Source organism: Diuraphis noxia, unplaced genomic scaffold (genome assembly GCF_037042655.1).
Source record: "Diuraphis noxia isolate RWA-SAM2 unplaced genomic scaffold, SU_Dnox_SAM2 contig0005, whole genome shotgun sequence".
Lineage (NCBI taxonomy): Eukaryota > Metazoa > Arthropoda > Insecta > Hemiptera > Aphididae > Diuraphis > Diuraphis noxia.
In genome coordinates, this window is record NW_028301715.1 from 27,170,266 (window position 1) to 27,288,511 (window position 118,246).

General features: G+C 26.8%; 3 protein-coding genes, 1 long non-coding RNA gene and 1 pseudogene across 8 annotated transcripts in view; 2 read left to right on the plus strand and 3 right to left on the minus strand.

The window, feature by feature from the left end:
* The window catches only part of LManII (Lysosomal alpha-mannosidase II), a 23,609-nt gene extending 2,103 nt beyond the window's left edge, over positions 1-21,506 (plus strand). Inside the window, exons 2-16 of one of the 3 annotated variants that reach the window (XM_015510433.2) lie at positions 1,759-1,861; positions 3,615-3,696; positions 3,817-4,002; positions 5,657-5,862; positions 11,987-12,123; positions 12,366-12,502; positions 16,208-16,427; positions 16,697-16,896; positions 17,493-17,916; positions 18,478-18,694; positions 18,790-18,907; positions 18,989-19,265; positions 19,365-19,604; positions 20,631-20,780; positions 21,123-21,506. In XM_015510433.2, the coding sequence (XP_015365919.1) occupies positions 1,759-1,861; positions 3,615-3,696; positions 3,817-4,002; positions 5,657-5,862; positions 11,987-12,123; positions 12,366-12,502; positions 16,208-16,427; positions 16,697-16,896; positions 17,493-17,916; positions 18,478-18,694; positions 18,790-18,907; positions 18,989-19,265; positions 19,365-19,604; positions 20,631-20,780; positions 21,123-21,350 (2,925 nt within the window). In that variant the 3' untranslated portion in view covers positions 21,351-21,506. Of the gene's footprint in view, positions 1-1,758; positions 1,862-3,614; positions 3,697-3,816; positions 4,003-5,656; positions 5,863-11,986; positions 12,124-12,365; positions 12,503-12,570; positions 12,705-14,787; positions 14,922-16,207; positions 16,428-16,696; positions 16,897-17,492; positions 17,917-18,477; positions 18,695-18,789; positions 18,908-18,988; positions 19,266-19,364; positions 19,605-20,630; positions 20,781-21,122 lie in introns of all 3 variants that reach the window. The other 2 variants (XM_015510435.2, XM_015510434.2) reach the window with 2 other exon arrangements.
* Positions 21,507-43,023: 21,517 nt separating this feature from the next.
* Positions 43,024-92,293, plus strand: LOC107163157 (rhodopsin-like; annotated as a pseudogene). Its single transcript, XR_016192031.1, has 12 exons — positions 43,024-43,125; positions 46,020-46,143; positions 56,582-56,660; positions 56,865-56,978; positions 60,251-60,390; positions 66,033-66,163; positions 76,384-76,529; positions 78,207-78,483; positions 82,484-82,701; positions 85,345-85,637; positions 85,748-85,869; positions 91,239-92,293. The product of XR_016192031.1 is annotated as a rhodopsin-like (transcript).
* Positions 54,782-62,293, minus strand: LOC149055153 (uncharacterized). 2 transcript variants are annotated; one of them, XR_016192032.1, is made up of 2 exons: positions 62,075-62,293; positions 54,782-55,187 (listed from the first exon to the last, which is right to left on the minus strand). It is a non-coding gene; the product is annotated as an uncharacterized LOC149055153 (long non-coding RNA). The 2 variants fall into 2 exon arrangements; XR_016192033.1 differs by having other exon boundaries at positions 62,000-62,293.
* A 1,209-nt stretch (positions 92,294-93,502) lies between the features above and the next one.
* On the minus strand, positions 93,503-101,096 carry LOC107172541 (uncharacterized). Its single transcript, XM_089229810.1, has 2 exons — positions 100,158-101,096; positions 93,503-95,293 (listed from the first exon to the last, which is right to left on the minus strand). Exons 1-2 carry the CDS (start codon positions 100,218-100,220, stop codon positions 94,019-94,021), a joined length of 1,338 nt encoding a protein of 445 aa, XP_089085936.1. The 5' UTR covers positions 100,221-101,096; the 3' UTR covers positions 93,503-94,018.
* A 1,668-nt stretch (positions 101,097-102,764) lies between these two features.
* LOC107163160 (EH domain-containing protein 4-like) lies at positions 102,765-109,471 on the minus strand. The gene is made up of 9 exons (XM_089229079.1): positions 109,049-109,471; positions 108,784-108,978; positions 108,258-108,704; positions 106,883-107,014; positions 106,175-106,283; positions 105,863-106,039; positions 105,664-105,787; positions 104,552-104,719; positions 102,765-103,381 (listed from the first exon to the last, which is right to left on the minus strand). The coding sequence occupies exons 1-9, from the start codon at positions 109,138-109,140 to the stop codon at positions 103,158-103,160; spliced, it is 1,668 nt and encodes a 555-aa protein (XP_089085205.1). The 5' UTR covers positions 109,141-109,471; the 3' UTR covers positions 102,765-103,157.
* Between the last annotated feature and the right edge of the window lie 8,775 nt (positions 109,472-118,246).

The window sequence follows — 118,246 nt, forward strand, 5'->3', positions numbered from 1 at the left end:
GTTATGTTGTAGTAGCTTTCTAGAAATCTGGACCGTTTATTGATCTATTGATTTATTTTATTATTTCCGTACAGCAGTAAAATTGTACAACTTGACACATTGCTCAAAATTAAAATATATTTTAATAGACAGTATTATAAAATGGATACCATAAAATAGCACCCTTTACAATGATTGTGTTCTAGTGCCCAACGTAATAAAAATATAAACTATCGTTTTGTTGAGAACACTAAATGAGTCAAAATATCGCATTTGTTTTAGCAAGTAATATTATAAAATGTAGATTGTAAATGATTAGTTAAGTAATTGTATTACGGTTAAATTTCAAAGAATTTTTGTTGTCGAATGACGTTACCTTAAAAAATTAAAAATAAGCTATAGGTGCGCCTACTCATGGTTTTTGTTTGATAGTAATGATGACATACTATAGTCATAGGTGAAAAATGTTTTATACAATTTTATTTAAAATACAAATCAGTATTAAAATATCAGTATATCCGAAAGAATAAATACTGGTCAATTAATTTTATGTAGAATTACTATAATACTATAAAATATGTTATGTAACATAAAATTACTAATAACTATAGGTACCTACATATTGATCACTGTTAAAAACAATGAATGCATTTTATGATAAAAATTTTAAATTAAAAAAATAAAATTGTATCGATTTGTATTCTTCACACTTAATTAAAATTATTCATCGTAAATATATTTATTTATTTTATTGAACAACTCACTATTACCTATACAATAAGTATGTATGAAAATAGTTACACTTGCCAGTTTTTACTTGCTAAATAATAAAAACAAGTATAAATATAAAAAAAATGTCTAATAATGTATCCATTTCTCATTATATAATAAAGCGTGAATTTAAATAATACAAAAATGTTACACGTAGTATTAAATTAGTAATTTAATATTATCTTTGTTGTATAAAGTTTACCATACGTTTATGATGTTTTATCGATATTTTAGTTAGTAAAAAATTTTGCCGGTCGTAAACATTTATTGGTTGTTAAGTTATTTCTTTAGTTTTACAGAGGTTGTGTACAATATTCATTATTATACATATATAAGTATACAACATACAACTAAGGTACTTATGTTTAAAGACAAAAAATTATATATAACCAGTTACGAAAAAAAAGCCTCATGAATAAGTAAAATAATTTTAGAATTATTACACGACGAAACCGATAAACGCAGTGGCGCCGATCACCCAATTTATTATATATGACATATGTCATAGTAGATTTTTCAGATTGGGCGCCCACCACGAGATATACTGCCGTGTAGGTAATACATACAGAATATACGTTTAAACATAAAAATATACGGACAAACGTTACATTACTTATTTGTAGACGCTTTGATTTACATCTGATGGTTAAATGATGAAAATAGGGAGGATGATGGGGGCACCTTGATTTACGATGTCATAGTATATTTTAAACACTTCGGCGCCACTGGATAAACGTTAAACAAGGAATAATAAATAAAACGTAATATTATTATTTTGTAATAATAATTAATAATTACGACTCCGTAACTTTTTGGTATACTTCTGAGAAACTTCCAACTAGGGTAACACGGTATATCTGGGTAAACTTACCCACATTATTAAATAAACCAAGCACGTATACAAACAATAATGACGCTCGCTGCACACTTTATTTGTAGAACAACTTAACGGTGAACATATACCGGGACAAGAAATATTTTTATTATTTATATGGATTTTTTTTTCAGTCGTGTCATCCAGTCAAAGATGGATACCTCAATGTGCACTTTATACCTCATACACATGACGACGTTGGCTGGCTGAAGACCGTCGATCAATATTATTTCGGCAGTAACTATATTATGTTATAATAATAATAATAATAATATAACTATAATCATTAATCATTTAGTTTTAAAAAGTCAAAAATTAAACATTTTTCTATTCGAACGCACGCAATACATCAATACAACAATATGTTTAATAGTATCAAGTAATATGTAATCTACTATGTAGGTACATAATATTAAGACCTAAGTTATAAGTAAAAATAAAATAAAATAATATGTATTAGAGAGTACAACTAGGCTGATCCATGTTCTATTTAAATGTGTTTTTCTAAAACAATTTTTGCGATTCAGACCATTTTTAATCTTAGTTTTTAGGTATTTTAATTTTTCGATCTAATAACTACACTTATTTTTTATTTTATATTCTGTTGCGCAATTTTATAATTTTTAAGTAGATACCTTTGTAATAATTTTATACAGATTGTAAAATATCTTTTAATAATAATACAAAAAAAAAAAAATGGTGTTTAAAGTTTAGAGAAGTTAAGTCATAAGATAGTTCTGAAAATTGTGATGTACTTATTTACTGATCTAAAAGCTTATAAATAATAAACTATTAGTTTGGTATTTTGTTCACTAATAGTTTCTTCTGAATACTCTTTATTAGAATATAAAATTAAAAATAATGAGTTCTACAATAAAACAATTTAACGAATGACCTAAAATTCGCATAATATTGTTGAATATTAAAACACAAACTTTTAATATTAAGTAAGTTCCGATTGGAAAACTGTTATTTCCGTAAAATTTTAAAATGCAATTAATTTAGGATAGGCGCAACTAGATCTCTAAAATGTGGATTGCTAAATCTGTGAATGCATCACAGAGCCGTGGGGGGGCTAAGCCCCCCACACCCCCTTCACATAGACCAACATTAATCGATACTTTAAAACACATATTAAGACATTTTACAAAAATAAAAAAATGAACAACATTTATAATACTATTTTTTACTACAATATCAGTAACATATTGAAATGTTTTAATTTAATAATCTTGTTAAATAAATAAATAATTTATATACATTTTAAATCAGCATAATTTTTCTGGGTTTCATGCAATATTTATTCAAAATAGTTTCGGTGATTATCTGATTGAATAATTCTTTTCCAATATTCAACAAAGATAAATAATGGATTATATTATACGACCAAATAGTTATACACTTTTTCAGGAAATTTTCCATAATTTAAAAACATTAAATTCGTAGTATTTCACTAAAATAATAATAGTGAGATATAAAAAACAGGGGGTGCTAAAGACCTTTTTGCACCCCCCTAGTTGCACCACTGAGGACAGGTATATATATTTTTAATATTTGAAATTTTCTAGTAAAATATTAATTGATTCCATTCTATAGCAGTCTTGGCAACTATTTAGGGAAAATATAATATATAACTATAATATACATATAATATTATACACATTATACATAACACTTATATAATTTAGTAAATATATACTAATACATACTATTAATTAAATATTAAAACTCAAGATTAAAATTTTAAAGCCAATTTAAGTTGAAAAGTGGTTTAAAACTCTTTTTGATTAATTTATGATAAAACATTAATGTTTCTGTCCTAAACTATAATGAAACTAAATTTAAGTTTTACAGCGCATAATATACAATATATAATTGCGTGTATCATTGATGTATGTAAAAAAAAACCTCAAAAGAATTGCCGTTTGATGATTGTGTGATAGGTAGTTTTTATATTAATTGTTTTATTTATTTATATTTTTTCGCTTAGCAAAAAGTTCCATTCAATTAGCCAGCGTACAATTCATTTTAGACTCTGTGATCACCGAATTGGCAAAAGACCGGAACAAGAGGTAGATACACAATAGACAGCCATATTTCGCGACGAGCTGTTGATAAAAATCAATAGTACCGTCCCCTCCTCTCACCGAACATTCGTAATCAACGGGGTTTTTACGTTTCTCTCTTGACAGGTTCATCTACGTAGAAACGGCGTTCTTCTGGAAATGGTGGGTTGAGCAGTCCACGGAGACGCAGATCATCGTAAAAGACCTCGTGGCGTCCGGACAGCTAGAGTTCATCGGCGGCGCTTGGAGCATGAATGACGAGGCGGCTTCAAATTACATGTCTATTATCGACCAATTCACTTGGGGTCTAAGGTAAACAATAAACTTGTTCGATTCTTCGAACCACAACGGACGAAACCACATGGTCGGTTAGACATATATTATGTAAGCCCTAAGTCGTACCTATAGGGCAGGGGTGGGTAACCTGCGGCTCCGAAGCCAGACGCGGCTCTTTGAAAAATGCATCAATATAATATCGAGACTCGTAAATTATAAATTTCATTTTAAAAATATGGCAAAATACTACAACAACAGGTCTACAAAAAAGTTATTTGGTTTCTGGCCCGAACAACCTGTGTGGCTCTCTGGACATAATGGTTTAATAACTTTAAAAAACAAAAAAATGGCTCTTTCCTAAGAAAAGATTCCTGACCCCTACTGTAGGGCTATAGCAAATCATTCACTAATCAGCATCCACCAATAATAGCCAATCTGTTACGATTACCATATTTTGAATTGCATTAATCGTGCAATGACCATTTGTTTCGTATAAACCTAATGCGTAATGAGTAATGACAAACGAATTTTTGGTCGAAGTTTATTTCGCACGCATTTGCAAACAATATAATTGGGACCACATAATAGTTGAAACAAAAATTACGTGTGAAATATTTCTGAACCCATAAGAAACAGTCCGAGACCGGCGCACAATATTATACACGTCAATTAAAGTAGTTGTCTACAACATAATGTCGTAAACAGGTTTTTGCATTTACGGCGAGTGTTTAAAAAAAAAATTTTTTATAAACATTTTGTTTTGATAATTAAGAAATAACTATGATAATATTAAGAAGGATTGCGCACATTATTATAGGTAAACGATTTCGTCTGTACAAAATATAAACCATTTTGGTGCCTATATTTAAGTGCGAATAGGCCAATTTGTTTTGAGGAAACTCAGATTCACATAAAATTAATTAAAAATGAAACTGAGCGTATCTATATATACCCTATCCCTCTCCACCAGAAAAATGGTTATCACTACACAAATACAAATTATAATTTACAATTAAACTACTATCTCATATCTGTATATAATATCCATTAAGCAAATGGAGAAAAGCATACTGCTAAAAAACACACATCAATTTGTGATCAAATGTATTTGTCTGTTTAATGTTTAATATTCATATAACTTCAAACTATTCTCTCTCATCACAATTTCCGGGGAAAACTCAACTATTCTTCCGTGCTTATATCACCTATCTGAAATTCGGAAATACTGTGCCACAAAAATAAGTTTTAAATTATTTTTGTATTTTTAATACTATATTTTGTTGAGTTCGATTATTGAATTGTAAAAAAAAAAAAAAAAAAAAATGATATTTACTCAGCACTTACTTGATAGGGCTTGGCGTAGTTTTTTTTAAGGACATGTCTAATTAGAGTCCAATTTCTCCCGAGTATAAACCCTATTTGCGTCAATATAGAAAGTATACAGTGAAACCTCTTTTAACGGACACCTCTCAATAGCGGACACCTCCAAATAACGGACGGAATTTTGGTAACGGTGAAATGTGTACTCACTGTATTTCCCTCTTAATAGCGGACGACATTTAAGCGATCGAGAGTGTCCGGTATTTAGAGGTTTCACTGGTATACATATTTAATACATATCAAAATATAAAAACCTTCCTACATAATTTATACGCGATATAGCTTAGCAACCTAAATCACTGATTCGCAGAAAGTTAAACGATACGTTCGGCGAATGTGGAAGACCTCACATAGGGTGGCAAATCGATCCGTTCGGCCATTCGAGGCAAATGGCCACGTTGTTTTCACAATTCGGTTACGATGGTCTGTTTTTTGCTCGACTGGACTACGAGGAAAGAGAACAACGACTATCGAATAAGACGGCGGAGATGATTTGGCAATCCAGTCCCAATATCGGTAATAACATTATAAAATATTAATTATTATAAATAACTTATTACCTTTATAATTTCATTTGTTATGTTATCCCTATTTTAAACACAAATACTGGCGGTATTAAATCGCATCTGTTTTTTTTTTTTTTTGTAATAAGTAAACTTATACGTAGATACTCAAAGACTTGATGATGTTGGGTCATCAGAGTTTGGACCAATACAAATAATTATATTATAATATAACGATTTTTGTTGAAGAACAATAGTAATAATGAAAATAATATTTTATATACTCTCTATATTGTGCAATCATGATAAATGAGCAGAACCCGAGGCTATTGGTTTTGTAATAATTTTACGAAGTTTTTTTCTTGTAAATTTTTTAGCAGAATTTTGGCACACTACGGATTTACTTTGAGAAAAGTAATTTAGATTTTAGAGTAGTTTTAAAAACATATATTTTTTAAATACTGTAGCGAAAAAACAGAGAAGAATATTTGTTAATGCATTTATTTTGAACAAAGCATAAACTATTTTTGGGTAAATCTATATTATGTTAAGTGTCACTCAGAATTGTTTTTAAATGAGAGATTGTTTTAAAATTTAAAAAAATAAATACATACCTTAAATAATACTGCAGTTACGCGTCAGGTTATGTGAAGCAGACGAGTGTCAATATCCAGTTTCGTCTGTACCTGCTTATTGGTGTTTGAAGTATTGTATGATAGTATAATAGTATAATAACTAATAAGTCAATAATACTGATGGTTCAAAAGTATAGAATAATACATTTTAATATTAATGGTTTTTAATTTATTAAGTCCGATATTATTTCCAAATAGGTTTTGTCGATCGCTTCTTTTTAAATGTATTAGTTACGCACAGCAAATAATGATAACGTACTCAAGCTTAAACCAATAAGATGATTACGTTTCACTATTTATTTCAAATTTAGCTAATTATTTGGACATGGATTTGGATTTGCTTGTATACTTGATTATTGGTTTAGTTTGAAATTAATTTATCAAGACAGATGTTAATATGGCCGATGATAGGAAAAATGTACTTTAACGTACGTAATAATATATTGTACTAAAAGTAAATCGACGTTGTACATTGTACTAGGTATTGTAGGTGAAATTTGTTTGATATTTATACATTTATGCATAATTTTATTTTATATTTAAGAATTATTGTGTTTGAAATGTTTCAATACGTATAGAATCTTTAATCTTACTACGTTAATATTATTATATTCTCACGAGATCACGACATGCGTTCACATGCAATTTATTTTATTGAATTCGTTATCACTAGTTGTGTGTACAAAAGAAATCTTAATATTCGAGTTTTTTTTAAAAATCATCTCAAACCTTACATCTAATTTCGTTACAATTGTTTTATTACCATATCTATTTTTCAGGCCAGCATTTTTAATTAGCTTATTTACTCGTTCAGTAATATTTTAAATTTTAAATTAAATTTGTTATATTTTTTACTGTTTATCATCCCCTTAGCGTTTCATACCCACTTCATCAATTCAAATTAATTTAATTCGCTGGCAAAGTTTTTATACAGAACTTTATTTTTTCCGTAGCGTTTATCTTCAAATAATCGTGACCTCTATACTTATCGCTCCCCTCGCTATAAGTTCATAAATGTCTTATCTGGTTAATTATGATTTTTCATTAGTTTGAAATTTGTATCAAATATCCTGGGAATTATTACATTTTCTTGGTTGTTTAAATAAATCTATAAATGTGTTTCGTTTTTGATTTTAGAATATGGTGGTCTCAATTTATTATCACAAATAAAAATCGACATACCGATAGATCTAAATATTTATGTTATATAATGTTCAGTTCATACATTTACTATATTTCATGGATTTGTTTTTGTTATAAGGTATATAACTTGATAGTTACAATCCATATCTAGTAAAATATAAATTATATTCCAATATTATATGAAATATATAATTTTTTTTTTATCAACTAACCATGGAAATATAGACTATTGGATGGTTATTTTTAGTAGGTTTTTTTAAATGTAAGGGACGGTCGATTTGGAACACGTATATGTGTGGAAAGGATTTTACCACTGCCACTAAGAACCCGGGTGGTCACCCATTCTAGAATTATAGTGACGTCGGATGGTGCGTAGGTACAATTCATCATGTTGCGTGAATAATTGCAGTAACCCCGCCAATCGCCATGCCATAAGTCACGAATAATATAATTTATTTTTAAGATTATAATTCACATTTTCAGCAATGTAGCGTCCATATTATAGTTATTCTCAAAATATTTATCATAGTGTACTTATGTCTTAAGAGGACACTCGCGTGTGTTATCTCCATCATAAACAACATACTAAATTTTCATTCACTAGTTTCAATGATGTGCTACTTATGATATAAGTGTAAATGTATCTATTAAATAACTTTTAGAGAAGGACTTATCTGTACTGGTATGTTGGTTTTTACCAAAATTCACTTGAAAATTAAAATATCGTAACATATTGATTAGACACCTAAAAGATTGATGATTATGTCAATTCACTCTAGCTAATCTCAAAACTGACAGCACACTATTAGAACTAGTAAATTAAAATTTGCTGGGTTGTGTGTGTAAGACGAAGACGACACAAGTGGATGTAGTCTTGAGACATTAATACACTATGATAAATATTTAGAGAACCAACTATAATACTATAGATAATTACGTAACATGTCCATTGACTTGAAAATTTATTCGTTCAATTAACAAAAATAAATATTATTGGTAATCATCGAAATTTAATAATTACATATATCTATTGATTTGTCAATTTGTTTAGTGTTTTTACAATTATTGTAAAAACAATATTTATGAACCAAACAAATAACAAGTAATAGTTAAAAACAATTATTGTGTAATGTACTTACTACAATTACAGTATCTGTTTGATTGGATAATATTGTTACTGGTTCTATGACATTAAGATTTTTGACGGCTAAATCAATATATTATAAACAATCTTCATGATTGAATATTATATTTTATAACCTATATTGTGGTTATCATATAGTACCCTATAGTAGATAAGTATATTATTTATCACATAATAATATGAGTGTAAATATTAATATTAAATATTTTTTAACATTTTAAGAGAATATATTTTGGTTATAAAAAGTCCAATGTGAATTTATTTTGTGAAAACCTGATGAATGAATTTTTAAAGAGTACGATTTCGCTCCAGGCATATCTTTTGACTCAGATGAGACTTATATTATATTATTCATTTTAAATGTCGGTGCTGTGGTATTAAGTCCTATAAACTAAAATATCATGAACTCGATATTGTTTATCCGTGTTATTTGACTAACCTCAACGTTGTATATTTTCTGTAATAAAATTGAAATAACCCAAAAACTCATTCCATTCATATCATATATTTTTGATACTTCTGAGTTAACCCCTAGTTAGTAGCTTGATTTTTTATGACGTTCGCTTTAACGTGAGATAGAAAAATCGTGTAGTATAAATATATTTTGTTTTTTACCCTAATACTAGTTATTGTTCCAAACTACATATTCGTTTAAAATTGTTTTCATTATTATTTATTACCTTGAAATTATTAGTCAATTTATGTACTATAATATTTACAAGTATAAAAAAATCACAAAATAATAATATTTTATGCATACATTAATTGAAAACAGTAAAAAAAATTTAAAAAAAACCTAAGATAAAATAGGACTGCTACAAATAAACGTCGAAAAGACAAAGATTATGGAGCTATTAGACACGGATGCAGATTTAACGAACCCTGACCCGGATGACTGGACATATGAAAAAGTTAATGAGTTTAAATACTTTGGCGTGTGTATAAATACAAAGAATGACTGGTCACAAGAGATTGAATTAAGGATAATAAAAGCAGGAAAGACGTCTTTTACTTTATCCAAATTTTTTGAATCTAAAATGTTGTCAAAGAAAACAAAAGTCAGACTCTACACAGCGATAGTGAGAGCTATACTAACATGTAGATGCGAAGCATAATAGACGACTACAAGTGTAACAGAACGAAGGCTTATTACCTTTGAAAACAAGATATGACGCATGATATGTGGACCCAAATTAGACGCGAACTAGGTATGTGGAGGAGAAAGTTCAACAAAGAACTAATTGAAGAAACAGAAATGACACCAATTAAATACTACATAAGAGGCTAGAAAAATCCAGTGGTCGGAGAACGTTATGCGTGGAAGTGATAATAAGATAATCAAAACAGTAATGTCTTGAAAACCAACGGGTAAGAGACCACGAAGACATCCGAGGAAAAGATGGATGGATGTGGTCAAGGAAGATCTAAAAAGGATAGGATTAACGATTTTAGGAATATAATCCATGATTGTGAGAAGTGGCGTGAAGTGGTGATGGCGGCAAAAATTCTTGTAGAGTAGATAAAGCCAGAAGAAGAAGAAGAAGAAGAAATACATTTTCAAAAAAAACCTAAACATTTTTAATTTTTAAAAACTGTATTTAAATTTATAACAAAATAAAAAGTTTGGTAAACAAAATAAATACATTTTCAGATATAATTGATTGAGATACAAAAAATGAAATAATTAATGTATTTGTACTACACGATTTTTTTATATTATAAATATCACGTTTAAGATCATGGCACAAGAAGTAATAGGCTTAGACACCCGATGTACATATAATAATGGTCGATTTCAGTATGAGTATAATATATAATACTTGGATATAACAAAACTAAAAAACACAAAAAAAAAAACTTAAAATAAATAATGTTGATCATACATAGGTATCGACGAAAGTTGGGCTACCATTAATGAAGACTATTGCAATATGAAACCTATTTTATTGAACCATGCGGTAGATACATAATATTATAATGTATCATGCTTAGGTATCTCGCGTGTCTGAAGAAGGGATGGAAATATTTTACACGATGATCAAAATTGTGATAAGAGTTAATAATTAGTTGAAGAATTTTAAAGTGTACCGAAAGTTTGTGACAAGTGTTTTCAAATATTTAAGTGTTAGAGTACCTCCATGGCTCCATATCGCATGTGTTATCTCTGTCTAACAAAATATGTTCAACTTAACAAATTTCTGATCAGCTGTTCCTATTTTATGTTTTAGGCATTAATATTACAGTGAATTAACATACAATTAACTTAAAGAAAAGAACATAATTTATTTATCTGGAGCGTTCTACCGCTGGTTTTTTAAAATATCTTTTAATTTTGATCTGAGTTATGAGTTATGCATCTTGTATTTACTCGTTACAAGTATTTAAGTACATATACATAGATAAAATTATGTTCTTACTGTTAAGTTACTCATTAACTCTTATACGTATTTAAGTTAAAAGGGTAAAATTGGAACTACTGAATGTATTTTTTTTTTTTTTCATTAGCAAGACGGAGATATCACGTGTCGTCTTTAATGAAAAATGTGCCATTCAAAATAATTGTAAATATGGTCCACTGGTATAGTATTTTATAAAAATAAATCAAAATCCTCTATCCTTTATCACCTCCCTTCGAAGAAAGCATGTGTGTGGAAAGCTTTTAAGACCTTTTATCTTTGATTTATTTATGAGTTTGATTATAGACCCGGCTAAGTGTGCCCATTAAGACGTGATTTTGTAGTCCTATTCGTCTTATTTTTGAGCATAGTGTTCTTTGGAATCTTCATATTTCTGATGATTTAATACAACTTGAAAGAGTTTATCAAAAGTATTTGCACTTTGCAAACTTTGCAAGATATCCTCTTAAAATTTCTTGTATGTCACTTAATTATTTCCTGGTTGCTAATATGCATAAAATAGCGTCACACTTCTTTACTTCATCGTGTGCGACGGATTATGACAGTATATAATATTAATAGTATTGGCACCAGGGTTCTGTATTGGCACTATGGCTCCTTCTCTGGTTCTTGATACTAAAGAAAAAATGTATGTTATATTAGTAGAGTAAAATATTTAAAAAATCGCCTAAATTATTAAAATCGTTAATTACAATATATTTTTAATTTCATATATACTTATAATATAGTGGTTCAATGGTTATACCACTCATACCTGTATACTCCATATGTCTCATAAACGTTTCATCTTTGGTTTAGGTTCGTCAGCTGATCTCTACACACAAGTTCTCTACAACCACTACAGTGCACCTGACGGTTTTTGTTTCGACATCGTGTGCGGCGTGAACCCGATTGTGGACGACATAAAAAGTCCCGAGTACAACGTTGAGGCCAAGGTAAGGTATTGAAAAAAATAAAACATTTTTGTCCGTCCTTCCCCGTCCAACGATCCGTACGCATTTTTTTCGGCCACTCTCCGTTGTCGGTATGTAGGTACTTGGTACACCTACAACAAACACACACACACAGATATATAATATTATTTTATACTATATAAACATATAAATATAATATATACATATATTATATTATATTTTTGTAAACTCGGAAATAAAAAAAAAAAATCACAATAAATTAGGCGAGTTATTTGATGAATTACTTGCGGTACCAAGAGAAAGCATATCAGAACCACGGCAACGTGATTTTGACAATGGGCGGAGACTTTACGTACCAAGACGCCAATTACTATTTCAAATCCTTAGACAAATTAATCAAGTAAATCACCAACGTTATATATTCGATTATTAAACACATGTACGTACGATGTATATACACACATACAGGCGAACCGATTGATTGAGTACGTTGAAAAACAAGGTTCTCAATATCGTTCTAACAATGTGATATTAACAATGGGTGAAGACTTCCAGTACACTTCTGCTGCTATTAACTTCCATAGTATGGACAGACTTATTAAGTTAGTACACACAGCATGGAGCATGATGACTTTTGTATCATATTTTTTCGCTTCACGCGTCACTTGCATGCATTAAACTTGTGTAAATCACGCAAACGACCCATTGTGGAGATGGTTATTATTATGATGTATTATTTCATTCGTCGTTATACACATCCGATGACATTTTGTTGTATCGTTCAACACAGCGTAACAACAATAATAATTGATCATTTATTTCTTTCTAAAATTGTAAACCTATACGATAACAATATAACATTAACACTGTCCAGACAGAGGTTTTTTATGGTCGTCAGCTAAACATGTGTGTACTTATTACTAAAAAAATTATAATGAATATAGATCTTGAAGTTTAAATTTTAAAATAATTTTTGTGATAACAAATTTCAAAGGGTTCAACACGACTATTTTAATGTACTCGTAATATGCATTTAATTATAATACAATTTTAGCCCAAGGAGTATTTTGTAATTATAATATTTATAGATAGCAAATTGCTTGTCAGGGAACAATCATAAATATTATTAAGCAAAATGTAACTATTTTATTGATTTGAATAGTAAATATTTGAAAGGTAAATATATAAGTTGTGTAAGGCCAGAAATATTAAAATAATATAGTCGTAAAAATCACGTAACTAAAATACTTTATAATAGAAATATAATGATATAAATTAAAAATTCATATACATACTGAACATCATATCAAATAAACCACATTTATATATTGGAATTTCATATAAAAATAAATTAAATCATAGAAGAATAAGTTATAATACACGGCTTCAAAATTATTTTAATAAAGGAAAGACGAAATATTAAAAAAAAAGTTTTATTTTAAAACAAGTTTTCTTATAAACAAATTTGATTGTTTTTAACATTAAATTAGAAATTCTCCAAATTATTATTACATTTTGTATACAGAATGATTTTTTTTTTTTTAAATCTAAAATTCTAAGTATAAAACATGTTCTAAAATAAAGTAAATCATTAAACAAAAGTTAGTTATACTCAATAAAATATAAATGTTTTGAATTTTCAAAGATATTTATTGACTTTGGTTTTTTGTGTTATATCATATTTAAATATGTATTAATATACTGAGAAACAAGATTTATTACATCTACGACTCAGAATAAAAATTTAAATTTTTGCAAGAATAAATAAAAACATTACGCTGTTTGTAATGACGACGCATTAAAATATAATACATATATACAAATTCAATACATAAATAATCTGATACAATAATGAAACACATACCACAAAGTGCAAACTTTTGAAAATCTTCATGATTCTCTTTATTATTTATAAAGTTCAGTAAGAAACTTAGAAGTAATTTTTCTTCCTAAGGCCGTAAATTAGTTGTTATTTTTTTAGATATAAGGAAACAGGAACAAAACATTTTAAAACGATACTAAATAAAAAATGAGTGATTCAAAATTTTTGCTTTACAATATTATACATCCTACATCAATTTACCATCATAAAATCTCTATCTCTACCATAATGATTTTGTAAGTTGTACAAATATTTTTTTTAAACAATTAAGTGAATAAACTGTATTTTTCTATTAGCAAATTCAAAATGTTTAGAGTGCAGTATAGATTACCAACTACTGGGTTGGGACTTAGTCGAAAAGTTGCTGATTTTTATTTTAACTTGTTAATTTTTACCATTGTTTGTTTTTTTCTAGCAAAATATTAAGAATGCTTACTATGTTTTATAAACTATCCTACAACCTTTTCAAGAATAAATTATAATTGATTACAAAAACAACAAATATATTTTGAAAACCATCTGTAAATAACTCAATGAACGAAAGTAATATTGTCATGTTACTATTTATTCGTTTATTAAAAAATGTAATTAACCTGTATGGTTATTGTTACACCAAAATGTCCTATGCAATTAACCTTATTGAATGTGGACCAAATAATTTGGCGGAATAATAAATTTGATCGACTATTAAGATGATCGCTTCTTGTATAAGAAAATATAAATAATATTATACATTTTAAAATCGTACATGTTTTTTTTTTTTATCGGAAATCATAATAAATTATAATGGTCAATGTTTTCAGGCTCAAAAACTCATTGCATTTGCAACCAAACAGTCTTTGCACTATCGAACTAATAATATTATATTAACAATGGGTGATGATTTCCATTACATAGATGCAACTATTAACTTTCATAGCATGGATAAACTAATTAAGTTAGTATAATATGGTATATAATTTGCGTTTATTTTTTTTTTTAAGTTGATAGCCTATTCTAATCTTATTTATATGAGATTTATTGTTATGTTACAATTTATATATTAATAACTATTGATTACTTTAATTGGGTGTTACATAACATAGGTAAGTAATTAATAAATCAATAAAAACGTAGCAATACAACTATATACTATCAACTTACCATTATAATATGTATCTGTATAGTAGTTTTTATAAACATAATTTTCTACTGATCTTTATCCGATGGAGCATTTCAAACAGAATAAGTTTATTTAAAAAAAATACATAATTTACATTCTGAAATTAATTCATATAGTATTCTCAAAAGGCTTTTATCAAATATAATAATATTGTGCATCTGAAAGTCATGTTGTATTTGTTTATATAATAATGGTTTCAATGCAAAGCATTTCTTTGAATTAAATATTAATTAACCATCCAAACAAAAAGAATGACAGATTGGCTATTACATCTAATAATTATTATTTATTACTGAAGTACTTTTTGGTTTTAATTTAAATTTAGAAAATGCCATCAATGGGTGGCTGCTTTAATCAAATTATTTTCCTGTGAATTTACTCTTAGCATATATTCTTATTGTATTAATGATACAGATTGAATATTACTTGTAAAAATAAAAATACAATTTTAATTTACCTACGGTTTGAAAATAAAACGTTTTAAGATTTCAACATTTTGCAATAAATACTGAATAACATATTATTATAAGGTATTTATATTTGTTAAGTTAATAATTGTGTCTCGCCGTAAATTTCTCCGTTAAAAATGTTTTCGAACTCGCTTTATTAAAATTTTATTTTGTGAGTTATCTAATGAAAAGAATGGAAATTAATAATTGCAATTTAAATTTTGATCTATATAAATTGGTCCTACAAATTGGCATCTTATATTCGGTTTATGAAAAAATTACCTATACCTACTGATATTTTTCAAAAATCAAATTTTAAAATATTGATTGTCAGAAAAAATTTGTTTCTGGTGCAATAGTACACTACCGATATTGATACGGGTAAAAACGATATATATATCATAAATATAAATATTTAAAATTTATATTATATTTTATGTTTATCATACTATACCATTAACGATGCAATTCATTGAAAACTATTTCGCACGGTGGTTTGATTTGGTTAAATAACATTTTTAATACTATTAACAACTATGGTACATGGATAATTCATTTACTTTTATTAAACAAATTCATGAATATCAAACTCCAACTTTATACCGTTTGTAGACATATAAACTCAAAACAAGCGTCCGGAAGTAAAATTAACGCTATTTACTCTACGCCATCATGTTATCTGAAAGCTGTTAACGATCAAAAAATTACGTTCCCGACCAAGCAAGACGACTTTTTCCCATACAAAAGCGATAAACATTCGTATTGGACTGGATATTTTACTTCGAGGCCCACACAAAAGTATTACGAACGAAGGGGAAACAATTATTTACAGGTACGTAAACCAATCATTGAAATTCATGTGTGTATACCTATAATACTTGACAATTAAGTTGCATATATTTTATATGTTCTATCATTATTATTATTCTAATCGGGACTTGATAAACCAAAATATTCGACTTACTAATCATCACTGCGATATTGTTGTGTTCTAATATTATAACAATAATTGTCAACAATATTCTATTATAATAAATTAATATTGTATTCTAATAGAAATAGTAACTTACACCATCGTAATTATTAATGCCTACTTTTCAGACGTGCAAACAATTATCCGTCCAGAGTCTAACGGGTGACAAGTACGAGCCAAAAATCACACCCCTCCGCGAAACGATGGGGGTGATGCAACATCACGATGCCATTACTGGTACGGAGAAACAACACGTGGCCAACGATTACGCGCGGATGTTGAACGAAGCGATCGAGGAGTGCGAAGAAGCGTCGTGCACAATATTATCGTAATGCGTGATATTCTCAAATAATAACAATAACAATAGTGTTTAGTGTATTGGCGGTGAGAGAGGAGCACGTAGACGCAACATATATCAATATTTTCAAACGATAGATACCAACGTAGAAAATTTAAAGTGATTATCAAAAGAAAAATTCTGAGAACTAATACCTGAACTACTAACTGTTAATTTGTATACAATTTAAAAATATCTATCATAAATCATAATACCTTTATATTCTTACATGATATAATAATATAGTGCGGACGTTTCAAAGTTCATTTGTTAACATGAGACAATCATTGAAAAATTGGTTTCTTATTTATCATAGAGTAATTGAATAATTATTTTCTAAAACAAAATCTCTTAAAGAACAAAGTATAATTTTAGTTAATTTTCTTGATTAAGAAAATAAATATTTTGAGGAAAGTGATACAATTTTTTCTCGACTTAATTACACCCCGTTATTGTTTGCCTAAGTATATGGAAAAAGGCTTATTTCCTAGAAATTGGCACTGATCATCACTAATATAATATAATAAATAAGAATACTCGTCGAATAAAGAACAAAAATTAATAAGCAGCAATGCTTTCGTTTTCAGAGGGTTGGCCGTCGGCATGGAAACTCCTGTAGAGTTCAAGAGCTGTCATCTGTTAAACATCAGCCAGTGCGAAGTGTCCGAAAACAGCGAACAATTCGTGCTCACCCTTTATAACCCGTTGAGTCGACCGGTCACGGAATTCGTCCGGTTGCCCATACCCGGCGAGACGGCCTACAGCGTAGTCGACCCTTTGGGGAAAAAGCTCATGGTGCAGTTCGTGCCTTTGCCAAGTGCAGTCTTACGTATACCGGATCGCCAGTCCTTGGCCACCGCCGAACTTGTGTTCCGAGCCAACGATTTACCACCGCTGGGGTACAAATCGTATTTAATTACGAAAGACTCGAGAAGCAGTTATCTCAACAGCTTACGAGCCAAGAAGTCGGAACAATCGAAAATTGAAAATCCCGTGGACATCGGCGATAGAGTAAGCATCACGATTGTTATACTAATATTATCTAAACAACAGAATATAATATTATTATTTTTGCCTATTATGAGGTTGTATCTTTTATAATACAATACCTTGATTTTAAACGAACCTGGTATTATTGTTAAAAATGTATATAATGTCATGTTCCATTTTCAATCATTTTTTTAGAACATTTTCGTAAAAAACGAATTTTGTGTTTATCAACATATTTATTTTATTTATTATTACCATTAGTAATATATACATCTAATCGAATAAATAACCAAATTTTGTTTCTCATGAAAAGTTATGTTTGGTTACATACCATTTTTAGTCTCTTTGAACAAATATTTAATTTTTAAACTGCAATTGGTAAACATTTTTACGCGGTTAAGTGATTTTAACTTTTAATTATTTTGAATACTTTGAATTAACTGTATACTGGCTTTTTCAAACAATAATTCGAGTTTATATGAAAAATAAATAATTTACCACACAATTATTTCACTTAAATATGTATGACTGGACCATTTTAAGACGATACATCCATTCAATTAATACATCTGTTGTTTTTAGCTCTTCGGTCTGACAATCGATGATAGCGACCCGAAACGTTTCGTAATGCACATCAATAACGAAGAAATACCGTTAATCCAGGAATTTTTATATTACAAAAGTATGACTGGAAATAACTATAAAGATTATAATAGATCGTCGGGAGCTTATATATTTCGTCCCGACGGTGCACCTATTCCTATTTGTGATAATCAGAAAAAGCCACGATTCGTTTTAGGTCAGAGTTTTTTCTTAAATTAAATAGATTTGTACTAGTGTCAGAAATTTATTTGTTTTTCACTGTAACATAGTATTATTTATATTGATCTTCAGGGCCCATAGTGCAAGAAATTCATAGAGAATGCAACGAATGGGTGAGTGAAGTGATAAGATTATACAACGGAAATGATAATATCGAATTCGAATGGCTTGTGGGACCTATACCAATCGAGTAAATAAATTAAATATTTTTTATTGGTAAATCCCAATCAGATCTAATCTAATGTTGCTGATTATGTTTGTTTTGTCTCAGCGATAAAATTGGGAAGGAAGTCATATCACGTTTTCGAATTCCGTTTTATAATAACAATCAAACATTCTATACGGATTCAAATGGCCGTGAAATGATGAAACGTATATTGAACTATAGACCTTCGTTCACGTTAAAAGAAAACGTAGAAAATGTATCAGGAAACTATTATCCAATTACTTCTCGCATATCATTGACGAACCAAAAAACACGATTTTCCATTCTCAACGACAGGTCTCAAGGAGGATCTAGTCTTCAGGATGGTGAAATCGAGCTCATGGTACCTAATTATACATATATATATATAATATTATATTGTATCAGAATCGTGTGATGTACCATTACAATGATTTTAATTTTTAATTATATACTTTCTTAGGTACATAGAAGGATACTCCACGACGATGCCTTTGGCGTTAGCGAAGCGTTGAATGAGACCGCCTTTGGCGTGGGCTTGGTAGCCAGAGGACATCACTATTTAACTTATGGTCCAGTTGATAAACTATTTGAAGTAGAAAGACTATTGGCACAAAAGAAACTTATCAGGCCACAATATTTTTTCACAAAGAAACATAGTGTTGTATCTTACAAAGAACTAAAGAAATCCACTGAATTACAGGTAAGACGAAATAAATATTTATCTGAATAAAAAATGTTGATAATTCAAAAACTACAAATACATGCAACATTCCATATACTATATACATATTTATAATACATAAAATATACAATATGTATCATAAATATTTATACCAATGTAAATATGTAATAATAATTAGTTACAATTTGAGATTGTAAATCCACGCGATATGTATCAACATAATATATCATAGTATGTAGATATAAAAAAAAATGTTGATTTACGTATTTTTTATAAGCTACTCAAAAACAAAGCAGTTTATGATAAAATATAAACCAAATTAACAAGGTATATAAGAAAGTATACGGCAATGCTTTTACATGTTAATTGCATTATCAAAATTCAAAAAACTTATTCTGTAATATTTAATTTAAAAACTATAATATAAAAAACTTAAAATCATAATTTTAAGAAGAAAACACTCTGTTTTGCTTTGCGACGTGCTTCTTTTGAAATATAATTTATATTTCTGTAAAAATAGTATGGACGAATATTGATATGGTTTGTTTAAAACAATGTAATGAAAAAAATGTAAGAGTTGCTGCCTGTTGGCTTAGTGGTAAAAAAAAAAAAAAAAAAAAAAATTAAAAAGCAAAATTAGGAAATAATCATTTAAAACGTGTATTTAACTATTCTGATTTGTTTTACATATTTAAACTAAAAAAACACTTTAATTTAATAAACTTTATTAAAAAGTTACGTAGTTAAACTGAAAAGCTTATGAATTATTAATAGTGTCTATAGCTAAATTAAAAATGTAAATTTTACTAATGAAGCATATCTACAGTATGTTATGAAAGTATAAAACTTACATAAAATTAAATGTTATCATAAATAAATTGAATTGAACATGAGTATAAAAATAAGAACATTTTTTTATTTATAAAAATATTTATAATAAGTTAGAACAAACTAGGTCCGCAATTAATTTGCTTACATTTTATTTTCAATTGATGTATATATATATATGTATATAACATCTTAATCGACCGTACAATTTTTTAGTATTCGGGCCTGAAAAAACCTTTACCAAACAACGTACAGCTTTTAACTTTGGAACCATGGAAAGACGGATCAGTGTTATTAAGATTTGAGCACATATTCGAGTACAATGAAAATAAAAATTTGTCCACGCCAATTGTGATTGACGTAGAGGTTTGTTTGTTTTTTATTAGCACAGTTTTAGTTTTGAATTTAATGTGACTAGAATCATTTTATGCACTTTTTAAGTACCTATTTATTTTGTTTAGTTTAACTTAAAATATCTAATAGTTGTATAGTTTTTAATTTAAATTGAACAAGTAGTAGAACTTGTCTTAATATTTTATAATGTTTAAGTAATTGAGGCAGTTATTAAGGTTTTGGCCATATTTACAACCGTTGTATTATAGCCTAATTAGACTCGATAATTTATCAAAACGATTATAACTTTATAATTAATTATAATATTATTTATTAAAAAAAATATATTTTATAAAAAACTATTGATTGTTTTAGGACTTGTTTACGAAGTTCCGTGTAGTTTCACTAAAAGAGACAATATTGGGTGGAAATCAATGGCTCGAGGATAACACTAAACTTACGTGGATGCCAGAAGATAGCAATTCTTTAGGCACCAAACCGTCGAAAAAGCCTGACCAAAAATCGATCGATCCCAGGCACATCATGTTAACTCCGATGCAGATAAGGACGTTTGTAGCTGAAATTATTCCAAATTCTTCGTGATTTGTTACCAAAAGATTATAGTGTAGTGCATTTTAGAATAGAACATAATAATATTATATTTATAATTTATACATTTACATAGATAGGTTATTGTTAATGTTGATACATTACAGATATACGATTTAGACTGAAATTAAACTGTTTTTCTGCATTGAATTTATGTTTATTACTCTATTGAATTTGAATACCGATATTTTTATCTTTATAAAAGTTCTTTACAAAAGTTTTCAAAACAAGTTGAATGAATTATGAATTTTCAAAATCATATTAAAAATAATAATAAAAAAAAAACAAGCAATAAACCGATAAATTCATTACTTAAAAGTTGAACATAATATACAGACTATAGTCAGCTGCTAGTACCATAAAATAAATATATTTTCCACATTATTGCAAGTAAATTTAATAATAATTTTTTTTTGTCTAAATTTATGAAATAAGGAACTAGAATTTCATTTATAAGTTCCATGAAAAATTTCAAAGTTTTTTTAAATATTTTATTTTATTAAAATTGTTTTATACTCAGATTAATCTTTTACTTTCAAAAGAAATGATACAAACAATTTAATAATACATTTTAGTCAATCTCAATTTGTTAGAACTCAAAACTATAATTCGCAGAAGTAAAAAGTATAGTTATAAATCATTCACTTATATAATATCAACTCATATTTTTATGAATTATTTAATTTAAAATTATTAGTTAATATACGGATTTTCAGTTTGCAGGAATAAATTATATTAAAATACTTACAATAATTATCCTAATAGATTTCAGCCTTTCAGGTAAACATTTAAGTGTTTAATTATTTTCTAGTAATAACTAGTACACTAGTATAATGCAATTATTATATTATTATAGCACTAAGCGTTTAAAAAAAATATTGAGTAAACAGACGTGTAAATATAATTTATAACGTGCTGTGCATTTATTATACTGAATTGAAATCGATAACATGTATACAAGTTTTTAAATTAATAAAACTCCATGTTTGAAGAGCGTAGATAAGTAAAAAAACAAAATGTTTGTCTTTAAAATTTGAACGAAATTTGTAGTCTCCAATAACTCGTATACAGTGATTATCTATACTTCATACATTTTTAAAATACATAGGCACCATGTAAGAGTATTATAGGTAAATAATCATTTCAGGTATTTCTAAGAACATTAAATCGTTACTTACTCTATGAATACGTACAGTTATATTAATTTTGTCATAGTCATAATAATATAAATGTATGATTTGATAAACATAATATGTGAAAAATTACTATATAGGTCATAGGATATATTATATTATTATGTGCTTTATAACGTACCTGTGGTTCTACTGTGGTGGCCTGTATTCGTATATCTTCAGCGTATTTCACAATCAGAACTTTCCTGTGTTCTATAGTGTAGTTCATTAGGGATTTATGTGTATTGGACGAGTCAACAACAAAGTTTAAGTGTTAACATGAGGGAAGGTTCAAAGTACAACAGTGTTTATACAAAATGCGCGTATACGCTATCGCTATGTAGAATAGTGAATAACGACTGTCGAGTGTCCAAAGAAACAGTAAAAACTCGGCCCACTCAGTGTACCATTAGGTTCACTCGTGGATAATTTAATTTGCGAATCGATCATGACAATATTTGAGCATAATAATAATAATAATTATTATTATTATAATATGTACTAGATGGATTGTGCCAAACGGCCATCGAATGTGCGTCGTCTGTGCTAAACTATCGTGAGTATATAGTTTGTTGCCAAATCGATATAATATCGAACAATAGAGAAAAAGATGTCACTCACAATAATAATGTGTAAATATTTAAAAAACAATAACAATGAATTCCCAGAGGTCATGATGCCGAGGTTCATTTTATTCTTGAATAAAAAAATAACGAAAGGTAGAAAAAAATATTATGAAAAATATATATATACAAATATGTCATAATTTTATGTAACAATATAATTTTAAATATTGAAAATGTTTTTTTTTTAAACAATTTATTTCTATAAAAAATTAATACAATAAGCTAGAATTGGATATCACGATAAATTCTTAACTCAATCAACAGCAATAACTAGCCGCCTATTAATAATACATACATACGAGTATAAGTAATTAATATAGGCTACCTATAGATAATACGTATTAGTATACGTACTATTAATAATGAATATTTATAAATTTTTTTTTTTTAAATAAAATTTCAAATTCGCGATTAATATGATAAAATATGTGACAAATAATACAACTTTGGAAAGAAATGGAACTTTGAATACAGTTAATATACGAACCTAACGGCCTACGGGACTGCACAGGGAATTACAAACCAATGTTTTAAATTTTAAAATAACTAAATATAATTATTTTTTTTATTTATTATAATCATAAAATATTTCAGCACACATTATGCTATTATAAGTAGTTATTTTTTAATTAAATATTTAATTGATTGGGTACCTGTACATTTTTAAACAGAAATACTTGCACAAGTACTTGACAATTGAAAACAACGCTCTAGTGTTAAAGTGTAATCCGAAAGTCAGTTAGCAACTTGCAATTCTTTTTCAAATCTATTAATATAAAATGATATGCCATGTTAACTGATACACAAACGATGTACGGCCGTAATATGCATATAAGCCACACAACAATTCGATACCCGTCACGATGCATTACTGGGCTTAAGCCGTAGAAGTAGAAAAACCATGCTACCCCCTCGGCAGTTTGCGGGGTTGTGGCTGTGGTTGACTTTAATTTTATATTGCGTCGTCGTCGTGTAGGTAGTTGCGTAACAGCCGTACTTTACTTAACTGTCAGGAGTTTCGTTTAAGACTAAAAATCAATCGAATAATAAGAATCAAATCAGTGTAACGAAAAGAAACCCTACCTCGTATATACACGTATTGTGATTGTCAATCAATGAAACACATTGACGACCGATAAGTGAAGCCGTGAAGGTTTATTTGATCACTCTCGATCGAATAAATGATACACTACTAGCTGCTCGATTCAGACGTGGAAGCCTCGCCGTCATATGCGAACAGTGCACAATGCCGAAATCATTGAAAAAGCCGGTTTTTATATTGTATTATACGTTTAGCAATGAACCGTAAACACTTTATTCGCTGGTAGTAACTGTAATAGAACGTATTGTACATCTATGATACGGTAAATCGATGACAGATAAATACCAAACTGAAGTGTTTTGACGTTAAATTTGACAAGACGCATTAGTTTAATCATTGATTTTATAATATATTATAGGTGTTAAATATAAATGCAATGGTTTCATACTTGGTAATAGGTGCCTACTACCTACGTACCTATTCACATAAAATGTAAATAATATAATATATTTTTCTTTACCGATGATCGGGAGCAAGCAATGGAACGAGACTACTTCGATACGAATATTTACTCGGAAGATTATTACTACACGTCACACACAGAGCTTAGGATTCACCAAGCATGTTCACCCATATTTTTCCTTTAATAATAAATCTGTTTAAATTCTGGCTTTTGAAAACTACTCGTTCAAAATTTGATTCTGATACGTCAACATTTTTAGAAAAATATCTACTAAATAATTCATTGTAAAAAGTGGTTCTCGTGTGAAAAGCAGAAAGTTGTATCTATACAGGACAACACTTTTAAGCCTCTTAGGTAACATAAAAATATCAATAATTCGAAAATATAGTCTTTAAATATATTTGAAAATTCCAAAAATCAGATTTTGAATAACTGTATTATTAAAGGGAAAAAGTCATCCCCTTTTTCTCATGCTTGGTGATTCACCCTATACCTGGTGTTTATTATGTCTAATGTAATAAATATCATATAAATTATATTTTATGGATATTATAATATCAATATACAAATATATAAATATTTAGATGAGTCACGCCACTTGATTTATTTTTTATGGGTGTTTAGTGTTTATGACTCACATATTTGTATGCCATATAATGAACTATGTAGGTACATTGTACATATTATAAAAGAACAAATATTAATATTTACTTTAAATTTAAAATTTTTCCTTTATTTTAAAATTTTTCTACAGTAGAAATAAGTATTCAATTTTTTAAATTGGGTATATTATTATTTTTTGTTAATTTTCAATAAGGAATATTTTAACACGATGGTTAACTGGACGATACTTAAAATATAGTACATAAACACCACGTAAACATATAATGATTTAAAAAATAATAGTATAACTAAAAGAAAATAATTGAGTTTTTTTATTCATAACATCGTATTACCCACGATCTGATATAGTAGTAAACACAGTTCTCTTTAACTGAGCATTGGTTTTTACATATTAAACGTTATAAAATAAATGTTACTTACGATTAAATTTTAAAATGTTTACATTAACTCAATTAAAATATAAATTCGCATTGAATAATCATTAAAATAGTATAATTTATTGAAATGTTATTTACAAAACTGAAAGAAACAACAATAAGGAATCATTACAAATAAAAAAAAAGTTTAAGTAAATTATTTATTAGCTTTAGCTGACTATATGAAAGTATTGTTAATTTTAAAGCAAACTCATTATTTGTCTCAAAAATGAAACGTAAAAATAAATTTTGCTTCACTTACGTAAACTATTAAAATAAATACTGGGCACCATCGTAAAAGTTTAACTTTCTATCTTATTTTACTTTTACACAATACATTTTAACAAGCAGTTTTTCAACCTCAGTGAATACGTTTAAGGACATTTCTTGGATATACAAATTAGAGTGATATTATGCAACAATTTAATCGACCAGAGGTTTGTTTGAAGTGCAATGGAATTTTTGTCACGCTTTCCGTATATACAACAACGACGAGATTCGGTACTAAAATTTAGTGAGATCTTTGAATTCGTAATACTCAAATTTTGCTCAATCTCTCTGAAGATTGGTGGACAGAGTTTAATACAGTGTCGGTTGAAGTGTTATTTGTCAAAGTGTCGTTTACTTAATATGTATCCTATATTAGACATTATTTAATCTTTTTAAGTCACGCATACAGAAGTGTATCCACAGTTTTTGTTGGAAATACAAAAACATATGAGTGAAGCAATCGATCTGTTGTTGGTGTGCAAAAACAAAAATCTAGTGAACATAATAAATATAATTTCATGAAAGAGAGCGACCAAACCGTGTATTCATATTGTATGGGCAATGATTAGGATTGGGTTATCCTTATTCCTTATAAATTAAAATCACCAAGTAAAAAACTTATAATATTTATACATCTTTAGTTTAATATAACGATGATTGGAAACGAATAATAAATATAAATACATTGTTTCTTAATTATTCGCAAGCAACATCATGGTAAATTATTACATTAAGTGTTGTTACTACAGTCTCCTGATAAGAATTACGCTAACAGCGGCAATTGTTTATTTACCACCGGATATCATTACCGCTTCCATTTATCACATCTAAGCTGAAGATAAAAAAACTATAATAATAACACAATATTGAACTTATACTTCAGATCGCTCAGATCGCTGACTATTTTGAGTATGATAATGAATTGTATTTTTTAAATTGTGTTAATAGACATTAATTCGTAAATTACTGTACAAATTCATGCGTTAAATCTGCCATATTTTTTATGAAAAAAACAAAATATAAAGTTAAAGTTTATTCTAATGTATTGTGTATCATTTATATATACCATATATTTGTTCGATATTCTTACACAATATTCTAGTTTGTTAATTTATTATATGCTTCTGCTCCTCCTGAATACGATTTTAATAACCAAATTGCTTTGCAATAAACTTACAGTATGATAAATTATTCTGTTAAGGGCGTATATTATACGCAAATGCTTATAATTGGCTTATCAAAGCACCTTAACTGCGAGATTAAAAGTGAAGGAAATTATTTTAATGTCACAAATATTCTTCTCTCTGTCTTTCCTTTCGTCTATGTAATTGCTAAAAATGAACGTATACCATTATATTATTTTATAAGTAAAATGTATCTACTTAAAGTCTTGAGATCACCAACGACAACTTACTATAAGTGAAGTCATTCTTTTGAATTTTTAATGGAAATTAAACCAAGGGCCGATTTGATATTCATTACTCACTAGTAGGTATTTAAGTTTTGCTGAATGCAGCAATGAAATAAGTGGTTTAGTAGGCCGTCTCTCAAGTTGCTGACATTAAATGTCAAGATACTAACGAGCTGTCAAAGGATTTTCAGAAATAGGGAACTAAGTGGTTTAGACCTTTCTCTTATTCACCTAAACAATTGACGATGAACAGCGCAAACTACTGCCCACCTTGTATAGCTTTTTTTAGGACAAGAATTAATGTATAAAATATTTGACTAGGGATTTTCCTACAACGCTAAATCCAATAAACGCAGTAAATGAATACGATACCACAATGATTGTTATAAGTAACAATTACTACACAATGCAACAATTTTCTGAGAGATTATATACATATATGTCCTTTTCGAGAAAAATATTGAGTGATAGATAATCATGTTTAGTACAACCCAAAGGGTTGGGGGGATTGAGCAATGGAGTGTTGAAAGCGACTTATTGTACGTATAAAGTTTTGAGAAATGAATGATTAAACGTTTGCTGAATCAATAATGTGTTAACGTTCGTATGAATATTATATCTACGCTTTTATTTTAGCCCACAAAATCCCCATGGGAACTCACATACTCGTAATAATACGAAACAAGCTCATGTTTTTGTTTTGCTTATTTAATAGACTTGCGTTTGTAAACTTATGCGAAGATTTTGAATGTATTGTGAATTTCTATGATAATAATTATACTACTTGTATAAGACGATCATTGTGCCGTGATTATAAATCGAGTATTGGATATAAAAACCCCGACACAAGTTTCTTAAAAGTTAAAATGTATTTTTTAGTATATTTATCTACTGAAAACACGTTGGATTCGTATCAAAAAATATATTATTTCTGTTTATCGGCATGAACATAAACATTATTCAATACAATCCTGTCAAACTTTTACTTTGCCACGTTTTTTTCATGAAATATGACCAATGATTTTATACAAGGTGTTTAAGCGTACAATCATTATTCTAAAAAGTTTCATTTTTTTTTGAAAATATTTTTTTTGTATTATTTGATGTAATTTCAAAACAACAATTATTTTCTGAAAAATAAAAATAATAATTTTGCTATTTTTTATCGTTATCAATTTTTAAGCTTTTACTTTTTTTTAATCACACCGTTAATTTGTTTATTTTATTTAGATGGACAATGATCAAATTTCGAACAAGTAATTCGTTAGTTATAGAATTTCAAATACTTATAACAGTTATAACTATAATGAACTACTTCTCTGAATATATTGAAATACTACAAATCATGTTATGCTAGAGAAAAAAATATTAAAAAATATGATATTTTGTATAGAACTTTGGTTTCAAAATCACATCAAATTATTAAAATTCAAAATTTTTTAAAATAAGGAGTGTAGACAAGTTAATGGATCACCTAGCTGGTGTTTTATATAATATATTTGCGTATAGTAATTACCTACTAATTACTCATATTAAAACGAGTATATATTTTCTGCTGATTTCTCATTTCAAGCTTTAACTTAAACATTATCTAAATATAAACTTAAATAATTTTATGACCATTCCACCCGTAGAAACTTTAAATGAGTTATTTTTATTTTTCCTTATTTATTTTACTATAATATCATGGTAGTTTTGAGGTTTTGACAGTCCTTATACTTTTCTCAAAATCTTATTTATTTATTATAATAATTATGGTAGGATATATTAAAACTTTGAAAAAGTGTACAAGATATTATTTGAACTATAGGTAATCTGCATTATCTCAGAATGTGTTAACTTATTTAAAATATTGTTATACGTAAGTTAAGTAATCATTTCTAAACAAAATGTTTGAGAAAAATAAATATTTTTACTATATGTTTGTTTGTTTTTTTTTTTTTTTTTGGAATCGTTGCATTTATCTTTGATATCATATTACCTCAAAGCAATAAATATTTTCCTTAATTTTTGACACTTATAAATCGAATTTTAAACGAGTAGGTATAGTCGATTAATCAATCGGTACCTATATATTTAAATTTCAGATAATCAGAGCAGTGGGTGACGCACGGGTGTATCTACTCTTTACCATTGTGGTTCTCTTCTCAAGTCGTCAAAACTTTAAATATTTATATATCATATCTAATGTTGTCTGTATAAATAATAAAAACATACAAATATGAAAGTTCAAGGAATCAAAGAATAAAAATAAAAATTAATTAATTTTATTGTTGAAATTTGAAATTGATTTCAATCTTACTTATTTGTTGACTACAACAACAGCAATTTAAATTTGGAACATCATTAAAACTTATATCATGCCATTTAATTTACAATGAATTATATTTTATAATGCAAATAACTATATTCGAAACTTTTAATGGAAGTTTTGAAAATAAAATGCAACCTATAGGTACCATGTTTTCTTATTGATTTTAAAATAAATGTAGAAAAAATGTTCACATAATATTATGTACTATTGTACGATTCACCATTAATAATGTGTAGTATATTATTATATAGGTGGTTAGTATAATGGTACTCAGATCTGAAGAGTAAATATAGTGAACTACAGTATTGATTTAAGTTCAAAAATATTTTATCGCCTTTGATAATTTTTTAGTTTCTAGTTATATGAACTGAATTTTTGTAAATACTGGGTGTATCCGCATTTAATTCTTATTTTTGTGTTCAAAAAAATAATAAATGTATACATAATCAGATGCAAGTAAATATTAATAATGAAACATTTGTTTTGATATCTCCACTCTCCAGTGGCTGTTTCTGTAGTGGATTTACTCTTAATAAATAACAAAATAATAATAATTTTTATAAAGAGAAATAATTTGATCATAAGTAAAAACTTAAATAAATAAAATAATTTCAATACCCATAAACAATTTTTTATGTCATTCAGCTTGACTTTATAAATACATGCACTGTTTGATTTCGTGGAAATACTTAATAACTAATAAGCTTTGACATTTTGTTATGCGTATAAAATATCATTTAAAAATATATTTTTCGTCTTAAACGTATTGAATATTATACTTTTATAAGCCAATTGATTAAATAACGAAATAATAATGCAAAAAATATAGGTATATCAATTTACACATCCAACTAAAAATTGTTAGATATCTTACACTGAATACGGTAAGGTTACTGATGGTTTCTGATGGTTGAACACTTTTCAGGTAAGAAAATAACCATGAAAATTATTATTAATAATAATGTATTTTTTTAAACTAAATTATTCTCATAATTTCAACGTCACATCTAGTTGTATAATATACTGTAGTATTCATAATTTTTTACATATCATCAAAATTACTTGAAATGTTCTAATTTTTTCTGTATTTTCTCTTTGAAAAGTTATTAACAAAGTGATCACAAAAAGATTGACTAAGACTATATTTTAAAGCTGAAAGTCAAAAACAGAATTTTTCTAAGGATAAAAGCAAATAATATGAAAAGATGAATATCTATAAGAGATTAATTTAAGCACTATCACATAAAATACGTTATTCATGTTCAAGTTCAACGATAAAATCTAAAAAAAAAAATGTACACAATATTTTGTTATATTATAACATTGTTAGTTGTATTTTTCTTAACCAAGCTTAAGCGAATATTTTATCAATTGTGTATCTAATAATAATTTCTAGGTATTTTATAATAATATAGGCTTACCCTGAGAGAAAGTTAACACATTTTCGCAACTAGTTAAAGATAAGTAACCTACCTAAAAAAAAAAAATAACTAAACTAAGTTAAAGTTCATTTTAAAATATAAATTCTTTTGGGTAACTAAGTTACTGTTACTTTAAAATTTACCTCACACATATACATATATTTTATATTCTGCGAATTAAAGATAACTTGGTTGAATCTTAGTATTTGCGTAGAATAATAAATTAAATAGAACACGACTAGCTTTTATGTGATAATTAGTATACACTGTGGGTACTGTCGGTACTGAGAATAGTTGTGGATGTGTATTAAGTACATATAAAAAAAGGTCTGTAGTTTCGACGATTTTATGGTCATCGATTATCAAGACATCATGAAGTAGTAATAGATTAAAGTAAACATCTTACACCCATCATTTTAGGAAAAATATGAATATCTAAAATTTCAAAAATTCTTGATTTTATTCCAATATTCCATAATTTTCTCAATAATGACCATCAAAAATGTATAATGTAATATTACTTCAGTACTGTGGAAATTATGGTACTAAAGTGTTAGTACGATTTACCAGAAGGTAAATGTCTATAATGATACACATACATAATGATATATATATATAGTATACATATAGTATACATATATAGTACCTATGTATACACATCCGCGAGTTATGTAAATTGTGTGTATATGCGTGTTTTATTTTATTTACCAGAATTATTTCTTGGGAATGTGGTATCTAATATTTATAGAAAATAGACCATACAAAACTCTTATTGTGAGTATTCCATACACCGCGCGTGTACTATTTTATGAGCAATAGACGATTTGGTTTTTACTAATAGACCGGACACCTCTTCACGTTTCCATCGCTTATAGGAAATAGGAGATGCTTTTCGAATTCTAAGTTACTCTAAATTTTGATACAGTGCAATATAATATAATTATATTATATTATATATAGGTAAATACATTGATGTTATGTATTTGTATAGGACAGATCTATGAGTAAAAAGTATATGGTTGTATGTATTGTGATAATTATGATATCATATTCACATAAATTCCTCAATTCGGTAATTTTTGATAAAAAATAAAATTTGTAAAAAACAAACAATTCAGTAAGATATGAGCTTAAATTATTTTAAAAATAAATAACAAAGTTATTTTCTGAATTCTGACATTCTTTTTTTTTAACTATACCTACTCGTATTAAATTAAAAGTGAACAAAAGAAAGCAACTTTTAACTAGCCACTGTCTAGTGTCTAGCTTATTTGTTGTTGGATGGATTTTACGTTAGTCTGTGTAGTCGACAGTGTACTCAATGAAAAATAAAAGATCGAATTCAACATATTTGTGGTTCGAATAATAAACCATTTATATTTGACATTAGTTAATTAGTACATATGTACATTTGTGAAACGGAAATGTACGTGATCGTGAAATACGAACAATAAGTAAACCTTCTTAAGGTAATTATACAAAAATAAAATTATATGAAATAATAATAGTAAATGATGTTGATAAAAATAAATAAATGTATTTGTTTAATATTATAGATTACTTAAGATAATGAAAACAAATAATTCGTCAAATATGTTCATATTCTATAAAATCAACAGTGGTATTATGCACATCCATGAAAACCGTAGCGATGGACATCATAGGGTGTTATGTATTCATGTTATACATATACAGTAGATGTAACATTTCAAAAAAACAAAAACCATTATATACCTATGTAGTATTTTTTTTTCATACCACACACATTTTGATAGGAATACGAAGACAAAGAAAATACACCATTGTTCTTTCTAAAAAAGAGCGTGGAACGTATACTAGACTTAAAAATATGCAATGCTGACGTCATATCAAATATCCTGAATACCTACTGTTTCATTGTTATAGAAAAAAATATTTAAATTATAAAATAGTCTTATTAAAATTTCGGAATGAGTTTTTTTCTTCAAATTTTCCACATAATTTATGGATGAATAAAATGCTTTAACAGTTATGGAAATCATACCAATCTTTCGCTATTATTGTTCAAAATGTACCCTAAAGTTTGCATGGTTTCTAAATTCTCTTTATACATCGACATAGTATACTTTTATATTGTATTCTGCATTTCTAAGTTATAACACAATAAAATGCATAAGATTTAAAAGAACGGGACACTAAATCTTAGTTCAGGATTTTATTATTTTTATAGATTTTTGGTACTCAAAATGAAATTTAATACTTCTAGAAGAAGTTTTATGAATTTTTTTATAGCATATAGTTAACATATATACATTTTTTACTATACCCTTTACAATTTATACGTGTAAAGATACAGATGTGGTCATATGAATGACATAATATTGTCCTTTAATTTTTGGACAAAAGTGTTAAATTTGAGTCCTAATGTATTTTTAAGGAAAAAATGTAATCAGCGTTATTTTTGGAACAATCTGTGAATAAGCACAAGCTAAAATGTTAAATAATATAATTTAACATCGGAAACTCAAAACTCGAATAAATTATAACAACTGAAAGTATGGTTTATTTGAATAGCAACATATTGAGTATGATTAAAAGCAAATTGAAAATCACATTATTAATTTTTTTTTTTTTTTTAATTTGGCTTTGGCAAAGTTCAATTCAATCAATTTTGTAATTTCTTATTTACATTTACTGTAACCCATATGCGCCCAAGAGTGTCCCAGTTGTACGCCGAGAGATGTGGACATATTACTCGCAAGTATAAAATACGTCGAGCAGGTGTACAGTCAAAAAGCATCTGTTTGGTATAACGTCACCATTTTAACATGTTAACAAAAAAATAATAATATTTTTTTCAAACATAACATAAATATTCTTTAATATTTTTAATAAATAATGATACGTATTACAATATTCGCAAAAAAATGCGTAGATTGATGAGCAGTTTTTCAAAATTTAAATAAATTTGTATGCCACCGATGGGATAAACGACTATTTCGTTTAGTTAATCCAGTCAACAAATAAAATCCCTCTTTGATAGGAGTTATTAAAAAGTTTTGATGGTAGAAATCGTTTAGTTAATAATATATATTTAGGATTCATTTTTGTAAACAATGAACTCTACAAATCCGATAAAAATAAATGTCAGTACCTATAAAGTAACTATCACTGAAGATTATAATTTAAGCATTATAACATCATTATAATTATAGTTATCAGTTTATCACTATACATTTTAATACGTTTTACATGCGATTAAAATAGGCAACCTTTTAATTAATTATTTTTAAATACTAAATTTATATTGGACAATAATGTTATATAAAATATGCATTACACAAAGCCACAAAGGTATGATTTACTAAAACAAATATGGTAGATACAAAAAATAACTTAATTGTACATTTTAGTACCTACTTAAATTTTATGGTTTCGAATTCTCGTGGTTCTATACCTATAAATATTTTTACTTATGATCGATACCTAAATACATATAACTCGTATAGTTTTAAACTCACTTGGTTTTTATGACCAATAAAAGTATTACATTCTTAATTTAACTTCTAGAATGTTTTAATGAAAATATACAATTCTACTGGTCCCCGTTTAAATTGTATGAGAACCTACCGATATTGCATACCCAGTACGCCATGTTATATTATACGTACAATTAATGTTAATAGTGACATTCTAAGATCAAAACCCAATCCAATATTGTAAGCACAATAAAAACAAAATACTTAGCACAAGTATTAGGAGCAAGATAATATCATTGATAATGAAATAATGAATGATGTGCTTATATCACGAGCATTTTATTATGGTAAGCTTCTGAAAAAATGGGACCCATTATTTCCATTGTATTGTAAATATTAACCTCAAAAAGATTCATATTATATCTGTCTCTATTCAACAAATGGTCTAAACTGTTCATATCTGTTGCAGCAAAAAGACTAAGCCCACATACGAACCTTATATAGTAGGGGTAGGGCACTTATCTTCATTTTAGGAGTCACAAATGTATGAAGCTAATTTGGAGCGAGGCGGATTGTTAAGAGATGTTTATAAAATGATTACCTAATTAAATGAAAACACATTTTTCGTTTTGTGAAAAATGAAAGAATATTTTTTTTACACTGCACAGAACATTATTGTTTAGGTTCACATCAAGCAATGAGATTTTACTTTAAACAAATGTTTTTTTAAATATTATATTTATTAATTTTAATCTATGTTTGGTATCAGGAGCCGCACGAGACTGACTCGAGTCACCAAATGTGGCCTCGTCGTGACCACCCCTGTTATACCTATAAGCTCATCTTATCTATTTTTTTATTATTAGTAAACCAGATGCGGTTATAAGGAATAATTATTATTTTTTTAACCAACTTAATTTTTGAACAATAAAATATAATTAACGACGATTATTATTTGTAGCATAAAAAGAACAATAAGCCATAGCATATTTTAACATACAAAGTACGGGGCACTAGTGCCCTCCAGTGATATTTTAATGCTACCCACTCGTGGGTGATCGTGTCACACTGCCACTGACTAATACATTCTCATAACGACCGATAGGTACCAATGTCAATTATTATGTATATAATATATGTATAAAGAACATAAAACTATTTTAAGCTTTCGACTCTTGTATAGTTTATCCCATACTATATAATAAACAATAATAATATTTTATTGAATGTAGAATAGAACATGTCACATGCTCACAACTATTTTGTCGGAATTGTTTATATTATATACCTATTGATAATATAAATTATACGAATAGATATAGTTGTGCTGATGTAGTACGAAAATTGTACACGTAATTTTAACGATGCTATCAATTTCTTCGGAAGTCGTCGATCGTCACCGTAAATTGAAGGTTGGGTGGGAATAAGGTGCTATATTACAACATTTCTAATTTTCTACATATTTTGAATTTTCGTACTGTACTCCTGATGAAAGACAGGCGAGGCGACCATACACTGTATAGGTAAATTTTATACTACTTTTATAAAATTGTTTAGAAGTGTTCATATTTCATAGCATTGTTCTGTGATTGAAATATCAAATACTTATACTCGTCCAGGGCCGGATTGGATAGTCTCATTAGTCTCGACCTTTCGAGAAATATTTTTCAATCGGTCCGTAATTTGCTATAAAAGCCCATATTGGACGAATTTTAGTATTAATAAATAGTAATGATCTTATCCTGTTTGTTGACTGTATACCTAGTGTATACTATTATAATATAGCTGTCATTAAAATGCTAAGTTTCTGGAATCTAAAGAGAAAAGAAGGAAACTACCTGACCCAGAGTTATACCAGAATCAAGAATTTATACAAACATTTTTTTCCATAGATTCAAACATATAATTTTAAATTTTAACACATATTTTTTTAAATTCAGATACCTACTGATAGAAATGTATATACTCTGTTCTACTTATTTTATCAAAGTTTTATTATTGAAAAATCGGTTATTTTGATATAATAATAATATCTCAAATTCTCAATCAATAAACCTATATCAAAATTGTTGAGATAGGAGAGTTGATTTTCTTTCTATGTTCCTCTGGTAGACAATTTTATTGAAGTGCCACCCAGTGAAAATTATTTAAAATATGCTCTGCAATAAGCATAAATGTTTTTAACACTTTTTGTTTTTGTAGCTAAATTTCAAATTTTACGACTTAATACTATACGTCAATTAACTTTTTTTTGCAATAATAACGTATTATATTGAGGTATTTTAGTTATTTGTATTAAAGTTACGTGGTATTTTATTTTACTCCTATGCACATTCTTGTACTTTAAATCTTTATTGAAAAAGTCCATTAAAAAATGAATGTATGTCAAAAATGCATTGACAATATACTTTATACGGAACACTGTGGTTTACTGTAAGCTCTGATATTTGTTAGATTCCTTTTTATTGTGTGACACAGTTATGTACGTCCATAGTAATGGTGAAGCGGACAATGGGAGACGCATGCAATATATTATGTACGATGCACCTGAAGCTATTTCAAAGGTCAATGGGCCACCAGATAATGGTTAAGCTACTGACTTTTCTTATGTAGACACCAAAAAATTTTTATTAAAGAAGAAAAAAAAAACGAAAACTTGACAGCTGTCCAATTCCAAAATAATTTATTGTATCTAGGTAAGGTAGGAAAATACTATTATTTGTATATTCTTAATTTTTTATTAAACGGAGGAGATCCACTAATTTTCTACTAAAAATCTCTCTCGTGTGGAAGATTGAAGAATTTTTCAACTCTAAAATGTATTAGAACTTGAAAAGCACGAAAAAAAACTATGATTTTGCAAATATTATTTAAAAAAACACACATTTACGCAGCCATTGCTAAACCAGTGCATACATTACTTGCTTCACTCAGGACCTCAGAACAATGATAGTATAATTCCTGCATATTTATAGTAAGTATATGTTTACTATATAAGACATTCTATGTTTAAAAATAATTAATTATCAGTTAAAAAATCCTAATACATTAATAAATATTAAACTAATAAGTACATAATATTATAATACGCCTACCCATTTTTATAATACCGTGAGTGCCATCGATTATAGTTATGTTATTACGGAGGGATTTTTTTTGTACTAAAAGAACTATAACTATATATTACTTTGCTCGATATAAAAATAAAAATAAAAGTATAAGAGGGATCCACATTTTAAAATTAAAAGCTTGTCATAAAGAAATGTTTTTAAAATGTATGTTCATTTATCCGGAAGTCTTTTATTAGTCAACGTGAGACAATATCATACAAAATAAAGGAAAAAATATTACGACTGTCCACAAACCTATTCAAGCCCTTAAAAATGGTATTCTTATTTTTTCGATTTTATTTATAATCATTTACGACGCATTACTTGAATTTCTTTATTATAATTACTTGCTGTGTTTTTTTTTTTTTAATGATTATATTTTTCCTAAACATAACAAAAATAGAACTCTATATCATCATTTAATTTGCTTATGAATTGAATAACATAGATTTTAAACAATCTTTTATAAGATTTCATATATATTTTCACAGTATATTTATATTTAATTTACTAGATTAGGTGAGAAATTAATTAAAAAATCTTCTATGTATTATATATCTTTATCATATCGATTCAATTAAGTATTTTTTTTTTTTTTTTTTTTAACCATCCATCATGAACAATTTCATGCCATTTAAATTCTTTTTTGAATTGAATAAAGTACATTGTTTGTATTAAATATGATTTGACATTTAAATAAAGTTTGTAAAAATACATATAATATAAGTAACTAATTTAAATGCAATCAATCATAAATAATAAAAAATAATTTTACGAACATTTTACATATCCGAGTACCTTTATGAAGCACTAAAAACTAATGAAGATTCCATTAAATTTTTAACTATTAATGGAATATATTAAATTATACAATTTAGTTTATTTCATTTAAGTATGAATACTAGCAATGGTCCTTTTATCAAGGCTTCAACTTTAATAAAAATAATATTTGTAAATATTTGAAATAGACTGACTTATTTGTTTAAATATGCACATACGTATAATTACATTTTTCTATTCACTGAATAATAATTACAATTAAATTTCATATTATTATTATTATTATTATTATTATTATTATTATTATTATTATTATTATTATTATTATTAATTCTAACAAATATTGTGGCATTCAGTGTTATTTTTGGGTCCACTAAGAAAAGTCCACCAAACTGAAGGTTTCGCCTTCTCGTAATTTTCTATTCATTTAAATTAAATACTAATGTGATATGTAGTTTAAACTTTAAAATACCTAAAAACCACTCAGACTTGCAGACAAACCGCTTTGTATAATCTATTTATGTTTTTGATATTGATCCGTATCTATAATATTTATTGCGTACAGCTTAATTTTGTATTAATAATTTAGAATATACCTTGTTGTTGATGCCTTATTATCAATAAAAAAATAAATTAGAAAATAGTTTTAGAGATTAAAACGGTTTCCATTTTTTGACAACCTACCAAACACACTGGTAGAGAAAGACGTTTTCGGAAAATTGACGGTCCTATTAGGGTGGAAAATTATGGATTGACGTATCCATCCAAGTGAACAGAATGGAAACGAGATAGAAACGACGAGAGATGTTTCAAGCATTCTTGACGCTTTGAATTGCATAACACATAACTTCGACGTTGTATTTCGCAGCGCTAGAGGTCTGTGCATTAAAATACTGCAGTGTTGAATTTGCATTTTGTTCAAGCCCTTTAAAATTGTGAATAATATAGATGTCGACCAATAAATACATAGCTGATCTATGGTCCGTGGAACTCGATAAAATCCAAAACTCACGTTTATAATTAATATCATAACAATTTATGAATTGATAATAGATTTTTACTATTTTAAATAACACACTGTCATGAATATACGATGATTGTGTCTTCTAAAATATATTATTATTATTAGAAGGGCACATTATTATTATTTGTTTAGATCAAATATATAACCCAGATGTGTGATATATATGTTTAAAAAACTTGAATATATTTTCATTGTTGTGTTGGTTGAAAGCATATTTTGATTTTGGTAGATTGTTGAGTATTTTGAACAGTGGATAACAATGTTCTCGTTTTAAGGGTTCTTAAGGTATATTATTAGCTTACGCTATTTTAAAACATTTATAGTGTAATATAATACCAAATTATTTTTACCACGCTAAACTATACTTATGTCATGATATCATATTCCCTTATTACCTACATGTTTAATTTCTCGATATTTAAGACATTTTATTTTAATTCCTTAGCCTTTTTCATGAAAATTCAAAATATCATGCCAAACGTTTATTACTATAAATATTATTATTTACAGTAAATACATTTATATGGTTTATGTCTTGATGATGAGATGCCCATAAATTATATTATCAATCTGTTTCGCCAATTGCAATGATATCCAATGTGGAAAACGATATATTTGTCGGAATGTAAAGTTTTGATTAAAATGCTCCTATGGTGGTCCCGATTAAAGTTTTTTGTCGATTTATTTGATCAAGAACCATTGTAATTTTCTGTCCCGATTTTTATTTTTATTAATTATATAATATTATTTTATTATAATTATAAATACTAATTTTTAATCGTATTACAGAACTAATTAGCATAAAATTATACTCAGACATTTTCTCATTATACGCAGCAATTGCTATTTAATATTATTATTATATTATTATGTTTACTTTGTATTACGGTATATAATTATTGTGATTAATTATTTGCGTATAACTATTTCATTAATTCATCGTACGTGGTTCACCAATTCCATCTGTTATAATTCCTTTTGAATATTTCAACAGTGGAACAATCACTACGCTAATGATTTTGTTATTGTTTGGTGTTGTGTATTATTAAACATTTCGAATCATTTTAATGATCTCTCGAAATTTATAACATTTTAAAATGTGGTTTTGTTTTTTCTTTAAATGTCTGAAATTTATGCTTTGAATATTTGAAACCAAGTAACTTAAGTCCAAATTTTAAACATACCTGTCATTCTACTAAAATTATCTCAATTATTATTTGAATGATCCACGATATTAATATTAAACATTAAAGACATTGTAATGACATATTTATATATAAGTAAGTCATGACAATGTTACATTCCAAACATAACGTTTTACTAGCTTTATGCGTTTATATTATTTTACTATGGCATTCAACGTAGTTTAGCTAAAACGAATATATTCAATTCATTTACAACTATTCTATCGGCATATTATAGAAAGAGAAAAATTAGAAATAACTTTCAAAAATAATAATACCTAGTTGATAATATTCATAATATTTCTCAAACTGTTATTATTTTCAAACACTTTATCTATTCTAAATTTCTAAAGTGTTTGTTTATTTTGTTAAGACATTTCAAAACTACTCACCTATAAATGAATAAGCTCTTTAAAGTATTCAATCTTTACAAATATAAAGTAGTGTTATATATTTTAAGTCTTTAAGATATTTACGAATACAATTTAATGATGAGTTAATCAATTTTTCAAATAAAATCAAAAATATTGAAAAATAATAATATTTTATTTTGAGATATAAATTAAACTCATGATTTCAATCGCAAAAACAAAAACTCATATATTGAAAATGATGTTTATAGATATGAGTACAACCAAACATTTGAATTTGATTATTTGAAGTTTTGAAAGCTCACGGAAAAGTGCAGACTTTTTTATCTTTAGTATTGCATTCATTATAATTCATTTACATTATATAAACTTTTGTTTTAATTAATGTATATTGTACATATTGTTCGTTTGACGTTCGATTCACATGAAAAAATGTTGTATTGAATAAAATTTTATTAAAAAAAATATATCAAATTATAATAAAAATAATAATTCAATTATAAGTCTACATAACCAGTCATTTATATTATGATTATCACATATATTGATTCAATTATTATTATTTTGTTTATTGTTGTGATCGATAGGCCTAGCCGCGAGATAGTCTTCCTCAATGGATTTTAAGCAACAACGAACCAGAACAGTTTAAGCATAATGTAACTTGAGCAGAGCACTGTAATATACATGTTTAATTAACTATATTCAATGATAAATTATTGCATTTAAAATTCTAAAAAAAGGATCTGAGCGAAAATTGCGTGAAAAATCTCACATATGAATATGATGTTATTAATAATTATAATATTATATCTTATAAAATATTATATTTACGTTATTAATTTATAAGTTAATACAAACATACTGAAAAATGGCGTGATAATAAATTTGTGAATATCTAATTTCGTAAAAATATTAACTTTTAATTCACATATAAAACATTAATCAGTGAGCTCATGGTAAATGTGTCCTTAAATAAGCCCTTAAGCTCTCTTCCTAGTAACCTCACTGCTTAAAAGCCTTAAAAATTAAATATTTTTAGAAATTTCAACATCAAAATAGTTTGTAAAATTTTCATAATTTTCATAAAAATATGAATATCAGAATTGCTAAAAAAATAACTTATAAAAAACCCTGTATTCAATTGTCAAGTATTTTTAGACTTAAAAATAAAATTGTATCATAATTAATTGAATTTAATTAAATGAAAACAGAATTTCCATGTTAATCAGCGGCACACAAAATTCAAAAATGTTTTGAAATGTATATTGAATCCTACAGAATAATAATATTATTATATTCTATGAAAACTGAAACTATCCAGCCTCTATAATTTTTCATTTTTATACCGAATAGATAGCCCATTGAAAATATGTATACATTGTGTACTTACAACTTGGAAACTAAGAAAGAAATTTGTGAAAATCACGCATTTTAAGTAATTTATTTAATGGACATTTTTTACCGTTACATTACTTATTGAAGATGTAATAAACTAATAACTACAATAAAATGTGAATTATATCAATTCAAAACTTTTAAATAACTTATAAATATATAGGTAAGGCAGGATGCAGGAATTACTAAATGATCTAAGAAAATTTTACCTCTGAGTAGATTTCGCAACGTCATCCAAACTAGGTCAAATCAATTTCATATTTTCCTATTTTTTCTAAACCACTGTTAGACGTGTTTTTATCATAGTTGATATTATAATTAATTTATCATTTTTTTTTTATGGCCAACCTATTTGGTTTCCGCGTAATGTCGGAAATATAATGGGAACATTTATAATGAGACCCGCAGAACTATTAGGGTCGTCGATGTTCTTAAAAAAAACCAGCAGTCCGGTGATGGTGTGTACGGTCAGGGTCAGAACGTCATATTATTAAACACACTGTGCACAGGACCACTGAAGTGCGTTAGTTGCATTCGAGGGGCGAGGGTGCACATGAAGTGGAGGGAGCCGGAGTAGTGCGTTTGTCGATGCGCTACCCGTGTTAGGACCGCTCCAGTCTGCGTTGAATGTCGCGTGCAAACAGGTGCTAGGATTTCGCTATCGATGACTTGAAAGCTCACATGAAACGTAAGTTATTTTACTCTCACTACAGTTTATACGAATTGGTGCGTTTATTAAATTTAGTGATAAAAAAAATATTTCGATTAATAATCAAAGCCTTGCAATGTGTAAAAAATAAATGCTTAGGATAAACAATAAATACAGTGTCTGGTAATTATTACTCTTATTTTTTTTTTATTCTTTCAATTCCACAAAGTTAAATTAAAAATACAATATTGATACATGTATACAAATATAATTAAGCAAATTGGTCATTTTTATTATTATTTTTTTTTTTTATGATATAACAATATTTGTATTTTAAAAATTATAAAAAAAATGCGTATTTGTATTGACTAAAATTATTTCGGGCCTACTCCCGGACATAGCGCCATACGAAAAAAAAAAAATTTTGAAAATATGGATAAAATTTTTTTATTTCAAATAACTATTAAATGCACTCGTTTATTATTTATAAAAAACATAAAATAACAATAAAATTAAGAAGCATACGATGCTAATCTTCTATATCATACATTATTTTTTAACAAAAATGCCATTATGACTCCATCGTACTTCGACAAACTTTGTACATCTTTTTTGTTTGATGTAACTACACTAATTACTAACTAATATATTTGTAATCTATAGTTTATAACTAAATTTTATAAAATTACTATTTTTAAATCAATTAAAATAAAGCATTAAACCGTTTAGAGTTTGTTTAAATCACGTGAGTTCTTTATATATGTTTAACAACTATATTAAGCTCAATCAAAATATTAAAAACAAATTATATACACCTCTTAACAGCATATTCATTAATTTAAACTTAAAAGCCATACATTTAATTTAGGTAATACAACATTTTTCAAATGGTTTGTTTTTTTATACATTTAAGAAAAGTTCTTCATCATATTTAATAAACGACAATTATGAATATAACTTAATTTGTGTTTGTTCATTTGGAAATATTGTGTTACTTATTTATTTTTAAGTAAAACAAACTATAGGATATTAGGATGTGTATAAATAATATTATTTGAAACATGTATAGATATATTATAATATGATTTTACATAATTGTAACGTTGTTAGAGTATTAATCACCAATTCAATACCTTATGATGTGAATTAAGCTAATTAAGTATAGATAATTGATAGACCGTTTAAAGTTGCTAATGGTCAAAAGTTGCATCTGTACAAATAATATATAAAAAAATGATTTATTTTTAAATAGTACAAAAAAGATTACTTTTTTCTCATTATCGCAGTTTATTTGGACAGTGGTATTTTGCTTAAATTCAGCTTAAAATAAGTCTAAATTACAAACTTACCTATAATATCTTCAATTCTTCATGTATGAATGTGTATCTCGTATTACGAAGTTCTAATATCCTAATTTTTTTTTCTATTGTTTTTATAGCTTAATTCTATGATGTTATTTTGGTATTAAGATTATAATAATTAGTATCAGACTATGTGAGAAAATAGCTAGACATTTCCTTGTTAGGTATGAAGTTACACTCCTCTGGTCTTATAGATAAATTATTTTATAGTAATACAAAGATAAATTGATACACTATAGAAAAAATAAATTAGAAAATTAAATTAAAACATTTTATTGTGATTAGTTTAGTTATGAATATTGATAATTTTGAAATTACCATTATTCTTTATTTCGATTATTATGGTTAATGGTGTGACAAAAATATACACATACTTTTTAAAATGTAAAACCAAAATAGTTTAATGAATACATATTACATATATAACATTATTATATAGATTTTGGGATTTATCTGTCTTTTTTTAGAGTTGCTTGAATTTGGAGATAAAAAGTTTATAAGAATAAAAACAATATTATGAACTAACGTATTTATTATTTATTGTGCATGTAATAGTTATATGATCTGTAGTGAAATAAATAAAACAAACAACATTTAATGTTACTCAAATCTAATACGTACAATAAGTACAAATAAAATATGAATATTATACTAGTATTTAAAATAATTACTTATTCAGAACTTAATTATATTAAAACCCTCAAAGTTATTGATACCTACATAACTATACATAAGCATCCTCGAGAGTTTAGATGATAAAGACAACATATTTTGACAATATTGGTACAAAACATTTTTTTTTATTTTCTTTTATCAATAGAGTTAAAATATGTAGGATTTCTTTAACCAAACCTTATTACAGTTCTTATTATTCTTATTAAGTATTATATTTTTAAATTACTACTATTAATTTTTTTTTTTCGTAACTTATACTTTAATATATTTTATATAATTACTTTAACTATACGATGAAAGTGAAAGTAAAGTAGGGAAACTTCTGAAAAATGTTAAATATAATCATTGATATATTTTAAAAATAACTTTTATATTTATAAATGTAATAACTATTAAGTAATATTTAAAATTTGAAAAGTCATTAGCTTTACTCAATAATTATCAAGTGTATGGTAAAACCATTTGGCATATCATGCATGCAGATACTAAGATCAGATTTGTTTAAAATATGTTAATTAAATTAGCATTCGTTGAATTATGAATTTCTGAGATTACATCAGATAAAGCCATTTGTATATAATATAAAATATAAATTATAATATTATATTTTCATAAAAATTAAATGTTTAACACTAGCTTAAGCACTATCACATCATTTGTAATCAGTTGTTTTACTATCTGTATGGCAATAAAACTTTTGATGTTGTGATTTGTCATAAAGTTGACTCAATATCGACTTTTCGAATACCAAACCCAATAATTCCTGCATGTCTTTGTAGATTTAAGGAATTAAAAGTAAAATTTTGAAACTAAAAAATGTTAATTATGGTATAGATATATAGTATATACTGAAGGTATAGGTATATAAATGTAACAAAAATATGTTTTTACTTTCAGATATTTTACATCTTTTATTCTCATAGATGTTCAATATGGTTGACAAAAAGTACACAATTTCATATAGGTAAATTATAAACAACATGTGCAAGTAAAACGGAAGTTGATCACTCAGCGTACGCACGTGAGTCATGCACTGCAATGATCATTAATTAGGTAATACGCTCGCACTTTTTTTAGTATATTGCAAGGTAAACAGAGCTCCTTAGAAATTTTCAGACTCATCAGTTACAACACTTAAAACTAATTAGCTATAGTTAACTACTTGTTCTAAATTTGATCTTAATACATTTACACTTTTTGGACCATTTTTAATTTAAAATATGAAATTGAAAATACATGTTGTCTAAAAAATATAACCGCAAAAATAGTAGAAAATAAAATTTTTTTTTAAACGTTGTTTTATAGTGACTCAAATTTTACAAGAAAAATTATTTATAAAAGTACTTAAAAATATCACTCTGTATACGTTACACATGTAAACGCATAATGGAATTGTTTAGATATAACAAAATAATTAAATAAATAATACAACCCCTATAAAAGGCTAACTTCTCTTTGTATTTAATTTGTAGAAAGATGTTTTTACGTCCAGCACACTACGTTAGCGTGAAGCCTAATCTTTACGTTACATGTAATTAATTTAAAGAGAAATGTAATTAAAGTTGATAATAAGTAAGTTATAGGTAACTGACAATATAATTACAAAGTAGGTATCATACCTATCTGTCTTACTGTTTATTTAAAACATGCAATACTTACATCTAATATACTTGAATACTTTTATTTGTATTTATATAATTTTATTTTTAGAATAATCATTGATTCTTATATTATAAATGAGCTTTGATTTTAGTACATAATTTTGGTTTTTATTAAATTAAAATATTTTTGTGTGTTTATTAAAATAAATATTATATATATTTAAATTGTAGTATTATATAACCAAACATATTTTTTTATCCCAGAAGTTCAATTTAAAAAAAATATAATAAACAACTCGTCAAGCTCTTATTGCCATATGCAAGAAAAAAAAGTTCTTATTAAGTTGAAATAAAAATTATTATATGCAGCTTTATTAAATACGTATTTAAAATCATTAATGATCGAAAGTAAGTCAAAGAACTAAAAATGAGTTGTGCTGCTTTTGATGAACATCTATAGAATAATTTATAAGAAATATATAAAAACATATTCTTGAATTATATAGGCTTATAGTTTATTGAGTTATAACTTATAAATGAATTTAGTTCACTTCAATCAGATTTTAAATTTATTATAAATTAATTTTACCTACCTCCTCTGTGGATATAATTAGTAGCCCCTACTTACAAAGTACATTCAAATTATAATAATACATTATAATACATAGGTGCATCACAGTCAAACGTAAAATAATTGAAATGTCAAACCATATTAAAAAGTAAAATAAATTGAATATAATAGAAATAGACGAAAATAAATCATTTTCATCTTGACAATAATCATTTTGTTAATCTGAGAATTGGATTTTAGATTCTGAGCGGAGCTATGTGCATTTTATATACATTTATATAAAATTTTGACATATTGCAATCAAAATTCGAACGAAAACTTCCAGAGTTATTCTACTTGAAATACTAAGGAATAAGGATAAAAGTCTAATACTTAAATGCCTACGTTGTAATGGATACACGTACATATTTCGCATTTGTGCTATTGTACACTATTGTTCGGTATTTTATTATAAGTAGGTATACCTATGCTATACAAATATTAACGTTGCCAATAAGGTATAGGTAACATGGATAAAATAAAAAGGATATTATTTTATTCATATTTTCTTTTGTTTTGAAAATTGTCAGATGCAATATTTGGCCATATAGTAATAAGTAGTGATTATTAACAAATATTTTATTTTTATATTGTATACCGAATTATAATTATCGTATCCATTTACAACGTAGGCATTTAAGTATTAGACTTTTATCCTTATTCCTTAGTATTTCAAGTAGAATAACTCTGGAAGTTTTCGTTCGAATTTTGATTGCAATATGTCAAAATTTTCAGAAAATTTATCTGAATCACATTTTGCTTTAAAACATATTGGTTGTCATTTGAAAAACCAAAGTTGGTATCGCTACAGGATACTCCTTAAAAGTTGTGAAAAATCTAAGTACTCAAAAATATCGCCTTTAACTACACTTAAATATTCCAAAAATCAGAATTTGAATATATATGCATAATTTAAGCATAAAAATGGGGCGAGCATGCTTAAAAAATCACCCTGTATATATATTTTTTTTTCTTTTTGTGATCACCTTTTGGAGTAGTAAAAAAGTTTAATATCCATCTTAGAAGGCGTTTTCTGGTAAAAACAATACATATATCTAGTTGGTACTTGGTATCTAGGGTTGTCAAAAGTAAAAATACACAGTACTTTTCAAAATAATTGGAAAACATAAAAGACATTTTAAAAAATATTTGATCATTTCCTAACCTATAATTATTCCATTGAAGAAAAAAATGTTTGAAATTAAAATTCTTTAATTATTTGATTTGTGTTATTGTTTCAAATTTGACTGAAGTTAAATAATTTAGCAGAGAAAAGATATGCAATAGTTATTTTCAAGTTGAAGCAATGAGACATATTATTATATGATATTCAATTAATGTATTATAAATAAGTATACAAATATTATATATTTATGAAATTTATGAAATTTAATGTTATAATTATATACTATTAAATAATATATATTTATTATTGTAACTATCATAGAGATTTTCAAAATGTTTACAGTAATATATATATATATATATATATTCATTTATTTTACAAGTTTAAAGGTTATTAAACGAATATTTTAAACTTTTTTTAGAAGATATTAAAATCCAATCTTTATGTTATTATTTATTACTAATAGAAAAGTAAATTTCTAAAATCGACATAAATATAAACTGAAATGTCCTTAAAAATATAGACAGTCAGAAAGTTTCCACTCAGAAAAATGTTTGCTAGTAAGTCAATGATTTTACATTGAATTCAAACTAACAAGCTACTCTAGATACCTACTATACAGCAGAGCAATTTTCCCAGTTTTTTTTTAGTTGTATTGATCATTTAGTAGATATTTTATGTGTTTTATATATGTTATTCACATACATTTAATACATTTTTGTTCATCATTAGCATTTGCTTATATTTACGGCAATATGTTATTGAAATGTAATATAAAATGAAGTATGCTAAGTAACTTTAAATATGGAATAAAACACAAGTCTTAGTACAATGGTAAAATTATTTTAATAAAAACAAATGAAAATTAAAAGACAATAATTTTTTTTCTTCATTTCTTGTCTCGCTAAAAATTTCTTTCCTCTTATAATATCCAAGTTAAATTTGCAGACAATTTTAATATTACCAATGTAAATATATAAAAACAAAAGCCCATAGAAAAACGTTAAGTGTGATATTTTATTGACAATTCAATTTCAATAAACAACTTACATCATTTATTATTAAAAAGAAAATATTTATTCATATAGATAGAGTTTGTCACGTATTATGTAATATCTTCTAATCTAACTTTTATGTTGTTAGAATTAGTATTTAGAATTTTCTGTCAGACGTCTTTTTTAAAGAAGACAATTATTAGTGTTTATTAATAAAAGTTTAACATACCTATATTGTTATAAGTATTTTGGATTTTTAATTTAAATTAAATATTTCAGTTAATATTATTAATTATTATACTTTGAATAATTGTTCAGATGTTTTAGTAGAATGTATTGCAAATTACAACCTAACCTAACCTATAAGGAAATATCTATATAACAATATTACCACTAAATATAACACTAATCGAGTTCCTGTACCATTGTCCGTAAATATTTTACTTGAATGATATATTTGTGAATCAATGTTATGATTTTTAAAACGAAAAATTACTATTTGTATATAATATTATACTATTAAATTGATCAGGTCAGGTACTAACAAAAGTACTTGGTAATGATAGTAAAACCACTAATTACAACAAGTCTGTATACTGACGAGTTAATTAGTTAAGTTTGTTTTAAACTTTTGAGCTAACGAATACCTACCTATTGTTTTAAACTATTATTAGGTACCTGAACAAATTCAATTATGAGTAAATTTGACTCATCCGTGTTAAATATCTTACTGTGGAATGTGGTCTTTTGTTCAATAAATATTTATAGACAATATAATAACCAATTATGCTTAATTGAATTAAATGGTTGATATTTTTCTTTACAATTAACTTATATCCATAATTAATAAAGTATTTCCAAAATTTCATCAACCATTTATTAAATCATTTAATTATTTAATACATCAATTATCATTTGATTATAATCCATAAACACTCAATGAAATACTTTAATATTGTAATATTATTAACTAATTCCATGTTATTGTTCGACATTTCGCGCGTTACAAATTGTTCTATGAACTTCACGTTGCATTCTAAGATATTTTTAGGTCGAGACATTTGACCCAGGATCATAATTGGTAATTCACCGTGTTCCATCCCATAATAGTCTGCATCAATATTGGAAGTACATTGTTACCGAAATCAAACCACGATATATTTATTGTAGGGGTACCTAATTATACACCGTTCAAACTCGAAATTCATTAGGTAACTATAATAACTATTAACTACACATAATATTTACATCTTATCAACAAGATTAGTAGTTTAACAATAGGAGAACGAGGATAGTAGGGATATTATTATATTCTTGTCAATAAATACGAAATTAGGATCGATCCAAGGATAGAATGTAATATAATATTATTAATTATTCTGGACTACATAAAAATAAAATATTTAAGTATTTTTTTTTTCTATCAGAATTTCTTCAAACTGTAAAATATCGTGAAAAAAAATATGATTTTTTTATTTGTATAAATATATAGTATACCTCAAATTATTGACATTTTATACAATACAATCAGAAAACAACAATCTAGTTTAAAGAAAAAAAAACTTTTAATTCATTTAATTTCTACGAACTATTTTACTATACTAATATGTTTTGCTATCTAAATAAGCAAAATATATGAAATAAATACAGTCAAACTCGCTTAAGACGCTTTCCCGCATAAGACGCTGTTTTTAGTCGGTCCCTAGACATTTCCTATACTAGTCAATGTAACAATCACCTGTTAAGACGCTCAGTTTTTCTCTGTCCAATCGGGTAAAACGCTCTTTTTTTCAGCAGATTACGATAAATTTTAGTAGTTTTGTGAAAATAAAAATAGAATTTTTAGTATTATACTTATATGATCAAGACTTTCCTACTCCTTCAATAACTACTGGTTTGCAACATTTATCGGAAATTCGGAAAGTATTATCCTGTGTTGAAAATTACGAAGAAATGTTAGGTTGTCTTAATAAAATTGAAAACTTTCTTGCTGAAACGCATTGTCAGAACCTTAAACAATCAAAAATAGATAATTTTTTTAATAAAGAATAATAAAATATGTATGTAATAATAATATTTTTTTAAATTAAATTCAGTAGCACAAAAATATATAAGTATTATAATATATATTATATTATAAGTGTATTTCTCATTAAATTATGTTTAATAATAAAAAAATAAACTCGATATTTCAACCACATCATTTTGTTTCATTCCCGCATAAGACGTTCTAGAGAGCTGGTCCCTTAAAGAGCGTCTTAAGCGAGTTTTACTGTAATTATAAGCTTCACATAGATATTTTCAAACGTAGATATTAAAGAATAAAATATAACCTTTGATTACCTTAGTAATAATAGTTATATTATTAACTTGGAAATATTGAAAATATCGATATGGTTTATAACTAGGCACTTGTTATTGCTCCTTTTTATTTAAACTTATTTCCTTTATTATATTCTAGTTGCTGATGTCTTTTTAACGAATTTTATAAAACTTTCCAGCATAATCTGTGTTACATTTTATTTTATTTTATAACTTCAAACTAATTTTCCAGCTGCTAAAAAAAAAATTTTAAATTATTGAGTTATTGACTTTTTAAAAATAATTATTTAAGAGTTCACTGAATTGGCTTTACATAGTATGAACACTATGAACACAAAAACGAGAAAAACGAGAAAAATGATAAAAGAATTACTTTAATTTCTTATGAGAGGTATACAACTAGTACTTGTATTAATGTAAGTCTTATGCAATTTTTTTTTGCAACGACCATATTTTACAAGTGCAAAGAGTTTTATTTTTTCAGCGGACTAAAGATGAGTCGACATTTTTGTAAAAGAATATACCAACAGATACCCTCTTCTAGCGTGAGAAGTATGGAGAAACTACTTGACGGATAATTGTACCTCTGTAATACAGAGGCAAACGTGACTTCAATGATTGTAGGATACTCTATATATAAAAAAAATTCTCCACCAACTGGGTTGATAATTTTATATTTTTATAAGTAGGTACCTACGTTGCTTTCTCTCAAATGGAAAAAAATATTAGTATTTTTTACTCTTACGATTCTATGTCATATCAACTTATTTATACGAAACTCAACACTAAAATAAGATATCTCAATTTTATTTATTTATTTATTCAATGTTTAATAGTATGTATGGGATATCGTTTGAGTTTCAGCCCCAGAACCCAACTGGGTCGCTAGCGAGAAGTTTACTAAAACTGAAATATTATAAAGTTTATAAAGTTATACATAAATATATAACTCATACAAAACTCAAAAAGTCCCTTTAAATTTAATTTATTGGTTGGTAAAATATGTATTGTCTATAAATCGCGTGCGCTAGAAGTAGGTATCTTATTAAATGATATTATATTATTATAATAAATCTAAATCAATTGTGTTTGTTAACTAGTTTATACCGATTGGATCTTTATCCCTTAAATTAAACTCATAAATAACTAATGGTTATTTTATCAAAATAACCTGTAACATTTGTACAAAATAATGTGTGAACTCACGAAAATCAATGTATTATAAATTATAATAAAATTAATATTCATTTTTGAATGTTGGTTGGAAACTTAAGAGATTTAATGCCTTCAAAATGTAATGAAGCTCTTTCAACAATGTCAATATTTTATTAAGCGTCTATACTATTGTCCTGAAAAATAATAGATTTTAATTGTGTACCTAATATATTTTATCATTCTTATGATTAGGTACCAACAGCAATATATCAACATTTAAATAGCTGTTGACTGCAGTTCTTTACATTTAATAACAATTGTTTAAATTTATAAGAGTATTTCGTGATAAAGCAATTTTACTGATTCATTAATCAGTTATCAGTAATACTTAAATAGTTTTTCATTCTAATAATAAATTATATCCTTATAATTATGTTAAAGAAATTCAAATTGTTTTAAATTTAGTAACATATCTATTCATATAGGCAGGTAACTGCTCGTCAATAATTTTAGCATACAATGAAATATAAAATACATAGTAGAAGTAGAAGTACTATTACAAGTTGAAAGACAAACCATTTTTTTTTTTTTTTAAATAATTTTTTTAATTCCATTGTATATAGTTAACAAATTAAAAATGTTCCTAAACTAAAAGTCATTGTGAAACAATTTCTGAAGATCTAATCATCCCTTTTTAATACAAGTTATGTTTTATGCTTCACATCATTATACAATTATGCTGCACTACAGACTTCACCGAATAGTCAAGACTTTAGACTTTTAGAGTTTAGAACAAGGGACATTATATACAGGATGATTCTTTTAAGTGGGTACACTAATTATCTCGAAAAATATTTACTTTTTTCAAAATATTTTTTTACATGGTTTCAAGTTGTTAAAAAACCAACGTTTTTATTAAAAAATTATATTTTTAAATATTTTTTATTCTTATCATTTTTTAAGTTTTTTAATTTTTTGAATGACAACAGAGTTTTAATTTCATATACCAAACGAAAATATTGATATTTAAAAATTTTTTTAAAAAATCAGCCTTTTGACTTAAATAAGTGTTTTTACCATATACATTTTTCTAAAAATTAGATTTACAAATTGGCTATATTGAATATTTCGAAAATATTTTTTGTCAATTTTTAAGTTTTTTATTTTCAGTATTAAAAAATAAAAAACGAAAAATTTATTCTAAAAATGTAGCGCAAGTGTCTATGGATTATATTTAAAAGAAATTTTTAAAAAATATTGATTAGAACAAAAGTTATTTCATTTGTCAGAATGTCAGATCTCTTTGGGACACCCTGTATATATATGAATGTATAACATTATTATTATTTAATGATATACAAAGATTATTAAGCTTTAAGTTTAAATACATATGCATAAATATAACATTGTTTATGTTGAATACAAAATTATGATAAACTGAGAAAACAATATTATATGGCTCAACCAAAAACTCAAACCTAAATCTTCTCCAATCCTTTTAGTCGATTAGTCTCCGTCTTCTGACAAATGCACCTTGGTATGTTATAGTAATCATACAATCCATAAACACCTGAGTATTCCAACTCTTCACACCTTAGCTTCAACAAACTATAAAAAATAAACTCTCCTCTAAGACTCTCCCGGATAACCCTCCCCGTTGACTAAAACAAAATTGGCCTCTTGATTTACTTCGCTAAAAAAAAAAAAAAACCAGTTTAAAGTAGTGTAGTCAATGGACGGACCCTTCACTCAAGCCACCAAACCTTGTAAAAAAATTTCAAATTTACTTATTGTTATTACAGATTGTAAATACATTTATTTATAAATAATAAAAAAAAAAGTTACCACTATTGAAGTATTTTTTTTCCAATAAACATATAAATTTTTTTTTTATTGATCTAAAGACATCGGCGACAACGGCCATTAGTCGTAAACGTTGATTACATTTTTTTTTCAAGTATCTTAAATATATTGTTTGTATTAAATTGTACAATTCATATTTTCTTAAAAAAGTCAAGATTTGGAGTGTAGAGTCTGCATTTGGACCGAGGGCTGCTGGTTGGAATGTTCAGTTGAATGAGTGCTTCTGTTTATTGACGGCATTCTGTGAGGATATGTTGGACTGTTAGTTCGGTACCACATGTTGTGCAGATAGGTTTTTCATCTTTTGACATGAGGTAACCGTGGGTTAATCGAGTATGCCCGAGTCTGTACATAATTACTCCTTCTTTTCTTTTCAAGAGGAAGTTGGGCCAACTGAAAATTGAGTTTTTAATAAACATATAAATTGATACATAGAATAATGTGTAAATATTGAGGTAAGTAGATTCATAAAAAAAATACATTCAAATCTAAATATTTTGAAGACATAAAGCGTGGAGAAAAGTTTTAACTATCTACAGCAAAAATTATGACTTAGTTTTTGACATTCCTTCATTGTGTTTAAAAAAAGCATATGAGAAATCTTGTTTTAAACGATCAAGCTTTAGGCAGAGAAAAATAAAAAGACGACAATTTAAAATGTCTAAACAGCTCAAAAAGGCATAAACATTTTAAAAATGCGCTAATTTTGAAATATTCTGTGAAATTTTGAAGTCAATACAATTAATAACAAATTTAGTTTTGCAAAAATCAAGTGGATGACTGTTGAGTAAATATCACCATTTAGCGTTTTCATACTAGTTTTTGTTAGTTCATAACAAATTTGTTTGTTAAAGTTAGATACATTTTCTGCTCTAAAATGAACTAATATACATTTTTAGCATTTTTAGCACTCAAAATTAAAAAGGTCATACATTTTTAAATATAGGTCCAATTTACTTCTATATAAACAAAGCAATGTGAAATAAAAACCTTAGTAAATTGTATATAATACTATTACGGTCTTAAGTGAAATATTATATGATTTAATAAAACTGCATGCGAACTTAACTTAAAATATTTACGGGCAGAAAGAATTTTGAATTTAAACAAAAATATTCCAATGCACAACGAGGTATTTGAATAGTTCAAAGGTATTTCTCGTTTGGACACAACTTTAAAAAAATAAGTAGTCTACTTTCAAAGTGGAATTTCAAAATGTACACGATCCCCCCCTCCCCAGTATAAATGTAGCCTTATAGGTGCCAGAGATACAGTACATGCAAATATGTATTACTTGCAATCCTTTGACTATATTTAAAATTAATTAATTAAAATACGAAACATTACAAAAAGAAGCTTTGATATATAAAAATCATATTATTAAAAACCTAATAACGATGTTTTGATCTACTATACTTAATACTTATACAATAAATTTAAACAAATATAATTAAAAATATATTTATATTAAATTATTAAATTATCCATTTATAATTCATTACAATTCAAATAATATTTAAAATAAAATAATAACATATTATACTATGTTATTAAAGTTTAAACAATTTGTCTAAAGTCACTAGTTAATACTTTTTCAATAGTAGTTAATACTGATTATTTTTAAATTACCATATTTTTCTTTCTATTCTTAAGTAACAAATATTATAATCAATGGACCATAACATTAATTGTACCTATATATGTTTTATTCATGTTGCTATGCTTAGATCATTATTTCACTTATATACATAATCTACACGTGAATAAAAATTGTGTCATTGTTATAGATTTATCATGTGAGCTTTAAAAAATATCCGTTTGGAGGAAATCTTCGACAATCAGCAATAAAATGGAAAACTTGGTGAAGTAATATTATATTTTGTTACGAAAATAATAATGCGTATGATGTTTATATATTTTTTATCTTTTTATTAGTTTTCAGATACCTGAATAACAATAATTAATGGAAAATAATATATTGAAATATGTAAAATCATCACGATTATATTTAATATTAATCATAACTATGTGTGAAAAATAATAACTGTTTTATTTGCATTCCCTGAATAGTGAGGTACCGGAAACAAGACAAAATGTTATAATGTTACCAACAAAATAACCAAAAACCAAACGATATCCATGTCGAACCACTTAACCAGTTTTAATGCGATGTGCAAAAACGAAGTGTGTATAATATTCAATCATATATTATTATACTTGTTTACAATCATATCAGCACGAATAATAATTACTTTATATTTAGTTTAATAATATTAATATAAAGCATAATACATAGATAATTACATTATAATATATAGTTATCATTTATATAATTATATAAAATACGTACAATCTAATTAAACTAAAATCACGAATTCAAAATATAATAACCACGATAATCATAATATTGAACATCGTAAAATATATGAAATGCCACAAAAAAAAATTCGATAATGTACCAGACAGTTTGTTTTCTATCAACAAAAAACTAATACAACTTGTTATGACAACTGTCATTTTGGTACCTATAACATATATATTATGTTGTTTGATGTTCCCTATATTCTAGTTTCTAAAAAAACTGTTATATTTTTTAGAGGATTTTTAATTATCCCGTATATATAAAATAAATAAATACTCATGTTAATAAATCGAATATAATATTAAATAGTATTTGAACTTTGAGTGACACCGATGATTCTGATTTTCATATTGATTGTGATTTTAATTTCATCTTTACATAACCCTATAATTTTTTCATGTTCAATTTCATATCATATTCATGTGGATGGTTTACTGCAAGTTCAATTTTCTACAAAATAAATGTTAATTTACTTTTAAAATTGTACTATTATAATATTTCCATGAAGTCAATTTTTAGAAGATTAGTATAAATGTAGTATAAATGTGACTACATTATGTTACATAGACATTAATTTTCGTGGTATTTTAAATATTTTCAAACTAACTCAAGCTTGGTTTATCAACGAAATAACTACAGAATAATGGATAACTGATATTTAATTATCGAGTTTAAAAAAATGAACTAATCTAGATAGGTAATAGATACCAGCATTATATTTTTCTTAAATTATTCAAGTTAATAATTAATTTTTCAATGATACTGATTAGTAATTTAAGTAATTTTACCGTGATGTACCTACATTATATTATTAAATGTACACAAAACACATCCTCCCGTAATAATTTGTTTGTATTTATATATGAAATACCAACTCAAATATATATTATTAGGCTCCATTATAATGTGGTTAGAATTTGAGTTGTTATTAATATATTATATTATTATGATTTCGTAAACTGAATTCCAACAACCTCAAATCAATAACACGTATATTATAAGACATTCATATTATAATAAAAAAAATTTCCCAAGTGACACTCTGTTAAGGTTATTATAAAAGACTATAATTTTATTAAATTCAAAACTAAAAATAACTACGCGTAATCAATTAGTTCCCAATATATAAATTATATAAATTTGATCGACCAAAATAGTATCGACCCATTTATCTCACTGATTCTAGATAAATGTTTACCTACCTAGTATAAAATATAGTAGGTATAGACTTATAAATTTTCAAATTTTCAGGTTTCAGGAATATAATATATTATACTACTAACTAAACTTCACATATTGCTATATATATTTATTTATATTATGAATTGTAATTAGTAATTATTGTTTTTATAAAACTGATAATAACATATAGCTACTAAATGAGAAATAATGATTTCCAATAATTTATCTACATAACATTTTAAGGTTGGTTTAGTAAGTAAGAGATGAAGTATTAAGTCATAAAAATGGTTATAGTAGATTTTTTCGTACATAAATTGTTTTGAATAAAAAAATAAATATAATATACTTATACAAATATTATATTTTTAACGAATAAATAAATAATTGATTGTACCTAATTAAAAAAATCTAATGATTTAAAAATAAATCAAATACGAATATTGAAAAAAATATTAAGACCACAATTTCATTTATCAATAGTATTAACATAATACATATTATTTATTTCATATTTAATTTTGCTCTCTGAAGGTATAAAAAATATATTTTTAAAGTGCATCTTCAATGGTATTCTATAAAGTTTAATGGTTAGGACAATAGTTCTTAGTTAAAAGTAAAATATTCAATAATACTGATTTAGAAATTTTTATTATTTAAACTTTGTTACTTGTAACTATCTATATCAAAAAAAATTGAAAAAAAATTATTATTATTATATATATCATTTTTATGAAGTTCACTTTTAAAATTTCAGTTATTTAAAATTTTAAACACTTACATTACAACTGTTTATTGTTATTTATTAGGTACATTATAGGTATCTCATATCATTCTGTACTGTAAAAATTGGTTTTTAAAAATATTTTGATATAATTCTCAATTTATTAATTAAAAATTAAAAACAAATATTGTACACCAAATAATTGAGAAATTAATATTTTATAATCAAAATGTATCTACCTATTTACTTGGAATTATTGAAAACATTGCAGTTATTACTGTTGCAAAGTAATTAGTTATCTTATGATATCATGTTTAAACAATAAACATGATTAATGTAACTCCATATTTCAAATATGACGAGGATTAGGGATTTTAGCAATATGATCATATAATGACCAGGGCTGTGAATTTATAGGAAAGTGCATTTTTTTTTTTGAGTGATTACACATAGCTTTGTAAGTACAATATATTTGTTTTGTTTCATAAATGAAATGAAATTTTTTTTTTTGTAAAAGGAATGTTGTTGGTCATATATAGGGCTGTGAATTTAATGCACTAAAAAACCTTAAAAAATACCAAAGAAATGCAATAAAATATGCACTTAAAATGCAAAATATGTACTTAAAATGAAAAAAAAGGAATAAAAAAAATGCCAAAAATTATAGTATAAAATTCATTTAAAATGGTTTTTAATTTAATTTTTATATTAATATTAATATTAGTTACAGGATATTAAACATTAGTACAAAAAAGTGTTTATTTAATAAAAAAGTTGATTAAATCTGAATTAAGTTAATGCTATTTTCACCTGAAACATTAAAAAAAATTTTTTTTTGTATTTATTTTGATAAAATAATAAAACAAACTTAAAGATATTTGTTTCTGGGTACCTACTTGACATAATATATACAGCCTGTGTAAAATAAAAATAAATGTTTTCAAACAAGTCAATTGACGGAATTTGGTTAAAAATACTAGAAAATGAACTAAAAAAGCAAAATATGACCGAAAAATGCGAAAAATGACCTAAAAAATTAAAAATTTCAAAAAATTCAAAAATATGCAAACTAAAAGTTTCATAGATGGATTCGTAATTAAATAATTCAAACTATGTACTTATTATATATATAATGATATTGAAACTTAAAGATAAAATCATTTTTATTTTAAATTATTTTAAACATTATAGAGTAAAAAATGTTACGGAGATGAAGATGGCAATGAAAAACTTACAAGCCCAATGATATTTTTTTTATATGGTATGTTGCTTACGGTAATTGGCATTGTGGGTTTGATCGGGAATGGCTTAGTTCTCATCGTATTTACCAGGTAAGGTTAAACTGATTTTTATTATTTTTTTGTATAGTTTAAGTATATTATAGCTTGTACAAAATATTAAAAAAATTTCAAAAGCGTTTATCATAGAAAATTTAACAATACTTAGTATTTATACAATATGTTTATTTTATAATGTTCTTGAAGCACAGTTGTGTGTCCCGGGGCTAAAATGACTTAAATAAATCCTGTAGTAGAATTATTATTTATTTTTTTTCGATATAGAAAACAAATGTAACGAAAAATATCATACCTTTACAATAAAAACATTTTGTCTTGGTTTTTGTTAGTAAATGTGTATGGATTTCCTATTAAAGATGTTAAAATAAGTGCTTTAAAAAATACTATTTAATTAACCTTTTTTCACTAATTGGATTTGTTTTCCTATATTAATTACGTTTCTTTATAACATAAATAAAAAAACATTTTTATGATGTATGTTATTGGGGAATATGTTTTATAAAAACATATTCCATTTGTAAGGTTTCAAGTTTCAATAATAATACTTTTTATACAGACAGGAGATTTTTTTAAGCTCGCGCAGTTTTCCTTTAACAGTTAAAATGTATGGTTTAAGTTAAACTAAAAGGTACAATTTAAAGCTACAGCGTAATTGAACGTATATAAAGTATTATAATTTCTGACTGTTTTTTTTACAAATTATAACTTTTAGTAAAATCATAGAATATAATAGAAGCGACAGTCAAACAGCTGATAGATTTGTTTTCATTTTGTCGGAGGTTTGGCATGAAGTTGTAACCCTATTGTAATTTAAAATGTTGCATTGTTACACATAATATTCTAAGACCGTGGTATAAATATTAGCCACCAGAACGAAATGCTAATACGATTACAACATCATACCGGTCCTCCACTGGCCACTGCCAACATCATGCCGAGCCTCCAGCTCAAGGTCAATAAAAATATTTTTTTGTGAATAATAAGATTTTTGTAGCTATCGCTTCTATTATATTCTATAATAAAATATAATGACGACTATAATTGTATTTAAAGTTGTTCTTAATAATATTAGATAGGTAGCAGCAACCTACATAAAAACATTGCAGAGATCATATTGACTATTTGCCTATATTATAAATTATATTTTACGAACTAAACATTTAAACCCAACCAAAAGTCGACGCACATCACACAACAACTTTACCAATGTTCAACTATAGGATTTTACAAATTTAAGAATGCAAATAAAATTATAATATGTAAATACAATAAATTCAAAGTAACGCCAATATAACGGTCGCAGAAGCGTATGAATGTAAATAACTGTCTATCCAGTATCCGTACAAGGGTGAAAGGACCTGTGAAAATATGGGTGTCTGGGTGACATGATGTGCGTTTTACCTTAACGCAAAATACTAAAATCGTAATCATCAAAAATGGATGACCGGAAATTATGCGGTCACGAATATAATACCAATATTATTTATTTATATATATATATATATATGTATAACCAAATTCAACCCTCATCATCGTGAGCAATGAGAATTACTTTTTGTTAATTGTAAAATTCAATAAATAAAGGATTATTAAATTACAATGATAACAATAATGACACTATAGTAATCAAACATTTATATACCTTTACGTTAAATTAATTTATCCAATCTTTACTGCTAGTTTTTGAATAATTTATTATAGAAATAGAAATACGCACAAGAATCCCTTCACTTGAATTTCGCCGCTCTTCACAACCTTAACAATCATAGTAATTTATATATGCGCATTCTTTGACAATAGGACAATGACATGAAAACGGTTTGATCAAGAATCGTTGTGAAAATTGGATAGCACAGCAAATTCGGAGAAAACGATGGATGATCAATGTAGTTTTGCTTGCGAGTACATACCTACCATATTAACGAGTTATACAATGTGGACTACGATCACAAAATGTTTTTGTCAATAACACAAGTCAAAGCTATACAGACTTTACATTCACGCTGCTTCGTGAACCGTGATTTCCGGCAAAAAATTCAGCGCTGCGATTGGCTGAATCTTGTGGTTACCCAGGCGTGGATCCAGAACATTTTAACAGGGGGTGCTCAAAAAAAAAAAAAATGTTACACCTTTCTATTTATTTAAATTACTATTTTCTATTTGATTTATTGGTGCCAATTTTTTTTATACATCAGTATTTATTAAATATCAACTTGAAAATAACCTTAATTTACAAATATTGTAACTGTAATTTTCTTGAGTGTTTTTTTACTGAATTCTTCAATAACTTCCTCTGGAATAATTTTAATATCCTTATGAATTTAAGATTTTTGTAGCTATCGCTTCTATTATATTCTATAGTAAAATATAATGACAACTATAACTGTATTTAAAGTTGTTATTAATAATATTATATAGGTAGCAACCTACATTGAGAAATATTTTGATTCTTTAATGGCATTTACAATGGCCAAGATGAAAATCTATATAAAATAATTTTTTTTTGTTCCAAACAACAAGAAATAATAAAATACTATACAACATCAATTAATATTTACCATAAATACATATATTATTATGATATAGGCATATAGCATACTATTTACCAACCGAGAAAATGGCGGAATCGGCTTCAACTAATGCCCGAAGTTACTTATCTAGTTAATATAGAATTCTGTGCCTATTATGTAGAGAGATCACATTATAATATAGAGTTCACTGCGTTCACCACGTCGTGTAAAATGTTTTGTATACCTTTTAATACATAGGTAATGTGTGACCCACATTTTTTACCCGTGTGTTATTAAATATATAGAACACGATACACGTTGAGTTGTGAACCCCCCTTCTCAATTTTATTTTATAATTATTTTCATAACCAGTAATCACATAATTGTAAACATTTAACTTTAGTAGGATCGGACTATTCTACTTTTTGGTAATTGTAACATGGTCTTATAATCATTATTGTTAACAAATAAATAACCACAAGATTCAAACAATTACAGAGCTGAATTTGTCTACGGAAATCATGATTCACGGATCACGAAGTAGATTGAAGTCGTCTCCATGTGGTATGTTAGTTAACCGTGGTATAAGTCATAAATAATTATATTATTGGTACTCTGTGATATTGGAAAAAGTATAAGCAAACTCAACAACGGTATTAGTTGTTGGAACTGAACAGATAAAACGCTCAATCGTCACGTTTGCAATATTTTAAAATGTTTACTTCGTTGTTTAGCAAACAGACGTTCCGAATTTCTCTATATTATCAAACGTTTCTCTTTAGGATTCAATCATACTCAAATTAAATGTTTGCGATCATATTATTGTTATCTACAAGTTATGAACATAATTATCAAATATAAATTTGAACTGATCGATGATTGTTTCTGATGACAAGAAACCAGTAACCACTTAACATTATGTTCACAACTTCTCCACAAAAATAAAAATACACAAAAATTTTAGAATTCATGGATAATTTTTTTCCCTGTAAATCACGGTTCGCGGAGCAGTGTGAATTCACTACTAAACCTCGACACTGGTGAGTGGTCAACCGCAATATTTTCCGTCTTCGGTCAGTGTTAATGGAAAACAATGATCGCTAACCTTATTGCAGCCCTCGATCTAACCGTTTTCTCGTCACTGTTCGTAAGTGTGCAGCTCAACGCACTTTGCAGAAAAAGGAGTCGTCCGTTACTACGGAATACGGATATGCGTATAAGTATATCTTTGCAACCACTTTTCATCACTTCCGATGCAATGAAACGCTATACCCATTTCCTGAGAATGTAATGAACTCCGAGTAACGTGTCAAGATAAGGCGTACATCAGTCATCGATAAACTTAGTACCTTGACTATATAATTAACAAGTTTCTCGTGCTGAGACTCACTACACTATGACCGATGTATAAAATGTATTTTACATATGTTCAACATAACGCTAGCGTCTAAGCACCTGGAAATATCGCGAGATATCAAAATAGGGGTTTGCTAATTAATTTTCGTTGTAATAAGATAGTATTGCATGTTGTTCAAAATTAAATTAAATAATTATGGTAAGTAGGTACTCTTAAATATCCAACATTTTCAAAACGCCAAATAGGATTTCAATTCCATTTGCTAACTTGAGATCACTTTGAATTTTTTCCTATAAGCCCGTAAACTATTTACATACTAATAATATTATATTGAATAGTCAATGATAAGAAAAGACAAGGTTAGGTGAATTAAAAATTATCTATAAAAATATTTGAGCAAATATACACGTATGTTTTACCTACAATATAGAAAACTTACGTTCAGGTAATCTATTTTGTATTATTACTTTATTAAGTAGTTCCAATCTGTAGTGAATTGGCCTACTGTCAAATTTAAAGGTAGCTGAAAACTAATCTAAAGGTTATCAGGGACATGCAATGGCCCTTAAATGTAATTTTAATTTAAAACTGACTTACAATTTATGAGTTATAATAACCATGTGGAATATTACAATTTATTGTATAATCCTCATACCTCGTTTTTAAATTTGAATAATATACAAATTTACGAGATTTCCTATATCTGATATTAATATGTCTAGGTATGTATTACCTATTAAATTAATAATAAGTCATTTAATTATTCTTAAGTTTAAATTAACAACACGAATTTATATTTTGCTAATCACAAATTTTCCATGCTGTAAAGTTTAAACTGTACATACATAAAATAAAGACAATATTATATGCAGGTGTGGTAACGTCACCTTAAGTTTTGTACAATAGGTATAATTATATATCTAATATGAGTAATAACTATAAGTAGTATGTTACCATTTTATTTCAACTTAATATAATAATGTAATTCATAGTTAAATACTACTTATTTCATAATTTTAAAATTTTATAATACGATACGAGTTATTTAAAAATACGTCGAAAAACTTTTACGACAGTTAATTCATTAAATACTTCACCTCTAATTAAATAGTACAATAAAAAGTTTTAATATGTATGCCACTACTTAACTCATTCCCCAGAGTACACAATATGAAGAACCGATGTTATGAAATAGAAGGTAGGTATTTATTAATATAGTTGAAAATGAAGAATATTATAACATATTTTGTAATAGTTCACTTGTTTTGATTATTCATTTAATGTTACAAAAATATGTGGAGATACAAACTTCTGTTTTCAGATAGCGACTCTATTATTTTTTTTTCTGTAAATTATTTCATTAAATAATTTTACTGTTCATTTTGACGTATCGAAATAAATGACTTGACTGAAATAAATTTTAAGATAATAGGTATATTCTTCTAAATAAAAAAAAAACATAATAGGTAATATCATTAGATATTGTTTCACTTCAGAATTTGTAGAAGTATCACTCATGAGTCCATGAATTTAAAATTCGAACGTTATATTTAAAAATAAAAATCTATTTAATAATCATGTACAATTTAATATACTTTACTCACGATCATAGGCGTATCCACGGGAGGTGCAGGGTATGCACCTGCACCCTCTGCAATTTCAAGTGGCACCATGAATTATTAAGAAAAATTATTCAAAAAAGGGGGCTAGGGCCCATTAGCCCGATTAATTTATAAAAAAAAATTATTTTAACAATGACCATGTAACTTTTTTTTGTCTTTACTAAATCAAACGTTATTTATTTTTAGGTTTAGAAGGTTAAAAGGTCCGTTTTCAACATTTGTATTAAATTTGGCCACTGCCGATTTTGCTACTTCGATCTTACATTTCATGTCAGCCGTATCATCATTCAAACACGAATGGATCTTTGACGATATAGGTAAGTAACGATAACAATATGAATCTTCTCATATTTAAATTAACAATGGGTGTATCAATGACGTCATTCGGGAGAAATGACACAGTGAGAAAAGAATCATTTGATAGTAGAGGATCTTTGAAATCGACTACTCTGAATTTACCTCCCCATAAGAATAACATATTTTAATAAAAAAAAATATAATTTATAGTTAAATATTACTTTCTAACTATAATTTAAACATATTTCTGTAAATGTTAGCATATTATTGACTGTTGTGATTTTGTAACCTGTAAGTATTGTGTTTTTACATTAAAATCGTAGACAGATCTTCAAATGAAATAATTATATATCCTCCAATATGGGTGAGGAATACCAAATAACTACATTCACGTTAATTCAACGAAACAAGTATAGTGGAGAATCACTTATATAGTTATAAGCATGAACCATCAAACATTTATGATTTATTATTAGAGATAAATGAAAATAAAGCTCAGAATCAAGGAGAAAGAACCCTCTAGTAGAACCTGAAATTATACCACGTACGTGCCTACTTCTATAGTATACAAAACATAAGTAACAGTATAATATATATGTGGGTTTTACTTGAATGAACGATTATAAAACACAAGCTATGCGTTTTGAATATTTTATGTATATTGTATTATAATTGCATCCAAAGGAAATATTGAAAATGAGGTACTTGAACTTTCAAATGTTTATTCAAAATAAATGCACACGTAATATGAATGTATATTATATTATTATAGAGCTACTTGAAATAAACATAAATATTTATAGACCAGCCAAAATTTTACCACGTCAAATAGGTACTGTTGCATCTATAATCATCCATCAATATTAAATTAACGAACCCCACTATAAATAATTTACGCTGATGATGTAAGAGCTTATACAAACGTGCATACGATAGAAAATGCAAGGAAATTCTTTTATAGTAATCTGGTGACGTGCATAAAATAACATAAAATAATTGATATTTTATAACGGGTGTAAAAATATAAAATTTAATAAAGATTTATAAGAATATTAATTAACAATCATAATTTACGGTGTTTTATATCGTGATAATTTTTCTTTTTTGCAAACTTTAATTTTCAGAATTATATTTAAGAAATCTGATATACAAAATACTGTATTAATACAATACAACATTTAAATAGTTGAACATTTTAGTTACCTATGATTTCAGAGACGTTATTAAGGGGTGAATGAGGGGGTAGATCCCCCAAAGCTTTTATTTTTACCGCTAAAATTTTATATTTGGTAGGCTACTGTATGAGACTTACAGGTTTTTCTAAAAACATATAATCACCCTCAACCAAATTCCTAATTAAGCCACTGTATGATTTATGAACATTTTTATTATGACGATCGCACACAACATGCATATTGTCAGTTTAAGCAAATAGCTATAAAATAGCGCACTCAATGTGTAAACTCATAATTTATATGAGACTTTTATTATTTGATAATACAGTGTGTAAACGCTAACTGAGAACACTCAATAAATTTACGTAGAGTCCTAAGATTTGAATTCAGGTTTTTGGTCGGTTGTTATGACATAAAAATACACATTTTTATGGCCTTTGAATTTTTTAAACTTTATTAGATATGCACATGCGCAGTACAACTTTTTTTCTTAAATAGTAACCACTTATTTAAACCACTAATTATTTTTCGTCTAATTTTTTAATGCATTTTTGTAGTTAAACCAATTTTTTAAGTTCAAAATTGACCAAGTTATAGCAACTCAACCAAAAAATGCAAAATACACGGGATTTACAGTTTTTTGACTGTGACTCTTAAAATAATTATTCTAGGATTGTTTAGGCTTGAAATTTTCATCCCTAATTATTAAATTGATATTCACACATAATTATAATCTCAACTACTGTATAATTTTCATTTTTCACTGTAATTATTAGTGTAATAGTTATAACTTATAGCAGAAAAAACGTAAATAATTATGATGTTTATTTCATTACATTTATTGGATCTATTATAATGTATGAATAATTAATAACAAATTCAATTCTTACAACTCGTACAGGTTTATTTAGTTGTTATTTCATTTATCGTATACATTTTTCAAATTGTCGTGCACCATGGACTAAACATGATCCAGCGCGCCGCATAAATTCTTTATTTGTTGCAGCTGTAATTTGTTCATGAGACAGTTGATTGCATGCTGCTGTTATTTTATCTTTTAAATTTTGAAGATTTATAGGAGGGTTGGTATACACTATTGTTTTTAAATGACCCCATAAAAAATCTAGTGGCATAATATCAGGTGATCGTGGTGGCCATTCAATGGGTTACGGAGCCATCGATTTGGAAATTTAGCATTTAAATAGTCGCTTACTATGTGAGCATTGTGTGCTGGAGCACAGTCGTATCTAAAATTAAAGATATTTTCTCTTAGAGCAGTTAGAGCTAAAGGAATATCGTCAAGCATCATCGGTAATTTGTTTAATAAAAAATTATAATATCGTCTTCCATTGATTGTTCCTTCATAAAAAATGGACCAAGCAATTTACAACCAATTAAATCACACCAAACGTTTCATTGGTTGGCATTTTGGTATTTACAGAGAGAATTCAAAGTAAAAGCTAACATTTTAAACGAACAATCGGTTATCACTTATTTTATTAACTCGTAAAGCAATATATGACGAAACTATAGGTATATATACTTTTTGTTATGAATCATGATTATTTTATTTTTGGACAAGATTATGTTAAAATAATTAATGAAAACTCAAGAATAAAAAAATATAATTCACATTTCAAAATTTTAAAAATTGACAAATGTGTGTTGATCCACTAAAAAATAAATTAGTTATATATAGTTATATACTTTTTTTTTTTATCTATGCTATAAAATATATCTTACATATTCATCAGTCTACACACAATTCAATCTCCAGATTAATATAATATACACTTTTATTTATATTATAAATAATCATAAAACATAATGTATGATACTTTATGTAGTTAGGTTTTGTATAATATTTTATTGGTTATTGTTCTATAATCTATAACATTGCTACAAAATAAATAAAACCTGTCTTTTAAGTTCTGTTTAGGACCTAGATATACAGAGTGTTTCTGGAATGGTTGAGGTAACTAGTATATACAGGGTGATTCTTTTAAGTGGGTACACTAATTATTTCGAAAAGCATTTACTTTTTCAAAATGTTTTTTTACATGGTTTCAAGTTGTTAAAAAACCAACGTTTTTATTAAAAAATTATATTTTTAAATATTTTTTATCCTTATCATTTTTTAAGTTTTTTACTTTTTTGAATGGCAACATAAGTTTTTTAATTTCATATTCCAAAGCAGAATATTTTTTTAAAAATGTTGATACATAAAAATCGAATTTAGGACGAGTAGTTTATGAGTTATATGTAATTAAAGTTTACACAAATGGAGTAGTGGACAAACATTTTACGGGGTAACCCCTTACCACTCCACTCTGCCAATCTAAACTTTAAATACTTATAACTCAATAAATACTAGCCCTAAATTCGATTTTTATGAATCAAAATACTTAGAAAAATATTCTGCTTTGGAATATGAAGTTAAAACTCTAAATTGTCGTTCAAAAAGTAAAAAACTTAAAAAATGATAGGGATAAAAAATATTTAAAAATATAATTTTTTAATAAAAACGTTGGTTTTTTAACAACTTGAAACCATGTAAAAAAATATTTTGAAAAAAGTAAATACTTTTCGAGATAATTAGTGTACGCACTTAATAGAATCACCCTGTATGCATACTCAGTGTGATGACCCAATGAAGATTTTTTTCAATTTTTTTTTCAATCTTCAAAGTCTGGGTTTATTCATCTTATATTTGGAACATTATCCTAAATGTGAAAATTAACACCCAAGTTGTATTTTTTGCGAAATTCTCATATGAATCTAGGTGTCACATCATTTTTACGTTTGTCGCACGTTTTTTACGCTCGAATCGCCGAATAAAAATAAAATGGTGTGACACGTCGATTCGTATGAGAAAACTACAAGGTACACATTGGTAGTAGTTATTTATTGTAATTTAACATACATGATTAAATTGGTGCATTATTTTACGTTGTCAACTAATAAAAATGATAAAATAATTTAAAAAACTAGTGTTGACAGAGTTGTAAATAATCGAATTTAACTAATTTAATTTTAGGTATGTGGTTTAGATGTACCTACAGGTAATAAAATATGGGAACTTTTACACTCAATGTCATTAGTCATAAGTTAGAGATAAATGAAACTAACTAATTGTGTTCCTATTTATACTGAAATTCCAGTTTTTGGATATCGCGCAGTAACATAATTATTTTGACTCGATAAGATAAACATTTCATTTTGTACTTATGGTAAATGACAACAAATAACTATCACCAATGGTTACCTTGTAGTTTTCTCATACGAATCAATGTGTCACACCATTTTTGTTTTTAGTCAGCGATCCGAGCGTGAAAAAGGCGCGACAAGCGTAAAAATGATGTGACACCTCGATTCGTATAAAAATTTTGCAAAAAATACAACTTGAGAGTTAATTTTCACATTTAAGATAATGTTCTAAAAATAAAATGAATAAAACCAGATCTTGAAGATTGAAAAAAAATTTCAAAAAAATCTTCATTGGGTGATCACACTGAGTACGCATATGCCATATTATACTAGTTATCTCAACCATTTCAGAAACACCATGTATATTTATAAGGAAATTATTTTTCATCAATTCAAAATATTCTATCAGGCTTTTATAATATAGGCACTGTATCTGCAGACTGCAGTATCGTACTATTAATTATTATCGTATAATATATAAATAAGAACCTATATAAAATATTATATGCCTATTATATCACTCTTCGATTCAGTAATATATTCAAACAACAGGAATTAATGATGATAATATAAAAAATTTGTTTTACACGACAGACAATACAACCGGCACATTTCGTGAATAAAATGATTAACAACTTTACAGCTGTTTCATTTCCATTATTTGAACCCGCATAAGGAGGTGACCATAGAGTCTGAAAACAAGTAGGTAGGAGAGTAGGTAGAACATCAAATATAAGTAAGTGCATCTAACATCGTCACCCATATTTCAAATTATCTTATTTAAATAATACCAAAAAGACATTAGAAAGAAGTTACACGTTAAACAATGACAACTAAAACATAAATAAAGGATAATATCAAAATTATAAAGATACCACGCATTGTCATAAAATTACCTCATACTAATTGCATATTGTAAAATGTAATTATAATAAAGGGAAATTCATAAGCAAATTATGCAGATATTTAGCACGTAATTCGCACGCCTAATTTGGAAATTCGCACGAACTTCAACTTTCAACTTTAACAAAAAAATAAATAAATAAATTTATCAAGATATTATTTTAAATAAAAAATCTAAGTTGATGTAAAAAATATAAATTTAATAATAGGTGGCGGGGATCAACCCCAACTCAACATTTTGTCATCCCAAAAAGTCAAAACAATTTTTAACTCTTCATGATCCCTATACAAATTTTTTAGGCGAATTTCACAACGGATAAAAAAATCTTAACTTCATAAATTATAATTTTTAATCAATTTATATTTTTTACATCAACTTAGATTTTTTATTCAGAATAAAATTGTTGATCAATTTATTTATTCATTTTTTTTTTTTAGTGGAAGGAATCGACAGCGGTCATGCGAATTTCCAAACCAGCCGTTCGAAGGCGAGCGAACTCACAGAAAATATCTGCATAATTTGCTTATGGACTTTCCTTTTGGGGAGGGGGTGGGGGTTGTTAAAAATCTTGAAAATTAATTTCTCATATTATATATGTTACCCTGTAACAATTAATTAATTTAAATTTTCAACATACATATTAATCCAAGTAGGTACGTATTTTTATAATATGTACGCCTAGTGCCTGAATAGCATAGGTACCTATAAGAAATTAAATCAAAACTTGAAAATAACTTAAAACTTTTCTCACCAATTAATCAGCTATTGTCTATTAACTTAATATTATTACCAATAATCGATTTTTAAGAGTTTACTTTCTCTTCAACATTAGTTTATTAATACTCTTTTTGCAGAACTTACCGTTAGGTTAAAGACGTTAAAGTATAATATAGTACTTTCGTTGAATTTTATTTGATTTAGAAATTCTTAGCTATTTTAATGTAAATCTCGTTTGTATATCGGTCGTGCATTTATAGATTGCGGAATGGACGAATATATTAAAATAACCATATATATAGAATTCGTACATGCAGCGGAAATTTCTTATCGCTTATAAGTTAAGTAGGTACATAAAATAGATATGCAAAATAAATTACTCTGAAGTGATTTTAGAACAAAACACAGACATTATAAAAACAAAATAAAATTATTTTCGATGCCATCACCTCCTTTTTTAATCATAAAATATGCTTCGTAAAATGCTAAAAAACATTTAAACTTAAATATTACTATTAACATCAATTTGAAATTTTTTTAGTATTATACAAAGCATATTTTATGACAAAAAACGAGGTGTATTTTAAATCTTGTTTTCTGATGTGCCTGTATAATACATTTCCAAATTCATAATTGACGTATCCTTCAGAATTTCAAAACCGTATAGTGTAGTTATTACAAAACATTGATCAAGATGTGTCTGATTCTTCATTTATTAAATTTGTTTTTTTGTATTTGTTCATTAAAACTACCTCTAGGTATTTTTCAATTCGCATCACAAATGGATAGTAGGGATCTCATATGATCTATTTATCTATATGTATATGTCACTATATACATAATGATACTACCCCCCCCCCCCTTCACCAATAGGAAATTGGTAATCGCGTAAAACTACGAAATTTGTTTTCATTTTTCTATGAATCAAACCGATGATTGTGTACGTCGCAATTGACTGAGTAACCACTGCGCCAATCCAATCCCATATTTATTTAATGGCTTGAATAAAATATTATAAAATAATTTTATTTTCCACTCCATGATTTTTTAGCATTTTCTATATTTTAAATACGTTATCTTACGAAAAATTATCAATATTGACATATATTTGTCCTATAACATTTATAATTAATTTGAATTATTTCAGCTGTTATCTTCTTTATTTTTTGTATCAATATTTTAAATTAAACTTAAATTATGGTACCCAAACATTTTTTTTTATATGTTATAACTGGGGCTAGGATTTATATGCATTGGTATGTTTTTTTTGCAACTTCTGATTACTTATTTTGTAAGTGATGTCCACGAATTAGCCCTTGCTGAGGTAAATGTTGATATTTTTATTTGTCATATTTTTGCATATTTTGAACAAAATGATTTTTTTATACATTTCGACTACAAAAACACAAAAAGTGCATGTTTTATATTATATTTCATTACAATTTTGAAATCGTTGACAAACACCAAATCTAAACTTGGCCAAAACAAAGGATCTCTGAAAAATCCACAAAAAATATAAAAATGTGTTAGAAAAAAATACCGGACTAAAATCTATGTTTACGATACGTAATATTTTAAATGGCAACGATGTAGATGAAAATTTTCCAAATCTTACTCCTGGGAAAGTTACAAAATTTAAATAAGCAAAAATTATGTCATGTGACGTCGAACGGAGTTTTAGCAAATATAAAAACATACTAAGGTCAAACAGAAGATCGATCATTTTTGAAAATTTAAAACATCATGTGATTGTTTCATGTAATTCATTTGAGTAGCTTTATCAATTTTATATCAATTAATGTTTTAGAGATTTTAAGATCTTAGAATTTTTGAAATATTTTATGTTTTAAGTGTTTGACATATTTATTTTTATTAATTGGTATTTAAAAAAAATTTATAGAAAATATGTTTTTTAAATAATATTTGTTTGGTTTATTTAAGCATATTTTTATTGCATATTTTTGCATATTTTTAATAAACCAAATGCATATTTAATCATTTTTTATTGCATATAAATCCTAGCCCTAGTTATAACGATAGAGTTTGTTTTTCTAAAAAATAATTTAAAACTTTTAAATTGAAGCGGATGTTATTAAGTACCCAATCATTAATCATTATATAATAATACAAACAGTGTTTCACCGTTTTCGTACCTGCGTTTATTCCAATATTATTAAATTATGAATCCAAAAAATATTCCTGTTTAATGTTAATTTATTAATAGGTAACTTTTATCTTGTAAATACAAATTTGAAATGTATACTTATATTAAATTCAAATTTATTTAATTGATTTTGATAGGGTACCTTATCGTTATATACTATGATATGATTCTATATAAGATAGTAAAGTTGAGATAGTTCTTAATAAATTCAAATATTTTAAAATCCGATAAAGACGATATTAAATATTTTTATATAGGGACGATATATTTTTTTTTTTTTGAACATCTTTCGTACTTTACACAGAATCAAAAATAATTAAAACTGTTAGAAATGCATCAATGTTTATTGGAACTCTACTTCATGAAAAATAAAAAATAAACTCTAACAGGGCGGAAAACAGTTTTGGTCTACCAAATAATATTCGTACTCAATAGGTATATATATATAATAATACAACTTAAATTAAATTCTTATATAACTGAACATGTATTGGTGTTAAGTAAAAATTACCACTTCTTAGAAATTGGGTGTGAAATTCCGAAATTATCGTATGAATTTAAAATTTAAATGCATCAATATTTTCTTATTATAATGGTTCACGGCAGTGTTCGAGGTGCCAAATTTATAAAAAGCTCATGAGACATAATTCTAAGGTAAAATATTGCGATCAATCATATAGTTTTATCTATATCGATGCCTTAAAATTAAATGAATTGAATATTTGACTTTAATTAATACATCAAGCTTTTTATGTTGAATATTATGTTTTGTGTGGAATATTTAAAGACTCGTGATTTAATATGTATACGGATACGGACTACAAACAAAATAGCTCAACAACTAGTAGACACGTATAATTTTATAAGTAGGGTGGTATGAGCAAATTGGGCTGAATTTCAGAATTCGATTGTGATGTGATTTTATAAATAAAATAGGTATAGGTACTAAATAATATCTAAAAAGCTGGATTTTAGAACAAAATAATACCGTTTCACAAAACATACAAAGCATGTATTAACATAACATTGATAATAAGCTTGTATATTTTATCTATAATTTATAACTATTTTTTCTATAATTGTTTATGTACTCATCTATGTGGCAAAACAAAACGTAAGAAACGTATACAATTTCTAATTATATAATATGATTAGAGGCGTGAATTTTTAATATTCACATTGGTGTAATGTTGGTATACGAAGTATTATACTTTTGGACTTTTGGTATAAAATTGTTTTATAGCGGTTATTGTATAACAAAATATAAATATATTAGTTACTATTATCAGAACATTAATTTGATACTTAAGAATACAATTTACTATGAATAATTGTACGTCATTAAAAATTAAAATTTTTTCTAGCCAATATATCAGAACTATAACATGACTTTAAATATTAATTTAATAATTCTTGTACTAAAGTGGTTGAAAAAAAAATGTTTTCTGCAGTTATTAAGTTTTTTTTAAACTGCAGGCCATAGGTAATGATAAATGAACAATAGTTTTATAACCTGTGTTCAATTTCCGATATATTAAGGTATAATACCATTACAATACCACTAATACCAGTATAATACAGTATTTTACAAATAAAAACAAACCCGTATTTTAACATCTCTAAATACGGTAGTATCACAAAACTCCGGTTCGAATTTCCTATAAATATCATTCATGTTTGGTTTTAGACGAATAACGCCTATATTACAAAAATATAATGAGGACAATATTTTTTATATCTACCATTTAGTTCACATTATTTTCATAAGATTAATATATTATTATGTAGAAGATAATATTCATTATACATATTTTATAATTTGTGAATCGTTGAATAGAAACGGCCTGACATCAAAAATAATGTCCTCTTTTTGTAATAGGTGTAATTCATCTAAAAGCGAATGAAGAAAAATTAATTATCTTGAAAATACCATTGTAAGTTTTGTGATACTTATTATTCACTATAAGACAGAAAGGGGCGGGCAGTAAGTAGTAATGTATTTTAATACATTTATATTTATTATATGACTTCTGAAATCGGAAACAAAATATTGACCGTGCTCTTTGTTTTCAGGATGCACAATATATGCTTTCGGAGTGGGACAGTTTGGATTGGTATCGATTGTCACTCTTTCTACCATAGCGATTGAAAGGTACCTAGTGATCACAGCGAAACCCGTGTCGGGGTCTTGGAAGTTAACACGACAGGGTGCAACGAGAGTAAGTACACAGTACCTACACACTATACAAAATATTAATTTTTTTGTCATCGAATGTAATAATTTACTAATATTATCCTAATATTTCATTGAAATACTAATCCATAAGATATTTTATACAATTATTATTATTTTTATTAAGCAATACTGAAATCAATTTATTGAATGCTTGCGGATACACAAAACATTAGTAGATATTTTAACGCATTATTAACCTGATATCAAACAATTATAGTATACTAAATTACTAAATACTAAATTGCATAGTAACAGCGTAACACATTGCACAAGACGTTTTATTTAACAGTGCGCTTAATATATTCATTTTGACACTAGTGAAAAAAAATGTTCAATGAGTTTAATATTTATATATACATATGAAAATGTGTATTATTTATAATATAAACTGGAGCCATTAATTTAATTTTTTAATGACTATCTTCCAACATTTATCACCCAACGGTTTGCCAATGTTCTATATGTAGTTTCAAAATATATCCTTTTAATTTTTATGGAATTGTTAAAAAAATCTGAAAAATCACGACTATTATAAGTAAAAAGATATTTTACAGAAAAAATCGATAACTTTTTATAAAACTATTTGCTCTTCTCCAAAATTCTTAGATGTTCTTGAATTTTTCGGGTTTTTATTTGATAATAATAAATATTCGCAAATCTAATTTTAAATACTTAAAAATTTAATTTAGTATAATAGTAATAATCTAGGGGAAACTCTGAGCATAAAGAACGACTGGTCTAAAGAAATAAATATACGTATAAACAAATCGGAAAAAACCTTCTACGCATTACTGAAATATCTCAACACAAAAACGCTCTCCAGAAGATCTAAAACGCGATTGTATGTGTTTATTATAAGACCTACATTGACCTACGGATGTAAAGCCTGGACTACAACGGTGACGACGGTAAAGAGGTTAAGAACTTTCGAAAACAGGATATGGCAAAAAATATGTGGCCCTGTGTTTGATGTGAATATGGGATGTTGGCGAAGAAGATTCAATAGAGAACTGCAGGAAATTATGAATCTGGCTCCAGTAACTAACTTCATCAAAGGTCAAAGGATCCAATGGCTAGGTCATATCCTAAGAAGAGAAGAAAACGACCCTGTACGGGTTGCTTACGAGGGGAAACCTAAGGAAAAACGACCAAGGGGACGTCCCACGAAGAGATGGATTGATGGAGTAGCGGAAGACCTGAAGGAAATGGGCATAGAAGACCGGCGTGTAATTGCTCAAGACAGAGAAAAGTGGCGGGATATTGTAGTGACGGCTAAAACTCTTAGAGAGTAAAATGGCCAAAAGAAGAAGAAGAAGAAGAAAATAATAATAATAATATTATATTATGCAATCACAAATCATCCATATATTTTGTAAAAAAATAAATTAAAAATTTAGACCTGATAGTTTTTTCTTGTACATAAATTTAAAAAAAAAATTCTACCAATAATTACATATTAATTCACGAATTATTAAGAATGACATATGTTATGTCACCTTATACTTCTATTTTTTGATAAAACGTGTAATATTGAGTTTTAAAATAGGTATAAATAAAAAAATAATATGATTTTCATTTTTGCTTAGTTTATTTGATTATACTTTATACATAACTAACAATAATACGTTTACATCTTATCTTAAACTTGCTTTATTTTTAGGTGTGTGCGTTTGTATGGATATACTGTTTATCAATTACATTGCCACCGATTTTCGGTTGGTCAAAATACGTATTGGAAGGATTCAATACATCATGTTCGTGGGACTATACCACCAGAACCGTTTCAAATCGGTTATTTTACATCTACATGTTGGTACTAGGATTTATTTTGCCGGTCTCCATCATTACATATTGCTATACATTCATTATTGTGTCAATACTCGACCACAATAAAGAAATGGCTGATTGTAACACCAACATAGGACCGTTGGGCACAGGTTAGTGACTTTCTTTTCACGACATTATAATAATATTATATTATACCAATAAAACAAATAATGATTACAAAACATGTATTTTTATTAGATATTTTCTAAATAATATGGATGCTTCACTACTTATGATGATTATAAATAGGGTTAGGGTTTATTATATGCATTGATATGTTTTTTTTTTTTTTTGCAACTTCTGATTACTTATTTTGCTAGTAATGTCCACGAATTAGCTATTGCTGAGGTAAATGGTGGTATTTTTATTTGTCATATTTTGGATAAAATGCATATTTTTGCATATTTTGAACAAAATGATATTTTTATACATTTCGACTACAAAAACATAAAATAAGCGCTTTCAAGTAACTCAGCATTTAAGTACGGCAAAATACCTCAGTAATTCAACAAGAAAAGAAAAAATGAAACAAATATTTATCAAAGACTCATTTGAAAATCAGAACTCAAAATTTTCACTCAATTTATGTCATGCATATTTAGCTTCTGATATACTTATATGGAAATTGCATAATACAACTTTTAATACATTTTTGCAAAAGTATACTGGTAAACATATTCCGGATCAATCTGCAATACGAAAAAAAGTGTATTATTTAGTTCTTTACAATGAAATAATTGACCGTATTCGTAAAGAAATTGGTGAGAGTCCCATTTATATTTCAATTGATGAAACTACAGACGTCGACGGAAGAACGCAGCTAATGTTGTAGTTGGTCTTATGCATGAAGAGAGTTCTAAGTCGTATTTATTGACTTGCGAGGAACTTTAAAAGTGCAATTATCAAACAGTAGAGAAATTATTTCACGTTGCTTTAAATATACTTTGTCCCAGCGACATTAAATATAATTAAGTTTTTTTAGTTTTAATTGACGCTACACCCCATACATGGTGAAAACGGCTAATACACTAACTGTATTATTTCAAAATATGATACATGTGACAAGTGTAGCCCATGGTTAAATTTCATTTGTGTGATATAATAAGATTTGAGTATCCAAATATCGATAATATGATAAATTGTGTGAAAAAATGCTATAGCTTTATTTGAAAATAGAAATATACAAAATGATTTAGCTTATATAAAAAGTAACTTTGGCTTTGTCACTCAATCGATTTTGAAATTATAAAATGCATCACTTTTACTCGATGAGAATTTGGAAATCGTTGAAAACATCAAATCTAAACTTGGCCAAAACAAAGGACCGATCGCTGAAAAAATCCACAAAATAAATAAAAATGTGTTAGAAAAAAATACCGGGCTAAAATCTATGTTTACGATACGTAATATTTTAAATGGCAACAATGTAGATGAAGATTTTTCAAATCTAACTCCTGGAGAAGTTACAAAATTTAGATATGCAAAAATTACGTCATGTGATGTCGAACGGTGTTTTAGCAAATATAAAAACATACTAAAGCCAAACAGAAGATCGCTCATTTTTGAAAATTTAAAACATATCATGCAATTGTTTCATGTAATTCATTTGAGTAGCTTTATCAATTTTATATCAATTAATATTTTAGAAATTTTAAGATTTTAGGATTTTAAATGTTTTTATATTTTAATTATTTAACATATTTATTTTTATTAATTGGTATTTAAAAAAAAATGTATAGAAAACGTGTTTTTTTTTTTAGGTGTATACAATCTGTTACTTTAGGGACAATAAGAATATGTGATATTAGAACAAATATTTGCATGAAAACTTGATGGGAGGAGTCACCCAGTGGTTACACTACCCTTGTTGATTTTTTTTTTTTACTTTAATTACTCATTGAGAAGATCTCTACACCATTTTCTTCTGAGCCTCCTGGGAGGGTTCCCAGGAATTGTGAGCGTGGCAAGGTTTGAGATGAGAGGGTTGGTATGAGAAGGGAATTTTGAGTGGAAACGCTTGTAAAAAGTTACTGCTTCTTCGTAGACTGTTTTAATTTTTAGATCGGTGTGTAAGGTTAGGTTTGAAATATAAGGAGGAGAATTTGTGATTTTACGAAGGATGTTGTTTTGGAAGGTTTGGATTTTATTAGTGTTGGATTTTTCGGCATTGCACCAGAGTTGAAGATCATAGGTCCACATAGGCTTAAACAAGGATTTATAAATTAATAGTTTAGTATTTAAAGGAGTGTGTTTGTTTTTTGTAATTAGAGTTTTTAGGATACGGAGTTGTGCATTTAAGGCAAGCCTTTTAATTTTTATATGATGTGACCATGTGAGACGACGGTCAATTGTCAGACTTGGGTATTTAGCCGATTGAGAGGAAGGGATTTGAATATTGTCTAGGGATACCATAGGACAGGGAGGAAGACAAAGAGTGAAGGTAGTATTAAGCGATTTGGATTGGTTAAATTTGATACTCCATTTTTTATACCAATCAGCCATTAGGTCGAGGTGGAGTTGTAGATTGAGGGAAGCTATGTGAGGATTATCATGGATGGAAATAATAGCCTTGTCGTAGGCAAACTCCGCAACAGTTGTGTACGGAGAGGTGGGTTGATCGGCAGCGTATATGTTGTATAATAGAGAAGATAGGATGCCCCCCTGTGGAACACCTACACTAATCTTTGCTAGACCAGAAAAAGATGTGCCAACTCTGACCTGAAAGTAACGATCCGTGAGGTAGGATTTGATTAATAAATAATAAGTTGGATGGAATATTGGCTTTATTTTATATAGCAGTGCCAAACCCTATCAAATGCTTGGGATATGTCTAAGAAGGCGCAGGAGCAATACTTTTTTTTTCAAGGTAGAAAGAGATAGCATCGACTAGTCTGTGCATTTGATGTATTGAGGAATGAGAGGAACGAAAACCGAATTGAGTATTTGGTAATATGGAATTGGCAGAAATGTATGGAAGAATTCTTCTAAGAATTAATCTTTCTAAAATTTTGCTGAAGAAGGGGAGGAGACTTATTGGTCGGTAGGAGCAGGAAATGTCAGGAGGCTTATTAGGTTTTGGAACTAGAATAGTTACAGAGAATTTCCAAAGCATGGGAAAATATGACAAGCTCAGACACGCATTATATATAACTGTGAGAAGAACAATGGCTCTTTTGGGGAGAGACCGGGCCACTTCTGCAGTTATCCGGTCGAAAAACGTGTTTTTTAAATAATATTTATTTGGTTTATTTAAACATATTTTTATTGCATATATATCCTAGCACTAATTATAAGTTAAAACAGTAATGATTTTTATATCTTTCTTGATTATCAAATTGACGATGTTAACGTAAACAAATTCGGACAAAAGACGATTTTTAGATCAGCTAAAACCACGAAACTGACACACTTTTCGATCGTCGTTTATAATATTTTTGCGCTTAGAGAAACTATTGAGAAAGTCCTTATTTCTTATTTAATGCATTATTTACACAAGTTTTTGAACATTCTATTAGAGAAAATTGTTTACAGTAAAATGTATATATACATAATATATAAGATTTCATTGTAGATAACTCGATATTCTCAAAACATAATAAAAAATAATGATTGATTCATTTCGGACATTGATTATTTAAAGAATAAAAAGTATTTAATCGTAGATCACAGAAATAATTATTTTAAGTTTATCGGCTACATAATATGTATATAGTAATATAGTATATATCAATATATCTCATACAAGAGCAGGGTACTATATATTGGTTTAGACATGTAAAGAGATACAATTACGGGCTTAGTGTGGCAATGCAGTAACCTATAACTGTAATAGTCTCACCCATAATGATTTTAAAATGAAACTTTTAAAAATCTAAATGATATTCTCACATTATACGTTGAATATTTTTTTGAATAGATTATGTAAAAACTTTGAAAATAGTAAGTTTTAAACGGAAAAGCACATTTTCCATATATAATCGATAACCAGATTATGTACAAAACATTCGCATAAAAAATATTTATTTTAATTAATTTTCCCAAAGTAAGCATAGTATATTTTATAGTATAATGCAATATTTTACTCATAAAAACTTTCTTTTTTTTTTACAGAGAATTGGGATTATAGATTAGCATTAAATGTCACCAGACGAGGTCAAGCGGTACCCATTCGATCTATTCTGAGAACGTCATATATAATCTTAATCCTTATTGGATTATTTATAGCTTCTTGGACTCCGTATGCTATGGTCACGTTTGTTGGTCAATTTGGAGACAGTCAAACAAAGATAGAGCCGTGGATTTCTGCTCTTCCAGCCATATGTGCTAAGGTTTGTCATATGATTTAATGTTAACTTAACTTATTTATATTTACTTTTGTTTATTAGAAATTTTAGCTGTGAAGAAACGTATTATTTTTTTAAAATATGATCATGTTTTTTATTTAATTAATTACTGAAATATTTTTAATAATATTATCTACCTATGGGATATAATTTATAGGTACTTAAATTGTTTTATAATTTAATCAACATTAACAATGTTTTCTGAAAATGATAATTAAGTTTAAACGATAAGTTTAGAGCTTGACATATTACATAATATTAATACAAAATAAAGCCAATGGCTTGAGGCGTAGTGAATGAGTCGAAATAAGTGACCACCACTAATTCCACCCTGGTACCAGGTCTCTTATTTTATTATTTTTAATAATCAATACAGTATATAAGTATAATAGTAACAGCGATACAAACATATAATTTTATGTTCCTATAATAACATACGTTGGTATTTATTTTAAAAAAAAATGTTTAAATATAAATTTATTTTCTCATGGACCACTTAACATTATAATAATATAACATAATATTTTAATTTTAATAATTAACTACCTAACGTATCTAAAAATAATATTGGGCTTATAAAAGTAATTTTAAAAATAATAGTACCAAGCAGCTTAGAATTGATTTTTATTTTATTATAATTTTAACGCGTAGGACGGAAGTATGTACCTATTGTACCTACTTATTCTGTTCAGAATATAAATGTCAAAAAAATTTCATAACATTCAATTCTTTTACAGCTCAACCTAACAAATGATTACATTTCTTTTTTTATCAATTCTAGAACTCCGTAATACTTTTTTACATAAAAAAAACATGTACGACTAAGTTCTTTTTAGTGTTTTAAATATTTTTATTTATATTCCACCCAAGCTTTTTCTATACTGATAATAATGTTCATATTGTTCTTTTTGTTTCTATCTACTAAAAATTACAATTATATAAAATAATAATAATATTTTTGGCATAAATTCGTTCAAGAATAAAATTAGTCTGTTTGCTAGATTAAAAAAAATATTACTGTATAGTTATAACGTATTCTATAATTGATTTACGTTTATGATATTTTAAAATTAATTGAACTATGCGTCATAAAAATTAATTATTCTCATTATATCATTCAGCTGATATTTGATACCTAACAATTGATTAAATTAAAAAATGGTGTTACAACTTATAATACAAATGTAAAGTTATTAAATTGAATTTATTATTTATAAATAATAACTTTTAGGTTGTTATTATAATATTACAGTTAAATTAAGATAAATAATAATGAAATTTGAATAAAAAATAATAATTATAATAAAGTCATTCTAATAACACAATTGTATGTATTATTATACCATAATAGTATAATAGGTTTAATATTACATTCATAGAACTATTATGACGTGTTCTCTCGAATATGTACCTATATATATGATAAATATGACTATCATCACTCATTAGTATATAAGCATAATATAATATGCAAAATTATAATTAATACATTTGTATATAGGCGTACTTACATCATAACAAATTAATGCTACATAATATTATACATCGAATCAATTTAATCCTAAATCCTACAATGATCATCTTATATTATATTGAGCTCATATCGATAATTCATTTACATTTTACTGAAATAATGTTTTTTTTTATTAATAAAAACAACAATATATTTACAATCTGTATACATTTGATACAATAAGTACATTTTATAACATTATTTACAAGGCATGTGAGCGTTATAGAAGGGGGCATCCAGTGACTTTACTTCAATAATACATTTTGATCTTTGATTTTAATATAAGTTTTTTTTATGCTGATTATAAAAGTAAATCACGTGACCAGTTACGTTTAAGGTGGCCAGGAGGATTGTTGGGAATGGTGGCAGAGGAAGGATTAGAAATTAGAGGGTTAGGGTGACTGAAATAATGTTATAACTTTTAATTACATAACTCTGTGGTTAAAACAAGATCCTTGTTTTATGGCATTTATTTACACATAACTTTATTTGTTTTTGAATAATAATATTAAGTTTCACTACATGCCAAATAATTTTATATCTCCAAGGACTGCCTTACTTTAAATAGTTTTTACTTTTTGAATCTATGTAATGAACCAATATTTAGTTAGATTATACTTCAATTTTAAACTTGTCGAAAACTAGAGGCTATTTATTATTCATTCATTGCCACAAAATTAGATATTCAAGAATACTCGTATGTTACACACTTACGCACCAAGTCTTTTATGCGCCCAGCGCCTCATTACATTAACTGTACCTACTGCCTTTTATTTGTGACACATATCTTTGTTTCAACTTTAAAGCTTAATTTAACCACATTTTTTTAAAATATATAATACCAAATTGTTTTTATAATATACATTTCTCACTTTTCTCGCAGCTTGAAAATGTAAACGTCAATCTAATAATATTTAACTATACCTGCATCGGGGAAACCAGACTTTAAAATATAATATTGTAATCGTGACACGTATTTTTATATAAGTCATGGCTTGTAATTATATTGCACATAATTCATAAGCTTTAAAAAATTATAATATAAGGTATCTCGCGAACTACAATAATCGAACGTGCCGTGTATAATATTATATTATTACGCCATATTTTCGCAGGCGTCTGTGGTGTACAATCCCATAGTGTACGGTCTCTCTCATCCACATTTCCGGTCATCAATCCGGAACTACATATCAGGCTGTACGACGGTAGGCCACAGTCACACTGAGCTCTGCACCCCAGGACGTAATCAGCGGTTAGCGACGAACAAGAGCCTGAACCGATTCGCTTTGCTCACCGGACAGGACCGAAATCGAGCGAACGTCGTCGAACTGAAATGTGTTCGTCACCGAAGAATGCCTCCGGACTCGAATTTGATTTGCATGGACTACTACAGCGAACCCGACTGCCGGTGAGTAAAATATACAAAACCTAACATTGAAATGAAAACACAATTTTTTTTTACTTTCAAAATCTGTTCCGTTTAAGGTCTTATTGTAATTATGTGTTTTTAAACTGTAGGAGCTTGACATTGACAATGGAACCAAACCGAGGCTCGGCGATCATCAAAATCGACAAAGTGCCATTTAAAGTCGTCATGTCCACTATCAGAAGTAAAAGCGAAAACGGGAAAATAAACACGAGTGAGTCCATTAACGATAATTATTTTATTTTTTATTCTAGCTACTTGCACTAGGGGTGGGTATAAATATTTTTAAACAATAGATGTTCAATTTACACTTTTATTTAATGATAATTAATAAATATTAAATACATTCCTTCAACATGATAGTGTTATGTTATTATGTTGACACATATAGTGTCCCGTGAGGATTTACCCATTGCGATATCTCCCAATAACCTAACCGTCCTAACCCATGAGGATAAGAACTACAATTATTTCATATTTTAATTTATTTTAATGTTTTGGTAAAAAAGTTAAAAAATTTACTTTTTTATTTAATTATTTCCAAAAAAATTGACCATAGTAATTTTGTAGAGTTTATTTTTCTGAAAATATTGACGTTTCCAAATTGTATTTTCATTAATTTCCTGATTTTTTTTTTTTTTTTTAGTTTCGAGAAAAATTATGAATTATTTAACACCGTAATGTTATCAAACATGTGAGTATGTGACTCACCCCGCCGCGTGCATTCCCATACGGCCGGCCGAATACTTTCCATGTTCCTAATAGTTATAATCATATTTTATTTCTTCAAAACTAGAAAAAATATTAAAAATCGGGAAATTAATAAAAATAAAATTTTGAAACGTCAATATTTTCAGAAAAATAAACTCTACAAAATGGCTATCTTTATTTTTTTTGGAAATATTAAATAAAAAAATATTTTTTTTTACTTTTTTTACAAAAACATTAAAATAAATTAAAAAATGAAATAATTGTAGATCTTATCCCTGTGAATCTTATTATAAAACCAGAATTTTGATATCTCCATTATTTCGTGAGATATCGCCATGGGTAAATCCTCGTGGGACACTCTGTACATTTTATAGGTATATAACAGGAATATCACCACATATTTTTGCATTATCCATTAAAAGTTTTTACTTCTTTCTCATACCTTTTGCCGCCACCATTCTTTCGTTTTTACCAGTCACACATAATTCGTATTGCACTGTGCCAAATGTTAAATGTTAAATGTTCAATCGCATTTTTACACTAAATACACTTCTGTAACTGACTCGGTAACTCCTTAATGTAAAAAGTTCATAATAAAGTTAATACAAAAATGATTATATAAGATTATCAATGTATCATTCAACTAGGTAACTTAATTTTACCATAGAGTATAGAAAATATAATACCACGGATTTCTAAATAGTTCGTTAACATAAATTGGAGAGAAAATAGTATATAATATTATGAATTGCAATTGTTTAAGATATTAAAAATAATAATTTTATAGGTATTTGATATTTTATAATTAATTTACAATTTTTTTTTTTTTTTTGTGATTATACGTATAACAATTATAAGTATATCGGCCCGTATAAAAACCGGGCCATCGGGAAGATTCCCGATTACCTGATAGGTCAATCCACCCTTGAATTTATTTTCAACAGAATTTATTTTAGTCTGACACTATTTTACCTAACTATTTAGGTAATTAACAATGACAGTTATTACTGTAATTATATTATTATATAGGTCCACATGCACTGCAGGGGCGGAGGTAAAATTATATTATCTTGCAGTCAGTTGGCTGTGCACCTGCTGTGCTATACTGCCACCACCCGCTATTTAAGGAGTTTTAGTGTAAGAAATTTTAATGAAAGTTTGAGAAGAATTAAAATGTTTTATCTTAAATAAATTTAAATAATAGTACTAAATTACTTAGAGAATTGTAAAAGTGGTAATATGTAAGTATACTAACATTGGTGGTTGAATAATAATGAGATTATACCTAGGTATATGGAAAAAAGGTATCACATGGGTTAAACTTGAATAGGTATATTTTTTACAATAAATGTAACAAATGTTAATCATACTATGCATAGAAGAGAACTTTATCTGTATTGAAGCATTTATTATTGTTTTGATATCAACACTCAACGATTTGTAATAAGCATATAAAAAAAAAATTGTCCAAAAAATAAAATCGCTATGGCTTACATACATTTCTCAAAGGCTACTGTGAAATATATATATATATAATACTATCTCGTTCAGTTTGTCCCATGCAAAACATTTCCATGGATAAATTATTATAAGCTGTGTGGCATCCTCTGATATAGAATATCTTCTACCATTCCACCATCACTGTGTTAAGAATTTTCTAGTTATTGACATAATAAACTATTATTTTTAAGTAAAACAATTTCAGTACCTGGTTATATTATTACCTAATGTCCATTAACCACCTTACTAGACGATAAATTTATAGTTAGGTATGTTTTAAAATATATAGTACACTGTGGTAAACTGGTAATGTATAAGTAATCACACGGAACACGGTGGTGATAGTGGAATATATAGTATACATTTATTTTACCTCCCTAATTATTAATTAAAATTGTACCTACACGGTATAGCTATGCGTATTGCGCTTTTGTTCAATAAAAGCAAGTGGATGAAAAAAATCCAATTTTGCAAGAGAATAATAATTGTGCATCGAGTAGTAGCCGCGAGTTAGACTGCATTTAACAAAAACTGCAGCATTGTTCATATTGCAGTATCGCAATCAATGCACCCATAATCCTACCTGCCTAACTAATTATCCAAACGCACGCCTTTGTGATCAATTTAATTTCAGTCAACTGTTATAAACGGTTAGTGACTTATAAAATACACGGACGGCGGAATATTATTCTGATTTTTAATAATATTATTGGTGGTGGTAGTATAAAAAAAAATATGACGATAGCTGATAGTTGGAGTGCGTCATCAATAGTGTAGTCCGAGCGCGTTATACTGGCGGTGATAAATAAAAAACCTACTCTTCTCAACCTCGTAGAGGGCTAGGTAAATTGGATCCGATATAAGTTAAGTACATTTTAAAAGCGGTAAATTGAGTCCCGGGAAAAAAAGATTGTAGATCCTGGCTACTAAGTACTAATTAAAAAAATAATATAAAAATCGGAAATTGGATATCACTCTGCTTTACAGTAGGTTACAAGTGGGTTACTGTAATCGATGGAATTAAATAATGAATAAATAAATGATATTATATCATTGTATACGAAAAACGATTCTGAGCGGAGACGGTTTATCTGTCTAGGATATATTATAGATTATTATTACTTATTATTAGGGTAAGGAAGTTATAGGAGCAAATAAAGGCAAAATATGCATGCAAGAAAAAATTATAAAATATGCATAACAAAACGCATGAAAAAATGCGAAATATGCAAAAAAATGTATTCATTTATTAAAAGTGTTATACTTATTTATTATTATACACGAAAACAATTCTAAAAACATATATTTAAAAATTGTATTATTTTAAACTCTTATATGTAAAAAAAAATAAAAAAATATTGCGCATTACCAGTTGGCGTTTGAGATTTTATTGAACTGAAAAAATGTAGTAATTAGTAATTATCTCAGACCTACTTTTTAATTACTATATTCTTAAATACTCGAAGGATGGAACGCCTCAATAAATAAATGTGTTTATATTTTGCGACCCCCCCCCCCCCTTTAAAGTGACTTTGAGTATTAAAATGACCCGTTGTGTTTAATCGTGATAGAATAAAACGCAATATCTTGTAAATGAATTTTTTTTCGTGACTACCAGTGATTTGATTAATTTGGAAATTTGGTATATTTTATCGGATAGATGGTATGAATATCAATAGTGTAGAAGGACAAAGTAATAAACATGATAATAATATTAATCCGTAATTCAAGGCCCCAGCAAGTCATTTGTTAACGTTTCATGATATTACGACTTACGATAGCTATTTAAATTATGATTTGTCACCTTTGTTTATATGTATGTATGCATGCATGTATTAAGTATACTATACATGTCATTCAAATTTCGATGACTCACACATAAATAGTAAGGGTGGCTATTATTATAATAATTTTTGTTTATCATATTAAATTAATTTTAATAACGGATCTAATATAATCAGGTATTTTAAAGAGAGGGCGTAATATTAACGTTTGATTTGTTATTTGACGACATCATCAGTATTTCCATACGAGTATATAATATATTTTTTTATAGAATGGTGAATTCAAACTAATTCCATCCACGTCAAAATGCTAATTGCATCAATATGATTTGTTTTCATCTTTTATAAACCGTACCAAAAAACTGGTAATACAATAAAAGATCTGAAAACATTAAATTTTTTCATGAAATTTACTGATATATAATTGATGACCGTCCAACTTTTTTATTTTTTATATTTCATGTAAGTAATAATAAATGTTTAAGAATTCATTAACTTTTACATTTTAAAATCAAACTAAGAAGGAGGGAGATCAAAATCTGCATTTTAAAGTAGGATGATCTATCTCAATTTAACTCCACAATAAATTTAAATAAGTTTTCAAACTTATCGCATCACTAATTTTATCAGTACGATGCATCGCGGTGTGGACTACTGATAGGGATGTTTTTTTTTTTTTTTTCCTTTCCCTCTGACCCACTTGCATTAAACGAATTTAAGTTCAACTGAATCAATCTTGTATTGTTAATTTTATCACACGTGCTTACAAGACTTTAATACCAGAACTTATCTGTGTTTAAGCATTAGATTTTTACGATAGGTATTTTAATTGTTTTGCAAGTTATGGATATACGAAATATTACAATTTAAAAATATTGTAAAAATTCTAACGTAGGTATAAACATTTGAATTCAAGTTTCATAATAAATGAATTCACTCTTATACTAATATGCTTGCCCTAGTGCTAAACTAACGACACAAGATTGAATTTGCGAAACGCAAATTTTTCATATAATACATTAATACGTGAGTAACGGAGAGAAAAAAAATACTAGTGCGTCGACATCAACTCTGCACTTAACATACGATCCCAACAGTGTTTGTGAACATGGCAGTCGACAGCTCAATCAATATTATAGCCACTTGTTTTTGCAATCCGTTTATCATAATTTGTCACAGATCTCTGTCAAATTGTATTGTACAATTTAAAATTATATGTTATATGGTTGTCAGGTTGTCCATGTCCGTATAGATAAAATTGCGTACCAAATTTAGGAAAAATGTTATAGGGTGATGAGAGGGTGAAAAGCAATATGAAAGACTATGATACTATGATAGACAAATGCGCACAAAAAAATCGATCAGTGTTATATCATGAACATTTTGACATTTTTTAGTTGTTATCATAATTATTAGACTAATCAGTTATGAGTTGAAATGGTTAAAAGAAAAAATTAATAACTAGATTAACATATTTTTTTTAAATTAAAATTATGTGCTTACAAGTTAAAAAGTTTAAATATCATAACTATTTAATATACAGGTATATGTAAGTGGTAGTTAATAAATTCAATATTTTTTTTTTAAGTAACTGAGAAAACAGTTTGTTCCGAAGAATCAACTGAAAATCAAAATGAAGAAGTAAAAAAAAAACAGCATATCTGATCAGTTTGTATTCGATTTTTAATGTTCATAATATACTTAAAAATTTTATTATTTCTAGAATTTAAATTTTAATCAGTGCTAAATAATATTTAGATGTTCATGGTAATAATTTTATCTGTATTGTTAATAAATTATATGATAGAATCAATGTCATTGTAATTTTTGGACTGACCAGGGTCAGTATGTAATAAGAACATAAATAATTATAGATTTAATTTTATCACCCAAATAAATTATATTATTATAGAATTATAATGTCCTAAATTTGTAATATTATGTATAGATATAATGTAAATTCCGTTAAAGCCAAAACATACACACTAACTCTAATGATGATAATATAAGTCGTTAAGTTTAGTTATAATTCATTATTATTAAAATAAATATATATTATTCATTACCATTTCAATAAATGTATATCATTTAAATTAAACTTTCTCTTTGATATTTCATCAAGTTCTATACAAATATAACATAATATTGTAGTAAACTATTTTTTTTCATTCTTTTTAATACTTCAGCATTAAAATTTATATTTTATTTTATTCTTTTTTGAAAAATATAAAATTGTAATTTTATAAAACTGCTATACATTAATTGTTTGTTTTATTTTATCATAATGAATCTTTTGCAATAAATGGAGTACTTGTTATTTTTTTCAACGAAACACTGAAGCAAACAATATATAATATTATATATCTAATGCATCGTATCGTATAAAGTATTGTATTCAAGTATTGTTTAAGATAATACTATAATACACTTTTAAGAGATTGTACCCACGCTGCATGATATGTTAAATATTAATATAAGTAAATAACACTGTTATAACATTAGTATTATTTTATGGAAGGTTGGTGTTTACGAGTAAAACACGCAGGAAACACTCTACAATGTACCTGCAGAACTCATACATGTATTAGGAGATTATTCGCAAGTATACTTTCGGGTGTATAATATAGATGGGTACTCACTCTCCGTTATTTTTTTATTATTATTTTCAACCAAAATCATTTTACATAATTTGAAATGAATAAGTACTTAGGTATTAATTATCAAGACGTGAAGCAACAAGAACTCCACTTGACAGTAAGTATTAAAAAAATAGTATGAAAATGAAAATAACCCTTTGTAAAAGGTGAAATGAATATACATTTTTTCATGTATTAAATATTAATTATAAATTATATCAATTTAAAAGTCCATCAATAAATTAAAATCAACAGCATTTACTGAAAAATGGGAAGAGGTATATGCATTACCATTGGAGAATGGTAAACGAAAATATAACTTGTCTAGTTGGTAATATTAAAAAATAATAAGGTAATGATATTAATCAATCATAATTAAGAACATGATATTATAGCTGCAAGTTATCAGCCAACATATTTAACAGGTAAGATGAGTATTTTATGGTAAAATACCTACTATAAATTTTTTTTGTACATTTTTGTAAAGAACTTTTTTAAGTTTCTATCTTAAACTTTGAATATAAAAATAAAGCATTTGTGTTATAATGATAGATTATTTTATCCAGGTATAATTCATTTTATTATTTTAATCATTTTAACTCTAATATAAATTAGGTACTGTCCAACTTTTTGTAGGTATACTATACTACCACAGTGGTTTTTTACATTTCTGAAAGCAAATAGATTTAGTTGGTACTTTTTTGAGAGAAGGAGAGGGGTCAAAAGTAATGGTAGTCACAGTAATTTTCAAAATAATAGTTAAAAAATCATTAGGAACACTGAAATTTCACCCAAAACCAAATTGCGACATAACTGATGTAGTTATTTGATTTTAATTTAAAAATTATTTACTGAAGAAATTTTAATTTTTCACAAATTATTTATATTAGCATTACTTATAGATATGATATATATTTCAAAGTATTTTAATTATTTTTGTGTTTTTAGAAAAATGTGAAATTATCTTATTCCTTTTTTAAGATTTATGTAAGTATGATACAGTTTTTTTTAAATGTTAAATTTTTGTGAGTAAAAGGTTCCTCATCGTAAGTTCTAAAAATCTATAAAAGATTCAAACGTACAATTTATTATAGGCATTTCAAGTTAAAATTTTAATGAAATTAGATACCTACTTAAACAAAAAATTATGATTTTTACAATACATAGAAAAATAAATTACTAATAGTAATTCAAATAAATCAAAAATGTTCTTAGAAATATATGCTGACAGACCGCCTCCACTAGGAATCGTTTTTCATAACTACACAATAGCGAATAATGATATAATATCATTGAATTCAAATTTAACTCACCCGATGAAGATAGGTACTGCGCTCGACACCTGTTATATGGAACCATTACGTTTGACATAGGTAGGTATGTGTGCACAGTCAGAGACATCAATATATTATTATATACAGAAAATAAATATTTTTTTTATATTTAAGGTTGTTGATCACGATATTGGCATTAAAAGTTATCAACTAGGTAGTCGTTTTCACGACATTTGTCACAAACAAAATTTATATTAAAAACAATTTAAATAAAAGTACCTATAGATTCTGATCGAAAATCATAAGAATTAATAATGCATATTATGTAGGTAATACAATAGACGTACAGATATTTATAAACATGCAAAAAAAAACAAATATACAATAATCATGATATGCATAAAATAAAAAAGTATAATGATTCAAAGCAGGTGTGAATGCGCGTTAAAAATAAATCATTAATCACTAGAATCTGATGATTCGGAAGACGTAACTAAATTTATCGTCACTATGTCTGATACAGTTCCAGCTTCTTCCAACATGTAATCGGTAATGAAATCGAGATTCCAAAGTTGGTCTTCTTCCATAATTGAATAATAGACGTAACTGGCCCACTTATCGGGCGTTACTTGTTTAATCCCATCATTGAGTACTTGACGTACATCGTCCAGCTTAGAACTTGTGCAGTTTTTCGTTCTCGCGTGATTGGCTACAGCCGTCCACGCTGAGTGCATTGGATTTAATTCACAGTGATACGGTGGTAAGCGTAGAACAGCTTTATTGTGATTTATTGCTTCTTGTACACTTCTTCTATAGTTGTCATAGGTAAATCTCATCTGCTTCACTTCTTCAATTAATTGACACTTCACAATCGGCCTGTCGAATACTATGCCTTTATCTTCAAACCATCGTAAAATAAAATTCTTTTTCCAGGACATGGTGGGTACGTAATTTGTTACCGAATGGTATGACGCGTTGTCAAAAACAATAACGGAGTTCTTGTTGAGTAAAGGCAATATATCACAGAACCAGTTATAAAATATGTCACCATCCATATGGTCATTGTAGTTTGGCGTGTTTGCTTTCGACTCATAGCACAGCAGGCCACCCTTTACGAAACCTTCGACTGATCCAATATGCGCGACAATTAACCGTTTGCCTACACCCGAAGGTTCTTTGTCGGCCGATAAATCTTTAGATGGATATTCCCCTACGTTGACCCAAGTCTCTTCCAAGTAATAAATTGTTCTACCTTCATTTCGGTAACGCCGTATATCTTCTAGATATTTTCGACGCCATAGTACAATATCTTCTGTTTCCGTAAGAGCATACGTAGTACCACATTTCGTATATTCGAAATTTAGGTCTTTTAATACGGTTTTTAATGTTTTAAAGTGTAGTGATGGAATTTTTGGATCAGCGTTGATGGCAAGTAATATATTTTTCGAAGTTGGTATTCGACGTCTAAACCAATAACTATGAATTTTTCTGCGAATTGCTAATTTCTCAGAAATGTCAATTTTTTCATTTGCTGTTGCTCGAAATTTTCTTTTTTTTGGTGTTATTGGTTGTCGATCAAAATATTTTCGCAAAGTATTCCTAACAGTAATAACTCCAATGCCAGTTTCTTGCGATAGTATATTCACTAGTTTTGAGAATTTGAGGTCGGGTTCATTTTTAGTTTTATTTTTGAACAAATCTATTAACATTTCCTTTTTTTGGATACTCATAACCTAGAAACAAAAATATGTATATTGTTAATACTTATAATTGGTGTTTTAGTTTTTAACACCTCTCGCCAACCCCCCTCATGGTAAAAATGAATATTTTTGCAATTTTTTTTTTTGTAGATATTTAGCACGTAATTCTCACGACCCTCCTTCCACCTCAAAAATCAAAAACCTAACCTAAAAAATATTATGGTATATCAAATACGTACGTCCATAATTAGCTTGTCCTACATTTTTTAATATAAAAAGCATTATATAAAAGAACAACACTGAATTTAAAATATAACACTATTATACATTTTTAATATTTTTTAAAATCAAAACTTACCTAGGTATGGAAATGAAACAATAATATGTAAATACTATAAATACTGAAAATGTTAGTATAACGAGTAATGACTACTGAGTAATGACTTATGGATTAAATGTTTTTTACACTAAAATATCTACATTCTACATTTTCTAAATTTCCAAAATAATAAGAACCCGGCTGTCTTTTTGACATCTTGGACTTATAAATTAGATGAAGTATCTATTGTACAGTTGTACAAATACAGTTGAAAAAAAACTAACTAATAGAATATAAATGGGTTTGTGGCAGGAATTGGCAGGAGTTGAGCACTAATTACTGGCGCAAAAAGATTGCAAAAATCAAATTGGGGGGGGGGGGCTGGGGTAACGTACGTATATCTTAATTGATATATCTTAATATTTAAAAACTAACAATCTACAATAAATCTGTTAAAAACCTGCAAAAACTTTTGGTAAAATGTCAATTTGTTTATAAAAATAATAAAATATAAAAACAAATGGTTAAGTAGTCATCAAAGTTTAAAATATAGTTTAAAAAAACATGATGCGAATTGCGTGCTAAATATCTATAAAAAAAAATTGGAAAAATATTAATTTTTACCATGAGGGGGGCTGGCGAGACGTGTTGCTGCCCCCTCCTGGATTTTGATTTTTAAGGTGGAAGGAGCTAGGGTCGTGCGAATTTCAAAATTAAGCGTGCGAATACATGCGAATTACGTGCTAAATATCCATGTAATTGGTTTATGGATTTTCTATTGTAGGGGGCTGGCCAAACGTACGTAGATTACGGAAGACTACTATAATCAAATTTAACGGTATATTTAAAAGTTTAATTTTAAAGTTTAATATTTTTATACTTTATTACTACATATTTATTAGTATTAGATATATAGTATAATATAGATTATTTTACTATATTAGTTGTACATGTTATGTTAGTTATATTTTTCGGAAACACATTGTATACATTTATTATATTAATAATAATTATTATAAAAGAATACTATATAATAATATTATTATTTTTATTTTTATTGGCTTTTAACTATTTGAGCAGTCTTGAGTATTCTTCCGAACACAGTAATCGGAATTCTTTTTAATTAATTTTCTGAAAAATATTCTGAATAACTATTTGGAATAATTTTTAAATGTTATTTATTCCTATAAATAATTTATTTTTGTTTCCAGTAATAATTGTTTTCCTTGTTTTTCTGTACATTTCAAGATATTATGCACATTTTAAAATTTTAAATTAAGTACTAACAACTCAAATTATATAGTGTATTAAATAAATTATTATTAAATTATTATTAAATTACACGAAATATTGACGCTAGTTTTTAGTGTTTTCTAAGAAAAGTATCATTAGTTTAACAAGCGTATTTAGAATAATTTTTAAATATTTGAAATACTTTATTCGGAATACTATTTTTATGAAATACATATACCGACTACAACTCCACACTCGGGCCTATTCATGAAAAAAACCTAGACATAATTAATTTTTAAGAAAAACAGAATTGTTCAATCTGATATATATAAAAAAAAAAAAATGTTTTATCCTAATTAAATAACTTACCATTGTATCAGTACATATTATATTGTATCATTATTGTAAATAAGTTAAACTAATGGCCTTTGCTGTCGATGTTAATATGTTCAATAAAAAAAAAAAATCCGATTACAATTTATCATAAGTATTCAATTATTAATTATTCTAAATATTTTTTTAAGTATTTTACCCAAGTCTGATGTTATAAGTAAATCCGGATTTATCAATGTATGTGAATATGATGGAAGTATAAAATAAGCAATAGCTTAAAATTCTTAGAAATTAAATTTTTTTTAAAACCATTGTTATAGAAAATCATAATACATGCATAAAAGTTTCAAATTCAACATAATATTATAATGTTTTAGATTTACAAAAAAAAATAATTAAAATCGCAATTATTTTTTAAATATTCAATAATATAGTAAATGTTCAACTTCAAATGTCTAAAATAAATCTATATTTATATATTTTATCGGATTTCGCTTTCAAAAAGAACTATTAAATACGATGAACCTTACGAATAACCATTTTATACATATTATATTTCCAAATTTTATAAAAAATATATATACATATAAATTTATGATAATTTTGAACTAGGTACAAAATATAGTTAGTCAACTTTAATGTTATAAGAACAATTTATGTGGGATCTTGTATTGAATTTTCGAAGTTTTGGACTGAACAATGTGCATTTCTTATTAATGCTTTAAAAGAAAAAATTTAAAAAAATCGAAAATTGAAAATGTCTTTTAATAGTCTAAATATATTGAAAATTACTAATTATAGAATTAGATAATATAATTAAGTATCTATAAATGGAATATTTAACTTTTAAAGTACCTATATTAATATCTTTTCAATAGTAGCAAAATAATAAATACCCGGTTGAAGACAAATTGTTACGTTTGATCATCCAAAATCGTAAAAATTTTAACTTCAAACAATTGTAAAGCTACAAAATCGGTTTCTTATTAATTTCCAAAAGATCAATTTATGAAGAATCTTGTATCAAATGTAGGTCACCTTGGATAATAAAATTTAAAGTGATGAATTTTTTTTACAATTTGCAGATGGCAGCTGTGATTTTGATGCAGTTTACAACCATGTCAACTATAACTTTGAATGCTTGTAAAAAAAATACATATAGGTATCTACCTATCTATTTTCAATATTTATTGATTTTTTGTAATAAAACATTTGAGGAACTTTGTATTAAATGTTCAAAGTTTTTACTTAAACGTTGTCGCACATAAATCTAAAATAATCTGAAAAAAATTTAGCCACAGTACCATAAATAACGAACCAATAATTTACACCCCAAAATAAGACGTGTTTTAATTAATTGTTTAAAAAACATAGGTCCATATAAATTTTACTTTTAACATGGCCTTCATACATTTTATTTTCGCGAACATTTTATAATAATAGGTAACCTTCATGTAATATAATAATTGTGAAATAACACTTAACGTAAAAATACAAATTTATCATTAATATTGGGTGATTTGAACCCCAATCATCGGCCTCTTTTTATAGAACTCAAAATTTGGTCCCAGGCCCTGAAAATACTCTCCTGGACCCCACTAAACACACCGTTTGTTCCTCAAAAGTCCGCGCGAATTTAATATTATTAACGGAGCGATAAATGATAAAATATGTAGACCTCATTTGGGCAAAACTGTATACTAACTTTTATCGTAAGGGCAAAACCAAATAATCATAAATACCTAATGTCCTAATACAAATAATCATAACATAAATATTATTGAACAAAATATATAATTGAAAACACTTAAATAATAATAATATAATGATATTAAGTGCTCGTATAAAAATTAACAAATAATAATATTAGGTACTCTTATAATGTTAAAATAAAGTATTAAAAAAGTGAATACCTACATTTAAATATTAAACTTCATTTGAGCAAACCCGTAGCGTCTTAAATAACTTCACTAATATTAAATACAAATAAATAATTATCATATAATATTGTAAAAATAAAATTGAATACACATAAATAATAATAAAAAAATAATATTTTTGTTTATTGGCGCATTTATAATCGTAATAAAATCGTACGATAAAAATCACTATTTGTATTTAATATTAGCGAACGTATATTATAAAGCACTACAATTTTGCCCTTGAGATAAAAGTCAGTATACAGTTTTGCCCAAATGAGGTTAGTTATAACTATAGGTTTGCCCGGTCAAAAGCCGAAATATGACATTTTGCACAAGGATTGTGGGCAGTTCGCGTTTTGACTGGGCATTTCTGAGGTTTGCCCGATTTCGACTTTTGCCCGTAACAAATATATGTAATTTCAGGTCCGATGTCACTTTTAGATGCAATAAAAATGCTTAAATTTCCTGGGCCCAAATAACTTAATGACGTTAAGTTCGATCACTGAATAGCCTCCCTCCTCACATGTGCCATTGCTGTGCTTTAAAAAGTTACATAACGTTATCTAATTTTCATATTATATTTCGAAGCATAGATTATAAATATTATTTTATAATAATAAAATGGATTAAAATTGGAACTAGAGAGTACTTTGTTTAAAGTTCAAAAGAAAAATTTCAATTATTTTTGACTCTTAAGGTTTTAATACTTTACAAGATTTCTCAAGTCTAATTTACTAGAAATTATATTAAAATACATTTTCAATTTTAACAGCTAAGGCTTGTAACTTTAAACAAGGTTCCTAACAAATAGATATTCTAACATAAACTACTTAAAAATCTAAAAAAATACAAATCACTAATTATTGCTAAATAATAAATTATAATAAAAATATAAAATATACAATCGTCAGACTTTGTTCTTAAAATTTGATAAAATTCACTCCAAAACCCAAACCCTGTGAAAATAAACCCTAAGAGTGTGCTTCACAAAAACTGTCCCAATAATATATCTACTTATAAATATAATTAAAACCGTGTTATTGGTAGGTTATAACCTTATAGGTACTTAAAAATAAATAAATATTTTTACCTTTCTTGGAGTATTTTTACTGACAACATCAGTTTTTAAAGGATCTTTATTCTCGTCGTTCATTTTAAATTTAAAAATTATCAAATCACTCAAAAACAAATTAAAAAGGTTAAAATATTATGTAGGTACTGATTAATAAATTAACATGTGGTGTACCGGTATTTTCAACTATTTCCACACTGAACAAATTTGGTCGTATAAACAGAATTTCTCAGTGAAATGTCAACTGTGAACTGGTCTGCTCACTGGAATGACTGTTGTCAGTTACCAAAATTGTCGTAAATTCGCTACAAATATAGATACGGTGTTCAGGTTATTGACCGCGTCGGCCAATGGTCATTTGAGGAAGGGAGATTTCTCAACGTGGGTATTTTCCTCTGTTCGGCTTCGATTATTGTAGGTGATAGAAATAAATGCCTATAATATTGGCTATTTGTATAATGTCATTGACCCAATAAACGACGGATATATACCATATCTACCGAATTTAGATAAACTTACTCAAATATAACCATAGTGTCCATAGTCAAGAATATCAAATTAATATTTAATACATTTATGGATTCACCGACTTTTATATTACGAGTTATTATATTTATTACCTTATAAGATACCAATAGATTGACATCGAAAATATAGACGGGACAGTGGCGGTTTTGATAAAACATCGAGGGGGGGGGGCTATTTTCAATTTTTGTGCCCCCCACCCTCCATAATAGTTGCATATATAACTTATATATATACATATATAACTTACAGAACATAACAGTTGACACAAAAAAATCCAAGGGGTGGCGAGCGCCCCCTTCGCCCCCCCCCCCCTAAAAACCACCACTGAGACGGGGAGGTGAAGATGAAAGATGATTTTATATAAGTCCAAGGCTGGAAAGACTAATTTCACTTAAAACAATATCTTAGATCGAACGGACGTTGTGTAATAGGTGATTTTCAGATATGATAGACCAAATTAATAATTAACTAGGTACCAACCTACTCTAAAACTAGACTAAATAATAGTCGTTGGTAACTTACATTAAACTTATAATCTATTATATTTTGTAATTTATTTCATGTTCTATGGTTGTTGAATTTTTAATTAAAACAAAATAAAAAAAATCAATTTTGTAAGTAGGTAACTGCTTTTACAAAAAAAAATTCCTGCTCTTCTATTTATTGTTCTTTTTGTTTCCTAATTATAAAAAAAAAAAAGTAATAGAGATTTTAAGTTTTGTCCTAACAAAAGTAGACCAACTAAATTCTCTTTCCTAGCAGAGAAGATAATTAGGTTGCAGGATATTTTTCTTACATGAATAATGCTTGCACACAAATTATTATAAAATTTATAATTATAGTTCATCTTCCACCCAAAATCTAAAATTTATAAATCGATACTTTTTCCTACAAGTTTTGCAATCATTTATAATTATTGGCATATTTAGGGAAGGTTTTGAGGGTTCGCTCCACTCCTCCCCCCCAAAAAAAATGTATGATTGGTACGGGCGTAACTAATTAGAACTTAAGAGGAGTTTGAAATTTTTTTTTTTGTGAACCCCCCTCCTCCAAAAACAAATTAATTTTTATATGCCATTGTTTCTAATACAAAAGAGGTGGGAAATCATCCCCAAGATACATATTTATTAATTAAGAGTATTATTACTTATTAATAAGTAATTACTTACTATCTCACTAGTTGTATGTGCAGACCTAAGATGACCAGTTATTTTTTAGATTCTGAGCAGAGCGAGGAATTTATTGATTTTACCACAATGTGTATTTTTTTGTGAATGTCATCACGTTTTGGGGCAGTAAAAGTAATTCGATTTTCAACTTCAGTACCTCGTTCGATCAGGAAGTGAATATAGTTGGTACTTTGGGGGGTCAAAAGTAAAAGATTCTCAATATTTTTCTAAACAATTGGAATAAACAAACTAAAAATTAAGGAAAAAACGAGAAATTTTACGTAGGTACTATCAGTTTTCGTTTTTGATTTAACTTTAAAACAAATTACCATAGATACATACAATTTTCACCAAATGTTTATATAGGTAAGTATATTCTATCCACCGCACAATTTTTTAAAAATTTTGACTTAAGTTGAACTATTTAAAGGCATATGCAATTTTCGATCATTATTAGTTTTTTTTTTAAATTAATATCGATAAAAATGTATTTGTCGGGTAGAAAAGCTTGAAAATTTAATACAAGGCTCCTAACATATTGTTACAATAGCAGTTGAAAAATAAAAGAAATACAGTCATAATTATTTAAAGCATTCAAAGTTTGAATTTTGACAATATAAATAAAAATCACGAATATTTGCAAATTATTTTAAGCTAGAAATTCATAAAAAATGTTCTTTTTAAATCTAAGATTTGAAAATTTTTAACACTCTAAATATATCCTAGACAGATAAACCGTCTCCACTCAGAATCGTTTTTCATATACAATGATATAATATCATGGGATTCAAATTTAATTCCATCCATTACAGTAACCCACTTGTAACCTACTGTAGAACAGAGCGACATCCACGACTTACCCACTTTTTTTATATTTATAGTTGAAGGCACCAAGTAAATGACTTATGCTCAATCAAATAGAAAAATGTAAAAGAAAAAAAATATTTTAATTTAAAAATAGACATATTATAGAGCAATAAACACAAACCCTGAAAAACTAAAGTAGTAAAATAAGAACAGTTAATAATAAATGTAATTCTATAATTATTTTGTCATAATTAAATATTATTTGATTTGATTCCTGTAATTTGGTAACATGTGTTTTCAATGTTATGAATTTATGGTGTATTTATAAAAAAACTAATTTAAACATATACACAACATTATAATATTTGTAGAAAATTTTAAATGTATGATACCATCAACATTAACATATAAAATAGTATCCAGCTAATATTAAAATAATGTTTTGTATTACAAATTATCACAGTGATTTATTCTATTTTTTAAGCAGTAGGTATGTGTTCATGACCTTAAATCTTTAGGAAATAGAATTAAAAGAACTATTAGTTATTGATGGGGGCATCAAATGTTTTGGCAGAGTTTCCGGTAATTCCGAGCCTTCTAATTTAATCTTGATCAAATACATAGCTAAAGCAAATTCGTTAGAATCCAAAAGACCATCTCCATCGTGGTCAGCTAATTTCCATATTTTGGATAGTACTGAATTTGGTAATTTTGACTTCAGAAATTCTTCTTTAGCAGCTAAATAAAAAAAATTAGATTAACAGAAAATACTTTTTATAAAGCTTAAATTAAGATGAATAACAAAAATCATTGATTTAAAACTGAATAACTATTTAAAGTGTTTGAAAAAAACATAACGTTCATATTTATTGAACATCACTCATTTATACTATCAAATAGATTGGAAACAAATTCATATTTTTGTGAAACTTGACTTTTATGCTTATAAAATTAAATTTTTGACAAAATGTGTTTTGAATATTATGAATATGTTAAAATATCAATAAATTAATATTGTTATACATTATTTAAGATGTTTTTAAAATGTCTTTTACAATTCTAAAAATATGTAATTAATATTATGAGCTATTTATTTGTTATTTATTTTATATGCTTGTGTTATATAACTTATATTAGTTTTCAATTAAACTAAGATTTAATTTATTTTATAGTTAACTATATTAAAACAAATAATATAATTACAAATTTTATTAAAAATATGCCCTCACCACATGACATGTCTTTCTATTACTAACACATAACATACCAATACCAACATTACAGTTTACCAGTAAATAATTTATTTTAACTTAATTTTAGAATAAATTAACCTATTATTTATCAAACATTTAATATTATGTTCTCAGGTTGATTTTTTAAAATATTAAAAATTATAAGTGAGTCATGAGTAAATTCAAGTAAATAGTAATATATTCTATATTATTATAATTAAAAAATGATCTTAACTCAATTACAAAATTAAATATTGCAAATTACCAACAAATTATCAAAGATAATTTTCTTATTTTCCTTTTGATAAATTTACTCTAATAATAAATCTAACAACATAAAAATGAATTTGCTGTATTCAAGTTTGCTACGCTGTACATTTATAAGATGGAGTCAACATAACATGCGAACATAAGCTAAGCAAAGGTAAATAATAAAACAATAAAAGAACTTTTTCATAAATTATTAGTATCCAACCAAATTCTATTTAAATATTTATAAAATACCTAATAATTAAAATTAACAATCAGATGAATGAGTTAATATTTCTTTTTAAAGAATTTTTTTTATATATATAAGAGAAGGTGAATGTAAACAAACATAATCTTCAAATAAAATTGGTGAATACTAATGCTTTGCAAATCAAAATATAATGTTAATATAAAACCATCTTCATACCCGTGCGAACTACTTTCCCATTATTCGTTTCCAGATCATTAAAAATATTGTCAAAAGGTTCCCTGTAATAATCAACAATCCATCTTTGGTCAAATTTGCCTTCATCAATTCCTTCAGTTTTAGAATTAAAAGGAGTTGAAACATCATTTTTACTTGGAATTATATTGCCTGTAATATGTAAATATAGTTATACATTAAGTATTAACATTATTAGTTTTATTGAGATAACCACAAAGATAGGTATGTTGAAACAATAAAAATTTGATAAATGAAAAAAAAATTGAGATCAATATATTACAGAATTCTGGTATCTGTAATAATATGTATGTTTGTTTAACCCTCAATCTATGTTAATTATAGTGAGTACTCACCTAACAATTTAAATATACCTTTGATAAAAAAAAGTCAGGGAGCTAAGATTTACAACCTGCTTGAATCCTTCCATCAATACATCACCAAATCATCAACACTATTCATAACAATATTCAACCTCAAGACCTGATTTAATGAAATTAGGGATAGGTGCCCCTCATGTTAAATATCTATCTTATTCATAAAATATTTGTAAACTATTTTATGTACTTAAATACAATATGATTTCTAGTTTTTGTAAACTAAATATACCTAATTAAGATATAATAGTAATTACATAATTGAACAATAGGTATTAATTATAAAATCATACTTTAATTAAAACATTAAAAATACTTTATAATTTTCACAATTATTCAACCTTTTCATAGATCAGTATACATTTTTTTAACTTTTCACTTTTGAGACTAAGGAGGAAAATAAAATAAAGTTGTTTAAAAACACAAAATTTCATAAGAACAATTTGGATTAAGTAATCAAAATGTGTTAAAAATTATAGTCTTGACTTGTGATTATACGATAAAATAAAATATTTGTTAAAATATTTTAAATACTTAGTAATAATTGAATGTATTTTTAATATATATACAAGTTACTCTCAAAAGAAACAATAAATATTTTTTAGTTAACTGTTCCTAATAATTTATGATTTTATTACAGTGCACAATTTTAATAGTTAAGTAAATATCTTAGTTGTTGATATTAATTCAAAATATAACTTGAATTAAATGAAAACATACTTTGCACTTCTACTTCATTCATGGTCATTTCCATACTGAATCCATCCATTAAATTTGTTGCACGATTAATTAATTTTTCATCTAAGGAGTTAAAAGAAGAAAAATCTTTTCCTTTTAATATTTTCTATTAAATTAAAAAAAAATTAATAAAAGAAGAAATATCATACAATTATAGAAGTAAAAAATATATTATTTGAACCTTCATGTTTTCGACTTCAGGAAAATCACCCACACTAAGATTCTTGTACTTATTTTGGATGTCAATAAACACATCTTCCAAATTATTTATTAATTCGTTTTGGCGATTAGTTTTATTTATAATCCTTGATAATAGTGGTAAACGTGATTTGAGCTCACTCATTATATATGCATGGACCTTGAACAGGGTTTAAATTTAGAATAATTAAGGTATTTAATATTAATTTCATCATATTTTGCATGCAATGAATGATACATATTATAATAATATAATGTTAACACATATTAATTAATATTAAATAACGATACTTACAATGGCTGTGTTTGCTCTCTTTCCAATATGATTCAATTTGGATATGACTGAATTATGTGGGAGAGATTTCATATCTTGAAATAAATCATTTTCTTCTTCGTTAAACATACTAAAAATTCAATTTAATATTAGTTTTAACATTAAAATATAAAGATAAAAATTCATAATACACATGATTATTAATCATTATTTCTTAATTTTTCAATTATTAACCATTAGGAATAATTTGAATACATTAAATATATGATACAACATATTTCAATTATTTCCATGAATACTTGAATATTATAAGTTTAATAAGTGTGTAAACTTTAAACAGGGTTCATTTAAAAAAAAAAGATTTATAAAACAAACATTAGATTAAAATGAAGTAAGTATTATATGATCTAAATTCCAGTAGTAAATTTTGATTGCTAAATATATAATTATAAATTGATTGATACTTTAAATTGGCTTAAATTTTAAAACAAGCAAATGCTTTTGAAAAACACTTCAATATAAAATTCAATTTTTAATTTTTATTGAATATAAATATCAGTAATCAGTATTCAGTATATAGTGGAAATAGTTATAATTTTCTAACAAAAGAAATTAAAAAATTATGAGATTCCAAAGTTCAAATGGCTAAAAATTATTAATACTAGACACCGATTTAATTTTCCCTTTCAAATGGCAGTTTTAAAGTAAATTAAATTTTTATAAGCTTACATCCGATTAACATCATTTTTATAAGGCTGATCCCAAAATGAACCAACATACACTCTAGGAACTTCAGGACAATTAATTGTTTTTCCAAGAGCCCACATGAGTGCACCATGAACTCTTAGTAATTCTCTTGCACTAAAAACAAAAAAATCATTAGTATAAAAGTATAAAAAAATATGATTAAATTATAATGAAGCTAATCTGTTTTAGAAGAAAACATAGAAGATCTCTAACTTCTACATCTTACTTTAAAAAAAATATATATCTCATTATTACATTGTAATTAAAAAATTTAATTAGAATTAATTAATTGTTGAAAAATATAGTCTTAATAACTACCTAATAAATGTAATAATTGAATGTTAATTAAATTTCAAAAATATTTACTTTTTAATAAAATAAAAATATAATATAATATATAAGAATTGCAGTAACCTACATCCCAGAAAATTAAACTAGGTAATTTTGGAAATATTTCGGAAGACAAGATAACCCGAAAGTACCACAAATTGTCTTTATAAGTATGACCCTTAAATATGTGTTTACAAAAATAAATGATGTTATACTATGTTTTAAGCGTTAAACTTTAATTTTAGATAGTAGGATTACAAGAATAACAGTAATAATCAACTAAATACTATGTTAAAGGTGAAAAAAAAAATTTAAAAATCAAAATCAGCAATTAGCAACTAGAACAAAAATATTTTATGAAAAATCATCAAACAAATTGAAACAATTTATGACAATATAACATACATTTTTATACTATGGCCTATATTACAGAATTTTTTATAGAAAAAAATGTATCACATTAATACTGCTAATACCAACAATGTCTTAAAACATCATGCATCATTTCTATATTTTAAATACTATTCTTTTAAGTGCCAAATTATTGATAGTTCAAATAAAAAAAAAATCCTAAAATTAATTATCATGTATAAAATATTCTCTAAACTCTGAATATGCATTATTATGAAAAATAAAATCTTGGAAGTAAGTATATTACATTTAGATAAGTAAAACATCAAGAAATCCTACCCAAATGGTACCACATAGCTTCAGTAAAAATTTTAAAAACATAAAAATCCTGTTTCTAAATACTATTAAATAAAAGAATAAGTTACAATTTGTATAAGCTAATCTATACATCTGTACATAGTGCATCTCTAAAGCAAATTATGTATCCATAATGTATATTATAATTACCATATCTTACCAAAATGTTATTTCGTGGAGGTATGCATTAAAATTAAAATGTAATCATATTTAAGTACTTTTATGTTAAATATTTTATGGAAGTTCAGAGAATGAGAAATTATTTAAATTATTGTGATTTTAAACTGAAAATATAGTTCAATTTAACCTAGTAACTTACTCAATTGTATCTGCTTTGTTTAAAATAATTCTTAATTTGCTATCATGGTCTTTTAATACATCAATGGCTGCTTTTAATTCATCTGATATATCCAATTTGTTAGCATCAAAAGTCAATACTATCATGTCTGACCGCTCAGCAAACCAATTTAATGTGTCATTAAAATTATAATCTCGTTGAGCTCTTTGTTTTTCCCCCGATAATATACCAGGTGTATCAACTAATGTAATGGATTTCAATAATGGAGCATTCACAATTCCACAGTTAAGTTTTTTTAAAAACTTATTTCCAAATCGTGACAAGTCACAAAAATGTCTAGACGGGTCAGCTACAAGAGCATTACCAGGTACAGACTGTTCAATATCACCACCCATCACCACCATAAATTTATCTGTAGTTGGTTCTGGGCCTATACGAATACCAGGATAGTCTTTTTCAATAAGATATCTATAACAAATAATTTAATTTTATAAAAACTATATTTTTTTTAATGTCTAACCATATACTTCAAAAACCTAATATTTACTTTATCATTGATGTTTTGCCAGTAGAATATTGACCAACAAATAGTACCATGGGTTTTGCATCAAAATCTTGATCTGTTAATGGTGGCAAATGAAACTCATGAAACAAATATTTATTTTCGAGTGGTAAGAGTTTTGATTTGTAAATGTGTTTTAAACGACTAAGAAATGTATCATCATCGTTCTGTATAAAATTCCTAAAACAAATTTAATAAATTTAATGTTAAAACTATAAAATAATCATTAGGTATTAATCTATTTCTTTACTTGTAAAATGACCGGTGGATTATCTTGGTAAAATTTGGATTTTTTCTTAAAGCTTTATAGCAACGGACATAACAATTAGGAAGTACACTCATTTTTATTAAAATTAAAGATTGTCTAGTAAGATTAAAAATATTCCAAATTGGAGTTATAAATAAAAACAATTAACAAATGATAATAGAATAAATTAAACAAGTAAAAATATTATCATCAGTCACAAAAACAAAATACCAAGAACAGAATTCATTAAGTCAGAAAAAAAAATGTTTAAACTTGCTACAAACTGTCCACTTGCCACTACCAGAGACATCAAAATGACAAAATATCAGACATTACTACATTAGACAATTTACATTTCACAAAAATTTGCAAGTCTCAAGCTCAACTAGGTAACTGTTAATCTCAAATCTCAATAATACAAAATTGAAAATACTATTACATAGATAACGAGAACGATGTATGATATCAGCTACCAATGCTACCATAGATATATTATGTATATGATATCTACTATGTGATAGTACCAACATAGATAACAGGTATCAACAAATTACTAACCTTGAAAATTATAAATTAATAAGGGTAATAGGTAAATGAATGGCGAATTGCCGAATTGGCTAATGCAATTATTTTTGTTTACTCTCTATGACCTACGCGCAATATACCAAATTTACGTAAATAACTAACCCTTTCGGACGTCGGCTGTCACTAGAGTTTTTTTTAATATTGGAGTGAATTTGCCTATTAACAAACTTTAATCTACATTAGGTACCAAGGTGGATTGATCAATACCCATTGTTAGGTACCTAACCTGTCTGTGTCCTTACGTTTTTTTACGAAATTTTAATTGTTATACAATTTTTAAGCACTTTACAATAGGTACACGAAAATTTATTCGCACATAACTTACAAATAAATAAAAAAAGTTTAGTCAATGTAGGGATACAGGTTTGATGATAAGTGACTTCACACTAATATTTAAAGTACCTAATAACATTAAGTTGGTTCTGACATTGCTTAAGCATTGATTATCAGTTGACAGTTACCGCCATAATTAGGCTGGCAAACATTATTTTTATGCATAATATATTAATATACACTATGCACTGTGCATAGTGCACCTGTGAATATTATACCACAAAAAGTATATATTACAGAATTTTTTTTTACCAATTCAATAATTTATTTATTTATAATTTTTCCAATATTATAATACATTTTCCTTTGCTCGATGCGTGATTATTCAAAAATCCGGTTTCTTAAAATAAGTCCAGTTTCAAAAATGTTTAGTTTTGTCATAAACCATACCTACATTTTATATTTTATTTCACATATAAATAATATTATTAGACATCAAAAGGTAATATTTGATACCTATTGGCTATTAACTACCTATATTGGTTATTGGCTATATTCTTAATTATAAGTTTTTTAAATCAGATATACTATATACAGGTATATAATATATATCACAATTAATATGTCTAATAACCCCATCATATTTGTTGACTTTGTTCAGTATACATATTGTTATAGAATATTAATTTTATAAAAACGCTGTTTTACGTAATAATTTTCAATTTTTCATCGATTGCTTTTTTGTATTGCTTGACGTACTTGAAAACTACTATGAATTTTCCCCTTTTCACTGAATAGTTCCAACTAGATTCACGTTTCAAAAAATTTGTTAAAGTAGAAAGTCGGAACATTTTTATCGCCCCTAAAGGTGATGACTTACAGAAAAAAACACACATCATTGTAAAATTGATACATTCTTTCACTCCACTCAGTATCTATATTCTATACTTAAATATAGTTGCATGCCATAAAAAGAAAATACTATGAATTATTACATTTTAAGTGATATAGTGATATTAAACTGATTTACTATTCAGTTTGTTAACAACAATCAATAATTAAATAGTAGATATTAAATTTAATATTAAGTATATGTGTCATATGAAATAAGATGGATGACTAAATGTTGATAAGTGGTCGAGGTTAGGAGCTGTACACCTTACAACGGATTAAAGTATTATAGTTGAGAGATTAGCTGGGTGGGTTGGTGAATGGTGGGCAATGAAAACTTGGCTGAAAACCCCAGGCTTCATCAAATTAATCTAGGTTAGTAAATTTGTTACAGTAATTGAGCGCGTGAACATAAATTTTTATTAAAATTCGTTATTCAAAAAACGATGTCATATCAATATAGTCATAGTAAAGATATTTATCTATTACCTACTGTATTATATATAATAATTATTACATTATACCTACATAATATAACATATAACCTATATGGCTATATAGCATATTATATACCGAGTATTATAAAATATAATTAAGTTATTTTATTCGTTAACTCTTAAATATTATTTTTTATAGGTACTCTATATTGACTATATTTACCTAATTTAATGCACTTCAGTAATTATTTGTGTTTCACAATGGCACAATGTCACATGATGGATTAAAATTGAATCATATTACAACATTTATTATATAATCATTTAATCTATAACAATATATGCTTCAAAATTCATGACATTCAAATTAGTTGGCTATAATTAACTAATTTTATAGTTATATTAATATACCTTATAATATTTAATATGTGTGATTATACTGATTAATAATCACGTGTTATGATATGATGTAGGCAATAGGTTATAAATTGTATTTATAATCAATGGTTATTGGTTATATTATGTATTGTTCGTTCAGCCGTTGTATTACTCATAAACCATAGTACATAATATAGTATAAGCCATCATAAGGAATAATAGTGGTACAACACATGTACTCATTGCATGAAGTATAAAACTGCGCATATTTTTTAAGGGGCAATGGAGAATTTATATTTTATATTATATGCAACCAATATATTATGCATATTATAAATTATTTCCTTTATTATGGTATTACCTAATTTTTTACGAGTTTACAACGCCAAAACGGTAATTTTATTTATTTATTTTATTGAATTTACGTTTAATAAGCTCCAGTATAATTACGTAGGTAAATAAGTTATAGTAATGGTTATTAATTATTTAACATATGTATGATGACAATTGACAGTTTTGCGTGGCTTATGAAATAATAGAACATAATTATATCTCATGATATAATATTTACAGAATATTAACTATTATTATAGTAGTGATGCTTTAGCCCCTACTATGGTCGTATATAGGTTGTAAGTTTATAACCTATAGGTAAACTATTGAAGCAAAAATCTAAGTTAGATAAATTGCATTCAACAAAATATTGATTTAGTGGATTGTATATTGACTATATCCATAATTACTAGTTAGTGCAGTAGGTCTTCACGCGGAATGTAGGGCATAATCGGAAGAAGTACTGGGGTACACGGAAAAAATACGTTCAAGCAGGGGGGTAAGAATATTATTGAACTATCTATTCATAGGTAAAAGTTCATAACTGTGTATGTGTATGTATATACATATATATTACACACGGTGATTTGCAAATCTGAAATATATGCTCACCCTCTTCTTATTTCTTCAATAATGATGCAGTTTCAAAATAGGATTTTAGAATTTGTAAATATACTTACTTGAGGGAGCTGCGGAGTGGGTACAAATTATCACCTAAAACAGGCCAAAAGATAGACAAAACTATGGGACTTGGGCTTGACGGATTTTAATCTTTAAAACTTATAAAAATTCCTCAAATACCTTTATAAAATCATGGCCATGGAAATTTATAATTATTACAAAAATGAATGGCGTATAGGTACTTAAATATATTAAATACTAAAATTCTTATTTTTTAATCTGACGATATTTTATCAAAGAATTTGAATAAATAACATTCCATAACTTCCTAGCAAACACAATGACTAATTAATATGCATTTTCAAAATTTAAATCCGTTAAATCTAAGTCCCTCAATTTTGTATAATTTTTATTATTTGAATAGCATGATATATTTGATAAATTCTGTATCATTCAGATTCGTTCAGAAAATTATTCTTGTGGTGAATCGTTGATGTTCGGACTCGATATCAAATTTTACGAATTACAGGAATAAACATTAATTTACTTCTCACAAGTAACACAATTTAAATATGAATCACAGAGTATATGAAATATTCATATTATATTCTGTGTATGAATGCTATACGAAATGTCTAATTATTGCTCCTTAAAATATATTACACTCTATCAGCCCCCTTTAATTTAAAATATTCAGATTTTTTATACTACCTAATTAATATTCTGAAGGCTATGGCGATTCAAGCTTCTGTTTTGAAAACTACTTATTCTGCAGCATACTATTTGGTGAACATTTAAAAAAATATATTTGGACGTATCAAAATTAAAATTCGAACGAGTATTTTTTGAGTTATTTAACTTCATGTAAGTACCTACTAAGATCAGATGTGAACTATGATCCATTCAGAACTGTATGCTAAATGAAATATAATAAAAGAAATGTAACCTAACGCCAATAGGCGGTAACGATATTGGCCGGTGTAATAAATGAATTTAAATTAATTTGATAACACCAGCGTCATCTATTGGAGTATTGTTAAATATGATAAATGGTCAGAACAAAATGTTTTGAATTAGCAACTTCGGTTGTTGAACTTCCATTGTGTTTCGTAGATTAACAGAACTAATGTACGAAAATACAATGTGAAAATTAATATACACTAACAATCAAGGACGCCGCGAGGGGGTGGCAAGGGGGTGCATTCACCCCCCAGGCTTTAAAAAAAAAAATGTTATAGTAGGTATTGAAAATATTTATTTTTTTCATAATTAAAAACTTTGTATCAGATGAAAAAACAAAAATAATTTTGTATCGTCATATAATTTGAAAACTATTTCTACGTATTTAACTAAAATAATTCAAACATTATTTAGAAATCAAAGTATACTATGCACGATGCACCTCCCTGACAAAATTCCTGGCGGCGCCTATGCTAACAATTAATAAAATTATAGTAAAATGTTCGAAAAACAACCAATAAAGTAAAAAAAAAATTTCAAGCACTATTAACCTTAAAATAAAAATTAATTTACATAATTATAAAATGACTGAGAAACTTGTCGTTCAAATTTTGAATTAATTACATAAAAATGTTGAAAATACTTTATAGGTAGACTGCGTGAAAAGGAAACTGACAACTGTATAATATTGGCATATTGCCGTTGATTAAAATCTTACGAAAATTTTGAACGTTTTCAAATCATTACATATAATATTATAATAACACACGCTGGTGTTTTTAGATTCTGAACGAAGTGATGAATGTATTGATTTTACAATGATGTGTGTTTTTTTTTTTGTGTCTGTGTACAGCAGTGTTTCTCAACCTTTTTTAAGTTACCGCCCCCTTGAGTGTCAAAAATTTTTTTAACGGCCCCTACAATGTGAGAATTCTATAATAAGGGTTAGGTTAAGGGTATTTGGAAAATTTAAAAGAAAAAATTGAAATTATCTAATAACTAATGTTTTTATTTATTTTTTATATTTGATATATTTTTTATTTATAGTTCTAGTATTATGGTAATTAATTAAAAAAAATAAATATTAATACAATTTTACACACGTTACTAACCGACTGAATATAACGAAAACTAATACAACATACGCGGGTCAAAGCAAACGGTGTACTAAAAGGTTGGTTAATATAGGTACCTATAATAAAGTATAATGTCAACGCAAAATCGCTAAAATAATTTGTAGATAAGTTATTGTGTATTGCATAGATTGAGTAGTGACTGATAGTTATTATATGGATTATCAAGTATGAATTATTTTTAGGTCACACCGACACCATCTACAACGTTTTTGCGTGAACCGTTTGCCGCCCCTCTACCACCCAAAATTAGTTCACCGCCCCCCTACCACCCAAAACTAGTTCATTGCCCCTCGGTGACACTTTACCGCCCACTGGGGGGCGATATTGCCCCCGTTGAGAACCACTGGTGTACAGCATACTGCATAACTAGTCGAAATAATATGCTTCGATTTCAAACTTTGGGGGTGGTTTCCGATGTAAAATTGAAGATCCTTGGTGCATTATAGAGGTCAAAAGTAAACATTTTCCAACAGTTTTCAAAAAAATCGAGAAAAACAAAAAAAAAAATGACAGAAAAACGGGAATTTTTACGCAAAACCAGTTTTCGACCAAATCGATATTTTTATATGGTTGTAATTCAAAAACTAATCACTGCAAATACTTGAAATTTTCACCAAATGTTAATGTTAGTGTTATCTATATACAGTTTAATTTTTAAAAATTTTTTTCTTTGGACTTTTTTTGAGTTATTTATAGACCACTGAAATTTTCGATTTTTTCGTTAATTTTTTTTTGAAGTGTCAGTAAAAAAATGTTGGACGACCAAAAAAACTTGAAAATTTAATACAAGGTTCCTTATGAGTTGTTCTTATTGTAGCTAAAAAAAATAAAAAATTGTGAGTCAACATTTTTTTTAATAAGCGTTTACAGTTCAAAATGTTACGAAATCTGTCGAAAACGCGAAAATTTGCAAGTAATTTTGAAGTTGAAAAATCATAAAATTTTTTGCGTTTAGGATTAAAAATATAACACTAAGTTTTCCTTCAAGTAGCTATATAAGCTATAAGCATCATTATAGGAAATTTTTTAAGTGCGTTTGAATTTTAAATTTTTACGAAATAGCGTATATAACGATAACGATTTATCCTCAAACGATTTTAAACATTTGTTATTATTATTCAAAAAGTATAAGCCATAGATACTTGAAAAATTTTACCAGTTATTTAGATTGGCATTTTCTTTACATGATTTGATTTTCAAAATATTTTGACTTTTTTTGAGGTATTTATAAACAACTGAAATTTTAAATTTTTCTGAAAATTTTTTTTTGAAGTGTCGATAAAAATTTTTATGGTCCTTTCAAAAAACTTGAAAATTTAATACAGAGTTTGTCATAAGTTATTCTTATAGTGATTAAAAAATTATAAAAATACATAGGCGCGATTTTTTTTATTAGCATTTGAAGTTCAAATTTTGACTAAATACATAAAAATTACGGCAATGTTCAAATTATCTTAGATCGAAATTCATAAAAGTTTTTCTTTTTAATTCTAAGATTTGAGAATTTAATACAAGGCTTATAATATAATTTTGCAATAGCAGTTGAAAAATAATGGAAATATATAGCCACATTTTTTTTTTACATGCATTCAAATTTTAATTTTGACAACATACGTAGAAATCACGAAAATTCGTAAATTATTTTATTCTAGAAATTCATAAAAAAATTTCCTTTTATACCTAAGATTTGAAAATTTAATACAAGGCTCCTAAAATATTTTTACAATAGCAGTTGAAAAATACAAGAAATGTATAGACACATCTTTTTTTTTACAAGCATTTAAATTTTAATTTGAACAACATACGTAAAAATCACGCAAATTCGCAAATTATTATTAGCTAGAAATTCATAAAAATTTTCTTTTTAAATCTAAGATTCCTTACAAATTTGTCAATTTTTATCACAAAAAAAATGTCCACCGGAAATTCAAATTAAATTTTTATTAGCATTTGAATTTCAAATATTGACAAAAATTCGTCAAAACCATGAATATTTGCAAATTATTTTGTAGTTTAAAATTCATAATATTGTTTGTATTTATATCTAAGGTTATAAAATTTAACAACAAGTTTTCCATAAGTTTTGCTTCAAATAGCTATAAAGAAAATTTGAAGCGTCATTATAGGAAAAATGTTTTGAGCGTTTGAGTTTTAAATTTTTATGAAATCGCGCAATGATAACGATTTATCCTCAAACCAGGTATTCGTATATCTATGATAATATAAGGTATTATGAATTATGATAACTACATGCAATGATTTTGGAAAAATTGATTAACCATGCCTTATGCAAAATGCGTTCTAATTGAAAAATAAAATATTTGTTTCAAAATAGAATGTATGACAATATTTAAATATAATATATTATCCTAGACTGACAAATCATCTCCGTTCAGAATCGTTTTTCGTATACAATGACACCTATCATTGCATTCAAATTTAATCCCATCTATTACAGTAACCTACTGTACAGCAGAGCGACATCCACGACTTACCCGCTTTTTTTTTTTTAAGACGATGAAGACAAAAACTGAAAATCCTATATTTTTTACTACTCAGCCCCTAACAAAAAAAAAAAACTACACCTCTGTGTGCGGAAGACATTTTTGTGATGGACGGGAATTATTTTGTATTGCACCATAAAGACGAAACGGATATCACGTCATCATCGTGTGTTCCACGAGAGCCACCACCCTTCCACCCATAATAAGAGACGAAATACGCGTCTACCGATGAATTCATATTCATTGACTGGGCGCGAGCGACGCTCGATCGACCCGCGGGACGACTGTACTGCGCGTGGCGCGTCGACGTGAGCACTGAGCTGGCGGCACGCACACGCCAAAACGGACATGGGACGCACACGCGCGGCGAACGTAGACTGCGGCGCTACGTAATCGAAATGATAGTAAACTCTAATGAGCGTATCCTAAACAAACAAACGGACCGCTATGAATTATGAATGATAGAGTTTAATAATAATAATGCGATATTTTACAACGAAAACAATAATAATGATAATAATATAGTTATCACCGTCGCACCGTGTAAGGTGGTGAGCGACGGGGTGGCTCTATTTGTGGGTGGGCGGTGTGGGGCGAGAAACAAAAATGTGAGAAAAACGACCTTGAGGGTTCAAGGTCGATATTAATAAAAGGTCAACGTCGTCGTCGCTTACGTGTCCGCCCCCGATAAGTCTTATCGGTTGAAGAATACACACACACACACACACACTCATACACATACACGTATTAACGAACAAACGGTTTGTTTGAACTACGCCGTCATCGCCACCGCCGCGGCCGCCGTTTAGTAGCGACCGTTCAAAAATCGCGAATCCGTCGGTGGATGAAGAACGACGGGGACGCGAATCGCTCACGACAGATGGCGTTGCGGTGCACAATAATAATATTTTACACCAGTTTCCATTCTATATTTCTATAACAATGTAACGCGGCGGCGTTGGCGGCCGGTGAGTAAACGGCGCCGCGTGCGTGTGCTGCCGAAGCCGCCGTCCTCCACTCCTTCCGCGCGACGCACTGTCAAGCCTAGACGACCTTCATCTTCATTCCCGTTCGCCCTGCGCA

Coding starts and splice junctions, on each gene's coding strand:
- LOC107172541 (XM_089229810.1), bottom strand. CDS start 100,220: ATGAACGACGAGAATAAAGATCCTTTAAAAACTGATGTTGTCAGTAAA. Junction 95,294..100,157: donor GTAAAAATACTCCAAGAAAG/GTAAAAATATTT, acceptor TTTTGTTTCTAG/GTTATGAGTATCCAAAAAAA.
- LOC107163160 (XM_089229079.1), bottom strand. CDS start 109,140: ATGAGTGTACTTCCTAATTGTTATGTCCGTTGCTATAAAGCTTTAAGA. Junction 107,015..108,257: donor AACAAAGCAGATACAATTGA/GTAAGTTACTAG, acceptor TTTTGTTTTTAG/TGCAAGAGAATTACTAAGAG. Junction 104,720..105,663: donor GAATGAAGTAGAAGTGCAAA/GTATGTTTTCAT, acceptor TACATATTACAG/GCAATATAATTCCAAGTAAA.